Source organism: Lynx canadensis, chromosome A3, assembly GCF_007474595.2.
Source record: "Lynx canadensis isolate LIC74 chromosome A3, mLynCan4.pri.v2, whole genome shotgun sequence".
NCBI classification, from domain to species: Eukaryota; Metazoa; Chordata; class Mammalia; order Carnivora; family Felidae; genus Lynx; species Lynx canadensis.
The window spans coordinates 53,278,553-53,422,731 of record NC_044305.1 but is presented as its reverse complement, the minus strand read 5'-3'; the positions used below and the strand labels follow the sequence as shown (position 1 = coordinate 53,422,731).

Sequence of the window (144,179 nt, the reverse complement as noted above, 5' to 3'; positions counted from 1 at the left end):
TAAAATGAGGTCATTGGGGTGGGCTCTAATCCAATATGACTGGTGTTCTTATAAAAGGGTAGGGCACAGACATGCATGGAAGGAAGACCACATGAGGACACAGCAAGATGGCAGCCATTTACAAGCCAAGGAGAGAGGCCTCAAGAGGAACCCAACATGCTGACACTCTTGATGGCTTTCAGCCTCCAGGACTGTGAGAAAATAAACTTCTGTTGTTTAAACCAACCAGGTTGTAGTACTTTTTTATGGTGGTCCCAGTGAACTCATACAGTCCTCTTACCTTTAGGAAAAAATGTTAGCTATTCACAAAATATACAGGGTTATCCATGAGTTAGATTTTGCTCAATGCTCTGGTTTTATTTTCCTTTATTGCCTTTCTCTTAACCTGTACTCCAGCTGCTTCAAACACCTTCTAGTTCCTGATGCAGTATGTGAAATATCCCTAAGCCTTTGTATATGCTGTCCCCTCAGCTTGAAGAAATACTTTTATTTATTTTTCTAGATGCAATTCAGGTTGCATTCACCATTCTGTGGGGGTTCCCTGTGGCCCCAGTGTGGTGTTGATAACTTTTTCTTCTGAACTATCCTTAAACCTTGCATGTACACATAGTACTTCAATAGTTTTGAAGCATGGACTCTTTTTTTTTTTTTTTTAATTTTTTTTTTTTCAACGTTTATTTATTTTTGGGACAGAGAGAGACAGAGCATGAACGGGGGAGGGGCAGAGAGAGAGGGAGACACAGAATCGGAAGCAGGCTCCAGGCTCCGAGCCATCAGCCCAGAGCCCGATGCGGGGCTCGAACTCCCGGACCGCGAGATCGTGACCTGGCTGAAGTCGGACGCTTAACCGACTGCGCCACCCAGGCGCCCCGAAGCATGGACTCTTAAAAAACAACTAGTGTGTTCTATTCAACACTTCTGTTCTTGAAATCTATGCAATGATTAATAAATGTTTGTAGTATTACATGCATAGTACATAGATTGTGAAAAAAACTTACATTTTGTTTTTTTGCCAATTTTTCTAAAATCCTTAAGTCAGGACTCATTTGATTGCATTTGAGAAAAAGTATCAACTATTCATTCGATCATAAGCCCCAATGATGTTATCAAGCTACCTCAAATAGTTGTGGTTAAACAAAACCAAATTGTTACTAGAAGAAGTGTGTTGTTTTTGAAAAATACTCTGTATAAAGACAAATTTCATGGTGTATTGCCAGGAATTCTTGGGTGCAAGAGAGAGAAACTGAGTTAGATAAGGTAAGGAGAAGAGGAAGGATGTTGAGTGATTTAAAGCAACAACAAGAATGAGATATGGCCTTTTGTAGCAACGTGGATGGAACTGGAGAATGTTATGCTAAGTGAAATAAGTCATACAGGGAAAGACAGATACCATATGTTTTCACTCTTATGTGGATCCTGAGAAACTTAACAGAAGACCATGGGGGAGGGGAAGGAAAAACAAAAGTTAGAGAGGGAGAGAGACAAACCATAAGAGACTCTTAAAAACTGAGAATAAACTGAGGGTTGATGGGGGGTAGGAGGGAGGGCAGGGTGGGTGATGGGCATTGAGGAGGGCACATGTTGGGATGAGCATTGGGTGTTGTATGGAAACCAATTTGACAATACATTTCATATTAAAAAAAATAATAAAGGGGCGCCTGGGTGGTGCAGTCGGTTAAGCGTCCGACTTCAGCCAGGTCACGATCTCGCGGTCCGGGAGTTCGAGCCCCGTGTCAGGCGCTGGGCTGATGGCTCAGAGCCTGGAGCCTGTTACTGATTCTGTGTCTCCCTCTCTCTCTGCCCCTCCCCCGTTCATGCTCTGTCTCTCTCTGTCCCAAAAAAATAAATAAACGTTGAAAAAAAAATAATAAAGCAACAGCAAGAAGACTGAAGAACCTGTCTTAAGAGAAGCAGAATCTGGGAAACCAAACAAAGCCACGCTCACTTCCAAGGCAAGTCTGGCTAGGATGCCATCGGGGCCCATATCTTAAAGATCTCAGAGACCTTGTGCCACACATGCAGGGTCAGAGTCTGGTGAGAATGTACAATTGGGCAAACATAGGCCATGCATTCATGCTCCAAGTTGCAGGGAACCAGTGATGAGAAGAAGTTTCTGGTATTTCCAGCTCCTGTCTGGAGAGAGACAGAAGAGAGGGCTCTGTCTTCCTTAAAGACTCATAATGAAGCATTGTTTCAAGAACGGAAGAGTCTTTGAATCAGGGTAGCACTCCCCTCACACAGAAAAGAAATATTTACTACAACTCATGCCTTTGAGTACTCAACCATATATAGCTTTCTTCTATCCTTGCACTTTTAAAGTAAGTTGTTCTACCTAAAATAATACAGCCATTCCTTATATAACTAAAATACAGTTTCTGTTGGGATATAATCTAAATTATCATTTCCTTTACGACACCAAGTTTCTTGTGTGATAGTCTTCTATGTCCACTGTTATGCACTCTCAATATTCTACAACTGTGGTCTCAGTTTCAACATTACTATCACCAGAACACTTTACTTACAATATGGCGGTAAAGGAGATGATTTTGAAAAGTATAAACATAAGCATGACCATGTGGGGAAGGAAATAGAAGTAACTACATTCTCCGCAACCTATTCCATGCTTTGTCTGTCTTCAACCGGTACCTCAGCTATTTACTGTTCACTCATTGGGATAAATCAACTTTTCATCATCAAGGAACCTCGACCCTTGGTGGGCTGGACTACATGCAGGCAGAGCATAGGGCATGGTTGTGTGAGGCCCTGGGGGATCATCTGGGTTCAGTTCAGCCCCCTCCTTATTCCCATTGTGTAACAGCATCCCAATATTTCTCCCAGCCAACACTACAACGTTTTCTCCTCTGCTGTCTTTCCTGTTTCTGCCAAATGGCATGAGATGCAGAAATGGCCAAGAACTTGGGGACATTGCTGTGTCCCCTGCCAGAAGCATTCCTGCATGCTTGACCTGCACGTAGGTCAGTTCACCAAAGGTTGTAAGTTAGTAAGTTAGTAAGCCTCCAAGCAAGAGGAGCACTATATTGCAGCAACCAGAAATACAAATATTTCATTGGGACTATAGGGGAGGAAAAAAACTTTACCTCTACCTTCTCAGGGTCTCCAGCTGAGGATTAAATTGACATAAGGTAGATTAACAGGAGAAAAGCATGCAGATTTCTTGCACATTTGTGGGAGCCTCCATAGGAAAATGAAGACCCAGAGGGGTGCTGGGCCTAAGTATTTCTGTACTATACTGAACAAAGAGAAGCAACTGTGGAAAAGTAAAGATATATGGGGACCCTAAAGGAAGATAAGAGGTATTTTAACAAAGTCTGTTTGAATAGATTCCCATGGCCTCAGCTCCCCATCTGGTGATGGGAATGTTGCTTTCCTCCTGGCACAGGGAGAACGTCTATCACATGGGAGTACATCTCCTGCTTTCAGGAAGAAAACAGATCAGAGCATTCTTCTTGCACCTGCTGTTTTCAAGTGTGTTTAGCTCAAAATAATCCTTATGCCAAAGTGGCATATTTTGAGTGGCCTATTCCCCACCCTTCAGACTTTAAATCATCATGAGATGGGCCACCCATATTCTCACCCTGAAATCTATGTTTTTTGGCCAAAGTTAACAAAGCACCACATATTGAATTCTGGTTCAGTGCATATATTGTACCCACAGGACAGCATCCCAAACTTGCAAAATGTTTTCTCCCAGCTGGGGTCAAAACTAGTCTTTAATATGTATTTTACTAATGTATATATAATGTCTATATCTGGACAATAAGACACCTGGTAAAAACCAGGGAATCACATGAACATCAATGTATTACCTTACTATCTTTTGTTTATAAAATTAGTTTATTTGTCAGAAGCAATACAAGATGAATCAGTATGACAACGTAAAAGGTATTTCTAAAGCCCAGGGATGGAGATGCTAAAAGAATCATGAAAGAAAACTGAAACACAAAATAAGTAATAATTCCAGTGCAGGAAAATGGCCGTGTTCCATGATGGAAGGTGTTTCAAGTAGTCAGTTTGCCGCTGGGAAGCTGGCTGTTCCCCAAGGCATCATAACTATTAGAATCTCAGTTTGGTTAATAATGTCAACAACTTGGCACTTTGCATGGTGAACTGTCTTTGAATCAGTGCATAACCTCCCTTCCTGGCACTTTGGTCACTCACTAGGGTCACATTGAGTAAGCAATGGAGTGGCTGGAGAAGGGCACTGACCAATAGCCATTGAGTAAGACATCTCATCCAGCTGGCGAGCAATCACATACAGTACAGGTATTCTGACACTCTTGAACTATTCTGTAAAGACAATCCACATTCTTCTTTCCAAACTTTTTGTCCCTAGTTCTATTGTGTCAGGAGAGGAAAATCTCCACCAGATGCCTCCAAAGACTTCTGCTTTGGCCTCACCGGCTAGAACTGTGACAGAGACCACACATACCCCCATTCTTAGTAGTAAAAGTGGGAATTTGAAAATGTAGCTTTTTCAGTCTTGGTAATGGCACAGAGATGGGAGTATGAGTTGTGAGCATGGGGATTGGTTTGGCAGCCAAGTGTTTAGTGCACTTGGTGATGACAATCAGGCATTCCGTTTCCACAGGGCCTCATAACAAACCAAGAGCTGTTTCTCAGAAGGAAAGTAATTACTAGTGATGAGGACTCAGAGCCTCTCTTTTTCCACTGGGACTCGCCTCGGGCTTCAGAAAGCCGCCCAATCTGCTGCAGATACTTTGCCCTCATATTGGCTCTGCCAGTTTGTAGACGTTGATTGACCCAGCTGCTTGCACTGCAGCTGATCACTTGAAAACTTGTCTTTTCCTCTGGGCACCTCTCAAAACTGGAAGCAATTAGGGAGAACAGTAAATGAGTCAAAGTGGGCTGCTCAAAATTATGGAATATGTTGCTTCCAAAGTTCAAATGTGCCTACTTTGTGGTGGTGGCAGAGGGGGCGGGGAAGCTAGGTCTGGCTGCTTGCCTTTCACCAGGGAGGTGTATCCCAGCGTGCCCCAGAACACTAGACTCTAGTGCTTTACTGGGGCAACACTGTGTATGTTTGTGGCAATTGTCTCCCACCCTCTGGCATAGCTGTTTCCCCAGGTCTTTTAGAGTATCTGCTGCTTCCCATTGGCAGGTCCAGGATGTGATTTTATTACCATAACTTGTTCAATGGGTCCGGGAGCCAATATGCCAGTATGGGAATCATTTCAGGTACTGAGGATAACTCTCCAAGGACACATATTCTCCTGAGGAACTAGGAGAATAATCATAGGAGGGCTGGGGACCCATTATGACAGCTGCAAAAGGAACTCAGATCTACCCTCCATTTACTTATATCCTCCATGATGCCTCGCTCTGACCAATGGATGACAGTGATGTTCTAGGTTCCTGGGGAACTGGCAGTTTTTTCACTTTATTGAGACATATTTTATGCATCATATAATTCACACATTTCAAGAGTACTATTCAGTGACTTTTAGTAAATTTGCCAAGTTGTGCAACCATCACCATAAATCAGCTTTAGAACATTTTCATCACCCCTATAACGTCTCTCTGGCACACAAGGAAGAGAGATCTTACTGGAGTGATGAAAATATCATCAAATAGACTTTGAAAATGTTTTAAAACAATTGCATTATATTCCATTTTGTTGATGAATGACCGTCACTTATTAAACCATGCTTAACATTTAGATTCCTAACATTTTGTGGTGATATACACAATGATATAATGAACATCACAATCTGCAAATATGTGTGTACATTTCTTAATATACACCTAGGATGGATTTCTAAAAGTGGGATTCGTGGGCATTGATGTTTTTAAGCAATGAGCATCCAAAAATTACAAAAACTATAACAGTCTGAATGAAGGATAAACACCGTGGAAGGGCTTTTTCCAACTCTGTGGTTGGCAAAAAAATGTCAGGAGAACAATTATTTTTGAAGATAGCCAACACCTACTGTGATAAAGAAGGGCAGTCTATCCCCATAGGCCCTAAAGCGTATGCCAGGCAGTTCGGGGAGCTTCCCTCTGCGCCAGTTCCTCTGCTGCCAGGAACTCAATTCCTTAGAAACTGCCTGTTAAAAATTTAACACCTGAATGTTCCTAAAATGTTAAAGCAAAAAGCTGCATAAAGGATCTAAAGTCTGGGCCAGAATGGGCAGCTTTGATTTCTTTCTTTACTTTTTTTGTGTGTCTAGTATTCTATTTTTAGAAGACAAGGCTGGAGGGACTCTAACCAGAGCTGCTTTGAGAGCAACCTGGACATACCTGGGCCAGCAGAGGCACTCTGTGATGACATTCATCACTCATCAGGGCCCTCACATTAGTAAAGCTGGGAAAACACACTTCAGCTTCTCACTGTGAGTCAAGGAAACACCAAGGCTGAATTTCAGACCCTCAGTTCACAACAGTTTCCCACCACCACCCTCAAGTGGATAGCTTTGATAAATCTTCAAGGTGAAAGAAACAAATCCATAGCAAAAGAAATTTTAAGTGACATTTATTATTTCAATAGGCACTTTTCCCATGCTTTTCTATATTCTAGCAAATTCAGAACAAGACAGTAAATGGTTTTGCACTCATGGCAACAAATTCGCAGTGTTGAATGATTCCATTCAATTTTCACTATTGTATAAGGGCCTTGGTTTACTCTCTTCTGCTAGAAGAAGGGAAACAACAGTATTTGCTTTTCTAGGACTTTAAAGGACTTTCATGGATTTTCTGGGTCAAAACAGGTCTGATGTGGTTTTACCCAGGCTACTTCTGAGGGTCTGGGGAATTCAGTCCCCAGCACCACACCTGACATCACTGTGTTCTGTAGACTGACCTCCTTGGACTTCACTGAGGTTCTGGGCCTAAGGGTCCACTGGCTTCCTATTGCTTTTTAATAAAGGATCAACACAAATAAACAAATTAAAGGCTAGAATAAACCCTATGATATCAGGGGCATCAGTCTGAACTCATGCAGTTTTTAGTATATATACCAAGATTTAAAAAAATAACATGCTAAATCATTTTAAATTATTATTAAAAAGAAAGGTGTGTATACACATGGATTATTATGCATGCATATATTTCCTAGCTCTGACTTCTGATAGAGCATAGACCAATGACACCCTGAAAACAATAAGCACACCTAATGCCCAGATCATGGTTTCTAAATGCCATTCTCTAATCAAATAAGCCAGGACTCCTTGGAGAAGAGGTTGATTCTAGGGCTGGGGCAGGGATGATACAAAATGAGCCTGGAGCTCAATGCCAGAAAGTAAGGAATTATTAAAGATAAAGGAAGGAAGGAAGGAAAGAAGGAAGGAAGGAAGGGGAGAGAGAGAGAGAGAGGGAGAGAAAGAGAAAGAAAGAAGGAAAGAAAGAAAGAAAGAAAGAAAGAAAGAAAGAAAGAAAGAAAGAAAATGTCAAGAAGACACAGGATTTGATCTCCTAGTAGGTAAAACTGGAACAATTTAACAACAAAATAAAAAATGATATCATTGAATTATCATCCAATGAATACAATAAATATCCATGAGTCCACATTATAGAAATTATTGAATAAAAGGAGAAGAGACAAACTCTTCATTACAGAACAATTCCAGTTAATACATGTCACAGGAATGAGGGAAATCAATAATTACCATTAGAACATTGCAATAACTGCTGTGGGCAAGAACCACTGATGGATGCTAAAAGCAGTGGTTTTAAAAAGGTTTACACTGGTTAGGATTCTTATGACTGCAAAATCCTAAATCAGTTTACAAGAAGGACAGGGTAACACAAAGGCAAGAAGGATAGTTGACCATCTGTACCACGTGGATCCAGGAACTTAAATGCTATTGTGAGTTCTTGTCTCTGCTTTTCTCTAGTTTATTCTACAGATTGGCTACCAAGTCTAGAAATATGAACTCATGCATATTTATGTAATATACATGCTTTTATGGTATGTATCTTTTATAATAGAAAATAAATGATTTATTAATATTACATTACAATGTGCACCAAAATAATGGCATCTATGTTTCCAGACACTATGACCACCCTACATAAGAGGACTGGGTAAAATGACTTACCTAGGTCATATGATTCAGGCAGTGGGTGAGTTAAGAGCTAATAGGGAAAAAATCTAATATTTCCTCCTTTTACATATTACAGACCAGGCATTACAGAGAGACTGATTCTTTTCTTAGGTCTCTTCCATGATTCCTAGGAAAAAGTGGTGATTGGTCAGCTTGGCTCAGATGTTTGCCGCTGCCTGGACTGGTCAACTTTGGCCACACGGTCACTGCAGCTCCTGTAACTGTTACCTATGTATGTGGAAGAGCTGGCTTGACAATCCATGTACCATAGCATGTATTGAGGACCTTCTCTCATACAGGACTGACTATAGGGCAGGCACTGTTATAAGCACTGTACTTGTCTGTGTCATTTAGAGTCATGATGATGACCCCACACATTGTCATTCCAGTTTGCACGCTAATCACTAGCTATGTTGTCCATCTGTTAAAGAACTATTTTTTTTTCTGATTATAAAGTTATAGATGTTTATTCTGAAGAAATTGGAAAATATAGAAAACACAAAGAATACAATAAAACACCTGTAGCATTGTTATACAGAGATAAATACTGTTAATGTATTTGAGTATTTCCTTTTCAGTATTTTCTATTTTTGTGTGTGTTTTCCACAGTTGAGTCCATTTTATATATTCACCTTATAACTTGTTTTTTGGGGGGGTTTGTTTTGTTTATATTTGTATTATGAGAACTTTCCTATGTCACTAAATAAACTTTAGAAATCTCTTTTTTCCAGCACCTATAGAATGTTTGATTTTACAAGGTTATACTTACTTGTTGTTAATAAAGGATCAACACAAATAAGGAAATTAAAAACTAAAATAAACCCTATGATACCAAGGGGCATCAGGCTGAACTCATGTAGTTTTTAACATATATACCAAGATTAAAAAATAAATAACATGATAAATTATTGAGTAGTTATTTGGTTTTCTATATTTTTCTATAAATTATTCCATCATAAATATATTTGTATAAATATTTTTGTGTCTCCAGTTATTTCACAAATAAATTTGTCATGAATTTCTATAAAATTTTAATTTTATGAAACTTATTCCATGGATTTCTGTGTCAAAGGAAGATCTGTGATTTTAAGGGCCTTGAAATTTGTTGCCACATTGCTTTCCTGAAAAAGTTATCAACTTATGTTCACACTACAGACAGTTTGAGGGGAAACTCCCTGCCCACTTATGGGAGATCAAACTTTCTAAACAGAAGATAGATACTCAGTCTCAGGGGAATTGGAATCTTGGAGAAAAAAATGGGCTTTTAGAAGTATTATCTGAGAAAATGTACATGCCTTAACATTTTAAATGAAAGCATGACTGATTGGGGGAACAGAGAAGACAGAATCAGTTAATATTTTTCTGAGAGTAAAAAGTGGATCAACTGAGTTAGAGCTCCTTCAGGAGAAATAAATTTGGGAGGCAGAGGTGTTCAAACATAGAAGACAGAGTGTTCCTTTTTCTTTTCTTTTTTTTTAAAGTTTATTTATTTTGAGAGAGAGAGACAGAGAGAGAGAGCATGCATGTACATGAGTGGGGGAGGGGAAGAGAGCGAAGGAGAGAGAATCCCGAGCAGCCTCCACATTGTCAGTGCTGAGCCTGATATGGGGCTCAAACTCACGAACCATGAGATCACGACCTGAGCCAAAACCAAGAGTCAGACACTTAACCAACTGAGCTACTCAGGCACCCCAAGATGGAGTGTTTCTTATTTGAAGTTAATCAGATAAGGATTTATTCTTAGAATAAAAGATAACAGGTTTATATTATACACACACACACACACACACACACACACACCTTAGAACTAAGGAAACATATACCAAAGAGATCGATTTTAAGAAAGCTAAGGAGAGACAAGATCTATTAGTGGCACTAATATGAAAAGTGGGATGTAAGGTAGGGATACACTTTTGTTAGATGCCCTTGGAAAAAAAAGGATTGATTAACTTCAACAGGACAGAACATGTCTTGAGAGGGAGTCCTAGAGAGGACAAGGAGGCAAAGGTGATGTTGAGCCCCTGTATAAGAGCAGGCGGCTGCCTCCAGAGTGTATATTGCAGGCAGAAGAGGGTGTGGGGACAAAGACACAGGGAAGGTCTGTTAAGAGAGGAGGCCAGGCTAGGCCACTTAGGGGATGATGTCATGGCACAGAACTTAGAGATTTTCGTTGAAGTGCAGGCAGAAAACAGAGGGGAGAAAGAATGTTAACAAATACCAGACATTAAAGGGCAAATGATAATAGTATGAAAAGAATTTAGGGGGTATGTGAAGAAATTAAAGACCCTGCATTCATTTCCTATGGCTGCTGTAACGTGGTGGCTTAACATAACACAAATCTACAATCTTACATTTCTGGAGTCAGAAGTCCAAAAGGGTCTCATTGGGCTGAAATCAAGGTGTCAGCAGGCTTATATTCCTTCGGAGGCTCTGGAGGAGGATCTTTTCCCTTCCTTTCCATCTTCTAGAAACAGCCATTCTCGGCTGTGGCTCTTTATCACTTCCACCTCTCCTTCTGTCTTCACATCTCCTCTGACTCTGACTCCCCTGCCTCCCTCTTATAAGAACCTTATGATTACATTGGGCTCACCCAGATAATCCAGAATAATCTCTCCATCTCATGGCCTGTAACTTAATCCATCTGCAAAATCCCCTTTGCCATGTAAAGTGACACATTCACTGGTTCTAGGGTTTAGGATGTGGACATCATTGAATCATTGGGGGACCACCAGTCTACCTACCATAGACGCCAAACATACTTGAGGTTCATGGTCTCCAGCATTTGGAAATGGTCTTACAGGCTCTCCTGGACAGTCTCCCCTTCTGAAGTTTGGAGCCCTTCTCTTTGTCTATGGGCAGAAAAAATGCCAAAGGATCCAGAAATGTAGCAAAAAATGGAGGCCCTAGTTAAAAAAAAAAATTAATTAATGAAAACAGCAAGAAGAAGTGTTAGAATTTAGAGAGAGTTTAGCTGAGATGAACAAGAAGCAAAGAAAGTTAGAGTTTCTTCCCCTCATGGAATGTAGCTGGTGTCATTCAGAATAAGAATCCAGGGCCTAATGGAGGATTTTGTAACAAAGCACTGAGCTGGAAGACCATTCCTGACATGAATAGGTGTTCTCTGACTGGTTGCAACAATGTCTGAGAGAATTTTCAGTGACATTTTGGAGAAAGAGAGCTGGTCAAAGTTCTTTTACCCATTTTGACAAGTCTTTATTATTTTACACTAATGGAAAAGATCACATGTGTGGACATTAAATATAAAATGATGAGCTCTTGGGGCACCTGTATGGCTCAGTCGATTAAGCATCCAACTCTTGATCTCAGCTCAGATCTTGATCTCAGGGTCGTGAGTTCTGGCCCCGCGTTGGACTCCGTGGTGGGTATGGAGCTTACTTAAAAAACAAAACAAAACAAAACAAAAATCCCATGAGCACTTGAACACAATACCTGCATGGGGAGAGAATAGGCAGAGCCCTGTTGGGAGTGTGGAATTCAGGACGTCAAAACCCTGAGGTTGAGGGGGTTGTCAACAAAGAATCCAGAAGAGATTGGATCAGGAAGCACAGACTTCTGGAAGGGAGAAGGTATAAGAGCACCACAGGGTGGCTGCTGGAGGAGGAATCGCTTGTGTATATGTTGCTTCTGTCTACAACAACCATCATAGAACTGTGTGGTTAATAGGACAAATTATGAACGAAGATTTGGAGAAAATCACATAATGCCAACAACCTAAGAGAACGGGAAAAAATTGAGGACAAGCGAATTTATTCCCTGATTTTTTTTCTCCACATTTGTTATTGAGAAAAGTGAGAATAAATGAATTGGCCCTCAAGGAAAGGACAATAATGATTGAATTGATATTATGGAGACAAGATCTTATAGAATGCTTAATATAATTCAAAGACCAAGTCTGACATTTGAGGGAAAAATAGTTCTCACTCACAAAAAAAGGGGGGGGGGACAGATGAGATAAATAATAGGAAACTTTTTAAATAACTGAAAGAATTTTAAAAATAGAAATAAAGTGTCCATTTATTTTGGAATGATTACTTTTTTTTTATCTGTGCAAAGTAATACATATTGCTTTTGGAAATGAAAATCATAATCTTGAAACTATGTCTACTTTTACTGGTGATGTTCAAAAGAGTAATATCCCCCTCAAAAGATGCATTTTTATTAAATCTTTAGTGTTGAAATGACATGTGTATCCTTTAGATGAACCAGGGAAATAAGTAAGTGCTGAACATAACACTCACTGCTCACTGATGAGAAAAAATGCTGGTGGACTGACATCTTAATTGAAGAAAATGAAATCTTATTTTGCATTAAATCCTGAAAGCCCTTAGCTCTGGCACCAGTAATATCAGACCCAAGCTCGTTTTCCAGGTGGTATAAAATCTCAGTGTAGTACAGGAGAGACATATTTTATTTATGGAAGATTCTGAGCGCTCGCTTCTTTGGAAGTGAAACCTTGGGATGTGGGAAAATCACTGATACAAGAGTTAGAAACTTTGCAACTCAGTTCCAAATTGAGCCCATTGTTGGGTTAGAAGTGAAACAACTTGAAGTTCATGCTCCTCTAGAGTATCCTTGGCCAGGACTTCGTGGAACACTTTGGTACGTTTGGTATGTTATGTAAAGCTGGGCTTCCTCATGCTGCTTTGCTTTGTTTGTATATGAAGTTGACATGGCAGCAGTCACCGCAATGAGAAGAAATGGCTGAATGAGTGAGCAGTAGAGAGGGAGGTCAATGCCTATGTGTGTATGCATGCATCACTATTAAATAATGGGCAAGGACCATGGATGGCCAAACAGCCACCTCACTGGCACATTCTTCTGGAAAAGTCCAAGAGTGTGTTACGTGGCCTCCTGTGAACTGTCTTAGATGTAATTCTTGACTTCCATCTAACTTACAAATAGGAAAAATATTGATACTACAGTGGTCACATCAATCTCTGCACGAAGGGAGAAGTTTTCCACTAAACTGGTTTTAATTTGTGAATAATGGAATCCTTTTTTGACTTCAGGTGATGTATTTAATTTGCCATGGTTACTGAACTCTGCAGTTTATCCCCTGGCCCCCAACCAAGATGGCATCATGGGAGAAGTGTGGTCTCTGGGGTCAAAGGAATGCAGTAGCTCCTCATACTGGCTACTGGTCAGTCACACAACTTTGTCTAAGGTATCGAACAGCTCTGGGCTTGTTTCCTTCTCTGGAAACTGAGGATGCAACAGCTGACCCTTGGCACTGATGTGAAAGTCAAATGAGCATACGCAGATAAAAGAGAACTAAGAGGGTGCCTGAGTGGCTCAGTCAGTTGAGTGGTAGACTCTTGATTTCAGCTAAGTCATGATCTTGTGGTTTGTGAAATCAAGCCCCGCATTGGGCTCTGTGCTGACAGTGCACAGAGCCTGCTTCTGATTCTCTCTCCCTTTCTCTATTCCCCTCCCCTGTCATGCTCACTCTCTCTCTAAATAAATAAATAATTTTTAAAAAAATTTATAGAAAAGAGGCAACCAAGAAAGGCAGGGGCTAGCATCACTTGTCCTTTCGGTTGGGGCAGGTAGAGCTTAGGCTAAGATTCCTGTGGTGCTCTGAAGGCACCCACAGCCTTAGGTAGAGGATTGAAGCTTGAGATGATTTCTTCATTCCATCTTAGCCCTCAGAGCTTCCACATCATCTCCTCTCCTCTCCTCTCCTCTCCTCTCCTCTCCTCTCCTCTCCTCTCCTCTTATGGAATGCCAGACCTGAACAACAGCGAGATTAATTCCCAATCTTTTTTTTTTTTTTTAAGTTTGTGTAAACTAGTGAAATTTTCCCAGGAACTGGCTCTGGTCTTGCACCTTTCCCCAATGTCTCTCTGGGCTTCTCTTTTTCAGTTATTGAGACTCTCCCATGCCTTTCTCAGAAAATCTTGTTCATAATATCACATTAACATGGTCGACTAACAGATCTCAGTTGATATCAGAGTCCCCTTCCTTGCAAAGACCTTCCTGTCTAAAATGCCCCTTAGTCATGTCAGTTACCCCTTTTCTTATGCAAAGAGGGAGTCCTTGGTTGCCAGCAGCCCTGTGACCCCTTGAAGAAGGGAAAAGAATTAAATGCAAATCTACTGTGTGATTTTTCAAGCCAGTTTCCTTGAAAATCAAGGGTTTTCTTGTTTTCACATGCAATTAACATCAAGGTTAAAGGTCACCAACTGGTATTTGAGGTATTGTTCATTCTCCCAGCAATTCACAGTTTGAAGAGTATTTATCAGCTTCAACATTGACGTTATGAAGCTGCTGACATGGTTTGAGGACCCAGTGGGTCTTCTAATCACAAGGCAGTAAACACACACATCATCCCAACTGAACCTCAGAATTCTTTGAGGAGGACCTTCTAAAACATCAGCAGCAGAATTCATCTGAGTTGCCAGGGACTTGGGTTAAAAGTTTGTGAAGAACTGTAAAATATTGTGCTCACCAACATTCTCTCTACCCTGACTCAACTTGTTGAACACAATTATAAATGAATTAGACATGACAGCTATAACCTTCTGTTAACTCCACAGTCGTAAAAGACCAGATGCAACACATTCACAGTAAAATACACACATGTAGACTTTAATTTTAAAAGTCTACTTTATTTTGCTTGGCTTTGGCCAGACTTGGAGAATTCTGTCTTTTAATGGGTCGCAGATGTCTTTTCTCTAGAAAGAGCCAGAAAATTCTCTCTTCTACTGCCTAGAAGAACTTTCATAAACCAAGAACCGGCATGAAATCACCCCTTGTCAATTTTCATTCTGGTACATACTGATGGGCAAATGATCCCCTTTGAGGATCAATAATCCTCAAATCCAGTGTAAACAAATATGAGGTGTGCCCATTTGTGGTCCATCTTCCTTAACTGTGTTTGGTTTATTTGCCTCCCTCATGGTTCTTGAAGTATACGGATCTGCACGTCAATTTGGAAATAGGACCAGAAGCTTTGGAGTTTGGAGTCTAAGGTCAAGAACACTCAGTAGTTAAATTTTCTCCATTCATTCCCTGAAATAAATGGAACATGTAACCCAGGGTTTTTTTTTCTCTTTTCTTTTCTTTTCTTTTCTTTTCTATCTTTTCTTTTTTTTCTTTTCTTTTCTTCTCTTCTCTTCTCTTTTCTCTTCTTCCTTCCTTCCTTCCTTCCTTCCTTCCTTCCTTCCTGTACAGAACTCACATAGGATATTAAGGGCTGACACTTATTGACTGTTTTCCAAGCACCAGGTACCATTCCAGGTGTTCTACATCTGTTCTCTCAGATACCCTTAACAGTCCAATGAGTTAGGTGCACAAAAATACAAAAGAAATTGAGTACTTTAAAAACCATAGTTCCTGGAAACCATCTCATATATGAAAATTGTCAAAAGCCACTGAATATGTACCTTGCACTGTATGTCACCTCCTGCCCAGCATTCAGACAAGGAATCAAGATGTGGCTGCCATTTCAACCACAAAGTGTTATGTGTCATGAAAGTTCACAGGGTATCAGAGCAGAGAGTCTCAGATTTTAATATCCATCCAACTCACCTGGTGATGTTGTTAAAATGCAGATAATGAGTCAGTGGGTCTGAGGTGGAGCCTGGGAATTTTCAAGTAGGGCTGGACCTGCTCTTCCTTCAAGCACATATTTACCATCATGGTACCAGACAACAGGCTTGATGTGAGCCCTGCTCATGAGAGACATCTATGAGCATTTGCAGGATTGCAGGACTGATGGACTAACCTTGAAGCCGGACTAGGGCAGCATGAGGTAGAGACAGGACTGGTGCCAGGATTCAAAACTGAAAAAGGTCCTTGCTCCAGGTGCTGACCTACATTTTGCACCATGCTATGGGTGAGTGCCTCCTTCAGCCCTCCCCTGTCACCTTGCTTAACCTCTTTCCCTCTCATCCCCGGCTCTGATTTTCTTATCAGATCAGCCACATACCTGAATGAGATCTTACCCTAGTACCAAGTTTACCAGTAATTTCTTGGCTACAGACAATCCAGCATTTCAGATGAAGCAGAGAGAAATCTGGGACATCCCACGTAGCTCCCAGGGGCTTTCTTCTCTTGTCAGACCCACACTGTCTGGTGGAGAATAATAGATGGGCTCGAAGTGAAGTTCTGTGGAGATCCACACAGCAGGGAGGGTCTCAATGTAGAAACATCCTGTGCTGTGCCCCCGAGAGTTGAGCTTATGTGACATTCTCTCCAGGAAGCCTTGCTTCATAGATTCTGGGTTTATTGACTAAGAGTTATTCATTAGTCAGGACAGCCTGCTAATGGCATTCACTAAATAAAGTCCCTCCCTTCTAGCAGATATCATTAGTCTTTTCACCCATTTGTTTAGCTGACAAGGAGCTTGGCCAGGGCATCTCTCAGTAAAATGAGTGAATGGATCCCAGTCCAGGAGCTTCAACTTCTTCCTCTCTCCTAGTTGCCGAGAACAATTTTTGGAAATGTTCAATTATTTTTGGCTCCCTCTGTAATGTTATGATTGGCAGTTTACAGAACGCTTGAGTAACTCTTATAACTTACAAAACTCATATAAGTGGAGGAGCCAGGATTAGTCGTACAGTCTGACTGCAGAGCTTGTGTGTTTAACCACACAGTGGACTTCACAGTTGGTGATGACCATGGAGCCCTCCCTCCTTGCCCGCGAGGCTGGCCTGCACAGATGATGTCCTTGGGTTTCCTGATCTTCTACCTCCTGTAGATTTGGGCCACTGTGGATCAGCAGTAGGAGATAGGATAAGAGACAGAGGAGGTTGGGACATTTGTTCTTCCCGCTCCCTCCATCTGGTGTCACCTCTGGCTGGACTGTGACCTGGGACCATGCCACAATTTCTCTCTGGTGGCCCCTGCTATGAGCCACCCTCTCTTTTCTTGTTCCTTCAGTCCCAGAGATGCCCCCAAGTGCCGTTCTATCCCTTATGATTCTCAACACTGTGACACATCTTTACAAATAATCATTTTATTAAACGTCCTCAATGACACAATTTGAGTGTGACATCTGTTTCCTGCTAGGACCCTATGGGAAAAAGTCTGCACACCCATCATCCGAAAGTGCTTGTGTGTGTGTGTGTGTGTGTGTGTGTGCGTTTAATTAATTATTATTATTATTATTTTTTTTTTGGAGAGAGAGAAAGAACAAGTGGGGGAGGCCAGAGAGAGAGGGAGAGAGAGAATCCCAAGCAGGCTCTGTGCTATCAGCACAGATCTTGACATGGGGTTCAGTCTCACGAGCCTTAAGGTCATGACCTGAGCCTAAATCAAGAATAGGCTGCTTAACCAACTGAACCACCCGGGTGCCCCTGTGTATGTTTTCAATGAACTTTATCCAAACCAAATCAAATGGCTGAGTGTGGGACTAAAGCAATGCCATATTGTCTCAAAGTCCTCCAGATGGTATGCTAAACTGCCATGTGTTAAAAGCTCTGCCCCTATGTTTGTTTAAAAAGGTTGCCCATGCCCTGTATAGCACATGGACCTCGTTGCCCGGGAGGTCATAAACAGTGACATGCAGGATGTTTGGAGCTCTTCCTCCCTCTCAGCTCTCCTGGAATGTAGATTAAAACTGTCATCTTCAATTAGCAGAGAAGCCAGCTACAGCAGAAAGAGCTACTTTCTCAAGGTCATTACCAGTTGATGACCAGGATGACAGTCAAGCTCTGATTCTCTGCATTCCCCATCACTTTCTGAGATTTCTGCAGTAACTATGGGGTGTGTCCATTCTGTGCCCAGTGTGATTAGTCTTTGGGATGAGCTATATGGAAAAGGAAAACAACAATTACAATTCCATTTCCATCACTCTTTATTGAGGAGTGGAAACAGATCAAAGGAGACCTAACTCCATGCTTACTGTACATGCAAATGTTGAAAGTCGGTGGGAGCACTGAACAGCCTGCTGAGACATTTCAGGCAGCTCTTCTCTCCCCTGCCCCACCTTCTCCATTCCCACCATAATCGTAGAATTTCTGTAAATGTAAAATTTCCACTTAAAATTCATAAGTGCCAATTTCATTACTTGTAAATTGCTCTGCATACTAATTGGATCCTAACCTGTACCTATGTAATTTTGCTAAAACCTGTTTATCTCTAGTCCTTGGGATGACTTGAGGCTTGCTTCTGTTTCTGCAGAGGCGATGCAGGACAGAAGTCCCACCAGCTGATCCTCAGGAGATGTATGCTCTCCCCACCCCTCATATGCCTCAGTGGGTGCTGCAGATGAATTGTTATCCCTTAGCAGAGCACTCCTCCCTGCAGTTTTTCCCATTTGCAACCTTCTTCCTGTCCTGGACTCTTGGAAGATATTGCTGGAGGTTAGAGAGGGAGCTGAGCCGTACTGAAGAATTTTCACTATGGATTAAGGCACTGAGGTCCTAAACTATGATGACAATTGCTATTGCCTGTGTCTACCATCTAGAGATATTAAGACACTTAGACAAGCGTTATGAAATCTTTAGCAGCCATTGTAAATGAAATGTTGCAGCCTATCTTCTTAGCTCTGCCCATGGAGCCTGGCAGGAGAGAGAGAAGGGTTGACATGCAGTGTGTTAATCTATGAACGGCAAACTTCTCTTGACTTAAGGATTATGGTCTCCTCCTCAGCCAGAATGCTCAGAAGAGTTGTAAACAAGAAATATATTTGCCCAATGTAAATGTTTTTCAACATTTTATTATGAAAAAGTGGAAATACATAGTGAAGTTGGAAGAATTTTAGAGTGAACACCCATGTTATGGACTGAATGTGTCTCCACGAAATTCGTATGATGAGCATATAACCCTCAGTAACCACAGAATGTGGCTATATTTGGAAAGAGGGTCTTTAAAGAGTGAAATGTTAACAACATTAAAATGAGGTCATGAGCGTGGGCCCTAATCCAGTCTGACTGGGGTCCTTATAAGAAGAGGAAGTCTGGACATAGGTGGGGACAGAGGGAAGATTCAGGAGAAGACAGCCATTTATAAGCCGAGGAAAGAGGTCTGGAATGGATTCTTCTTTCCCCAGCACTTAGAGGCAGTAAACCCTCCTGACACCTTCATCTTGGACTTTTAGTCTCCAGAACTGTGAGAGAACAAATTTCTGTTCTTTTAAAGCCACCCAGTTTGTGGTACTTAGTGATGGTAGCCCTAGGAAATTCAGACAAACCATATGGCCATCACCTAGGTACTGCTATTGCCATGTTTCTCTTTTAACTTTATTCTGCCCCTTCTTATATATCCATCCCTCTGCCATCATCATTCTGGCCTGATTTAAATGTTATCTCTGATTTGTTTGTAATCCCATGGCCCAAAAGAATACAAAGGAATGGTCCTCACTTAAGGAGCATTAAACCGTTAGACAATTGAGGGGTGTCTATGGTGGCATGATCAAAAGCATACATGGGTTTTTATAGTTGTATTTATAAAAACATAACATTTCACATAGATTTGGCTTCTTGGGTATAAAGCAAATCTTGTAGACCATGGGGGAAGGGAAGGGGAAAAAATAGTTTCAAACAGAGAGGGAGGTAAACCTATAAGAGACTCTTAAATACAAAGAACAAACTGAAGGTTGATGGGGGGAGGGAGGGGAAAATGGCTGATGGGCATTGAGGATGGCAGTTGTTGGGATGAGCACTGGGTGTTGTATGTAAGTCATGAATCATGGGAATCTACCCCCGAAACCAAGAGCACACTATATACACTGTGTGTTAGCTAACTTGACAATAAATTATATTAAAAAAAATAGCAGCACATTTGGGTAGTGGCAACCCCTGTCTGCATCCTGAGCTCATGTGATTTCTGTGGGAGGAAGGAAGCACAAGAACTTCCTTGGGATGTGGCTGGCGGGGAGGTGAGAGGAAGTATGGGTAGATATGATGCTTCCACACATGCACAGAACAGCACAAAGTAACTTGGGCCGAGCTACACTGGTCCTGTGACCGAGGGGCTTAGTCTCCCTTCCTGGGAGGATAGGGGCTCCCAAGCTTGGGTGGGCGACAATGAAAATGTCCCCTTGCCTATGGAGAGTGCAGCCTTGTCCCATGTCCAGAGACATGTTAAGCTAAAAGAGAGAACTCTGACCTGAGAATCATCTCTGGTCACCAGCTCCCTTCTGAGGGTTTTGGTATCTAAACTACTGGTCATTGAAATCACTTAAGGTGGAAACTTTGACAGGATATTAGACAAAATGACACCACTTGGTAGTGTGCTACTGATAAACCTTTCTTCCTAAACATGGTACGTGGGCTTGACCTGGAACCCGGGCTTAGGATGACCATGCCAGTTTTAGAGTCCCCTCTGGGTCAAACTGCCAAGCCGCACTGCTGGTGACAGGCTTCTCAAGGAAAGAGAACCAAAAGGGAGAGATTGCTTTCATTTCTGTCTTTTGAGAGAGACACAGTTTGACAGCCTTGTGATCCTTTTTCTTAATCAATCTGCACTTGACATTTAATATGTGCTCGGTGTTGATAGCAATGATAATCACGCATCTGCTAGCATGGGTAATGGCATGCCTGAGGAAGAAACACTGAATATATGAATAAAGACGATTACATTTCTTTTTCTCTTGGATATAGAAGGTGGGTCTCGATTCTAATGATGTGCCTTGTGGATCTCTCCGGAAACATTTCGGAGTACCGGGGCAGTACCTCCATCACGGATGCGGGCCCTTTCACACTTGTTTCAGTGTTGCTTTTCCTGTAGTTTGACCTCAGCACTTGGTTGTGAGCTCACACAGGACAGATGGGGTCTAGCACTTACCAGCTCCTGCTCGCCCAGCCAACGCCTCTCCCTGCTCTCTGCTCACAGTAGGTCCTGAATACACGTGTTTTGAATGGAGAACTGACTGGAGGCATTTCTATTTCCTTTTTGTGTGAACCAATACCTGATGCTTCCTTTGCCCCCGACAGCTCATCCTTCAGCAGGTACAGGTTCCAGGGTGTCCATAGGGACAGACACAGAGTCCTTGGGGCAGGTGGCTGCAGTCAGCTGAAGGTCCTGTCTGTAATCCAGGGCCTTCGGTCTTTCCTCTCCTCACCTCCATGCTTCACCTTCTTCCACTCTTCACTCTCTATTCTGTCCATCCTTCATTCTAGATTTTTCTTTCTCCTGTGCTATAGGAGACTTTGAGGGTTCCTGGTGTCCTTGTAGGCCAGATTTCTTACACCAGTTCATCTCAATTCATCAGATGCCTGATGATAATCTTGAACCTTAAATATTGGTCCCCCTCAAGGAGGCTTCTGTGTGGATTTGTCTGCCCCTCCCAGGAGACTGTGAACTGAAGCATGAAGAACGGAATCCTTCCTAAAACTGAAAGGAAGCCTGATTACTTTTTCCCCCAGACAATAGGTGTCAACTTATTCTATAAGTAATGTTACAGGAAGCAGATGCTTTCTTTCTGTCTCTCTCTCTAAGAGCCAGAGGCAGAATTCCCCTAGATTTGTGTTGTATAATTCGGTAGGCGCTGTCATGTGCTAACAAGCACTTGAAATGTGGCCACTTGGAATTGAGATGAACTGTAACTGTAAAATCCATGCCGGTTTAAAGACTTATTAAGACAGTAAAAAGAATTTTTAAAACATTGTGGAATACCTTATTAATAATGTTTATATTATTTATTGTTTACATGTGGAAATTTCTGATACTTCAGGTTAAATAAAATATTATGAAATATTATTTCCCCTATTTCTCTATTTTTAAATTTAAAACCACTTTATTGGGGTACCTGGGTGGTTCTGTCAGTTAAGTATTTGACTCTTTATCTCGGCTCAGGTCATGATCTCACAGTTCATGGGACTGAGCCCCTCGTGGGGCTCTCTGCTGACAGCATGAAGCCTGCTCGGGATTCTCTCTCTCTCTCTCTCTCTCTCTCTCTCTGCCCCTCCTTCCACTCACACACTTTCTCTCCCTTTCTCTCTCTCTCTTTCAAAATGAATAAATATTAAAAAAATAGGGGCACCTGGGTGGCTCAGTTGGTTAAGCATCTGACTTCAGCTTAGGTCATGATCTTGCAGTTCACGAGTTCGAGCCCTGCATTGGGCTCTGTGCTGACAGCTGGGAGTCTGGAGCCTGCTTTGGATTCTGTGTCTCCCTCACTCTCTGCCCCTCCCCTACTCACAACTCTCTCTCAAAAACAAATAAACATTAAAATTTTTTTTTAAGTTTAAAAAATAAAACTACTTTATTGAGGTGACATTTGATCAACATGAAAAAAGCTGTACATATATTATATGCACAATTTGATGAATTTGTAGACAAGTATACACCCGTGAAACCATTACCATAATCAATGTCATAAACATACCCTTCAGCTCCAAAAGTTTCTTCCTATTTTATTTATTTATTTATGTAATGATGATAACACTTAACATAAGAACTACCTTCTAGCAAATTTTTAAGTATGCATCAGCCACCCCTTTTCTGGGATACGTTCCAAGCCCCCCCAGTGGGTGACAGAAACCATGGATAATACCAAACCTTATACATACTGTGTTTTTTTCTGAGAAATACATACATGTAATAAGGTTTAATTTTCAAATTAGCCACAGTAAGAGACTCACAACAATAACTAATAATAAAATAGAACAATTTTAACATTATCCTGTAGTCAACATTATGTGAATATGGTCTCTCTCTCACAAAATACTTTATTGTGCTGTTATCATCTTTCTTATTGTGATGATGAGTGATAAGATGCCCACGTGATGAGATGAAGTGAGGTGAATGATGTAGGCATTGTGATGTAGTATTAGGCTACTACTGACCTGTCAACACCCCAGAAAGAGGATCGTTTGCTTCTGGACGGCAGCTGACTGCAGGTAATGTGGGAAGCAAGATGACGGCTAAGGGGGGTTACTATAAATCCAGGCACAGCACTCGACAGTGGATTCCAGGACTTGTTCGTCTTCCATAACCGGAACTTGGTACCCTTTGATAGCACTGCCCCATTTCCCCCTTCCCCAGCCTCTGATAACTGCCTTTGTACTCTGCTTCTACTCATGTCCCTTTCCTCAAGCAGGTGGGATCAGGTAGTACTCGTTCCTCTGTGTCTGCTTATCTCGCTCAGCACGAGTGTCCTCCAAGTTCATCCATGTTGTCACAAATGGCAGAGTTTCCCTTTACGTTTTGGCATGTGGCCAACAGAAAATTTAGAATTACAGATGTGGCTCACATACTCTTTCCACTGGACAGAGCTACTCTGGGGAATGAACAGGTTTTTTGTTAATCAAATTATTTTGATGACCCATGGCAGTGAGATGACAGGTCGGAAGAGGGACAGGGTGAGCAAACAGCAGGGCTGGGCACAGGGGACTGACAGGGCAGAAAGAGCAGAGGAAATTTTTAAGAGAAGGAATTCCGAATATTCAGTGATGCTGTTTGCAAGTTAGCGATGCAAACTTTCTCTGACCCTCCTGACTTTTCGGTAAAGTTTCCACTCAGAGTGTTTTCAAGGAAAATCAAGGGCAATCCGTGGTGTGACGTGAAGGTACAAAGCCGCAGGTTATAAAATAGAGATGGGAACTGAGAAGCAGCAAATCCAAGTCAGAGAGCACCAAGGACCATGTGAGTGTCCAGAAAAATGCATAATCCCTGGAGAGACGACTGGACTCGGAGAAGTCATGGGATGGGTTTGTGGGTCTCACCAGCAGTGCAGCCTTACAAAGGGGGCCCAGTCAGATGTCACTTTCTGAATAGTGCAGGCTCTACTAGTGGACACAGCATGGTTTCTGACACTTTATTATGGAAGTCTGCAGATATTTGGCAAAGTTGAAATAATTGTACAAATGAACACCTATATATATCCCCCTGCTTAGATGCTATATTAACATTTTATTATACTTTAAAAAAATTACATATCCATCTGACTATCTAATGCTCCATATATTTATCAATCCATCTCATTTTTGATGCATTTCAAAGTAAATTTCACTTATCTGTATACTTCCCTTTATAAACTTTAGCATCAGGATATGCCATCCCCAAATAAGCCACTTTGGTTTTTTGTTTGTTTGTTTGTTTTTAAAATTTTTTTTTAATGGTTATTTATTTCTGGGACAGTGAGAGACAGAGCATGAGTGGGGTGAGGGGCAGAGAGAGAGGGAGACACAGAATCTGAAGCAGGCTCCAGGCTCTGAGCTGTCAGCACAGAGACTGACATGGGGCTCGAACTCACAAACTGTGAGATCATGACCTGAGCCGAAGTCAGTCGCTCAACCCACTAAGCCACCCAGGCACCCCAGCCACTTTGGAATAAGCATTATTTTGAGCGGAAGGCAATTGAGAATCAAGAAATGTGTGAAGAATTTTTCTGCCTAAAAGCAGGGCATAAATTTCCTTTTTGCAAGGTGACCCTCTCTTCTATATCAAGAAGAAAAGAATAATGTTTATCATTGGAGATGAAGAGTCAGCACGGAGATGAATCTGTGTAAACAGACCTTACTAAAAAAATTCCTTAATTTTCATTCGTTTCCTCCAAGCATTTCCTAATCACTTTCTTACAATCTATGATCTCTCAAACCTAAACTCTCTTTCTTTTTTAAAAAGGTATAGATGTCCCAGAGTCTAAGTGCTTCTTCGAGTTTTACTTATTTTTTGTGAGCTCTCATGTGTAACATGTTAATAAAATGTGTATTTTTTCCCCCTGTTAATGTGTCTTTTGTCAGTTTAATTTTCTGGCTCCAGTCCTCAAACATAAGAGGGTAGAAGAAAAGTTTTTCCTTCTTCACAAATATCATTAATTAGTGTTCAACATATAAGGTAAAACTTACGTACAATGGGTGTGTAGTTTTGATGAAAGTATATACCTGTGTAACACAAAGCCCTGTCAATATATGGCAAATTTCATCCCCCCAGAATGTCCCTTATGCCCTTTCCCTCAATCCTCACCTCCATCCGCTAGAAGCAACTACCTTTCAGATTTTTCCTGACCATAGATTAGTTTTGTCCTTTCTGGGACTTCTTGTAAATGGAATCATACAGTGCATACTATTTGGGTAAGACTTCTTTTACCCAGCAATTTTTTTTGACATTCTTCCATATTGTTATTAAACACAACATTCTAAAGCATCTTCTGTCACTCTAAAATGAGCCCAAACAATTTTATTTCTACCAGACTAAGCATACACTCTGGAATTTAACATAAAGACATGGACATCACCATAGTCCTTCACATCCAATATTATGCTCCTGATGTTGATAATAGTAGCTACACTCCAAAATACACTACTTTGGCATAATACTAATTTAAGCTGAAGGAAATTAAGAAAAAGCAGATTACAGGGATGGCCCTCAGAACTTCTCCTTTTGATCTAAAAGCAGAGCATACGTTTTACCTGGAAAAAGGTGCCCTCCCCACACTAGGTAAAGGAGAACATCCTTAACACTGGGTACTAGAAGTTGACATGGAGGGGAATCTATACAAACAAACTTACTAAAAATAACAGTATCTTCCATTGTTTCTCTGTATACTTCCTAGTCCCTTTCCCATAAGTAGCCACCCTACCTCAGACCCTTTTTCCCTCTGTCCTGGCACGTTTGCATAAGTTCTCACTCTTTGTGAAAAGGTATATGAACTCTCAAGACTACCTGCTCTTTTTGCTTTTTCGTTTTTTATATATTGAGGCCTCCATGTTCCTGTAAAAATATTAACATCAAATATGAACTGTGTGCTTTTCTCCTGCTTACCTGTCTTTTGTCACTGTGATTCTTAGGCCAGCCACAGAACCTGAGAGAAGAGGTTTTGTGCTGTACAGTTCTAAGAAATATCTGTGTCCTCAATAATCTCACTTCAAAAGGTACATAAAATATAAGAATACCCAAACATCATATATTCCTGTTGAGGACATACTTAAAAATTCATCAACCATAAACATACTGTAATACTTCTTTAATCTATGTATTTCAATTTTTATCATATCTTTATATCATGTCAGAAGCTTGCTACCCTCTACACTGAGTAGAACTTTTTCAAAAGCTTCCCCTTCATCTAATATTCTCAAACTGGAAATATACTTTGCCCAAACCCTCCCAAGCTATATGTGTGATGTAGGTCCATTATCCTCTCTCAGCTTCCATCTTTCAGAATGGACGTATTTCAGATTTGCTAAAGTTTTATCGTGCTTTTAATTAATATGGCAATCAGTTAATGGTTACTTATCATGGGCCTCCTATGATTAACGTGTTATGGAACTGGTGAATAAGACAGATATGGTCCCTGCCTAAGTAAATCTTGACTGATTGATTTTAAGTGAGCAAGAAGGTATGCAAGAATAGTTCAGATGCTATGAAAATGTAAAGCAAGGGCCCTAACTTAGTCTTCCTGAGAAGAGGCATCAAGCAGGGTTGAGGATGATCAAAGTTAGGTAGTCAATGCAAGCATCCATCAGGCTTCCAGAAGTCGGCTCCCACAGTTGCAGAAGTGGGGGGCAAGCACCTAGCTCACAATTGACCACATGGCGTGAATCAGTCCACTGAGTTTTTGGCTGCCAAAATTCTTTGCCACTCCGGTTTGGTGGTCATTGATTCCCAATTCTTAATATTGCTCTTGGAACATATTGGGAGTGTATTTATTAAACGACTTTGAATGCTCTTATAGTTGCAAAAATAAAAAAATGCTATTTTCCACATCCACGAGCCGCTAATCTGAATGTGAATAAATATGGATGAGCAGTAACTTATGCATATATTGAAAATATGCCTTCTTAGAGATCTATAATGCTTTTTCTCACTCTAGAAGCCTCATAAAAAAAACAATGGAATGCAGTAGATTTTAAGGATATACATTTTACCAAAGGTACCAAAGCCTTTACTAAACTTCAATCCCTTAGTTGAAGAAAGAATGTTGTAAAAAAAAAAAAAATCTTGTGGACTGGCTCTTGGGAAGTTTGTAAACAATTTCTTTCTTTTTCTTTTGTGTCCTTCCATAAAGTAGCCAAGCATTATTCCTATAAGCTATCAATTCTAACAGAAGGCAAATCACAAGTATTTATTAACTTTCTGGAATTCTTTTTTTTTTTTTTAGCTTTTTTACTGTTTATTATTTTTGAGAGAGAGAGAGAGAGAGAGAGACAGAAAGCAAGCAGGGAAGGGGCAAAGAGAGAGGGAGACACAGAATCGGAAGCAGGCTCCAGGCTCTGAGCGTTCAGGACAGAGTCCGATGTGGGGCTTGAACTCACAGACCACAAGATCATGACCTGAGCTGTCGTTGGCCGCCCAACCTACTGAGCCACCCAGGTGCCCCTAACTTTCCTGAATTCTTAACATTGCTTGCTAATCCCTTAAAAACAGTTCCCTCTTGATCTGAAGGTAATGGTAGCAATAAAAATACACATTATAGCATCATTAGGAATTGTTTGTTTTGTCTTCAGTCTCTTCTGAAGTTCCTCCACTGGATCAGCTGATAATGATAGCAATCAAAAACATACAGCATGCAGGCGGGGGGCAAGAGAATCCCAGGAAAGACATACAAGACGTTCAATTGGGATTTAAAATTAGATGGAACCAATGAGCCAGAAAACAGACAGGGGAGGCTGCTTGACAGTCTGTAGCAGCAGCAGGAATGAGCATCCACAGAGTAGGGGTCTCAGCTGGGCAGATGTCTGTGCCAGAGTGAGTGAGTGACAGATGAGACAGGATGGAGCAGCCTCCATTCTGGGAAGTGGGTGCTGTCACTACTTGGTACAGTCTCCTTTTGAGGGAGTGGTCCCACTCATTTAAGGAAGGAACACTGTAGATAGAGTTAATAGATGTCATAGTGGACCTCTGCAAAATTTAAGTACAAACCATGGTGTGATGTTCATTGCTGAACTATCATATATTGAAGTCCAGGGAAGAAACCACCCAGTTGATGTAGCACTAGCGTATGCAAGCCACGTGAAGTGCATCTTCCCTGCTGAATTATGAGAGATTTCCAACATTCTTTATTCCATAAACCAACATTGATTGCATACCTATCTTGTGCCAGATTTAGGATATTTTTTTGTCCAAGTTGTTAAACAGAAGGGAGGCAAGAAAGCAAGCAGCAGGAAGACCAGGTAGAAGTCTCCCGAAATATTCCTCAGAAGAGAGGATGACGTTCAGGGTCTCACAAAAGGAGAACTTCAGCATTTGCTCATGGAATGGATATGGCGTATGGGAGGAGAGGAGTCAAGGAGGAACCTGCTGTTCTTATGGTGGGCAAATAGAAGAAAGGAGATTGTATTTATCAAGATGGAGGGTCTGTGGGAGGTGCTGGGGAAAAAACGGAGAGCTCATTTTGAACATGTGAACTTTGACAACTCCATTAGACATCTAAATAGAGATGTCAAGAAAGCATTTGGGGATACAAGTCTAGAACCCAAGTGCTGAAGGATCACTTTGGGGGTTGTTGTTATTTAAATAGTATTTCAAGCTATGAGACTGGATAAGATGCCCTAAAAAGTTACTCAGCTTAGTATTTGAAATAGCTGTTAAGTAGATCCAATTAAAATGAAAGGACATATTAACTTAAAAAATCATTATCCAAGGAATCATAAAGATAGAACTTATAATTGGTCTCCTGAGAGAGGTGGACAGATCCGTAGAAGACTGGATCTGAAAACTATGTAACCCCAAAGACACACAGCGATTGTATCATTTATGCCTGTCCCCAAAGTGTCACAGAGCACCTAAAGTATAGATGACGCCCATTCAATTTCTGATAAGTGAATGGATGGATCGATGAATGAAGCTTGATGGAGAGGCAGTCAGGCTTCCCAGAGACAGGGAACCATGATTGTAGGGCTTGGGTGTCCCTGGGTCTTACACTTTTTAATTTAATTTAATTTAATTTAATTTTATTTTATTTTATTTTATTTTATTTTATTATTGAAGTATAGTTGACATACAATGTTATATTAGTTTCAGGTGCCTCACACTTCCCTACTGCCTTTTTTCTTAGCTATTTACGACCAAGTCTTAGGATGTGAAATCCCTGTCTAATTCATGGTGTGAAAATTAACCCTACTGTCTTCTTTCCTCTCATAATAGGAACTCATGGATGAACGCTCAGGAATCACCAGGCTGAGAGAGAGAAGGGTGAATAAGCCAGAGAACCCCCAGAACAGCTCTGGGGAAGCAGCACTGTAGGCTCTTATTTCTATAGTCACCTTTTATTTTGCAGCTGCATTTCACGGCGAGGAATACCAATGAGCTGAGGCACGCTGCTAATTGCCAGATCAACATAACCTCTAGGGAGAAAAGCAAAAAAGCATTCCTATTAACTTCAGCAGTGGAATAATTTGAATCTCCTTCTAAGATGTCTTGTCTCTTTTTTGGTTAATTACTGTGGCAAACCTTATTTTCTCTTTAAATCAAGCCCTGCAATGCCCTTAATTCAACTGGGCTGCTACTAAAGTGCAGCCTTCAGGGGAATGAACTAGGAGTCTTTCATCTGAGAAAAAATAAACCTTCTTGGGGGTTATAGCTTTGTCACTGATCTCAACAAGGATGGCATAGTGTCAGCCAGCCTGCATCTGTCAGGGGGTGGGGGGACAGCCCTCCCACCTTACCACCCTGCTTCCAGGAGAAAGGTGAGGATGCTTCTGTGTACAGTCACCACTCACTTCTGTTTCCTCCCAAAAACCATCATCTCTCTTATGCAATGTGAAGTGAACACTGTTCAGAAAACTTTTTGCTTCATGTTGGCCAGGGCAGATTCGCCACGGGCTCTGGCCAGGACAGCTCTTGCTTGTTGAGCATGTACTGTGTGCTGAGCACCTTCTGAGCACCCTACCCAGAGGCGATCATTGAACATAGCAAGCCGAAAAGTCATTACTATGGTATAGCCTGACTGCAGAAAAAGAGAGGGAGGGGGCTTAAGCAATTTGCCAGCTGATGGGCTGCTAGTGCTAGTGCGGGAGAAGACAGGGCTGCAGGATCCAGACATAAACTCAGAATCACAGCAGGTTGGTGCCCTCATGCTCTCTAATTGGATATTTTATTGTTTTGTTGTTCAGTTGGACGGTAAGCTTCTAGAGGTCAGGGACCCCTTCACAGCACTCATTCCCGGGGTTGGTTGGGGGAAGCCACCTCTGTGAAAGCTGAGCCAGACAGCAGGATGTTGAGCAGGCATTGGCCAGGCATCCTGCCCTGTGGCCTCTTGGCATTGCAACATGCATGGACTCTACTTTCCTATGGAAACTTTTATGGTGCTGCTATCCCTGCCCTTCTAGAGAGTATGTTCCCCGAGAACAGGATCTATATAGCTTTCTATCTACCAGCATGCCTCTTCTCCTAACTGCCCAAGGTAGCTAACAGAGTAAGTCACTCTGCAGAGTGCTGTATGTACAACGTCCTCTTACCCATCCTGGATTCACTTATTGACCAATGCAGGGTTCACTGGAGAGGGTGAGAAAATGAGAGATGGCGTCTGCTGAATAACTTTTTGTGTACACACATGTATACCTCTCCTGTAAGATCTCCAAACAAGACTTTATGTTTCTCTTCTTTGAATGCCCCATCAGCTAGAATAATACCTGGTCCCCAGTACCTGCTTAATACTTTTTTTTTTGTACGAATACATCACACAAAAATGCACTTGAAATTTTTTGGTCTGTTCAATGCTGATGATTCTTTTCTTTTTCTTTTCTGGTATGTTCCCTCTCCATGGGGAGTCATGAAAGCCAGTATTCTATTCAAGAAATTTTTTAAAGAATGTAATAAGAGTAAAAAGATCAAAAATGAACTCAAGACCAGTGGTTTTAATTGGGACACATTTCATAAACAACAGTAATGTCTCCCCAATGATTTTAATATTTTATCACTTATTGTTATAAATTGTGGCATTTCTTAATAAGTATGCATATATGTAGTTAGTGCTTTTATGAATGCAAAGCTTGGCCTTATAATTACATATTACTGAGTCATCATGATTAATGAAATTCATGGAAAGAACACCAAGAACAATACCATTTCATAATAGAGAATAAATCTGCTTAACTTTCTCTATGGAATTTCTGATAAATGATGTGTATAGAATTTTACCAATAAATGAAGCCGAGATTCTGGTTTGAGTCTTATTTTAAAACTCAGTACACCATAATAAGTACTCATTATAGACCTTTTGTTTGCTGGGCACTGAAGATCTGGTCAATAATACACATACATGACTAAAACCCTCAGGATGCCTAGATCTGACACTTTCCAAAATTATCTATAATCAGGGTTACATAAAAGAAAAGAAGTAACTGTTTGAACGTATTGTTTGAACTGTTTGATCTTTTGAAACACAACCAGTGCAGAAGTATTTCTATGCAAAGAAAAGAATCAATTTTAATTTCTTTCTGATATGCAGCTTTGTTGGAGCTGGGAGATAATTTTTCAGATGCAAGGATCTTTTCAACACCTTTTATCAGCATAGAGAAAGAAAACCAACATTTATTGAGGAACTACTAGCTCAAATGTTAGTGATAAGGATCACATACAGACTTTTAAACAATGCATATTCTTGGGCTCTGCCACCAGAGATTGTGACTCAGGAGGCCCAGAAAGCTGGGCTGAGATTGAGTGCCCTTAAAACATTATGAAAAACACTTTGTCCCTCTACAGCCATTAACTGAACTGACTCTGGCTTTGTCCCAAGAGACTGGCTCCTGATTCTTGAGGTGCCCTCAGCTTTCGATTTCTACTCCTCAAACTGGTGCTCCTTCCCTACTCCTGTAAGACTCCTTTTATTTCAAAACCTAGTTTCCTCATTCCCTCAGCTGCCAGCAGTTGGCATTATGTGAAACCAAGCTGTCGGGAGTGACCACAGCCTCACAGCTGGCCCGGATTCCTGACACAGATGCCCTCATTTAATGTGTCCCCTGGCCCCCTTGGGGGTCACAGTTTCGGCTCCTGGCCTATTCCCTCACCCAAAGCTCCCAACCCAGCCAGCGTCTCAGGTAGTACTAAGCCACTCCATTCAGGCCAGGGGGATCACACTCTTGTTTCTCCTTTGGAAGGTATTTGAAGAATTCAGATCAAAAAGATTTTCACATGAACATGGGTCTCTTTAAGATAATCATCATCATCATCATCATCTAATACCACAAATATATAACAACATTAGTGTGAGCACTTACTGAAGATGCACTATGTGTTAGGCACTGTGACATCACCTTGTTCCTTCTTCACACAGCCACGTGAAGTAGGTCTGTTGCTGTCCCTACATTACAGTTGAGGGCTCTGGGGCTCAGAGATTTTTGTTGCTTTGTCCAATGTCAAGGAGGGAGCCAACTGAAGAAAGTATCTCCAGCAGAGCAGTTTTAGGCAGTGGAACACAAGGACACTATCCAGAGGCAGAGGAAACTTTCCAAGGGTCTACAAAACTGTCACTGACAGCTCACTCATAACCTTAAGTACAACCTTGATCAAGTGGCCCAGGACATCAGGAAAATGTAAGGAGACAATCAGTGTATTATTTCAGGTAGCGTTAACTGGGATAAAAAGTCAACCCCCCAGATACATAACAACTTGTGTTTATTTCTTGCTCATGCTCCAGTTCTAAGTAGTTCAGGTCACTGGAGAGTTTGGCTCTAAGCAGCCTCTCAGAGGCCCAGGCTGAGCGAGGTTCTGCTGCCCTCAACTTTCACAATTGCTCTGGTCACCTCTATCCAGTTGTGGGAAGAGGAGAGAATCTGGAGCATTACACAAGAGAAGTGTTGGGCCTGGCCAGGAAGTGGGTCCACCACCTGTGGTCCCCTTTCATTGGCTGGAACTCAGCAAGTTGCCCTACCTAATTGTAAAGGAAACTGGCGAAGGTTGTCTGACCGAATATCCAAAAGGCAGGACAGAACCGGTTGGTGTGAAGCCAGCCGTCCCTGGCCTGGTGCCTCTTCCTACCCTCCAGAGAGCATTCATACATGGCTCATGCTTCTATAGAATGCACCAGCTCCCTTCTCTGATGGAGACAATCTATGTCTTATCCTGCCAGTGTGTCAAGCTTAAAGTCCAAGTTCTCAGGGTGCATGCGGCCCCTCCAGCTGATCTGAATGTAGTTCCATGCACTTTAACAAACTTAAAGACAAGTTAAAGTTGTTTTTCTACCCCTCCTCACTGCCACCACACTCATTCCTAACTCTGAAGGAGGGACAAGATAACCACAATAAAAACGTTCCATGTGGAAAAGGGAAGAATGTGACACACACAGCAATTGCTGCAATGATGAGATAAATCCTGTCGGATAGAATTTGCAAGGTCCTTCTGCCCTCGCATGGGGCAAAGTTCCTTGATTCAACGCCATTTCTCCTCTCCAGTCTAGAAGGAAGTGCCCTGCCCACTTAGTCCTGTGAGTCTGCCTCTGGAAGGTTCTTTCTGGTTCCTTATTTCATGTGTTCACTATGGAAGGGAACTGCAGGACATTTGACAGTGAAGGGGAGGAAAACAACCATTTATCCTCTCCTCTCTTATCTACCAGTGACTGGGGCCCACAAATTAAACCGACAAGAGCCAGATTAACAGGAGAAAAGGTATGCTATGCACGCATATGGAGGCTTTCGTAGAAAAAGAGTGTAGACTCAAAGAAGCGGTTAGACGTAGGGGTTTATAAGCCATTCTAACAAAGAGTGATAAATTCTGGAAAAGTGACAAGACAAAAGGAAGAGGTTTGGGCTTAAAACTGTGGGAAGGTGGATACATGGGTAAAACTAATGGAAGATGAAGATTATTTAAGGAAAGTTTGCTATGCAGATCCAACTTGGTGCCCATTTTTCTGGAATGGTGGTTATTTGCCTCCTGGTATGGGAGAGGGGAGGGGAAACCCCTTCAGGAATGAAAATTTATGCCCTGCTTTTAAGCAGACAGAAGACAGAGACTTTTTTTCTGTATAAGCTGGGTTTTTTTTTTTTTTTAATATTTATTTATTTATTTATTTATTTATTTATTTATTTATTTAAGAAAGAGAATCTGAAGCAGGCTCTACATTCAGTGCAGAGCACGACACAGGGCTTGCTGCCACCACCCGGAATCATGACCTGAGCCAAACTCAAAAGTCAGACACTCAACTGGTCTGAGGGTCACCCAGATGCCCCTGCTTTCACTGCTTCTTAATTGCCTTCAGCTCGAATGTTTCTTATGTCACAATGGCATATCTTGGGGTGACATGTTCTGGTCCCTTTCAGTAGGGCTGTGAGCTTCCATGGCCACTTTCTACAGGTTGGAAGGCTAAGGTTTCTTTAAGATTCAAAGGCTTTTGGCTAGGGAGTTTTGTTATTCTGTCTATTCTCGTTGGCAGGGTAATTCCTCCAATTCTTATGATCTGTGTGAGCCCACTCTCTATTCCACATGTCAGGAACCCAAGGACATTTTCTAGATTAACTCTCAAGACTGCATTGTTTCTGTTTTCTTCCTGGACTCCTTCATGTAATGGCATGCTTCCTTCATGTAATGGCAAGGCCATTGAAGCAATTGCTTGCGGCAAGGTCACATCCTTGATCTGATATTTGCCACAGGGATGGGCCACTTTATTTAACTAAGGCCTGATGAATTCTTACTGCTCAAACCTTTCCTCGGTCCTTCTTCTAAAAGTTTATAGCCTAGATGTTATCTGCTGTTTTTAACCCTGTGAGACCCTATATTTATTCACATTTTCTGCTCTCTTTTATTTTTGCTTGCAAACTGGTCAAACTTTTCTAAATTATTCTCTTTCTTACAACACATTGTTAAATGCAGTGAAGGGCAAGCAGCATATACAAGTGTTTCTAGCTCTCTTCCACCACTTTCTATAAGGTCACAGGCTCTAGAAGTCCTCAGCCAGCTTACCAAGTCATGTTAGGCAATAATTTTACCACATGTTTTGTTTTGACCTAACAGGATCTGTATCATTGTGGAGCTGTTTTCAACATGTAGCTTCCCAAGATCACAGGCCTTCTCCATCTAGTTGTAAAGAGGGGAGGAGGCTGGGATGTGGTGAGCACTGCTACCACTCACACCCCATTGGCTATTGGTTACTCTCATTCCTGTGGCCACACACAACTGCCAGGGAGGCTGGATGATGAAGGGTAGCCGAACACTCTGTATCAAGGCCTCTGGAAAATGACTCATGGCCAGTGACTTTCCACTCACTCCATTAAAGTCTGACTCTGGCCACCTTTTAGCCTCAGGAGCACATCTATGTTCTGGTGCAGAAGTCCGGCCAACGTTGCCTCTCCCTAATGGGTGTATGATGGAGTGGTGGCCACAGACGTGGGAAACTGCCTGCTGGCTCTGCCTTCCCCAGCCCTGAGTGCCTGGGTTCTGTGTATTCCCCTCTGCACTGCAGAGACAAGAGTAGCTCCTGTCTCTAGGATGCAGCACCTGACAAATGAAGACTGAAACTCATGTTTTCATCTCAGAGTACATTTCCTAAATGCCTGAAGAAAAGAAGGATGTAGCTTTTGGAGAACATCTAACGAAGTCTGCTACAACTCGGAAAAAGAAGCTTGTTCTCACCACCTTTAGACAGGCTTCAAGTCATCAGATCGACATGATTCATCTCCCTAGAGTTTTGGTGTTGTTATTGGTTTTGGTCTTGTAGGATGAGGGCTAGGAAGAGGAGTTGTTTTTTTTTTTTTCCCTGCCAAAAGCTCCTCACATGCCTCTGCCCTACCTGCACCCCACCTGGGGGGACTTCATAAACTATCGACCCTCTCCATTGGGAAAGGAATGATACACTTGACATTTGGGTTCAAAAACTCTTTAAATCCCAAGTGCTGCCTTTTAGAAACTTCTTGGTCAGTTGGAATGTCACTGTCCCATTGACCTCACTGGGTGCTGTGGTAGCACACTGAACTCTTAAACTTCTCTAGAGTTCTCCTCCACTGCCCCAAGCCAGCAAGAGATAAATCAAAATGTCAAGGTTTTATCCTGCATGCATATCCCATTAACATCTCCATCATTCTTGATAAGCATTTAATGGAGTACAATAAATGTTTTAGCACTGAATCAGGGCAGACTATGCACTCGGGGACTCCTGGAAGACATCTGGGAAGGGAAGGAACATGGACAAGGCACAGGTTGTGGTCACCAGCCTTGAAGGATTTGCAGACATTCCTCAGTGATGTGCTAGGACCACTGCCAAGAGCCTAATCTAAGGAGAGAACATTAAATCCAAATGCATGCTGGTAAAGCATGTAGGCTTCTTTTAGATAGAAGAGTTACTTTTCAGTAATAAGAATTTAAATTCTGGCCTGTCCTTTAAAAGCAGAATTGCTTTCATCACCAAAGAAATGAGGTTGGGAAAATGCATATCTTGGGCAGGTGCATATACATTCATTCATGTTCCATTGATCTGAGTTACATGACCAAAGCCCACAGTTAATGAGATGGAAAGGGGAACCAGTATTTTGTAGTAGTTTATGAAAGGTTCCTCAACCCATGTGTGGTAGTTATGGGTCAGATATGCCATGTTGTTGTTACCTTGCTGATGCTGCCTTCTGTAGCCACAGGGAATTCAGTGAAACCAGTAGATTCTGAGCGTAAGCTGTCACACTTTCTGCACATAAAATTAGTTACCTGGTCAGAAGCCTTGCCCTATGAAGTGGTATTGAGACAGGGAAACTAAAAGGACCCATGAAAAACTTTTTTGCTCCTTTCCTTGCTTCTGTTCTTGCTAGAATCTGCATCCCTGCCTTACACACACCTTATAGAATAGATAATGTATGTCCTCCTTGTAAAGGTGGATTTAATGATTTCTTTGGAGTCTTCCAGCACAATAGATAACATCTCAGGAGTGATCGGGTGGGGTCATCATGAATAGTTTTCAAGACTGCTGACTCATCAAGACCCCTGGTTCCGCGGCAGAAGGGACTTACAGAGAACACCTAAAAACTCATCTTTGTTCACAGATTACTGAGAAGACATGTGCACCAGACCATCATCCTCAGTAAAAACCCAGGCCCCAAAGAGGAGACTCACTCTCCTTTCCTTTCCGAGTCTTCTCGTGATGCTCAGTCCATACCTACACTCTTCTCTGTATCTTTTATAAATTCTGCTTTCACTTCTTCCCCACTAGTGTTTGATTTCTATCCTGCAAGAAGCCAAGGACACTCTTGGCTCATCCTTTGGGATACCCTTCTGGGTTCTCACACCCAGTAAGCCTATATCAGTATGACAGCAGATGAGGTCTTTAAAAGTTCACTGACAGAGGCTGTGGCAGAACTATGGCAATAGGGAATCCAAATCCATATTCAGTGTAAGTGAGGATCTCAATGAAGAATTCTACATCCCTTTCTTCTACATGATGAAGGTGGGGGTCCAATGCATCCAACCAGGTGGCTAGTTGGCCACCAAGAAGACAGAAACAATGAAAACAGTTCAAAAACATATTTCTCTGTGTTTTCTCATTTTGTGAAAGAGTATTTCTGCAGAGTTTTGTTTAGATCACCTTGAAAACAAATCATCATCACAAAGACCTAGTTTTATTTTACTTTTCAAATGTAAACAGATGAAACCTCTCTGAAAAAGCATCCATCTTCAAAGTCTAGCATCCATCAGTGTTCTCTTCTATTAATTATTTAGATGTATTAGACTGAAGAGATCAAAATATGATAATAATAATACCACCACCAACAATTCATATTCACTAGGTGGTAGGCTCTGTGCTAAATAATTTACATGCACCGTCTAAATTAATAACTGCAATAATTCAATGAGTAGGTACTGTTATTAACTTTATTTTACATGTGAGGGAACTGAACTTGAAAGAGAGTAAGTAATTTACACAAGGTCATCTAACTAGTGTAAGAGGCAGGGACTGAACCTTGCCTTTCTAATCAATAATGTGATTCCAGGTGCTTGCCATAAGGCATGGTTGTTGTTGCTGGTTACATTGCCGCAGAGCTGGGTACTATCCTAGCCTGTGTGGCTGAAGATATTTGGGGGCTCTGATTTCCATCACACTTGGATCGTATAAATGAATAAGCAAAAAGCAGTGTGTAGATTTTCCTCTCTGACTACCCATATCATCAAAACCTATGCTCTTTCTGCTAGAACATACACACACACACAAACACACACACACACACAGTGTAATATATATATATATATATATGTATATATATATATGCATACATATGTATACCTATACACACGTATATACAGATATACACATAATGCATGTACAGACCCCCTGGATTGAAAATTAAAGCAATTGCTTATGTTCTTGTCTCTTGCCTGTAACTTTCTTGTGCAGTTTTTCTCACACTGGGATCACAGATCCATCAGCCTCCTCAGATGTATTTTCAGGGTTTTGTGTTTGCTGTATGTGTATTTTAAGTTGTATAGTCAAGAAACAGGTGGGGTAGATAGAAAGTGGTTGCAAATCCTTTACTGTTCCTGCCTTTAAGAGGTGGTGTCTATTTCTCCTCCCCTTGAACCTGGGCTGACTTCGGTGACTTGCTTGACCAGTAGAATGTAGTAGAAATGACATTAAAAGTCTTCTGAAGATAGAGCATAAGAGGTCTCCATCTTCTAACCCTGCCATCTTGGTGTATTCTCGCTGGGGACTATAGGCGGCCTTTGATGAAGTCTGACAATCCTGAGACTGCTATACTGGAGACACCTCCGGCCAATGGTCCCCGCTGTGCTAAGCCTTCTAACCATCCCTACAAAATGTCAGATGTGTGAATGAAGCCACCTTGGAGCCCTTGGAGCAGCCCATCCACAAGCTGAGTACACAAGGCAGAAGAATCATCAGCCAAGTGCTGCATGAATATGTGAATGATGCAATTACAAGATTTAATAAAATGGCTGCTATTTAGCTCTCTGAAAGTTAATTCTTAGGCAGCGATAGACAACTAGTCCAATAATGTACACCTATTCCAAAGCATCTCAATCTGGATCTACAAACGTTTTTGGTAAGCAAAGATAGTAAATATTTTAGACTTTGAGAGACATAGAGACAGCATCTGACACAATTATTCAATTCTGTTGTATCATTAAAGCAGCCATAGACAATGTGTAATGAATGAGCCTGGCTATTATCAATAAAACTTTATTTACAAAAATGGACAGCAAGCTGGATTTAGCTGCAGAAGATGGTTTGCTGGCCAAGCACTGTCATATTTTGGTATTTGCTTTTTTTTTTTTCCTTTTAATATTCAAGTTGGCCTCATGTAGTACTACTTTAAATGTGGGTTATCGAGACAGGAATGCAAATTTAATGCTGAATGATGTAAAAACACACTCTGTAAATACATTTTACATAAGAGAAAGTGTCAGGAGACTTGGTCTATGATAGGATAGATAAAGGAATTTAAAGGGAGTTGCCCTATTGCAGTCCATACCCAATTTGTGCGATTCAGCTTTAACAAAGCAATATTGGGTCACATCCGTGTTGCTAATGGAGATTTAATTTATTTGGTTGCTAATTCCTGTTTAATTTGAAAATGTTTTTGATGTATGGTTGTGTGAAAACTACAAACATACAGAACTTTTGCCTAGTTTTATATTGAAACACATCACGGCATTATTATACTGAAGATAAATTGAGTCGACTGTGGGGGACCAGGAGAAATTTTTTTTCTTATGAGTGCTTTGTACCTTCTCTGTGTGAAAAATGTAAGAAATACTGCCCTTAGGCCCCCACAGCCATGGTGTTGGTCACCATGACAACCATTCATTGACCTGTGTTTGGCTAGCTCATGTTGCTGCATTTTCAATGCCAGTATACAGTATCTCCACTTAAGGTGTTTCCAGAATCTTCCTTTGATTCAGAAGTTCCTGTTTGGTGTCCATTTAGCTGGCTCCCATAGGTCCAATGAGTCTTCATAGTTTCTTTTCTGTCTGGTCTGGTTAGCATTTTTGGTATATATAGTTTCTCGAGTAACATTCCCCCAAATACTGATACCAATTTAAATTAACAGCTGTTGAGCCAGCAATATTACAAGGTTGCTCTCTTCCTGCTGGCCCATGGCTAGACTACATCCCCAATGACAGTCAGGCAAGGGGTACGTGACTGATTCAGACATGGGGACTGTGGGCAGAAGTAGTACATACCGCGTCAAGGCCCCTAAAATGTCCCATGGCATCCTGCCAACCCTCTCTTCTCTCATCCTGTGGGGACATGGAGAGAATGTGTGGAGGGCTCCAAAGCCATCAGGGGATTGGAAGAGCCTCAGGTCACAGGAGCCTGTGTCCCTTTCACCACAAGGAAGGGTGTCAGCCAAACACCCTATTGAACTGCCACCTAAGCAAAATTCACATCTGATATTGGGATTGATTTCAGCACCAAATCATCCCTAATTTACAGGGGGAAACTATCATTGTTGGTACTTTCCTGTACAAAATTGCGTCATCCACATTCTTCTCTTGAATCTTTGGCATGGAGCATTGCTTATCAGCTAATGACGCCAGCAGATAAGCAAACAAATAAACAAGTAGCAAAGGAAGATACATTGTAAACTTAAGGAATACATTTTAATTTGTAGCTCAGCAATTTGTTTTATTGTTCTTCAGGTATGTCCACGGTTATAATTTTGTATTGACCACATAGGAGAGACAGATATTTCGCAGAAAGAAAGCTATTTCTAGTATATCAGTATATACTATTTCTAGTATATAAGATGAATGCAGCATATTGATATTTGAAAGTTTCACGAACATCTTCAGGTGTTGTAGAATCATTCAGTTAAAGCACGCCATGAATAAGGACCACATCCCTGAACCATGAGTGTTTCTGATTTGTGTTTCATTCAAAATTTTGCCATTTTGCAACTTTGGTATATGGCGATAATAGCATGAAACAGTAATTTAAGGTTCTTTCCTGGTAATCCCTAGTACTCCTGGCTCTTTCTCCAGCTCAGGGGGTGAAGGCATGTTGCCATCAATCCTCAAATAAGGAATGTATCTGTAAAATAAAGAGAAATAAAGAGTCAGATAGTTAGCTTCTGATTTTCTTTAGCTACAGTGGGTTTTAAGACAGAAAATTTGGAAGACTGTGCCATTATGAAGAGCTAGTTTCATCTATATCCAGGCTGGCTAAAGATTCTCCAAACTGTAGGTGGGAGAAAAATCTAGAGTGGAACCAAGAGAAGTAGACACTGGTGGCCCAGAACTAGGAGCCATTTCCCCCACTCTCCCCACCCTAGGCTGACTCCAAGGTCAGGGTATTGAAACAATCCCAGGGTGGGATTCTCTCCCCAAAAAGAGAGAACACATGACTTGCTTTTCCTGGGGAACCATGGGAGGCAGCGAGATACGTAGTACCCCACATCCAGGAAGGTGTAAAGTAGCAAATGGAACTGTACAAGCCATGAACCAGAGAGACTCCAGGCTGTCCCCTCACTCCAGCAAGACACAGCTGTGACTTGTGAGCCTGCCTGAAAGGTGGAAAAAAATAGCTGGCAAGAGGACCAGACTTCAGAGACTTTGAGACTGCAGGGAGGGGTGTGGTGGCAGATCTTGGATGGGACTGTGGTTGGACATTAGACAGCAATGAGGACATTTCAGCATTCATGGATGAATGGTGGCTAGAGACCAGACACTTCCTGTAGGGCCTCAGACCATGAAAGCTGCTCCTTCATGTGGTCATGAATTTTACTTCAATGAAACTTTAGTTTTAAGTACAAATACATTTGAGTATAAATAAGACTTATTTATTTTTCCTTTGTTAAGATAAAATTAACATACCGCACAGTTCACCCTTTAAAGGGTACAACTCAGTACTTTTGAGCATATTCACAGGCTCATGCAACTATCACCAGTGTCTATTTCCAGAACATTCTGTCACCCCAAAAAGAAACCCCATACCCATCTGTAGTCATTCCCTATTCCCCCCCTTGCCCCAGTCTCCAGGAACCACTAATCTACTTTAGGTCTCTACGGATTTGCCTAATTTCAGACATTTCAATATAAATGGAAACATAAAATACTTGTTCTGTGACTTTGTTCACTAAATATAATGTTTTCGGGTTAATCCACATTGTAGCATTTATCACTACTTCATTCTTTTTTATGGCAAAAAAATTCCATTGGCTGCATATACCACATTTTCCTTATCCATTCATCAGTATGGATGTTTGAGTTATTTCTACTTTTTGGCTGTTATGAATAGGCTTCTATGGATATTCAGGTATGAATTTTTCTGTGGATATGTTTAGAATTATTTTGAGCATTGTATTCATTTTCTATGGTCACTGTAACAAATTACCATGAATACTGGCTTATGACAAAAATTTCTTATCCTATAGTTCCGTATTTTAGAAGTCTGAAATTCATTTCACTGGACTAAAATCAAGGTGCCAGCAGAGCTTCATTCCCTTCCAGAGGCTCTCCCTTCCTTGCCCTTCCCAGCTTGGAGAGGCTGCCCATAGTCTTTGGCTCATAGTTTTCTTCTTTCATCACCAAAGACAGAAACTCTGGGAAATGATCTTTACACATTGCCACCTCTCTGGATCTCCTTATTTGTATCTTTCTCTAATTCTCTTATTAAAGATTACATTGGGCCCACCTTCATCATCCAGAATAAATCTACTTATTTTGAGGTCAGCTGATTAATCTTATCTGCAATCTTACTATCCTTTGCGATGTGCGAATTCTTTGCTTTAATTGATTAATTAATTCATTAATTAATTAATAAGCTCTATGCTCAATGTGGGGCTTGAACTCACAACCCTGAGATTAAGAGTTGCATGTTCTACTGACTGAGCCAGCCAGGCATCACAATACCTTTGTCATGTAACACATTATAATCACAGGTTCCAGAAATTAGGACGGATTTGCTGGGGCATTTGGTCATCATATCTCTAATTTTTTGATGAACCACCAAACTGTTTTCCTAAGCAGACATACCATTTTACACCCCAGAAGAAGAGTAAGAGTGTTCCAATTTCTCCACATTCTCAGCAATACTTGTCATGTCTGGTTTTGATTATCGACATTCTTGTGTGTGCCAAGTGTATTATGTGATTGTGATTTACATTTCCCTAATGACTCATGATGTTGAGCATTTTTTCATGGGATTCAAGTCCATTTGTACATCTTCTGCATAGAATTATCTCTTCATTTAAATTGGGCTTCTATGTTTTTTATTATACATTTGTAAAAGTTCTTTGTATATTCTAGATACTAGACCTTTATAAGATGTGTGATTTGCAAATATTTTCTCCCATTTTATGACTTGCCTTTTCACTTTTTTGATGGTGTCCTTTGAAACATAAAGGTTTTTACTTTCGTGAAGTCCAGTTTATATATCTTCAAATACATTATTTATTTCTTCTGCCTGTTAAAATCTGCTTTGGGCCTCTTTAGGCCAAAATTAAATTTTAATTTCAGGTATCATCTTTTACAACTCTAAAATCTCTATTTCATTACTTTTATAATATCTATATCTATATATTTACTGATATTTAATTTTGTGAATCATTGTTCTTACACTTTTCTTTAATTATTTAGACGTGGTTATCTTTAGTTCTTTGAACATATTTATAATAGCTGATTTAAAGTCTTTGTCCAGTAAGTCCAACATCTGTCTTCCTTACAGATTTTTTTTCCCTGTCTTTGGACTGTACTTTCTTATTTGTCTTATGTCTCATAATTTTTTTGTTAAAAACTAGACATTTAGAATTATATGATAATTCTGGAAATCAGATTCTCCTCCCTTCTCAATGGTTATTTTTTTTTTTTTGCTATTTGTCTATTTAGTGATTTCTTTGAAATACTTATGTAAATACTGTCTGTATTCCTTGTGTTTGCAGCCATTGTGGTCTCTGCTCAGTTACTTTAGTGTTCAACTAGTGATTGGTTTTTTTTCAATGCCTTGAGCCATTAAGCCACCTAGCCTTTGCCTAGGGGTCTAATGTGTGTTGAAGCATGTCTTCAACATTTGAATATTGGGTCTTTTCTGGGCATGCACACATCCCTGCATATGTGCATAGCCTTCCAGATTCACAGGAAGACATCAAAGCTTTTTCAAAGCCTGCTACAGACATCTCTTTCCCAGTTTATTTTGTTCTAAGGTTTTTGGTCAGCCTCTCCTTAGCTTCAACTGGTTAGCATTCAGCTGTCAGACAGCTGTGATGTTAAAGAATTGCTGCTTGTTGTTTTCAAAAAACATCCTAGTGATAAGGCTGTTAGCCCCAGATGGCTCTGAGTTAGGTAAAAGACCTACACTCTCTGAGAAAGGCTTTTTGCAGTGAGCTGCAAGAAACGTCAAACAAGGATGGTTCTCTGAGGCTTTCAGGAAGCTCAGAAGCTGTTCTGGCCCTCCAGTGGCTGGTATGGTTGATAGCTATCAAGATTTTCACGGAGCTGGAGAGAAAGGGAAGAGAATAAGGCAAGTTAAAAATACTACAAAGCTCACTTGTCTTACTGTGATTTAGCCACTTTTCTTGAATACACTCTCCTTGGATTGTTTTAATCCCTTAGTTAATGTCCTAATGTCTGAAAATTTTGATTGCAACAATTTCTTCCAGTGTTCTTGTTGCTTTTATGGAGAGAGGGGATTTCTGGAAGGCCTTACCCTGCCACCTCAGAAGTACTTTTTTGCAGTCCAGAATTTAAATACAACTCTGGGAAAGAATGGGATTAAATCCAAGCTAGATTAGAAATATGTTTTTTCATTAACACCAAGATTTTTTCCCCTCATATTTTAACATCCATGAAGTTGAAATGCAATTTGCCATCACTATTTGCCAGTCAGCAGTCTTAAGAATTTGTTCTTATCTCCTTGTGGACATTAAAATTGCAGACTATAGGGGCGCCTGGGTGGCGCAGTCGGTTAAGCGTCCGACTTCAGCCAGGTCACGATCTCGCGGTCCGTGAGTTCAAGCCCCGCGTCAGGCTCTGGGCTCATGGCTCGGAGCCTGGAGCCTGCTTCCGATTCTGTGTCTCCCTCTCTCTCTGCCCCTCCCCCGTTCATGCTCTGTCTCTCTCTGTCCCAAAAATAAATAAACGTTGAAAAAAAAAATTGCAGACTATATCAGTAGCTCCGAAGAAAATCCTGAAGATGATAGTAGTACACCCTTTAGAAAGTGGTGCATCATCATTGCTTCTGATGGTGTAGAGGACAACTGTGGGTTGAAAAATCATGGAAAATTAATGACTCTTATCCAAAAAGTGATTCAGAAGAGAGAGCCTGTGAATACAAATGTTTTAAGAATACCTCAAGTAACGTGTTTCACTTGTATTTTGCTTTTCTATATATACAAGCATGCTAATGTAATAAAAATTTGCCAATAAGCCTAAAAGTCTTTTCAGCAAATATACAAGTTCAAAGTAACTACTGTTTACTGGAGATATAACGTGAGTGTAGCTACTGCAGATCTTCTGGTAAACATGTTAAAAATGTAAAAAGGAACAAGTAAAATTAATTTTCATGTATTTTTATTTAACCCAAAATGTTAAAATGCCACTTCAATGTCATCAGTATAACACAATGATTAGGATATTTTACATTCGTTTTTCATAGTCTTGGAAATTCAGGGTGTATTTTACATTTCACATCTCAAATCTGATGAGCCACACTTCAGCTGTTCAATAGACTTGTGTGGCTTGTAGCTACTGTGTTTGACAGCACACAAATTCTCACTAATTACAGCATTTTCTCCCCTAGTGGTACACAAAAGAAAGATGTATCTCATACTTAGTGATGTCTTAGATGAGATGAAATATGGTAGCTTTTACCTTGTGTTGGGAAAGGGAATTAAGATAGAAATGTTTAGTTATGAAAAAAACTAGCTATGCTTCTCGTACACCGTGTAGATGACAGCTGTCCAGAACACCATTGCTTGCTCAGGATTCCTAGGTCAGCTCTGAGTCAGCCTCTTGGAGCGCCTAGGGTGAGGCAGCCACAGTACCATGGCCGCTGGTTCTTCATTTACTGCCACCCAGTATGGCTTCCAAGGTGGCTGTGTGTCTCCCCCTAGATGCTCTGTGCCAGACCTCACTCAAACAGGTTTCATAGAGGAGAAGAGCAGTTCCAAAGTAACTTCTGCAGTGACTTCAGGCCAGCAGTGTTTTTAAGACAGCCAAGGGGCATGCTGTTGTTCTAATCCTCTTTTCTTCTCCCTCCTTGTGAGGATCAGGAAGTCAGTAATGACAGGAAGACATTTCTCAAAGTCATTGATTTTTCTTTTATTTTTGTGATCAGTTTCTCAGCTGGCATCTCATTGTTTTCAGGTTAAGTACTGCTTGTTTCTCCAGCATGATGCAATTTAGTTAGGACAGTAGCTGGGAATACAGTTGATGGAATGCCAGGCCTCCATGCGTGTGCTTTCTCTCCTCCACATAAGAGGTACTCTACTCACTAGGTGTGACGAACATAGACACTGGCTTCTAATAACAAAATGAAAGTTATACTTGCCTGACACATGTAGTTTAGATGCATTTTAGTGTTCTGGGTATTCAGAGAACTTGAAAAGCCTGAATCCTTTGTTAATCTGCATACATTTCATAGCACGGTTTCTCAAAATATTCAAAATATAATTATCCTGAAAAGCTGAGCCCTTGGACTATTGGGGTATGGGATACTTGAATATTAAGGCAGTACCTCTAGGTACTAGAGACTGCTTTAAGAAGCCAAACATAATGGTTCTAACTGTGGGCTCTGAAGTCAGACAAGGGTTGCAAGCCAACCTCTGTCATTTCCTGGCTGTGTGATTATACACTGATGAATTAACCTCTCTGAGTCCCAACTTTCCTGGGTCATTTCCTGTCTGTGTCTGTCATTTCCTGGCTGTGTGATTATACACTGATGAATTAACCTCTCTGAGTCCCAACTTTCCTGGGGCTAATATAATATCTACCTTAGAAGGTGATTTTGTGAGATCTATGTGCAACCATCTACTACAAGTCTTGCTTAAATAGTTCTTGGTAAATTGTACAGTGCCCTCAGCCCCCGACCTTATCTCTAGGGGATATATTCAAAGACCCTGATTGATTCCTGAAACCAAAGATAGTACTCAGTGCTATATATATTATATATTTTTAATACATATGTAGCTATGATAAAGCTTAATTTACAAATTAGGCATGGTAAGAGATGAACAATAACTAATAATAAAATAGAACAATTGTAACAATACATTGCAATAAAAGTTATATGAATGTGGTCTTTAAGTATATGATTGTGCCACACTCATCCTTCTTGTGATGATGTGAAATGATAATATGCCTACATGATGAGATGAAGTGAGGTGAACAATGTAGGCATTGTGACATAGCATTAGACTGCTGCTGACCTCCTGGTGATAGGTCAGAAAGATCATCTGATTCTGGACCACAGCTGACCTTGGGTAATTGAACCATGGTAGGCAAAACCATTAATAAGGGTGGGGACCTCTGTATTTGTAGTGGGAGGTGGCAAACCTTTTTGTAAAGGGCCAGATAATTAACATTTTAGGTTTGGCAGGTGGACTGTGAGGTCTCTGTCGCAACTAAGCTCTTTGTATGCGGCAGCATAGACAGCATGTAAACAAGTGAACAGGGCTGTGTGCCAATAAAACTTTATTTACAAAAATAGGCTGTGGGCTGCCGTTTGCCAACCCCTGTTCCAGGCAATGAGGTGCCAGTAGAGGTTTAGTGCAGGAGGGCGTTTGGCCTGCAGGGCTCTGTGCTCCAGGGTCTCTTGAACACAACATTTAAGTGCACAGAGCTCAGTCAGCCCGCTGAGCTTTTAGCCAGGAGGCAGTTTTGTCTCTGAGCGGATGCCTTTGCTATGCAAGTGGTGTCAAAGATCCCTGGCACTTGTAGTTCACTCCCCCTCACTTCAGCCTTCCCTTTCCTTACCCTGTTCTTCATCCCCGTCTCCTTCCCCTTGTTCCTCCCTCATCTCTGTGCAGCCTACCCGAAGTTGGTCCTGTTCTCCCCGCTCAGTCCTCCCAAGAGCATCCAGATGGCAGAGACGACCAGCCAGTCCCCCGAGGAGGCACCTCCACGTCCAGGGAGGGGCCGGCTCATCACTGGCTGCTCTCTGAGCATCTTTCTAATCAGGGCCCTCGGGGCAAGGCCTGCGTTTTAATGATCTGGAAGCAGGCAGTCATGTTGTGGGAAAAGAAAAATGACAGTAACACAAAGGTAGTGGGAGCCCTCTCTGATTCAGCACAACAGTCAGAGGTGATTTATGTCTCCCGAATTCCCCAGCTGCTCATGTCAGTCCTCACATCAAACACCCCGAATGCCTCCCTTCAAGGCTTCCTTTACATTCCACCCAGAAAGCACAAAGGACTGGGAATTTCTTTCTAGGAGCCTGATTAACTGATTTTCCCTTCACACAGCAAGCACAAAAATACCAAGGCTGATGTGACATTGCAGTGGGTTAAGGTGACTTCACTGTCCCTAGGCCTTCCCTCTAATAACTTACATGTATTTTACATATATATAACTAATAACTTACATATTTTTTCTAAGACCCGAAACCCTGTCAAGCTAAGGAAGAGTCTCCCAAGGCGATAAATTAACCAAAACGCTGGGCTACTAACTCCACCTAAAGATACATGAGCCTAATACACCTTTCCTGCTTGTTTTTGCCACTGTGGTTCTTTGCATTTGACAATTACCCCTCGGATGAAGACGGCCCCTGCTTCCGGTCTGAGGCCCCAGGGGTGGCCCTACTCTCAGTTCCAGGGCATGCTGTTGTTACCTTGTGTACAAGTTTCTAATGAGATTTCGGCTTTGTGCCGCCCTCTCCTAGGGATGGCTCGGGATTCTGCCGGTCGCTCATTTGTATCCGCGACTGTTACAAATTAAAACACAGAAACTTCTAGACAAATGAAAACATGTTTTATTTACAAGAAAAAAGTCTGTACACTGTGTATACATAAAAATATACAAAACCAAAATAGAAAATATCAAAGGTGTTAAAATGTATACAAACACTTTTAAAATGTGACTCCTGGAAAAACCTCAGGCCTTCATTAGTTTGAAGGGTACACATTCCAGTTTAAAAATTATCATACAAAAAAATTCCCAAAGCTGTTAAAAAAGTTCACTGGTTCCCACTGGAAAAATGTCATACGTGTTTTATCTGGAGTAGAACAAGATGTGCGGCATCAGAAATGTTAGGTGTTAGCACTATCAGTGCAGTTAATTTGTGTGAAACCTACCTGGTAAGAAGACTATTTTCCATGAAGCCAATATTCACTTTTGCCCCTAACCTTGTAAAAGCCATGAGCTATATAATAAATAACCTTCTCATCAATGTTCAGCGTCACATTCTGATGAGGCCACAGTGTTCAGGGTTCTACCTGCATAGTGCCTTTTAAATATTTCTGCCATACTTTTTAACATACCCAGGGTGTGTAAAATATCAGTGTGTGGGAAGACCGAATTTTTTTTTTTAATAGAAGGACATATAACATTTACGTTTTTCTATTAAAACACTGGCGTTTGCATAATTAAAATAAAATTGGTTGTAAAGGTTTTAGGAAAAGTTTGATGAAAAAAGACAATATAAAACCAACATGTGTGTAGATACGTATATATACAATTATATAACTATATCTACATGCACACTTTTGTAACAAAAGTAAGAACTATAGCAATGTCTTTAATTCTTTAAATTCTATCATTCCAAGCTTGTAGAGGAGTATGCTGGATTATTACGTCTTACTAAAAGGCTTCACTTATTTAAGAAAACAAAAATCAGAACTTACATTTTATCCTTGAATTCACAGAGAGATACCTTTCATTTACCAATTGTGTAAATAATGCCCAAGTGACAAGAACATGCAGAATATTTTCACAATGGAAATGTCCAGAGTATAAAAAGAAACAAGTTTGAATGCAGGCACATTTTACCTAAGCAGTTAACTTCTAAATGTAGCTGCCTTCGTTGGCTGTCACAACTGAGAAAGAGTTCTAACCTATCAGAAAGTGGGAAGTCGAATCGGATAATGTGACAGAGTATCAGAATATATTCAGAGACTATTTGGCCTGTCATGGATTTCTCGATAATTCCCTACCTCCCTCTCTGCCTCTTCCCATAGTTGAGCAGAAATGAGACCAGGTCACTCTACCTATCAGCCTTGAACATGCAATGTGTGTTGATCTCTAAGACAGGCTGGAGAGAGAACTTGAATCATGTCACTTGTGCATAAAAAATGCTTCCATCATATGCCATTACTCACGTGAGACTGATCCCACTTAATGCAGCCGGAAAGGACCTAGACCTAATTAATTCAGTGGATGTACGTGTTCCTGCCCGGAAGGGTCAGCTAACAACATAAGGTATTAATCTGTTCCACTGGAAGGAACTGGCTCATAAACACGTAACAGAGCAATCCCATGGTAGTTTCAAACTGTTACTTTTATTTCCCAATTTTGAAAATGCTAACGATTATTTCAGCATTGCTTTGTCCAGACACTATGGCTACAATGACAGATTATTACTGGTGAGTTCAGGATTGATTAAATGTCTGGCTCAGAGACCTAGGGCAGGACACACCGGAAGAGTTGTGACTGACGCAGGGCTCCTAGAGTTCTACATACAGGCAGACAAGGAAAGACCCAATAATTGGAAGATGTGCAAAAGTCCCTCACTTTTAATACATTTTATATTCATTTTAATACATGCCCTTGATGTTGCATGGTGCATATATGCAACTTTTAATTGACCACCTCTTGGCCTATGCACAAAGTTCCCGATAAAAGGACTTGGGCTGGAGGGAAGGTCAGGTACGCAGGGCTGGCACTGGTATTCCCTGGGGACAGTGAGCTTTCAACACCTATTAAACCCCATCCTCATACCTGGTAGAGGAACTGGGGAAACTAGTCTGGGAAAATCTAGATAAAGGTGCCTTGTCATTCTTGGTCAACATTTGTTTCTTTGTGATAACAAACACCACCACCAAAGATCTCCTGAAATTATCTTCAATTGAAGATAATGGCTTCAGGTTGCACCTTAAGGATTTTATCAGTGTCCCTTCCAGAATGGATGGAGCATTTTAGAAGGGACAGAGCCTGGGAGAAATGTAATAGGACAGCATTTATTGTTAACTACTCCACAGAAGAGCTGTGTGTTTATTGCAGTTCAGTAAATGTAGCCTAGAAGGACTTAATCAATGTCTGGCAAAATACTACCACTTAGGACCAATTTAGCTAATACCAGATGCAGTCATCATGTTAACTGTAACTGCCTGATATTTTTGAGAGGCTAAACAATTTAAACTTTCAAACAGAAGAATGCCCAGCCATGCTATATTAATATGTGTACCACATTTTCTGAATGTTTAACAGACCCTGATTCCCAAGAGTCTTTAAGGCCATAATAAATTCAAAAATTTTAATTAAATTTCCTTTATGCTCTTCAGTCTTTCTTGTAACCTCAGTGAGACTGAAAGGACTTTTTAAAGTACACGCGTTACAACAAAATGCTATTTAAAAATCTTTGAAGTGTTTTCTGGGGCTTCTGAACTTGAATATTTATATTGACCCGGACAAATTTTCCTTTAGCCAAGCTCTTATGTCACTGAAGGGGGTTGTCCTGGATAAAAAGAAGGTCAGAAGGAAATCCACCAGGAAGGCTATCAAAGGAACTTCAATGTCATGGGCATTTGAAGGCAGAGCCTGGAAGGTCCAGGGAGAACCAAGGCCACAGGAGGACTGCTCACTCACCGTGATCAGAGTTACCTCACCAGCATCCAGTCACTGAACTCCTTATTCCACATGGGGACAAAACTAGGCTCTTTCAGGTAACCAGAGAGAAAAGTGGCTTGACCATGTCTGCTCACACATAAGCTAATGTGTAGGATAAAATTATGAATCTATTTTCATAGTTCAAGAAAGAAAGTTCTAAAAATAGGCTTTTAGTGGATACTGTCATGATTAAAACTTTTCAGTTATTCCTACACTTCACTGTCATAATAAGCCATAGGAGATGTCTATTACCTAACCTGATTTCTGGGGAGTTAGCCTAACCAAACAGAAGCTGTCAATTTCTATAAACCATTCTTGCTCAAGAAAGTAGTTTTGAAAGCACTCAGGAAAAAACCAATCCTGGAACAAAAAAGAAAAAAGAAAAAAAAAAAAACTTTCCCACAAAACTCTCTTGACATCTACACGCTTGCAAGGGAGAACAGATTTTTAATGAAAAGAAGTCTTATGTGTACTGCTGAAAAATGTTTCGGTTATATAGAGAGATAGCATGTTTAATTAAGGTATTCCAAAATGTTTCTGTTTCACTACATTCATAGCAAAAAAACCTGTTTTTCAATGTATCAGTGACAAAAGCTGAGATTAAAACCAAAAGAAAACAGAACCGAATACAGTTAATGCACTGGGGTGACACCTTCCTCCCCTCTATGAGCTGTTGCCTCTCAAGCATGTAGGTATTTTCCTTCTTGTTAAAGAGCAACCTTTTCACACAATTTTACTTAATTATGTGGCTTGTGTGTTGCTGAGATAAAATATATCTGTGAAAACAGGGGCAGGGTTCCTCACTGTCTGTCTGTAGGGAGAATTAGTGAAAATCCAGAACATCACTGCTAGGTTTCCAGTAGCTGATATTGACCTGAAAGAAATCCCCATGAAAGAGACAGGTGTGCATCCCCAGAAGCACAGAATGAAGGCTCCGAAATTCTCCTTCTAGATTGGAAGGAGCCCTTCCTCACGGACAAAGGGGTCACAAGTGTCTTGAGTGTAACAGCGTAAGGGCTGTGAGAACTGGCAGCTGAGGAGGTACAGTGCGCAAAAGCTGGAGCTGGGAACACCCTGGTCCCGGGCCACCCTGCAGCCAGCCCAGTGATTCTGTGTCTACTTGCCAGAGTAAGAAAATACTGCAGGAAAACAAAGTGTCTCCTTTGCAGTGCTATTCCAGGAGTGGCTTTTTCTTGGACTGCTTGAGATGGATGCTTTATGGTTTTAGAAACAAAACAAAAATTCAGTGGGCAATGGGAAATGGAGCTGGGGAATATGCAACAGTTGGGGAACATGTGCATCTCTCAACATATACTGGGGATTCTGCTGTTAAACACATCTGAGTGATAATTCAGATGGTCGTCATAAACTCTAGGGTATTTAATAACGAATGAATGTACAAGGGACACATTAGGTGCTATAGATACCGTACCTTGACAAGGGTGTATAAACCATTTCATAGTATCAGGTATATCATGTAAAGAAACCTGTAGCTGAAACCAACCCTGATAAGGGGTGCCCACGGCATAAGAAAAGGCTAACATTTCTGGAGGTATAGTACCCATTCGTCACACATTTGCTTTTTTCTTTTTTTTTTTTTTTTTTTGCATCTTTCTTGAGCTTTTTCCTTTTAAACTCCATTTCTGTATTCAAAGTAGTAATAAATACTCAATGGCTTAGAAAAAGAGGAATTCTCGCGGCCACCACTAAATTACAGTCTAAAGACTGAAGACTACATTGCCTAAAATATATCTTCAAGTATTCTTCTGGGACTCAGAGTAAGACAGTAGTACCTTATTGCACATGGGCTCTCAAGAGCCCCTCTTCAAGAGTGCGGACCGACGCGCCTGGGCGCAGGGCAGCGCACCGCCCGGAGCCCCGGCAGGACCACCTTCCCCTTGCGGTGCAGGTCCCCCTGGGCGCCCGTGTTCAGCCGCTGCACCAGCAGCTTCTCGTAGAGCAGCGGGTGGTACGCGCCGAGCGTGCAGGCCGCGTCGTAGTACAGCTCGTGGTAGTGGCACAGCTCCGTCTGCCGGATGGACGGGATGTATTCATACACGTGCACTTCGCTGCACATGGACATCATGATGAGGATTCCTGCCGCGGAAAGAAAGTTAGAAGCCAATGAACAACTCCGAGCGGGAGCGAGAATATTCTGGAGCCGTGGTGGACGGAATGACTGTAGCAACAGGCACTTGCCCTGGGCTTGTTTTCCTGTTACTTTTACCGTGGCAGTGTCAGAACCTCCAGCAAGTGGCCTGTCTGTGGCTCAGGGGCTGTGGGGGCCTGAGATGTGGTACTGTTATACATTCATAGGATTCATAGGATTATTGTGGGAGGCGCAGTTACTGTACTTAACAAGACATAATCTAGTGAGTGAGGTTTGCATTCTCCAAATTCACGTGTTGCAGTCCACAGACAGGTTCTGTTCTCATTTGCAAGAGTAGGGCTCTTACGTTCCAAACAAACACATGTTTAAAAAAAAAACAAGGACTATAAAATAGCTTCTTGATTATAAAATATATGAATGGAAAGAGATGGAATTGGGAAAGAGAGTTTAAGATTCATAATATCAAAATTATCTCCCTATGTTGCAAATAGAGTGCTATCAAACCTCATCCTAGGCTAGGGGGCTTTCTTTTCCCAGCACCACCACCACCTTTGTTCACATCCTTTAAACTTTAAGCAAATATATATGCTTATGCCTTTTAGGAAAGAGGTATCCTTTATGAAAAAAAAGATGGTGGCAACAGTTAGCTCCTGTTAGAGGCAATATCTATCTGCAGAGGACAGTTATATTTCTAATTAATCAACCATGAAAACCCTTACAGCCAGAGAAATTCACGCATAAGGGCCACTGGGAGAGAAGAGAGCAGGGGCCAAATGTTGTCTGGGGGTTCAGAGGAGTTGCTCAGGGAGGGGAGGCCTGCACCTATGGGGCAGCCTGGCAGACAAGGGGAGACAGGGAAGCAGGAGAAAGGGATGCTGGTCCGGAGGTGACAATGGCATCCTGTTTAGAAGCCAGTAAAGGTATGACTTGAGAGCCATGACGTAGTAGTGTGGCTGAGAGTAAAAGATATTCCTAACAGAGAGAAGGAGGTGCTTCTGTTCAAAGTCTCAAGAGCAAAACTGTTCTCAAGAGCTATGTCAAAACTTCAAGCTACTGGTCTGTTCCTCCCCTTTTCCTCCCACAACCCACTTCTTCTTCCTCCTCTCCCATGGCTGACTTGCTGCCGGGTTGTGACCCCTTCCTTGGGAAGGCCGAAGGTGACAGCGATTCAGGTGGAGCTAAGGGCAAGAACCTTCCTCCTGAAGTCACCGAGGAGAGCGGGTATCAGTACCTGAAGATACAGCACAGGCGATAATGGAGTCTCCCTCCCTCTGATAATTACTGCTCTAGGAACATTTTGTCCCCCTCCTCATAAAATCATCTGTAAGGAACTCACATTGCAAATGAGAAAGCCATGTGCCCAGGGCGAACTAAATCCCCCACCTTTTTTCTGGTTACTTTACACCTGCAACAAACAATGTGTATGTTCTTCATTAGGGAGTGTCACAGGACCTGTGTCTATGGAGTTGAGAATGGCTTCAGTGTTTTCATTTTTCAAAAATATATATTTTTTTAATGTTTGCTTTTGAGAGAGAGAGAGAGAGAGAGAGAGAGAGAGATTGAGAGAGAGAGAGACAGGATCCGAAGTGGGCTCTACACTGAGAGCACAGAGCCAGATGTGGGGCTCAAACTCACGAACCACAAGACCGTGACCTGAGCAGAAGTTAGATGCTTAACTGACTGACCACCCAGGTGCTCCAGCTTCAGTGTTTTAATCAGGAGCTATGGAACAAGTTCTTGAACCACAACACCTGGAAGCTGGCTGCTCTCCCTCCCCTGGGCACGGTACGTGGCTATGCCAGCTTTGCACAAGGAACCGCATTGAAGGGTCCTGGCATCCCTCGCATACCTAGATGCCTTTCATTAATACAATTATGACAACTACTTTCCTGCAGATGGCAGTGAAGAGCCTTTGAGGGTGTCATGCACAAAGGCATCTCGAAAACTAGCAATGGAACTGGACCAGTCTCCGTTTACCTGGGTTGTGTTGTCAGCCAGTAAAAGAAACTCCTCCCTGAGGGCTGTAGTCAAATGTGTATGAGTTGCCACTTTTGCAACTCTGGTCATGAGAGTGTTAGAGTGGATGGCTTTCAGAAGTTAATCTCATAGTTAAATGTCTTAGCCACGTTATTGGCTCTTCTAAAGCAGTTCTCAAACTTCAGCATGAAAAAGAATGACCAGGGCAGCATGCTAAATGTCAGTTCCTGAGACTTGTTCCCATTTCCAGAGATCTGGGTGCCACTAGTGTATGTTGGGATCCAGGAAGCTGCATTTTTAAAAAAATTTCCTCATGGCACAAAAACAGACACTCAGATCAATGGAACAGAATAGCGAACCCAGAAATGGACCCACAAACTTATGGCCAACTAATCTTTGACAAAGCAGGAAAGAATATCCAATGGAATAAAGACAGTCTCTTCAGCAAGTGGTGCTGGGAAAACTGGACAGCAACATGCAGAAGAATGAACCTGGACCATTTTCTTACACCATACACAAAAATAAACTCAAAATGGATGAAAGACCTAAACATAAGACAGAAAGTCATCAAATTCCTGAGGAGAAAGCAGGCAAAGATCTCCTTGATCTTGGCTGCAGCAGCTTCTTACTCAACATGTCTCCGGAGGCAAAGGAAACAAAAGCAAAAATGAACTACTGGGACCTCATCAAAATAAAAAAGCTTCTGCACAGTGAAGGAAACAATCAGCAAAACTAAAAGGCAGCCGACAGAATGGGAGAAGATATTTGCAAATGACATATCAGATAAAGGGTTAGTATCCAAAATCTATAAAGAACTTATCAAACTCAACACTCAAAAAACAAATAATCCAGTGAAGAAATGGGCAAAAGACATGAATAGACACTTCTCCAAAGAAGACATCCAGACGGCCAACTGACACATGAAAGAATGCCCAACAGCACTCATCATCAGGGAAATACAAATCAAAACCACAATGAGATACCACCTTACACCTGTCAGAATGGCTAACATTAACAACTCAGGCAACAACAAGTGTTGGCGAGGATGCGGAGAAAGAGGATCTCTTTTGCATTGTTGGTGGCAATGCGAGCTGGTGCAGCCACTCTGGAAAACGGTATGGAGGTTCTTCAAAAAACTAAAAACAGAACTACCCTACGACCCAGTAATTGCACTACTAGGTATTTATCCAAGGGATACAGGTGTGCTGTTTCAAAAGGACACATGCACCCCCATGTTTATAGCAGCACTATCAACAACAGCCAAAGTATGGAAAGAGCCCAAATGTCCATTGATGGATGAATGGATAAAGAAGATGTGGTATGTGTACACACACACACACACACACACACACAATGGAGTATACTCAGCAATCAAAAAGAATGAAATCTTGCCATTTGCAATTATGTGGATGGAACTGGAGGGTATTATGCTAAGCAAAACTAGTCAGAGAAAGACAAATATCATATGACTTCACTCATATGAGGACTTTAAGAGGCAAAACAGATGAACATAAGGGAAGGGAAAGAAAAATAACATAAAAACAGGGAGGGGGACAAAACATAAAAGACTCTTAAATATGGAGAACAAACAGAGGGGTTGTGGGAGGGGGGAATGGGCTAAATGGGTAACGGGCATTAAGGAATCTACTCCTGAAACCACTGTTGCACTATATGCTAACTAATTTGGATGTAAATTAAAATAAAATTAAATTTTAAAAAATTTCTTTAAAGTTCATTTATTTTTGAGAGCAGGGGGGGAACACGTGGAGGGGCAGAGAGAGGGAGACAGAGGATCTGAAGCAGGCTCTGCACTGACAGTAGAGAGTCTGACGTGGGGCTCAAACTCATGAACTGTAAGATCATGACCTGAGATGAAGTCAGACACTTAACTAACTGAGCCACCCAGAAGCTCCAGGAAACTGCATTTTTAATAAACATTCCTAAACTATGTGTGGCAAAAGGCTGTTAAAAAAAGTCCAATCTATCACGGACCATTACTTCTACAAAATACAGTACAATGATTTACTAGAAAAATTATCACATATTTGGATGCCATGCTATGTCAAGTTACTACAGAAGTTTCTAAATACTGTCAATTTCTACGATGATCTACTTGTAGACCAATGACTAATGTTTCTGGACCAATGCCGGTCTGCCTACAATGCACTGATGGCCATTCTTTGAGGATTATGTTGGTCTAACACACATATTCTTTGAAAACGTCTTCTGTCAGGGATGCCCATCCTGTCTCTTCAGTAGCTAGACATTCCACATATTAGATTAAATCTAGAGTTGAGTTTGCTACCCACACCCAAGTAAGAAGATCCTTGGGTGGTTTCTCAAGTACTTCCTATTGTCTTCAGCTCAAAGAGCATCTACTAACATGTTTGAATCAGATTATTTTTTTTCTCTAGGAAGTTTCCCAGAGAAAATTTTTACTCTTGCTGCTAGTTATTACATTTTAAATCATGCGTTTGCTAGGTATACAATATAGATTTTGTCAGAAGACTGGGCAAGAACTTTTGGTTTCCCTGCAAGTAAATAGGTACGTTTTAGCACTTTCATATAAAAATACTTTATATTTAAAAATAACTTCTAGGGGTACCTGGATGGCTCAGTCAGTTAAGTGTTCAGTTTCAGCTCAGGTCATGATCTCATGGTTCATGAGTTTGAGCCCCACATAGGGTTCTCTGTTGTAAGCCCAGAGCCCACTTTGGATCCTCTGTCTCCCTCTCTTTCTGCCCGTCTCACCCCTCTCAAAAATAAACTTAAAAAAAATTAAAAATAATTAAATGACTTCTAGAGCTTCAGAAATGCAGAAACTTGGTTCTTCATTTTAGACAAAATGAAGGCGAGTGGAGGTTAAGAAAGTGTGGGTTCTTGCCTTGAGTTACCTGCACAATTCCTCCTGATCTTTCCTTACCTGATACAGACTTACAGGAGCAATTATCCAGCCCAACGTGTACTCATATGAACTTGTGGCTTTCTAGAACCATGAGCTGAGAGCATCGTAAAACTTAAACAATAGCAGAATCTGCCCTAAGTGTTTAAATGTCAGCCAGCTATAGCACTGACATCACAACTGGTATGGCAACACCTTCAAAAGGAAGGGGAAAAGCAATTTACAATTTGTTGGCTACACGTGAAAGGTGGACAAGATTTATGGCACCAAAGCTGGAGAATATTTTTATTATTCAAAAGTTTTTTTCAGACAGCATGGTCAATTCATTTGGCATATGCATACTCCACTTTTCGATTTATTAGGGCCATGATTACACACAGATGGGAGTTTAGATTCTGACTCTCTCATATAATAAATACTAAAAATCATTACTGTTAAATGTGGTCAAATATATACAATAGTTATGCTAGCAGTTAAGAGTACTTAGCCATAAATAAAATCCTAAAGATGAAATTTCTTCTTGTTTTGCAAAAAGGAGCTAGGTAGACATCAATATTTGGAGTTATATAATAGCCCTGGCACAGTTCTCAGTATGTGTGTTAGGGAACTGTGGGATGTGGGTGTAGACACTGCAGGGAGGCAGGGCTGGGATGGGGCTAGGAAAGATCAAAGGCTTCACATTCTGCCGGAGGCCTCTTCAGTTAAATCCAACATTTATTAAACTGGGCACAGTGCTAATCATTGGGGATTAAGAGAAAGTTTCTTTAAGAAAAGAAAGTTAAAGAACTAACCTTTAAATATAAAAACAGGTAGCAAGTCCAGAACTGGCAATTCTTTGGATGACTTGGAGAAAGAGTCTTACGTGATGCACTGAGAAAGAATGTTTGAGTACTACCACCAGCATTGCTTCTCAAGTGTTGTGACGCTGAGCCCTACTGTTCACAAACAATGTAAATACCAACAACACGTGGTTCTCCTCTGAATTACCACCAATAAAGTGCCACATTGAGAGCCCCCAACTCACCCCCTCCCCAGGTTTGCTGATTCACTAGGAGGACCCACAGGACCCAGTATATAGTGCTACTCTGCTATGATGTATTAAAGCAAAAGGATACAAGGTAAAAACAGCAAAAGTAGAATTTACGTGGGCCAAACTCCAGGAAAAACTAAGGCCAAGTTTCCACTCCCAGTGGAGTCACACAGGGTTTGCTTCATACCCCTAGCAACACATGTGAAATGCTGCCAATCAGGGAAGCTATTGAGAGAGTTGGTGCTCAAGGTTTTAACTGGGAACTGGTCATGCAGGCAGTCTCTGCCTGGCACATAGCAAAATTCCAGACTCCCAGAATGAAAGCAGGTGTTCAGCATAAACCATAGTGCTTGCGTGAACAGTCTAGGCAAGGTGAATTACTCTTATTAGTTTTGAGGTTGGGAACCTTCCCAAATCAAAGATCCCAGATGCCAGCCAAGGGCCAGCTTTGCAGGCATGCCTTCCTAAATATCAGCAGTCAGGCCTGTCAGGTTAAATCTTTTCTGCAAAGATACCATACATGGATAAATTCACAGTATCATGTTACTTCATAATCAATTCCCCATGCCAGAATTCACATGGCAAATTCACATCTGGTTATGCTAAAAATGTTTTTAGTATTTTTTTTCATTTCCTTTCTTAGGACTGCTCAGGATCACCTAAAAATCAAAAAGGATACAAATAATTTAATACTAGGCTATTCAGTAAAGAATTTTTAAAAAATCACTTAAACTTTTATGTCAAGTATTTTGTTTATGGACTACCAAAAAGTAACTGCTTTCATCACTAATAAAATTTTACTGCTTTCACCCAGCATTCAAAGAAGAATTAATACCAATCCTTCTCAAACTCTTCAAAAAACACAGAGGAGATGGGAACATTTCCAAATTCATTTTATGAGGCCAGCATTACACAGATACCAAAAACAGAAAAGGACACCACAAAAAAAGAAAATTACCAGCCAATATCCCTGATGAGCACAGATGCAAACATACTCAACAAAATATCAACAAACCAAATTCAGCAACACATTAAAAGGATCATACACCACAATCAAGTGGGATCTGTTCCAGGGATGTAAGGATGGTCCAGCTTCTGTAAATCAATCAATGTGATAGACCCACATTAACAAAATGAAGGAGAAAAATCATATGATCATATCAGTAGAGGCAGAAAAGCATTTGACAAAACTCAACACTCATTTATGATAAAAGTTCTCGACAAAGTGGGTTTAGAGGAACTGTACCCCAACATAATAAAGGCCATACCTGAACAGCCCTCAGCTAACATCATACCCAATGATGAAAAGCTGAAAGTTTTCCCTCTCAGATCAAGAACAAGACAAGGATATCCACTTGTGCCACTTTATCCAACATAGTATTGAAATTCCTAGCCAGAACAATTAGGCAAGACAAAGAAAAAAAAAGCATTCAAAGTTAGAAGGACAGAAGGAGAGAAAAGGAAGAAGTGAAACTGTCACTCTACAGATGACATGACACTATATATAGAAAACTCTGAAAACTAGCCCAAAAGCTATTAGAACTAATAAATGGATTCAGCAAAGCTGAAGGATAGAAAATCAATGTACAAAAATCTGTTTTGCTTTTCTACACTAATAACAAACTATCAGAAAGAAAAATTAAGGTAACAATCCCATTTACAATTGCACTATAAAGAATAAAATATCTAGGAATAAACTTAACTCAGGAGGTGAAAGATCTGCACACTGAAAACTGTAGGATACTGATGAAGGAAACTGAAGAAAACACAAATAAATGGAAAGATATTCCATGCTCATGGACTGGAAGAATTAATATTGTTAAAATATCCATATTATCCACAGCAATCTACAAATTCATTGCAGTCCCTATCAAAATCCCAATGGCATTTTCCCCCCACAGAAATAGAACAAACAATTTTAAAATCTGTGTGTAACCACAAAAAAACCCCAAATAGTCAAAGCAATCTTGAAAAAGAACAGAGCTGAAGGCATTACCATCCCTGATTTCAAACTATGTTACAAAGGTACAGTAATCAGGACAGTATGGTACTGGCATAAAAACAGACACATAGCTCAATGGAACAGAATACAGAGCCCAGAAATAAACCCACACACATATATGGTCAATTAATTTCCAACAAAAAAGCCAAGAGCATACAATGGGGAAAGGACAGTCTCTTCAATAAATGGCACTGGGAAAACTGGACAGCAACACACAAAAAATGAAATCAAACTGCTATCTTATACCATACACAAAAAATAACTCAAAATAGATTAAATACTTGAACTGTAACCATGAAACTCCTAGAAGAACACATAGATATTAAGCTCCTAAACATGGATCTTGGCAATGAGTTTTTGGATTTGCCACAAACACAAAGGCAAAAAGAAAAACGAAAAGAAAAAAAAGAACACAAAAAGAAACAAGTAGGACTATGTCAAACTAAAAACTTCAAAGCAAAGGAAACCATCAACAAAATGAAAAGATAGCCTACTGAATAGAAAATATTTGCAAATCATATATCTGAGAAAGGGTGAATATCCAAAACATATAAAGAACACAGGCAAAAAAAACAAAAACAAAAACAAAAAAAAAACCCAAAACAAAACAACAACAACAACAAAAAACCCAACAATCCAATTTAAAAAATGGGCGGAAGACTGAATGGATAGATTTCCAAAGAAAACATAAAGATGACCAACAGGTATATGAAAAGATGCACAAAATCACTAATTATCAGGGAAATGGAAATCAAAACCACAAGGAGATATTACATCACACCTCTCAGAATGGCTATCATGAAAACAATAAGAAATAACGAGTTTGGCAAGGATGTGGAGGAAAAGAAACCCTAGTGCAGTGTTGGCAGTATTGTAAATTGGTACAGCCACTGTGGAAAACAGTATGGAGGTTCCTCAGAAAATTAAAAATAGAAATTACCATATCACTCAGTAATACCACTTCTCAGTATTTATCCAAAGAAAACAAAGCCACCTGGAAAGATATCTGCACCCTTATGTTACTGAAGCACAATGTTAACAATAGCTAAGATACAGAAATAACCTGAGTCCATTGCTGGACTCTGTTTCTCTTAACAAAGAATCCTTGAAGGCATTGATAAGTGAAGTAAGTTAGAAGGTGTTATGCTAAGTGAAGTAAGTTAGACAGAGAAAGACAAATGCCTTATGATATCATTTATATGTGGGATAAAAAAAAGCCCAAGGAACAAAAAAATACCTTTATAGATACAGAAAACAGATTGGTGGCTGCCAGTGGTGAGGGGTGGGCAAAACAGGTGAAGGGGCTCAAAAGGTACAAACTTCCAGCTATAAAGTAAGTATGTCATGGGATATGACATATGGCATTGAGACTATAGTTAACAACACTGTATTGCATATTGGAAAGTTGCTAAGAGAGTCCATCTTAAAAGTTCTCATCACAAGGAAGAAAACTCTGTAAACCACATATGGTGACAGATGTTAATTAAACTTATTGTGGTGATCATTTGGCAACAGACACAAATATCAAATCATCATGCTGTACATCTGAAACTAATATAATATTGTACATCAATTAAGCCTCAATGAAAATTTCCTGCTCCTGACACGAAGCCAGACTTTTAGATAGGCAGATCAATATTTAGACACATTTTAATGTATTTTCCTAAGCCAATCAGATGGGCACGTGGCCAGCTTTTTAAAATCTGTAAATATAATTCAATTAACATTCAGTTTCTTTGGCCAGTTTTTACAAACGAGTCCATACTAGGGATTCATTTAAAGGGGAAAAAAAAGTGCACATTTTTCTGGGCAATCATGACTCAAGGAGCATTCATTTGCCAAATTACATGTCTTTAAGTACTGTATAATGCAATGTAATTATCAAACCAATTAAAAAGCATTTCAACTGGTCTTAATAAAATGTCACATTATCTGACTCAGCATACTAACAATAGATACACTTATTTATTTGCTTCAAAGCCAGGATACAGAGCAAAGTACAACCCATGTTCAGAGTACCACAAATTCTAAATCAGTGAGGCTTCCTCTGTAAAATTCTACTTTGCGTGTCTAGCTGTAGTTGATGTGTTTTCAGATCAGGTATAGTGTGTTCGCGTATTTTAATTGTGATTAAAATTATCTTGCTTTCACCTGAAGTATTCAAAGTAACGTCCAAAATTGTTCAGGATGACAGAATTTTCTCCTTGCTGAATGGATCCTTTTAACACGTGGCAAAATAAACTATGGATATAAACAACACAATGCAAGTGACAGAAAAAAATGCTGGCTTACATCAATTCCAGTTAACACTTGACCATAATTCATATGTGAGGTAAATTAGGAATTTCTGAGCATGACCAACACAACACTGCAAACCAGATTTCTGAATAAGTGGTCCGAGTGCAAGAAAATCTAAGTGTATGGAATAGGCCAGTCTCATAGGAATCTAGCACCCCTGTCAGGTTTCCCCATAAATTCATCATAAAAGAGAAAATTATGAAAATTATACTTAAGATTATTTAAAAAAATTAATGTTTATTTATTCTTGAGAGAGAGAGAGAGAGGGCACGCAAGCAGGGAAGGTGCAGAGAGAGAGGATGACACAGAATCTGAAGCAGGTTCCAGCCTCTGAGCTATCAGCACAGGGCCCAACACGGGGCTCGAACTCACAAACCATGAGATTATGACCTGAGCTGAAGTTGGGTGCTTAACCGACTGAGCCATCCAGGTGCCCCTATGCTTAAGATTATTTGGGAGCAAAAGTGAGTCTTCAAGTAAGACTTCCAGAAAATATTTGTAATTAAAAGGTGGTTTGGAGATCTGAACTTGATGTAGCAAAATAATAGTTTAAGAAGCATCCACCTCATTAGATAAAATCATATAATGCAAGAATGATCCCGGAAAGGCCAATTATTAGCTGATTTCTATTGTATTTATTTCATCGTAACACACATTCAGAATTCATTATTTACAGGGAAATGCAAAGGTATTCCTAATCAATATAATTCTGACATGTTTTACATAATCATAAATATGGATGCTAAGTGGCTTCTTATTTTGTGTTAAACATCTGAGTTTGGATGATGTATTGGAAAATTAGAATCCTCCCCCCTCAAAAGCAATACAACATGGAAAAGAAAGTTATGACTTGTTTTTAAGACTATTATTCTTGTGCATAGTTAAACTGCCTGAAATTATAGTGTCTGCATTTATGAATTCCAGAAATATTAGTTATAATACAATCAGTACTGGCTACTGCCTTTTAAAAAGTGGCAGGAGGTGTTGCTGGTTTCTACAATAAAAATACCGTCAGTTGCTCAATTCCGGATTAAAGTAGAGAGTCTTATCTCTGTGCTGCTGGTTGGGATGTGTGCTACCAGGCCTGTCTGCCTGCTGGTACTTAGGCTATGCGCCACGGATGGCGAAGCTGGTGCCTCCCGGCCTGGCTGGATGCCCTACTGCATGTAGATGACAAACCAATCCAGACATGCTTTATGACCCCAGGTGAGTTCACTGACCTTGTATAAAAATATCGGTCTTTATGAGAACAAAATGGAAGCCGTGAGACTCCAAGTAAATTATTCCTTATCCTCAGTCAGGCTATGGTACAGTCAAAACTACTTCAAAGTACCAAATAACATGATAAATCTCTAGTATCCAACTAGTGATGAAAGAGAGAAATGCTACTCATATGTGCACAAATCACTCCCCAGTGGGCTCAGGGTAAGGAACCTAATAAAATAAAAAAGTTGCTCCAAAGAAACAAGTCTTTATGGATCATCAAAATTACCTTGATCCACGTTACTTTCTTTTAACTTAAAAAATGCATGTGCCATCCAAGAGGTGTAGGAATCCCTTTACTGCTTCTCTGGAGAAGGGGATGGTACATGTAATACATTTCCAGTGTATCTACTAGTGTGCCTCTTTCTGGGAACTGTAAGGACAAATATGGTCCGATTAGAAATTCAAAGAAAAAGCATTATGTCAACACTTACCAACAGTCACATACATGACATGTCATACACAGCCTTTGCCTGGCACCAACACCCTTGGGAATTTATCTTAAGGAAATGGTTTACAAGAAAGAAAAGTTTATGTATGCACATACAGAATAAACTATAGTACTATTCATACAGAGATAGTAATGACTCATCAATAAATTGATGATATCAAATACTTTGAAACAACTTAAATACTCAACAGCTAAAGAAAGGCCTAAGTTATGATATTCCTATTTGATGGACTGATATGGCCTCTGTAATATCAAAGGGAACAAGTCTATTTTTTATTATGTTTTTATATTTGCCAATATGGTCTTATTTGACTAAGCATAAAGTTTTAGATGGAAACATCACAATAATAGTAAAGAACAAATATTGGCTATTGTGCTAAGCATATGATGATTCAAACGTTATGGTAGTACTGGTATCTTCAGTTTCCAGTTTAAAGAACTGAGGTTTGGAGGTTTAGAGTAACTTGCTCTCAAGATCACATATCTAGTTGACAGGTAGAACCAAAGTTTGATTCTGGTCTCTGCAAAACTCAAGGTCTTAACCACAGCACACACATATAGTGTGTTATGGGAGGAAGTGGGCATCCTTCTAGATGTGAGAGCAGCTCTATCAGAGGGGAGAGTCTATAAGGAGACAAGAATCAGAACTTCCAATTCATTTTTTCATGCCTTCACTCATTCAGCAAACATTTACCATGCACCTGTTGTGTGGTGCCATACATTGAGGGAAGCCTCTTCATCACAACCACGTTAAGAAAACCCAACCCTAGATGTGGTTGCCATTTGGAAGAGCACAGACTAAAACAATAAGATGGCAGTATGCGAGGTGGTGGTGGGGTTACTGGGTGCTTTAAAAAATGTTTAAATATTTAGTTATCATGTTATTTTCCCCTTTGCAAAGGAGACTCTTCAAAAATGTTACAAGGAGCCCTCAACAAATACAAAAAGATCGAGATCCTATTGTGCATATTTTCAATGCCATGAAACTTGAAATCAGCCACAAGAAAACATTTGGAAAGGTAACAAATACTTGGAGACTAAAGAACATCCTACTAAAGAATGAATGGGCTAACCAAGAAGTTAAAGAGGAAATTAAAAAGTTCATGGAAGCCAATGAAAGTGGTAACACCATAACCCAAAACCTCTGGGACATAGGAAAGGCAGTCATAAGAGGAAAGTAAATAGAAATCTAAGCCTTCCTAAAGAAGGAAGAAAGATCTCAGATACACAACCTAACCTTACACCTTAAAGAGCTGGAAAAAGAACAGCAAATAAAATTCCAAGCCAGCAGAAGACAAGAAACAATAAAGATTAGAGCTGAAATTAATGCTATCGGAACCAAAACAAAAAACAAAAAACAAAACAAAACAAAAAAACAGTAGAATAGATCAATGAAACCAGAAGCTGTTTCTTCGAAAGAATTAACAAAATTGATAAACCACTAGCCAGATTGATCAAAAAGAAAAAAAAGGACCCAAATAAAGAAAATCAAGAATCAAAGAGGAGAGACCACAACCAACACAGCAGAAATAAAAACAATAATAAGAGAATATTATGAGCAATTATATGTCAATAAATGGGCAATCTGGAAGAAATGGACTAATTCCTAGACACATATACACTACCAAAACTGAAACAAGAAGAAATAGAAGATTTGAACAGACCCATAACCAATAAAGATATCAAATAAGTAATCAAAAATCTCCCCAAAAACAAGAGTCCAGGGCCAGACGGCTTTCCAGAGGAATTGTACCAAACATTTAAGGAAGAGTTACCACCTATTCTCTTGAAGCTGTTCCAAAAAATAGAAATGGAAGGAAAACTTCCAAACCCTTTCTATGAAGCCAGCATTACCTTGATTCCAAAACTAGACAGAGACCCCACTAAAAAGGAGAACTATAGACCAATTTCCCTGATAAACATGGATGCAAAAATCCTCAACAAGATATTAACCAACTGGCTCCAGCAATACATTAAAAAAATTATTCACCATGACCAAGTGAGATTTATACCTGGGATGCTTCAACATCCAGAAAACAATCAATGTGATTCATCACATCAATAAAGAAAGGACAAGAACCATATGATCCTCTCAACAGATGCAGAGAAAGCATTTAACAAAATACAGCATCCTTTCTTGATAAACACCCTCAAGAAAATCAGGATAAAAGGATCATACCTCAAGATCATAAAAGCCATATACGAAAGACCCAACACTAATATCATCCTCAGTGGGGAAAAACTGAGAGCTTTCCCCCTAAGGTCAGGAATAAGGCAGGGATGTCCACTCTCGCCACTGTTATTCAACATAGTACTGGAAGTCTTAGCCTCTGCAATCAGACAAAGAAATAAAAGGCATCCAAATTGGCCAGGAGGAGGTCAAACTTTCACTCTTCGCAGATGACATGATACTCTATATGGAAAACCCAAAAGATTCCACCAAAAAACAGCTAGAACTGATTCATGAATTCAGCAGTCACAGGATATAAAATCAATGCACAGAAATCAGTTGCATTCCTATACACCAACAATGAAGCAACAGAAAGAGAAATCAAGGAATCGATCCCATTTACAATTGCACCAAAATCCATAAAATACCTAGGAATAAATCTAACTAAAGAGGTGAAAAATCTATACGCTGAAAACTATAGAAAGCTTATGAAAGAAATTGAAGAATACACAAAAAATGGAAAAAGATTCCATGCTCCTGGATAGGAAGAACAAATATTGTTAAAATGTCGATACTACCCAAAGCAATCTACATATTCAATGCAATCCCTATCAAAATAACACCAGCATTCTTCACAGAGCTAGAACAAATAATCCTAAAATTTGTATGGAGCCAGAAAAGACCCCGAATAGCCAAAGCAATTTTGAAAAAGAAAACCAAAGCAGGAGGCATCACAATCCCGGACTTCAAGCTATACTACAAAGCTCTGATCATCAAGACTGATAATCAAGACAGTATGGTACTGGCACAAGAACAGACACTCAGATCAATGGAACAGAATAGCAAACCCAGAAATGGACCCACAAACTTATGGCCAACTAATCTTTGACAAAGCAGGAAAGAATACCCAATGGAATAAAGACAGTCTCTTCAGCAAGTGGTGCTGGGAAAACTGGACAGTGACATTCAGAAGAATGAACCTGGACCACTTTCTTACACCATACACAAAAATAAACTCAAAATGGATGAAAGACCTAAACATAAGACAGAAAGTCATCAAATTCTCGAGGAGAAAGCAGGCAAAGATCTCTTTCGTCTTGGCTGCAGCAGCTTCTTACTCAACATGTCTCCGGAGGCAAAGGAAACAAAAGCAAAAATGAACTACTGGGACCTCATCAAAATAAAAAGCTTCTGCACAGCGAAGGAAACAATCAGCAAAACTAAAAGGCAGCCGACAGAATGGGAGAAGATATTTGCAAATGACATATCAGATAAAGGGTTAGTATCCAAAATCTATAAAGAACTTATCAAACTCAACACTCAAAAAACAAATAATCCAGTGAAGAAATGGGCAAAAGACAAGAATAGACATTTCTCCAAAGAAGACATCCAGACGGCCACCTGACACATGAAAGAATGCCCAACAGCACTCATCATCAGGGAAATACAAATCAAAGCCACAATGAGATACCACCTTACACCTGTCAGAATGGCTAACATTAACAACTCAGGCAACAACAGGTGTTGGCGAGGATGCGGAGAAAGAGGATCTCTTTTGCATTGTTGGTGGCAATGCGAGCTGGTGCAGCCACTCTGGAAAACAGTATGGAGGTTCCTCAAAAAACTAAAAATAGAACTACCCTATGACCCAGCAACTGCACTACTAGGCATTTATCCAAGGGATACAGGTGTGCTGTTTCGAAGGGACACATGCACCCCCATGTTTATAGCAGCACTATCAACAATAGCCAAAGTATGGAAAGAGCCCAAATGTCCATCGATAGATGAATGGATAAAGAAGATGTGGTATATATGTATATATATGTGTGTGTGTGTATATATGTGTGTGTATATGTATATGTATGTGTATATGTATATATATACATATGTATATATATATGTATATGTACATATACATGTATATGTATATATATATATATACATACATATATATATACATAGCAGATGGGCTAAATGGGTAAGGGGCATTAAGGAATCTACTCCTGAAACCACTGTTGCACTATATGTTAACTAATTTGGATGTAAGGTAAAAAAATAATTAAAAAAAAAAAGAAAACAAGAAGTTAAAAAAAATAATGAAATAGACATTATTCTTATTCTTGAAAAATCTTATTTTTATTATTTATTATTTGAAGTTAATTTTTAGAAATATTCTCCTGACTTTTTCTGAATGTACTTATTTACTTTATTAATCCAACTAGCTATTCTAATAACAATTAAACCATGTTTTAATTATTGAAACTCAAAAAAAATGTTACAAAGAAAAATCTTATAAAGCAATAGAATCAGTCTCTCCCTTAAGGTTTGGTCAAAGCTTTGGACCAGTATCTATGTTGGGATAAATAATCTCTCAATCTCCTTCGACTTACATATGTTAATAAGAGCTCTCTTAAAAAGTCAGGTTTTCATTAATTTTTACCTAATGACCTTGTTAACAAAAGTCAGAATATATTCGCACAGTTATATTACAATATTTTGAAAGGTAGGGGCACCTGGATGGCTCAGTCGGTTGAGCGTCTGGCTTCGGCTCAGGTCATGACCTCATGGTTTGTGAGTTCAAGCCCCACGTCGGGCTCTGTGCTGACAGCTCAGAGCCTGGAGCCTGTTTCGGATTCTGTGTCTCCCTCTCTCTCTGCCCTTCCCCTGCTTGCACTCTGTCTCTCTGTCTCTCTCTCTCTCTCTCAAAAATAAATAAAAAAAATTAAAAAAATTTTAAAAATATTTTGAAAGACAATTATCACTAATCAACGTACAACTTTGAATTAGGTTTCATATTTAATTGCAGTGAATATTCATCTCTTTAGGAGTGATTCTTCAAAATATTTTGGTTGGTAGAGTAGTTTGGTAATAACATGGGTTCGATTGTTATAAAAAAAGGGAGAAAACATAGTTCAAAAATGTTCATTTAGAAATCTGAGAGGACCACCTTCAGTACACATTATAGATATTAAATCTTTAATAAGTATCTTAGTAATATTAAAGCTTGTAATGAAAGTATAGTTTAATTCACTTGATATTAGTATGCATTTACATTTTGTCAATATTATAAAAATTGTTCACATATGTTCTTTAAGTCAGTTTTATTACAAAGAAAGCAAACTGAAGTTATTAGCTTTGACAAGTCCTTTATGTATGTGAATTAGAAACTTCTGGAATGTTTTGGGGGCGCCTGGGTGGCTCAGTTGGTTAAGCGTCCAACCTCGGCTCAGGTAGTGATGTCATGTTTCATGGGTTCGAGCCCTGATTCAGGCCCTGTGCTGACAGTTCAGACCTGTGTCTCCTCTGCCCCTCCCCTGTTCGTGCTCCGTCTCTCAAAAATAAATAAATATTAAAAAAAAAAAATTTAAAGAGAAACTTCCGGAATGTTTTTCCAGTGAAGAGGCTCTCAGAGTTTGTTTTCTTCAATGCTAGGTCAATGTGTTCCTTAAATCCTACAACTCCCTGCTCTTTCTTTATAATCAGAAAAGGCAGTTCCTATTACTATAGACAGAACAAGAAGAATTTATTCAGATGCAAGTTAAATATTTGTGACTGACTCTGATGTTACTAGGACATCTTGCCCAAAAGGAAACTTCTCCATAGGAGCTGATAATACACAGATCCCACAGAACCCAGGAAAAAGTACAGTGCCTATTTGGGTATTGTGATCAGAGTTGACATTGATGCAGCAATATTTCCAACCCTGTTCTAAGGAACATTCAGAATGGTGCAGTGGACAGAAGTTACTTCTAGACCCTTCTTCCCTTCAACATGGTAGTTTTCCCTTTATCTGTAGGTTCAGTTACCCACGGTCACCTGCAGTCAGAAAGCAGATGATTCTCCTTCTGATAGGTCATCAGAAGGTCAGTGGTGGCCAAATGCCACATCCCAATGCCCATGTCATTCACCTTATGTCATCTCATCAAATGGGCATTTTATCACCTCACACCATCAGAAGGGTAAGCACATTGCAATACCAGTTTGAGAGAAAGACTGTATTCACATAACTTTTATCATAATATATTGTTATAACGCAGAAGAACACACACATACCTACCACAGCTCCTATCTACCAGGCAAGCCCACATGATTTGTGTGCCATCAAGGAGACTAGTGGTGCAGGACTAGGGGTTGCTAATGAAGGTACAAATGCTTCTGGAATGGGAGATGTTGGCTGAACTATCTGCCTGAATATTACTGAGGGCGGTTTCCTGAAATCAATGAGAGTTGGGACGTTGCTTATTGGTGCCCGAACTTATACCTGACTGATCAGTACATCCGAGAATCTGGGTCCCAAGATGATAAACCAACCAACAAACGAACAAAAATCTACTTTTAAGAAGGATGTTGACAGATAGCTGTTATGTATATCATTTCACAAGTTTTAGGGCATGAAAGAAGTCCATCAGTAATGATAAGAGTAAATTTTTTAGCTATGTCTTCAAAGAAACAAAGGAATAATGTATTATTGGTAGCATCCTGTGTTCTCCTGCTGAGTTAAATGCTTATCACCTTGATGGCATGTCTATCAATACAGGACCCACAGACTTGATTTCTGAATTTCCTTCTAACTTCAGGATTCTAAAATGCCACAAGGGTGGTTCTCAAAGTACAGAACAAGGACCACAGCAGAAGCATCACTTAAAAACCTGTTAGAAATGCAAATTCTTGCCCCTTCCACCTTCCCAGAAACTCTAGGGGTGGGCCCACTTGTCTGTGTTTTAGAAAGGTATGGTAGCCAGCCTCCAGCATGGCCCCCAATGATCCCTACCTGGTATCCCCATCTTTGGGTAGTTCCATCCCACAACAATGGGACTGACTTGTGTAACAAATAGAATGTAGCCAAGGGGATAGATAGTTTATGACACCATAAAAAGTACTGAGACCTCCTTCTGGCTCTCTCCCTTGGATTGCCTGCTATAGGGAAGCCGGCTGCCATGTTGTGAGAGCATTCAAGTAGACCTATAGAGAGGTGTGGTAAGGAACTGAGGCCTCCAGTCAACAGCCATCTTGTGAGTGAACCATCCAGAAAACAGATCAGCCAAGCCAAGTCCAGACAGCTCAATGCAATCTCATGAAAGATACCAAGGTAAGCCAGCCAGCCAATCTGCTCCTACAATACTGGCCACAGAAACTGTACAAGATAACAAATGCTTATTGTTCTGTCCAGTAGCTAAGTTTTGGGGTAATTTGCCTCACATCATTAGATATCTAATACATAAGCCCTCTCTGGGTGATTCTGACACATGTTAAACTTGAGAACTTCTCAAGTTCTAAGCTAAAACATTCATTCTCCAAATAATTACTTCTTGTACCTCCTATGCGCTAGGCTAAGAGCAGGAACACAATGGGAAAAGCACACACTTCCCAGCCCTTGATGCATCCTGTTCTCTTCCTTCATTGCCCAGTTTGTAATTTTATTTTATTTAGGGAAGGCACACCTATGTAATGTCTGTCACTCGGTGCACCATGAGTTCTTTGCCTGGTTTCCTCACCACTGGGCTGAGCCTGGGCTCAGCATCATGCTTGGCACATAGAGGGGCTTAATTAATACCTACTTATTGGATGACTTTCCCCTTCCATTTTCTCCACCTTTCTCCTGTATGATGAATTCAGGGACCAGGAACAAGTCTCCTAATACCACCAATGACATGACATTTAAAGGGTTCACGGTGTGTTCCCCTGGGAATCTAACTACCATTTATTTCCATAGAAAGACATGTCTTTTGGGGCGCCTGGGTGGCGCAGTCGGTTAAGCGTCCGACTTCAGCCAGGTCACGATCTCGCCGTCCGTGAGTTCGAGCCCCGCGTCAGGCTCTGGGCTGATGGCTCGGAGCCTGGAGCCTGTTTCCGATTCTGTGTCTCCCTCTCTCTCTGCCCCTCCCCCGTTCATGCTCTGTCTCTCTCTGTCCCAAAAATAAAAATAAAAAATGTTGAAAAAAAAAATTTTTATAAAAAAAAAAAAAGAAAGACATGTCTTTTGTGTTCAAAACAGTCAACTTTTAGAGTCCCTCTATTTCACACATGCAGATTCACAACACGTATAAGGAAAACGTATGCAGCGGGTTTAGAAACATCAGTAATTAAATGTGACACCATTTTCCTTTCCAGAAGAGCACATCCATAAAGCAAAAGGCCTCATCTTGCTTCACCTGCAATGTCTTCCCCACAGGTGGAGCCCTGCGCTAATGAGGAAAGCAGGGCGTCAGAATACTGCTCTCCTCTGATAGAAAGCACCCTGCTGATCGCTGTACCTGGGCAGAGCCCAGCGCTGTGCACACAGAAACATCCTGATCTCACCGACCAGCTCTGCAATGGGTTCTTTTTGTCCAGTAATGAACATGAGAGGTTAGTGTCTGGACATGATGAGGTGGTGAGACAAGAAGTCAATAGTTTGTTTTTTTTTTTTTTCTACGTGACCTTAGAACACGTATTTGGAGAACACTTCTCAATAACAGAAAATAACTCATTGATTTTTAGAAATTCTTATGGCCGACAGATTGAGATGTGAGCGACATCATTCTGCTAATATTTAGGAACATCAGATAAGTTATAAAACAGACTGGCTCTCAGCATATTTCTGAGCAGGATCAAAGAGGAGGCAGACAGATTGCAAAATCAGCAGAGTATTCAGAGGGCGACTGGGGCTCTGCTGGGCACAGCCCACCCCGACTGTATCTCCCGTCCATCCTTAGTGAGAGCTCACTCTTAAATCCGGCCAGGGACGGCAGGCCATGTCTTCTGTGACATCTGTATCCCCAGTCACAGAGCACAGCCCGCCCACTGGGAACTTAAGGCTTCCTTATCTGCTTGCTCTTTTTTCATTCTTCTGTGATTAGCAAAACTTAACAGCACTGTCCTATGCAACTTTGTGTGATGATGGCGATGTTCTCCTGCACTGCCTGTCAAGACAGTGGCCGCCAGTGCACGTGGATACTAAGAACCTGAAATAAGGCAAGTGCAAGAGAACTGAAGCTTTTCTCTCCTTTAATCCTAATTAATTTAAATTTGCATAGCCACATGTGGCTAATAGTTGTCACTCTGGGCAGGACAGTGGTAGAAAACAGGAACCATTGCCCATCGGCACACCAACTCATCTTTAGAAAGATTTTATGAGTCTCATTTCTCATATGAGCATATTTAAGGCTCACGGGGGTAAGTGACATGCCCATGATCAAAAAGCTGGTAAAGGGCAGAGAAGAATTTACACTTAACCTGCCAGACCCAGCCTCCACTCCTTCAATGACGTCAAACTGCATTCCTCCATATTCGTGTAAAAGCAGCCTCTAAGGCAAGTATCAGCCTCTGAAAACTCCAAATTCTCAGTAAACAGCTATGAAAGGAAGCTGGCCATGTGTGGCAGGATTCCTTCCAACAAAAACACATGGGAAAATATTTCTCTCCAGCTATGACTATCTATGTGAGTCTTTCAACTGCACATTGCTGTAAGTATATCTGACAGCCCCCACTGTGCTCTAAAACTTCTGCTCCAAGCAAGCAGAAGCCCCATGAATTCGTGAGAAGGCAACAATATGAAAATGATTTTATTAAACTTCCGCCACATCCCGTTACGCTGTCTAAGCATTATACTCTCCTACTTACCCTTTGCTGACAAACTGGATTATACTTTCTTTCCTAAAGCAACAGGATCTCACGAAACTGTGCAAAAGATAAAGACACTACGATTTCAAAAAACTGATTTGGACACAGAGTGTCAAAGGTATGACTTTAAAAGGGGGTTAGCTATACTTAAGGCAGCTAATCTACAGAGTCATATCGTAAATTCTGTCTTGAACTCTAGGTAAAATAGTTCACATTATTGCAATGCCAGAAACTCACTCCAAAATCCACAGGCCTCCATTCAGATACTTGTGTGTCCCGTATCCATAATGAAAACAGTGCTATCTCCATAAATCTCTCCTTTATTCAGAGGGACCCAGTTTGCAGCCCAAATTAAGACTCAGGGTGGCTAATTCATTGAAATTAGGTGGGGAGAACATCACAGTTTTTTGTGGACACAACTAACATCCTTTGGTTCCACTACAGCTTTCATATTGCCAAGGGGATCGAGGATATTCCTTAATATTACCCTACTCGGGTAAAATCAAAGAGATAATGGGATGATTAGCTGAATCATGGGTAAAGAAGTAGAGTAAAACCACAAGTTTTGGAGGATCAAAGCCTGGCTGCAAAATATATATATATATATATATCATCACACTTAGTTTATTTTATATATATTTATTTTATATATATATATATAAAATAAACTAAGTGTGATGATCCTGTTATATGAAAAAAATCCATTTTTTAGATTAGAGCTAGTGGACTCTGGCAGCAAGAGCTGTACAAGGTCTTAGAATTAGTCTCATCAAAGCCTGCACTTGCTATCTTGCAGCACATGACATTATCCTACGGTCACAAATTCAGCTCCTCAATCTGGTATTACGTAAACAATGTGAATGGGTAAGTGGCTAGTGGATCACAGATGACCCAGGTGGGGTCTGTGTGTCTTCCCCCTTGAATCCAGTGGGGCCTTGACTACTCTGACCCGCAGAAGAGTGCAAGTGACATTGTGCAGGTCTCTAGGCCTCAACCTTAAGAAACAGGCAGCTTCTATTTCCTGCCTTTTGGCACACTTGCCAGGGGCCATGAGCTCCCACGTAAGAAGCCCGAGTACCCTGAGACCACCATGCAAGAGACCACGTGCAGGCACAAAGTCAATAGTCCTGGCTGAGCCCGCCCTCCCAGCCATCCCCGCCAAAGGGGCCAACCACGGGAGTGTAGCCATCCCATGAAGCAGGTGAATACCATGAAGTGATTCCCACTGAAGCCTGTGGAACAGAAGAATAACCCAGCCAAGCCTGTCCTGACCCACAAAACCGACAGAAAATAAAACAGTTTTTGCTGTACATCTTGCAATTCTGGGGGCAGTTATCACATACCAATAGAAAACTGGAAAAAACAGAGTGTTTCTACTATCTTCAGCTTATCTATGCTTCCTCTAAAACCACCTTTTAATTGTTCTGATTAAATAACATAACTGTACATTTGCTAAATACTAAGCCTAACCCTAACCCTGAGTGCCTGCCTGATCATCCATTTTTATATATACCTACCAATGAAGCCAGAAGATGGTGGGTTGGGCTGAATCTTCTCCTTGGTGTTCTCCTGGATAATGTCCCAAAGCTGCCATATAAATTTAGGATGAAGAATGTAAAATGGCTGATTTGGGTTTCTCTGCCGGTGCTGAACATATGGAGTGAACAGGTTGTAATCTGGCTTCTTGTACCACTAAGAAACAAACAAAAAAAAATCAACGCAATCAAGTACAGAGAACCACACTGTGAAAAGGAAACAGGGCAGCACCGGAGTGGGGTTGGAGACTATTTAGAGGCTAAGGGCCCGGGAGAAGGAGGTGAAGTACAGGCACTGCCTCATGGATGAGGGAACCAGAACAAAAAGAGATAGGGTCCCAGCCCTGAGGGACAAGGATTTGTTCTTTAGTGAAATATGGGAGATGAGCTAGGGCAGGGGCCCCAGACTTTTCTGTAAAGGGCCAGGTAGCAAACCCTTGAGGCTTTGTGGGCCAGTCTCTGCTGCAACTAGTCGATGCTTCTCTTGTACTGAGGAAGTCACAGAAGATACATCATGAATGAGCATGGCTGTGTTCCAATAAAACTTTATTTACAAAATGGGGCCAGATTTGGTCCATGGCTACAGTGTGCTGACCCTGGGGCTTCAATCAGTGTATTTCAAAACATATTTTTCATATGTAATACACAGTGACAGAAAGCATATCAGTTATTGCCTAGGTCTGGGGCAGTGCTGGGCAGACTCATAGGTGGGGCACAAGGAACTCTTGGGAGTGCTGAAAATATTCCATTTCTTAACTGTGGTGGTGGATACATGACTATATAAATTTGCTAATACTCATCAACATGTATCCTTCCACTGACTGTACATGTTACTGTGTGAAAAAATGTACAATAAGGTTGATTTACTTAAAAAAATTTTTTTATGTTTATTTTTGAAGGAGAGAGACAGAACGTGAGCAGGAGAGGGGCAGAGAGAGAGGGAGACACAGAATCCGAAGCAGGCTCCAGGCTCTGAGCTATCAGCACAGAGCCAGACATGGGACTCGAACTCACAATCTGTGAGATCATGACCTGAGTGAAGTTAGTCGCCCAACCGACTGAGCCACCCAGGCGCCCCTAGGTTTACTTTTAAATGTCTTCAGAACATCTGAGGTGCCACCATGAAAAAATGGGATTTGGAGGTATGTGGGGGAGAGACTTAGTTCATAAGGCTCTGAGGGCCCTGTTATCCCTTCAAACAGACACCTTCGGGAAACAGTAGATACGCACTGAGATCCCAAGTAATATTCCATGGTTGAACGGGTTCTGTGGCTTTAACAATTTTGAGAAGGGCCGGGGCCAATCATCTTTTGTAAACTTTGCCCCAAAGCCAAGAGGCAGCAGAAGGGAAGCAAGAGGAGTGTGGGCCTCAGTTTCTTCACCCCTCCTCCTGCTCCCCAGAGCGCAGGCCACCCAGAAAGCAGCCCGGTTGCCTGGGTTTCAGCACTGTTGCTGTCCCCTCCATCGGGTTGGACAGCTCTGTACCCTGGGCTTGGATGCTTCCCAAGGAGGAAGAAACAAGGTCCAATAGCTAGAGCTCTCAGTCTGTCCACAGATAGTGAGAAAGCTATCAGAACTTAAAACCAGAGAACTTCAGACCGGAAAGGAAGCTGAAGAGTTCCAGCATGCATTTCGTGCCGGATTCTCGGTAGACGGTACCTGTGAAAATCAGCCAGAGAGCTTTCTCAGAATCTACACACTGGGGCTGTAAGTGATATGTCAGGAAATGGGGCTCTGACAGATACATTTGAAAAAATACTCTCCAGGTGATTCTGGTTTGCGCTCCTGGTTAAGAACCAGTTAGGATTAAAAGAGAGAGGGAGGCAAACCATAAAAGACTCAAATGCAGAGAACAAACTGAGGGTTGCCAGAGGGGTGATGGTGGGGGGAGGGGCTAAGTGGGTGAGGGGCCTTAAGGAGGGCACTTGTTGGGTCTTCTACTCCTGAAATCATTACTACACTATATGTTAACTAACTTGGATTTAAGTACAATTTTTAAAATTTTTTTAAAAAAGAACCAGTTAGGAATCATGCTAGTTAAATGTCCAGCCTTGGTCTCAAGATGAACAGTGACACAACAGTCCCAGAAGGACCCATCTGACCTTGGGCCGCTGCTCTCTTGGGAAGTCCTCTTGGTAAAGCCAAGGCCTGTTCCCTCATTTCCATCATCTTAAGAAGGATGCATTCTCTTGCGTCATGACAGAACAAGTTGAAAGACGCTCAGTGGCACAGCAGACATTATCTTTCATGAGGCTAAAACTATCACACTTCTTTCCCAGCCCTCCTTAAAAGACAAGTGCATCGGCTTTTCATCCAAGTTCTCACCAGAAGTAACTAGCTGCTTGTTTAGATAGGCAATGATTTGCCAGAATGCCATGAATGTAACTTGCTTATATTTTGATGGCTAGCAGTAATCTTGTTTACACTATATCACATAAGGTAAGAAAGGTTTAGAGGAAAAAGCCAGAGTTGCACACTCAAGAAAAGTCTGTAACAGGTTCCACTTAAAGGGCAGTGAGCTGTTGATTCACAAAGTTTAGATTCTCTTATCAAGCACTTTGAATTTATTTCAGAAGGTTTCATAACTACGTGGAAGGTGATGTAACCCTATCACAATGGAAAACTCTGAGTTTACTTGGCTCAACTTCCAGTGTAACTAGGAATTTCTGAACATTTAGGGCACTGTGATTTGTTTTTGTTTTTAAATCTTCCAGAGCAAAAGCCCTTTTTTCATTAGGTAGGTCACGTTCACCAAGTACGCTACCGGAACTGGGTATCAAAATGGTATGAACGCCCATGTATTTCAGTAGTGCCCATGATTGGTTTCATTCTGTGAAAGCTTAATCCTTGACTTGCTCCCATTATTAATCAGTCAAAGGCACTGTCTGATCAGTAGGGTAAGGGCACCAAAGGGAACACTTACCAGGTTAAGATTTGCAGAGTAAGGAGCAGGGTCCCAGGCCACCAAAATGACATTTTTATACAATGAACTGTCAATGAAGTGATGATTGGGGTTGGTCAGAATCTGCAAATACATACAGAAATCATTTCAAAGCGAGTGGCTCTTCAAAATTATATTTTTAAAAAGAGGAAAGTTTAAAAAAATGAATCAGAGCAAGAAAAACAAAGTTACTCAGACTTTACTATTTTCCTCTGGGGGAGTGAGAGAGGCAGGCATTGCACGCTAATGAACCTGAAGAAATGTCTGGGGAAACTAGGGTTAAAAATAAAATTTAGGAGGGGTGCGTGGGTGGCTCTGTCAGTTACCCGTCTTGATCTCAGCTCAGGGCATGATCTCATGGTTCATGAGTTCCAGTCCCCAGTCGGGCTCTGTGTTCACAGCCCAAAGCCTGGAGTCTCCCTGGGATTCTGTGTCTCCCTCTGTCTCTCTGCCCCTCCCCCATTCTTGTTCTGTCTCTCTCTCTCTCTCTCTCTCAAATATAAATAAACATTAAAAAAATTTAAAAAACAAAATAAAATAAAATTCATGAGTTCTTACATTTTCATCAGCATTATACCCATAGCCGGTGGTATCGAATCAGCTCCTGAAAGATGCAATGCCTTAGCTAATTTGGCACCCCCGACCTCCTCTCTAATTGCCTTCACAGACAACTGGAGAAGGAGGCACAGATATGAATGACCCACGTTATTAAGGTGCCTTCAGAGTGCCAGCCTCAGGACAAATGGAACAGGGACAGCCAGCAGACTGGTGACAGCCCACATGCGACTTCCTCCCTCTGTGGTCCTAGAGGAGTCCTTCGATCTCACCTGCCAATCATCTTTTTTAAACTACAGCTTTGGAGGAGAAAAAAAAATTTGGTTTTCCTCAGTGTTGAGGTGCAACTTTTCACAGTTTTTAAGATGCACTCTCTTTCTTCATACAGATTTCTCAAGTCAGGACATATTTTACAGGTGGCATGTATTTTAATTCGTGGGGATGATTAGCTAAAAAGCTGGAAGTGTTAATAAATGAATGGCGACTCTTACAATCCATGCTGTCTATGAAGCAAGGAAACATGGCGATTGTTTCTTCCCTTGCTGCAGGCTGCCTGGCTCAGGGTCCCAGGCAGAAAGCTAATCTTTTCTTCTGCAAGCAACTTGTCATAAATCATCCATCACCTCATGTTCTTTCTATATAGTTTGAAACTCTAGAAACTGCCATGGTTTTGAGAATAATTTTGCTTTGAATTTGGAAAACATTTGTATGAAGAACACCAAAAAGAGAAATACTTCCATTTTCAACAATTTGATTTTTAAAATTTTCAGATAATGGACTAAAGTTTCCAAGCCACCCTACTGACCCTTGGATTTTGTAGCCTTTGCTTTTTCTCCCCTTCATCCCTTGCCTTTCACACCACCATGATTTTTTTCTAAATTTAACTGTCCTTTGCTCCATCTGTAATATACAACACACTAAGGCTATGATTATATATATATACACATACATATGCATATATGAATATCCATACATGTTTCTATATCTTCTCTGATTTTTCCTTTTAATCTTATTTACTCATTTCTTCCTAGTCATGTCACACATAAATGCCTATTTATCTGCATTTTTTCTCATCAATTCTTTTATGATTACAAGAACCTACAAATAAGCAAGACCATGGTCATGTACAACTGGGTAATTTCTCTTCATTCACCCAGTTAAACTATTTACCTATAAAATGTACATGCATGAAAACACTCCATCCATCTTACCTGGGAATTAATGATGCGCACGGTGGTTTTATTTCCAACATCTTTCTCATAGCCACGTGTAGGTGCCGAGTTAAATCTCAAAACTGCATCATGAGAATCTAAGAACACATGAGTGACAAAGTTACTTTATTTTTTGCTGTAGAATCAACGTAATTTAGAAAAAGTTTTAAAGCAAATTTTTTAATACCTGAAGCTAACTGGAAACAACCAATATACTTAAGATACCCATACATGTCATTTTCAGTGTCTGTAGTGTTTATTTCGAATGAGGTCTTCGCTAGGGGACAAATCAACATGGGAACATATGAATCCATTACATGTGGTCCAATGTCATCTCAGATATATGTAGGTACTTGTTATGTGTTCATATTCTTTAAAGGGGGCATGCTTTATGCGGGCATTCTCAGAGATTCCAGGGTATTTCGAAGATGGAATCTATGGGAGCAGACAAAGGCTGCAGACAGAGGCTGCTTGTTTGTGGCCTCTTATTGCTTTAGAGCATAAAGGCTGCTCATGGTGTCACTAAAGAGGCCACTTGTGCCAGGACAAGGACATCTCCCACACAGTGAGAGCCACGGCCTTCAGTGCAACTTTTATACCTTGGGGTACTGGTTTGTGCTTAAAAAGAACACCAGCCCACACTGTACGTTAACTATACTGAAATTGAAATTTAAAAGTTGAAAAAGAAAGAAAGAAAGAAAGAAAGAAAGAAAGAAAGAAAGAAAGAAAGAATACCAGCTGATTTCTGTGCTTTACAAATTGCTGCTGATTCCCAGAAGGCCCATGTGAGAGCAATCGAGAGCATTCTGCATTTCCAGCAATGGTATGACCAACTGCCACAGGACTGGAGGACGGGAGACACCACCAGTGGTACTGGCTGCCGAGGCTCTTTACACTCTTTAAGGGCACACCTTGGTTCACCGAGCCTCGACTACAACATAAATCTGTGTCTCTCTTCGTTCAACTTGACAGACTTCCTCAAGTTCTCAGGGGTCCCGGGTGAAAACACACCTCCCGTATCCTGGAGGCTGACGAGGACACGAAGAGCTAGAGGTAGGCTAGATGGGAATGGGGACACGTTCCCTTTCCACAAAGCAGTCTAGATGCATGCATATGTCTTGAAATCTCCCAAGCCAGCTACTGTGTTGCCCAGAAACCAGAGTTAATCAGCAATAAGGGAATCGCTACGGGCTATCTTTAGCTTCAAAAATTCTATGCACATTTCAAGCTTACCTTGGAGCAACGACAATGCCTCTGTCTGCGTGAGAGAGAGGTAAGGTTATGTATTTCTGATTCACCAAAGAGCCTGTAGACGTGCCCTATGTTTACCGTGACCATACCCCACACAAGTCCTTAAAGCAGGCCACCTCCTTGAGTGTGCTGCTCCCTCCTGAGCAGTCTTCCTAGGAGAGACTTTCCTACTCCCTAAGTATCAGAGACTGGGCACACATGCCACCATTGAAACAACGTTACCTTAGGGGGCGCCTGGGTGTCTCAGTCAGTTAAGCATCTGACTTCAGCTCAGGTCATGATCTCACGTGTATTTGAACCCTGTGGATTTGAACCATGTGTCCGGCTCTGTGCTGACAGCTCAGAGCCTGGAGCCTGCTTCAGATTCTGTGTCTCCCTCTCTCTCTGCCCCTTCCCTGCTCACACTCTGTCTCTCTCTCAAAAATAAACAAACATTAAAAAGAAAAACAAACAAAACACAGTTATCTTAGGTGCCTTTCTTGACGGGCCCTGAACTCAGAAGAATTTGTATTCCAGTTTTGAGCACCAAAATTAAACAGAACACAAAGAAGGAATAACGGGTACTTGACTACGTAATTGAAAAAATTCTAAAGGGGAGCCTTGGGTGGCTCAGGGGGTTAAGCATCTGACTTCAACTCAGCTCGTGATCTCGAGGTTTGTGAGTTCGAGCCACATGCCAGGCTTTCTGCTGTTATCACAGAGCCCACTTCAGATCCTCTGTTCCCCTCTTTCTCTGCCTCTCCCCAGCTCGTTCTCTCTTTCTCTCTCAAAAATAAACAAATAAGCATTAAAAAAATTCTACGGTGTTCTTTTAGGGGAAATGGTGCAGGGGGGGAGCAAGCTGTGACCACCTGTTTTAGTAAATAAAGCTGGACCACAACACAGACATAGTCATTTGTTTATCTATTGTCTGTAATGGCAGAGGTGAATTGTGACAGTGACCCCCATGGCTCACAAAAACTAAAATATTTACTACTTGGTTCTTGAAGAAATAAATAAAGAGGTTTGCCAATGTTTACATTCTAGGTGATCCATGCTTTGAATAAATGATGCCTAACAACCTGAACACTTTCTATTTTCTTTACAATATAGGCACTTGTTCATACATTTTTTTTTTCTTGTAATGAGTTGTTTGGTTATTTATTTTTATTGGATAGTATTTTCTCATACAAATTCAAATGCTGTTGGAGTCAGAAAAATTTGATTACCCAAAGCAGTGGTTCTCATGTTTTGGTCTTAGAACCCTCTTACACTCTTGAAAATTATTGACAACCCAAAGTTCTTTTGTTTATTTGGATTATATGTCAATATATGCCTACTTCGGAAGCAAAATAGAAAACTTAAAGATGTTTTGGGGCGCCTGGGTGGCTAAGTCGGTTAAGCGTCCAACTTCGGCTCAGGTCACGATCTCACGGTCCGTGAGTTCGAGCCCCCCGTCGGGCTCTGTGTTGACCGCTCAGAGCCTGGAGCCTGTTTCAGATTCTGTGTCTCCCTCTCTCTCTGACCCTCCCCCGTTCATTCTCTGTCTCTCTCTGTCTCAAAAATAAATAAACGTTAAAAAAAAATTAAAAAAAAAGAAAACTTAAAGATGTTTATTAATTAACTGATTATTACTTTCTTAAAGTAGGCTTCATGCCCAGCATGGAGCCCAAGGTGGGCCTTGAACTGACCACCCTGAGACCAACACCTGAGCTGAGATCCAGAGTCAGATGCTTAACCGACCAAGCCACGCAAGCACCCTTACTTACTAATTTATTTTAAAATAAAATATTTTTATGAAAAATAACCATATTTTCAAAAAATAGAGGACTTGCACTGGTTTAAATGTCTGCAAATCTCTTTAAAGCCTGGCTTTTTAGAAGACAGTTGGTTTCTCTTAACTGCTTCTGCATTCTGTTGCAACATATTGCTTTAGTTGAAGTATACGAACCCTCCGATATATCTTTGAAAATGTAAGGAGTACTTAAAGTCTTTCCACATTACTGAGAATATTCTTCTTTGATACTTCATCAAAACTTGACAGGTGCTAGTTTCTTAAAAAAGCTTTCCTAATGTGGAATGTGAAACCGTATCAATGAACTTGCCATGCTCTGTTACATTAAAATCCATTCAAATAGTTCATCTTGCTCTTAAAATGGATGATTCACCCACGCATGATTTTGCAGCATTGTGCAACGGTCATTTAGAACTACCAATTTAATAAGTTATGCAGATCTTCCAAATATTGATGCACTTCATTATAAGGTATCCCCCCAAGTCACAGCAGTTAATATTACCATGCATCTCATCAGTTTTTAAGGCTGGGACACTTCTAAGTTTGAAAGAGTGCCTCATGGGGTTAATGAGGCTGAAACTAGCAGAAAGTTTAAAGCTTGTTTTTCTGAGAACTGTTCCCCCCTAATCAGCTGCTGTGTCTTTTCAGACCCCACTAACAGACTCACTTAGCTATTTCTGCAGAAGCCTGGACTCAAGGTCAACTGATATGGTTCCAGCCTAGGAACAAGCAAGGGCCGGCATTCCTTACTCGAGATTACAAGCCCAAGAGCCCCTCCAGTTTATACTGGCTCTCAGAGCAAGCCCATAACCCCTCTCCTCATCTGAAGATAACCTCCTGACATCAGGGGCTGAATTCTGCCTCCTTCCGGAGTTAAGTCTCCACCTCAAGGGAACATGGGGTATATGTTACAATAAATGTTTGCTCAATGAACATACTATCTTTCCTTATGAGTAGTTGTTAAGTTTCCTTGCGCTTTGCATCAATATGTATGCATTCTCAACCCCTATGATTGTAAAAAACTCATTCCCTCCTCCTTGGAGGAAGCAGATTTGAGGCTTATCCTCCCTTCTTCAGGTTTGGCTGCATAAATGAACCCTTTCCTTGCTGCATACCTGATGTCTCGGTGATTGGCTTTGCTGCTGCACACAGGGCAGATGAACTTGGGTTCACTTACAAGTTCCTGGTTGAAAGCTTGAATTTTATTACTGGCAAAAAAAAAAAAAAAAATACTGTCCGCTATTTTCCTAAAAGGGACAGGCTCACTCAATTCCTCTTTGAGAAAATATCTACCAAATATCCAGTGACTGAATAAAGTATGTCTATCAGTCATTTGTTTCAAGTAAACATGGCGTCGCATGATACAAGTGGCTAGTTCTGCTCACTACTCAGCCACACAAGGGCTTTTCCACTATGTGCTGGTGTGCAGAAGCGTTTTCACGTCATTGCCTTCTTGGTCTTGAAAACACGTGTACTCAAAGACTGATATTTAATAAAGCCAACATTTTTAAATGTTTTCCTGCTTCCTCAAGGACATCCATAAGTGAAACTGCCTCTCTATTCTTCTCCTGCAGAGCTTGGCTGCAGAAGTCGCAACTAGTACCATTGGGCAACACTGCCTTCATTTACACTAAGCAGCAGTTTTACCTACCGCTGCCTCTGCACCACCAGTGCAAATGCCAATGGTTAAAAGGACCCCTGTGTGTTTTCATAAAACATTTTCCCCTCATGAGCCCCTGAAGGGGTCTTGGGACCCCAAATGTAAGCACATCACAACGATGTGAACTGCTGATCTGGGGCAACCCACTCCCAAGCCAGAGTGAGAGCAGGCTCCAGGCAGTGAGGTGACCTTTAGGAACAGACGTAATCAGGGCACTATGAGGGCAAGAAGTGTGAGGCCAGTGCTGCTGAACCTTAGTTCTCCTGCTAAACCATGCTGCCCTTGGACGCAGCCTCTGTCTAAAGGAGAGGTGAACAAGCCAAGGCTTCCAAGCAGTGGGTGCTTTTCAAATTAATTAGGTAGAAATTCCAAATTAACGGTATCACCCTTGAAAATGTCACAGCTTTTAAATGCCAGTATTCTACACTGAGGTGTGTGTTAAGCCTTCAAGCGACCACACAAGGCACAGGGCACAAAAACATAAACTAGCTTAATTCCTTTGGAAGTGGTAGGAGTCTAAAGAGTTAAAAGGCCAATTTTTGTGCAGGAGGCTGCTATGGATGGAGAAGGAACCTCCTTAAAGCTGTCAGTGGGATCAGGATGGGAGGGGGGAGCGTTTTGGGGAGGATGAGCTGAGAGCGTGTCTATCACGCAGACATGTTTTGTAAACATATTCCTGGCTGTGCATCTCCTTGATAACGCTCTTGAAAAACTAAGCTGTCCATTCATATTTAGAAAAGAAGGAATGGATCAGACAGCAAGCACATGGGGAATAAAGTAAAGCCTCATTTCTGGAGAAGGCATTTCCAGGGTAGAGCCATTTTGTGTTGACCTTGAGAACAGGGCCAGGCTACATGCATTCACTAAGGAAGATTAAAAAACCCTTCAAGAAGCAGCCAGCCAGGAGGCGTACCAGCACTAAGTCAGTGCCCTGTCTTGGGCACTGGGCCCCACATCCCCCTCCTCCCTTCCTGCACTCCTCCAGAAAACAAAATCTGAAACAGCAAGGGAGCAAAAGCCTCCAGTCTATAGGGAATGGCCTGCCAAAGAGATGATTCATCCCTCTCAAGACTCCGCCGCCCCTGTGTGCCTCGCCTCTCCCTGGGACTGCTGCAGTGTGACTTCCTTTGTGCCCTCCACTCCAGGCTCTGGAACTCTCTCTGAAATGCAAAGCTGACCCATCACTTCCCTGCTTCAAAGATCGTAATGCCTCTCTCAGCCCCATGGACCCAGGGGTCAGAGCTAGACTTTCTGGAGACCCAGAGTGGGGTTTAATGGAGTCCAGGCTCCACCCACTGTGCCTGTAGGTGCCCCCATAAAACAGGAAGATTCCTTTTCTTGGCTTTGCAACAGTTTACACAAGAGCATTTAGAACAGGACTTTGCAGTAGACACCCTATAAGTGGCACCTTTTATTACAATTATTAAGTGAAATCTAATTTCTGGAGAATGATGTGCAAGCGGCCTGCCTGCCTATCAATGTAAGTCTCTCCCCACTCCCAGCCCCTCGTGCTCCCTGTAGATCTCATGCCACCCACCTCCCCCATCTCCCTACCCCTGTGCCCTTCTGTGTGCCCCCCACCCCCCGCCCCGCCAAGCACTTCTCATGCTGTGTCTCACCTACCTCTTACCCTAGACTTCAGCCTGGATTTCCCTCTTTGGGCAGTCCTTGCTAACCTCTCTCTACCCAGTCATCAGCCCTCACGGTGGGTTAGGATTCTGCTGTCATTTCTTCCCCGTCAGTATGCATATCTCTCTGTCCTTCTAACCACAATACTGAAAATGTCTGTTCCAGTTGGTCTTCTCCAATAGACTGCATAGGACTTGAGGTTTATCTCTCAGCCTTATTTATCTTTGCATCGCTAGTGCCTAGCATAGCATTAGGCCTCGGTGGGTTGGGGACTCAATAAATAATCAATTCCTGTTAAATAACTACAGGATCTTCTTTCTCCCCTTTTGAGGCATCAGGATCTGCCAAATCCTAAGCTATTACCACCAAGTACCATATGCCCTGCTTCCTACACAAAGCCCTCCACACCCTCCCACTTCCCCAGACCCTTCCCAGAATTTGAGTTTCAAGCACACAGTCCCTGATTTCCCACATCAGGGCTAGGGCTGTTAAGACATTTCTCCTCTGTAGTGTGTTTGCACAGGACTGCTGGGAGCTGATTTCACTACCAAATTATTATTGTTTATGTGTATGGCTGAAAAAAAAAATCATCTCTTAGTTCTAGGAAAGAATGTTCCATGTTTCCAAAACAGTTCAGTTTGCTTTGCAATAACATATTCAAAGTGGAGGTGTTTACAACTGCTATACTGTTCTCAAAAACAATTACATGGCATGACTCAAGCCTAACAGAAGAGGGAGAAGCAAGACTGCATTGTCAGCGGAGCAACCAGCAGAGGGAGCTACAGGGCGGCCGATAAGCAAACCTGAGGCGCATGGGGTCTCCCACTCAGAGAGGGGAGATTGATGGAGCATTCTGGGCCAGTACAGCCTGGAGGGGCCTCCTGGCAGGGGTGACATGGAGGTAGGTACTTTCTTAGCTTCTTCCTCAGTCTTTCATGAGACCATGACCTTTTCTGTAAGTTCTTTGATCTTCATTTAGCCAATTACACAAGTAGAAATGTAGGGGTCAAGATGATTTTAGCTAACCAGCATGGCATGCCCCAGCATTCCAAGTTGCCTGAAGGGATCTGCTGAGTGAATCTGTTTTTATCAAGAGAGACATTAACAAATATGTGTTATAAGCACATATACGTTAGGGGAGCAGGAAGGAGACATAGAAGCACCTGGCATGCACAAGTGCTGAGACTAAGAGACACCCTCGCTTATAAAAATGAAACTTTTTGCTTTTACACACGGAACTGTGCTGATTCCACATTCTTAAAATGGTAGTAAAAAACTGGGTTCAAAGGAACCTGGGCAATACAATAAAGACAATTTCTTAAAATTTCTGAGTTGCGTTCTTCAATATCATAATTGGAAGTCTATAGTTCTAATCATGAAGCTTTACCTAAGGGCAGACAATAGAAGTTAAATTTGGATGCTAGCAACTAACAAAGATGTAAGTGACATTTCACGTTCCCCAGAAATGTGTAATTCCCAGTGTCTTTCACACTCTCTTCCAAACTCTGAATCAAGTAGAATTTATAAGACTCTGGTCAAGGATATTTTTGCCAGAATAAAGAGCAAGAGAAATCTCCCTGACACGCAAGAGCAGAGGTGTTTAAAATAAAGCAAAACAAAACCGGAAGCAAGTTACTGCCTGCTTTAAAGCATAATACTTAAATTCCTTCTTACATTATTAATAATGGTCCTCGGGAATGAGAAGGAACTTCACCCCAGGGAGCTTTAAACCACTGTTCTTCCATAATCAATTGCAGACTACTCTGCTCCGGCTTTGGCTGCATATGACACATGGACAGTGTTATTATGAGCCTGCTGTAATGTCAGCACTGGGACACTGGGACCCTACACCTCAAGCCCGTGCTCGTGCTTACTTTTTTCACCTTTTTAAAAATTCACATTCAGCTCCATTCCCAAGAATGTCTGATAGGAGGTCTGGGTGGTGGGACCCAATTTCAACGGCATCGCCCCATTTCAAGGCAGCTCTGGCATGTCAGCCCCCCCTCAGGAATACAGAACACTGACAGACCCAAGAAACAAGGTTATTCCTTTCTACCAAGTGAGCAAAAGCCCCTTGACTGAAACTTCCAGATTAGCTATGAGCTACAACACTGTCTACTGTGAGAATGTATTAGACACAGTTGTTTTACAACTTGACTTCAGGCCAAGGCTGTGTCCGATTCACATTTTTTTCTTGGCACCTAGTACAGAAGTCTGAACGTAGTAAGGACTAAACACATGTTTACTAAATGAATGAATGATTCTATAGACTCAAACTGCTTGTTTGCCCGTGTGGCAATGGAATGAGCATGGGCACAGAGGGAAGGCTAAGGCCTTACAGCTAAGCCTGAAGTTTGCTGAGAAAGAAGGAATTCTGCCTCCAGATGCAAAAGAGAAACCCTGCCTCAACTTCCCACCTGCTTGCCTGCCCTGCAGACTCCAGCCTCCAGACAGCAATCTCAACTCTTATCCAAACTTCCAGCCTACTCACCTGCCCTACAAATTTCAGACTTGTCCGTCCCCACAACTGCAGGAGCAAGTCCTTAAAAAAATCTCCTCTCTCTCTACATCAATCTGTTTCTCTGGACAGGCCTAATACAGGAACTATGACCCAGATGTGCTCCTGGGCTCTTGACAGGGCTCTGAAGGCAGAGTTCAGAAGGAAAGACGGATACCCAAGGTGTGGTCATGTTATTTACCATCTTGGAGAAGGTCCCTGATGGGTGTCCTGGCCACGACTCAAAGGTTGGACATGCACCAGCTGGCGTGAGGTCAGAGCCCATTGTGCGGACAGGAAGGGCTCTTCTCTGAGCCACAACATCCATTTAGTCCCTGGGCTAACTAAAATTACCACCATGCATACTTCTCTTTGGAGTTGCGCCCCCTCTAACTGTCGCTGCCCTGCAGACAGTTCTGCTTTCTTTTCTGGTCCTCTTGCTCCTCTCCCATGAGCCTACAACTTAGGGGTTCATCAGGTCTCTGCGGGCTAGGCCAGGAGCCTGGCCACGTAGAACACAGTCTCTTTGGGAGAAGAACTCGGAGCGGCTGCCAGGGGCAGGACACAGACCTTCCACTCCCCTGCCAGCCAGGAGAGGGGGAACACCACTGCTTTCAAATCGACCCCCAAAAAGACCTTTGCTGCTACCTCCAACAGGCTCGTTCCGCGCCAGTGAGGGAAAAGCACTGGAGACTCTCCGGCTGGCGTCAGAGACATCCAGCGCAGAACCCCCGTTCTGCCCAGCCAGCCAGATGCAAAGAACAAGGCCGAGTGCGCACCGCGGGCGACCGTGCGGGACCCACCTATCTCCTCGCCCAGGGAGGAGTTGAGGATGGCGCCGGCAGACATGACCACGGCGCAGCTCCGCAGGCCGCGCGGGTGCAGCTGGCTCAGCGGCACGGCGGGGACTAGCTTCTGCCAACCGAGCGCGGAGAAGGGCGCCTCCTTGCCGTCCAGCGTGCGCACCCGCACCCGGCTGCGCAGCGCACACAGCAGCTCGGCGCGGCTCAGCCCGGCCGCCCGCCGCCCGCGGAAGCGCACGCCGTGCTTGTTGGCGCTCAGGTAGTCCTGCATGGCCTTCTGCAGCCGCGGGTTGAGCATCTTGGACGAGACGTTTCCCTTCCAGAGCCGGTGGAGGAAGGCCCTGGACATGGACGAGTATAGCCTGTCCCCGTCGTCGCCGTCCTCCAGCGCCGGGCTCCCGCCGGGTTTCCGCTGCCGCTTCCTCGACCGCCTTCTCTGAGCCAGGCGAGCCGGTGCAGCCCCCTCCCGCCGGCCTGGGTCCCCGGGGGAGAGGGCCCCCGGCGTGCCCAGAGTGTGGCTGTGCAACCCTGGCTGCCCGGCGGCAAAGAAGTAGTCGTCGTCCTCCGGGTAGAAAGCACTTTGCGATTTTCTCCCGATCTGGGATGAAAAGAACTCTTCGTCATTTTCAAACCCATCCTGCACCTGGGTCCATTGCGGCAGGTCGCCTGGACCAGCGCGGAAGGGGACAGACGGGCGTCCGCCGAGCAGCCGCTTGTTCGCACCCACGCTCTCGGGCAAGGAGGGCTCCTGCATGGCACCCATGATGGCTCTCTGCTTCCCCTGCATGGGCAGGAGCCTCCTGGTCTCCAGGAAGGAGAAGGAGCTGGGCGCAGGCTCAGCTGGGTTGCTGTCGGTGAAGTAAATGAAAATCACCACGAATAGGAGCCCCCAGGCGAAGATCCCGCAAAGCATTCGTTGTCTCCATTGCTTCAAGTGTGGTTTCATGGCAGGTCTCTGGGGTCAGCACCTTGTGTCGGTAGGAGGCCGAATGAACCTGAAAAACAGCCAGGTCTGCAGTTAGCCACCGGAAGACACCTGCTCAGAGGTCCCTGGGGACAGTCTGGCTTGAGCAGTGTTTCTGCAGGGGAGGGTTAGAAGGGGCATCAGAAACCAGGTTCATTTGGGAAGTTTGACTAAATTTAAGCGTCATATCCCCCCAGCCCCACCCCACTTTCCTCCACTGGATCCGTGCCAGACAAGAGGTCCTGCCTAGAGTCTTGGGAGACAGCTGGAGGAGTGGCTGTATATACGGAAAACCTCTGCAGGTATAACCACTTCCCCCACCCTGACAGCTACTGAATTGAGGCCCATCCCAAAAGCCTCTCCCTGAAACTGGGTTTACAGAATTCCATTGGAAAAGCAAAGCAGCTGAGTTAAGAAGCAGAGTCCGTCCGCCCTCTCTTCCCTGCTTTATCAGACAACAAAGGCTCCTATATTGTACAGCTGTAGTACTGTGTGCTTTTAATGGGTGACAACCGTGTCAGATTCTTCCTGGTCTCCCCCAGGCCCTGGGGGCTGCCTGAAATATACCAGAAGTCCACTAGGGTCCTGAATAACCAATGCTTCAGCCAGGTCTGCAGTTAGCCACTGTGGGCGAATGTGATGCCAGGGTATCTGTGGACTTCAAAAATACACTCAAATAAGTAGCCTCCGACTTCACCCCCATCATGAGTCTCTCATGGAACAGGAAAGTAGTATGTTCACATGTCAAACACGGGAGGAGATGAAGGAAAAGCTGCCTGATTCTAGATGAGCCTCCAACAGAGAAAGGGTGATGAAGAAGGCAGAGATGAAATGGACAAGATAAAAGGTAAGGGAGAAGGAACCTTTCCTTCACACAGTACTCGAGCCCCTGTTTACTGCTACATTGCTGTGTAGGTACAGTGCCTGGTACTAATAAAACAGTAACAAGAAACGCCCTTAATGTTCGGGAAAGTAAGCAAAGCCCCCAAAAGGGAAAAATACAAGGCACGTGTAATAATACTGGAGCTTTCTGGAGCCTACCAATGAGCACAGTGCCCAACACAGGCAGACACTGAATACATATTGGCTGAACGAATGGCGTGAGCCTGCGTGTGCGTGTTGGGGGTGGGGGTTGTGTGTTTGGGTGATGGGGTTGGAAGAAGTAGGGAAAACTGAACTGGAAAGTGACTCCCATCCAGCCATGGGGGACCCGGAGGGTGTATTTGAATGTTTGAGCCACAGGCTCTGTGAGAAATGGGGAGAAGTGAAGTTCTCTGAGCGAGGGTACCATGCTGGTTGCTTTCAGATTTCTCTATAGCAGGTAGGGGGGACAGGGAGGAGGGGTGTAAGGAGGCAATACAGGGCTCAAGGGGGTCATTGGTAGAAATCAGACACTCAGAAAGTAGAGTATGAAGAACTCAGAGGCGGACTTCCCTCTCTAGCATAGGCTGATCGATGTGACTAAAACTCAAAGGCATGTGAGGTGGGGCCATAATGCAATGGCTGGGTTTTTACTTAGATAACTCATATCAAAATGACTGATACCTACATAAACGCAGTTACTGTGGAAGCTGTCCTCTGTCTTTGGTGGTAAAAAACGATATGCCAATGTAAGAAAACCATGTTTTCTTTGTGGCTCTGTAGCCGACTAAATATGGACACAGATTCATTGACCCCCTTCCCATTGAGAGGTGGGGTCTAATCCTGTCCTTGCATTCAGAGGAGGGTTCTGTAACTGCTCTGATCTGTTTCCACTCCCTGCTTCCATTTTCTACTTCTTAAAATGCTCATCCGGAGGAAAGCTAGCCACCAACAAGGCTGTCTCTCTAACCTCAGTCCACCCTGCAGTCAGGAAACCCAAGCTAGCCATGTAGAAAGGCCACATGGACTGCAAGATGCCCCGCCAACCCCAAGCTCTTCCGGCTGTCCCAGCCCCAGCATCAAACATGAACAGTGAAGACACATTGCGGCGCGTCCAGTCAAGTTGAGCTTTCAGATGATCCATCCCTGGCCAACCTCTCACTGCAACTGTATGGACGACCCCAAGTGAGAACCCAGCCAAAGCCCAGTCTACCTACCATCACAGTGATGATGACAGGTTGTGGGAATAAGCCACACAGGTTTTGAGGACTTTGTTACCTCAGAATAGATCACGGGGGCCGGTGCTAAGAGAAATGTGAAATGAGAAGTGCCCCAAACGCTTCCAACATCATGGCATCCTTGAAAGGAGAGCCCAGCCTTTCAGAGATTATATGAAAAGCAATATTCATTTCAATGGAGGGGTTGTGGCTTTTAAAAACGTGTTGGCTTTACCTTGTATTCACCTAAAGGCAAGGCTGCAGGTTTCATTTACGGTCATAATTCAAACACACGCGTACAGAACATGCTTTCACCAAGCTGGGAACGTTGATGCCAATAAATTAACACAGAAGAAACAATACTAATGGTTAACCTATGTGCCTAGGCTTAGCTCTTTCCCCCGGATTAGCTCATCTGGTCTTCCCAGCACCTCATAAAGTAGGAAATACACTTTATAAATGAGGAAACTAAAGCCCGGAGGGGTTAAGTAACTTGCCCAAAGCTGGGGAGATAGCAAGCAGCAGCGACTGCATACAAAACCCATCTGCGTGACTCCAGGGCTCACACATTTAGCAGTAAGTTCTGACTCCATTTGATCATACAGACTGAAGCTATATCTTCTAAAGAAGGCTTTTTAAGCTCTCTCTGGTGAAGGATCGCTTTTTTTCTCCAAACTGTCACAATCTGATGCTCTTATATTTCCACTCCTGCATGTCTTGGCAATGCCCAATTGCCGTAAAAGACTCTAAATGCTTACTGTCAAGTTTTGTACACATCTCATCAGGAGCTGGTAACGGACAGTTTGCAGATGCGCACACGCAGTCTGGGGACCACACTTTGAGTAGTGTCTACCACATGATCTCTGTAAACCTGTTTTCTCGGGAGCCTGTTCTTCAAACTGTGCTGCCCAAGCTGAGGATCTAGATGCTATTTCCAGTATTTCAACATTTCTATTAGGGAATCAGAAAATCACCCTTCATGCCGGTTATTCTGCCCTTACCCCAGATGAGCACACTGCAATACCATTCTGACACTAAGCTCTGGAGTTAGCACGGTCCCCGCCAGTTAGGGACTCAGTCCCACAAGACTGCCTCCACCTCGGACACCAGCCTGAAGTGGGAACCCCAGGCCACATGCACTTAGGACCCTTTCTTTGGCTAGCCATCTGGGAGGTTCCCATGGCACCCCCTCGGGTTCCATAATTTGCCAGAATGAACTACGAGAGCCCTGTACCAACGATTACCAAGGTTTTGTAAGGTATACACGTGGTTCGAGGTCTTGCAGGGAGGATCCCTCTCTCTGTGGTGTCAGAGAACATCACTCTCGGACACCACTATGTTCATGAACCATGAAGTTTCACCCAGCCCTGGTATCCAGAGATTTCCCCCTACCGTCTGAACACACAGTTCGTCTTTCTGGTGACCAGCCTCCATCCTGAAGCTCGGCAGGGACCCACCAGGAGTCACCTCATGAACATAACAAAGATATTCCTGCCACTCAGGAAATTGCAAGGCTTTTGGCAGCCCCATGCCAGGAACCCCCGGACAAAGACCAGAGAGATTATTCTGCCACAGCAAGGCTGCAGTTGCTAATTTAAAAGGCAGTCTTTCTGCTTCGGGTAGAAGTCCTCATTACGTGGTTGCCTCTCGTTGAGCAACAGCTCTGGGCACACAGTCGGTGGCTTGCTGAAGAATGGGGAAGTGGAGATGTCTTTGTCCAGCATTTGCTTGAGAGACTATTTTTAAAACAGCAAGTCAGAAGGGGAGGGCTGTGCACAGGGCTGCTGTGTGTAAAATGATGAGGAGGAAGCCTTGATCCTTTGGGGAGGGCCTAGAAACCTCTGGCCATGGGGTTTGGAGCTGAGGGCCCCACCCCCATGCCAGGTGACCCTGAGCTGCTTCAGAGCAGCAGAGCGGGGGTATTAGGCATACAGACTTCCTTATTTAGAAAACGCCTCGTTCCCAACCGAAGCAGGCCAAGACATTTTGTTTTTTAACTTTGGGGAGCTGACAGACATGGAAGAGAGGCAGAATCATGACAGGAGCTCTCTGGTCAGAAGACAAGCCTAAAAGGCAAAAGCAGGAGAGAAGGCACTGCCATGGGGCCAGGACCCTGGGGCAGCTCTTGTTGTCTCTGCCCACTTTGTCAGGAAGCAGAAAGGTGGGATTTGTGAAGCCCTCTGGGCACCATGCAAGCACTGGGAAGCCCAATGCAATAATGATGATTTTTCATTAGGTAAGATTTCGTGGCTTCGGATGCATAGTAATAATAGAAAGGAGGGGGATCACGGTCTCAACTCATGATTAGGCTGAACTTTTAATAATCCAAAAGCTTCCCCGCAACCTCTGTTGCTGCAAACCTTCTGCTGCCAATTAAGGGAACATTCTCCAAAATGATTAAATCTCAAGGCAACAGCAAATCCTCCGCCAGCAAAACGCTACACACATCATTTTACAGATCATGGGGCCCAGTCCCCAGCATCTTTATAAAAATCCAGGTCAGAGACAGGTGGAGGACATCACCAATGTTCTGTCCATTGCTCATTCTTCTCCTCAAAATGACCATTCAGCCAGAGGAAGAAATGTTCAGCTAAGCAACAGAAAAAGAAAAAAAAACATATTTTTTTCCTCTAACGTGGTATATTTAAAATATAATAACGTAGTTTAAACAAAGTAACATATACTCATTGCTATTTCCCATCATTAGCTGGTGTGATATAAATCACATCGGGGAGATCAGGCAAATCATCCGTTCCCAGGTGGCAATGACAAAGTGCTACCTAATCATACGTTCACGTGTGCTTTGTCGGGGGTGATTTTAGTGACTGCGGCAGTTCAGTCCCTGCCAGTTGTCCCCTGGGAAGAGAACTGGCAAGATTATAAGCATCGTTTGTGTGGCGTGGCCCTCTCTCCATAGCAATTTTTTTTTTAATTTTATTTATTTATTTTGTGAGAGACAGTGCAAGTGGGGGAGGGGCAGAGAGAGATGGAGACAGAGAGAGAGAGAGAGAGAGAGAGAATCTCAAGCAGGCTCTGCACTGTCAGCACAGAGCCCGATGTGGGGCTCGAACCCACAAAGCCGTGAGATCATGATCTGAGCTGAAATCAAGGGTCAGAAGGTTAACCAACTGGGCCACCCAGGTGCCCCCTCTCCAAAGCGATTGTAATAACATTATGACCTACTACTTTAGCCGTGCTAAGGTCTACATTCCAAGTAGACGTTCTCTGCCCACTTGAACTACTTTTCTCTCTTCCGACTTTTCTCCCAATTCCTATTGCCTTTCTAGCCAGGCCTCTAGGAAACTTAACAGGGTAACACTAAAGCAATGATCATAGACAAACAAAACAAAACGACCGGCTGCTAGAAATTATTTTGATTATTCCACTTGTTCAGGAATTTCAGTGCCCCTCAGATACTAATTCTCAAAGAAATGAGCCATGTTTCTGCACGGAGGATGTTGAACATAATACAAAAGAGTGTTAATAATCCTCCTTCAAATTGTTGAGGGAGAAATCACATTTTCCAGAAGGCACAATTCATTACAAGTGGTCAGATGACGTGAGAAAACGCAAGCTGCAGATGAACATTACAGTGCAGCTAAGTGTTAAGAGGGCTAGCTTCCCATTTTGTTCAAGGGTAGAGAGAAGTTAATTCTGGCCTTTGCCACTTCAACGATGTCCCTCTCATAAGCCCTCAGGTTGACAGGCTTGATCACCCGTTTCCTTGAATGGAGAGTATTTTGTAACACACTTTGATGGATGGGTCTCTGTTACAACTGCCATCTGGCCAGGTTTTCTGTTGGTCGGAGAAACACTCGTGTCTTTTTTGTGTGTCGAAGTTGTCTGAAGAATCTTAAATCTAAGTATTTATTTTAACATTGAAATAATAAAGAAGATTTAGGATGTGAGCTATAGTGAGATACTCATGTATCTTAGTAGCCGTCAGGAGACATTTGCTTTCAAGATTCGTTTTTCCAAAATTAGCTCTTGTCACATACCCAAGAAAACACTCAAGTCTGCAGAAAAGAGGGAGGTACCACCCCCAGCTGGAATCCTTCTCTCTCTTCACAACCCCATTGGCTCCTTTCACAAATAACCCCTTTTCTTTCTTTTCATTTTCTATAAATGTAAGAAAGCCTCCAGACTGCTACATGCACGACACGGAGGGCCCGCTCTTTCATTCTTTCTCACTCTGGTCTCAGCCCATTCTGAAGCTAATGCCCAGAAGAGCAGAAAGAAGGAGGTCAGCCTGGTCAGTGGGGCCTGGTGGTGGGAGGGCCGGCCCCCTTTCTAATGGTCCCGGCCGAACTGCTGATTCATTGTCCTACAAGGGCAGCCCTGCAGGTGCACTGGGCGCCCTGAGGGTGAGGCAGCTTGGCTCAGGCCAAGTATCCTTGTGACCAGGAGCCACTGGACTCCATGATAGATGTCGCCATCTCCTGTGGGAGGAAGGACGCAGTTATGCTAGGGCCAGCCGGCCCAAATGAGCTCGCTTGGCAAAGGCCTGAGTTTAAAAAACCAGTGCCATAGCTTCTGGTTGATTTAAAACGTGGTATCTTGAGTAATCTCAGAGGGGGACAGTGGGAGCTGCCTGAGGGTGGGACCGTATCAGAATCAGTCTTATATTCCCAGGAAACCAGTGTAGGTGGCCCCATGGAAGGTTCCCGATTAATGTTTTAAATAAATGAAATGAAAGACTGCAATTCATAAAATAAAATAAGCAGGACCGCCCGGAGGCGGACTCCTGGGTGGGACAGGCGGGAGGGGCCCCACCGCTTGCTGTCCTTCCCAGGCCAGCGGGAGTGTGTGGGTGGCTCTCTACACATTTAACCAGTTGTCGTATGGTTGGCTTAAGAACAGCATGTAAGGAACAGAATGTAAGGAACAGCAGTCACAGGAGTGGTCAGGGAGATGGAATGAAGGAGCAGCGACGGTATCAGATGCTGCCATGCAGCAGACGCCTACCACGTGCTGGGCCCTGTGCAAAGCCCCTCATCTGTACTGTCTCAGTTAAATGCTTCATTCCCAGTGTAATCCTCGTATCAAACTCTACAGTCAACATTGTTATTCTCATTCGGCATATGGAGAAACTGAAGCTCTGAGTGGTCCCCATCATGTACACTGTTCCAAACCCCTTTTGTACCAACTGTACAATGAAACCAGGGGATGTTGCACCATGCCTGAAAATGTATTGTATTTATTTTTTTTTATTTTTTTAATGTGTATTTATTTTTGAGAGAGAGATAGTGCATGCCCGCGCGTCAGGGAGGGGCAGAGAAGGAGCCACAGAATCTGAAGCAGGATCCAGGCTCTGAGCTGTCAGCACAGAGCCTGACTCGGGACTCGAGCCCACGAGGTGTGAGATTATGACCTGAGCCGAAGTCGGACACTCAACCGACTGAGCCACCCAGGTGCCCCCACCATGCTTGAAATTTTAATGAGATTTTTTTTCTCTCGGCCAGAAAGTATTATGCCAAATTTCAGGTTAGCTCCCTACACTGACCAGACCACCTGACATCCCGTCTTGCCTAACACGCTTTTGTCTGCTGGAGAAACTGATCTTCCCAGGTATAGGCCTTGGAATCAACACCTCCCCAGAATCCACCTGCTTGGCCATTACTAGAGACAGCTTAGCCTGGGCACGCCAACCACGTGGATTTCGCCCAGTCAGAACAGGCTGCCAGTTCACTAACATTTCCAGCTACAGGTGGGAAGGTCTAAGATCTCAAGGAATTTGTTATCTAGGTAGGAAGACCACAATTCTGACTGCTTGGGTCTCTGTCCCAGGATAAGTGAATGCAGAGAGGAGTGAAATGGACTAAAGACGCAGGGGAGTAGGTTTGGACACTGAAGCACACATTGGTTTGGAAGGGAGTCAGTCACCTCCAGCCAGTGGAACAACTGGGCTAAGTGCACCTGGGATGAGAATTTGCATGGTGCAAAGACAGGTGACCAGGAATGTTGGGCTCCGGCTGAACAAGGGTGGCCAATCTTATTAAGACGATGGTATTCTCTTTCTGAGCAAATAATTTCAGCAATACAAGATTTTTCCTCAAGTGGCAGGGCAGATGGGAAATAGTTTAAAAGGCAAGGACTCCCATATGTGAGCCACTCTGGGCAGCTTTTAGCTTTCAGAACTTTCTGCAATGAGGTGGCAGGTGCTGTTGGGGCAGAGGGAGGTGGAAATGATTCCAGACGTCTATTATTGGTTGTGCAGAGACAACACAAGCTGCCTACCAGCTAGGGTCTGCTGGCTTCCTGAAACAGCATTCATCTGCTTTGGACACAGTGGCCTGTTTGTTTTACGATAATTAGCATTCAAATATTTACACTTTATACCAATAATATGCCAAGGCTCATGATTGAAGCTGTAAATTAGCTTCAGCACTGATGTTTAGTAGTCAAGAAGATGAAATGTTGCATACCTGCCACTGAGACTTGAAGGTTACACTCTGCTTCCTCCAATGTAACTGGGCTTCTGGGTCAAAGTGTAGGTGGTCAGCAGGTGGCTCTCCCAAGGAGGCCTCTGGACCAGTGGAAGCCACTCTTTCATAGGAAAAGCATGCCTTCCTGTCCCCACAGGGGTCAGAGCATCAATACGGACTGGCAGTGGATGCATGTGTGATGGCAAGAGGGTGCCAGCACCAATCAGGGGCACATCAGGGCCACCATCTCTGGTCTACACAGTGTTTCACAGTGACATTGATGATTCCACACTGAGAAGGAAAGGCAACGTATGGTTGACTGGAAAGCCCTTTGGTCAGACAGGCTGTTCAGATCCTTGCCGGCTCTGTTATTTTGGATAAATCCTTTGAGCCTCAGTTTCTTCATCCAGTGTGAGTCATAACACTGCCTCGATCACCACTGCTCTGTGAGATGAATGAGTCAGGCGCTGCGTGTGACTTGACTGGCACAGTGCCTGGCCCAAAGGGAAAGCTACATAAATATGATTTCAGTCCAGGTTTTGAAATCCTGTAAAAGCAAAAAAGTGGTATAACCAGCATGGATTTCACTGTATGAATATTGGTCCCATGCGTAAACACATAAAGGCTCACCAGTAGGCATCCCTCTCTTTCAGTGGCCCCAAAAGGACATGCCCTCATTGAGATCAGCACAAGCAGGGGACTCCAGCTAATAAGCATGGCCCAGACCCTGCCTAAATAAAGGCCTGTCTCTGGTGTCTCTGTCACAAAAAGCAGAACCCATCAGGGGCTGAATGCCCGAGAAGTATCTTCATTGGGGCTCACCGTGTTAGCTTATTGTAATTCATGTTACTCTAATTCAACAAATAGTTATTAAACTTAATGTCAGGCTGAATATGTATCCCAGGAGACTCTGCCTTTGGGGGAATTGAATGAAGTTCTTGGGGAAATTAAGATTTAAAATCTTGAACACCAAGAGTGCAAATTCCAACATGTCTCTTCAGTCCAGACACTGGGGCTGTCACCAGAGCCCAGGAAGAGAGTGTGCTTAGAAGAATTCCCTTTCAGAAAACTTCAAACCAGGGCACTGGTTTTGCCTATCAGGGGAAAGAGAGTGTTTTCTATGGCAAGAGCCACATCTTAACAAATAGGGATCATAAAAAAAAAGCTGCCTTAGATCCGTCTCCATAGATCAGCACAGGTGGATCTCAAGAATAATGCTGGGGGGGGGGGGAACAGAAGCTGCAGAAGCAAACTCACAAGAGTCTTAATCATTTCTGGAGGGTTATAAAATGCCAGTACAAACCTCAGCAGTGACCGCTGAGGAAGGAGGACTGAGATTTTGAGTGGGAGGGAGGGTGCTTGCATCATTGCTCAAAAATGTCCTTTCTTGAGGCACCTGGGTGGCTCAGTTGGTTAAGCGTCTGACTTAGGCTCAGGTCATGGTCTCACCGTTCGTGGGTTCGAGCCCCAGGTCGGGCTCTGTGCTGACAGCTCGTAGCCTGGAGCCTGCTTCAGATTCTGTGTCTCTCTCTCTGCCCTTCCCCCACTCAACTCTCTGTCTGTCTTTCTCTCAAAAATAAGTAAACAATGGGGGAGCCTGGGTGGCTCAGTCGGTTAAGAGTCTGACTTCAGCTCAGGTCATGATCTCGCGGTTTGTGGGTTCGAGCCCCGCGTCGGGCTCTGTGCTGACAGCTCAGAGCCTGGAGCCTGTTTCGGATTCTGTGTCTCCCTCTCTCTCTGACCCTCCCCCGTTCATGCTCTGTTTCTCTCTGTCTAAAAAATAAATAAACATTAAAAAAAATTAAAAAAAATAAAAAAAAACTTTTAAAAATGTCCTTTCTTATAAAGAAAAGATTCAAAGTAGTAAGGCAGAATATTAATAGGTATTAAATCTGAGTATATAAACTAATTTATGTATTTTGTGTTTTGAACATATTTAAACATAACAATTTTACACATAACAAAAGTTATAAAAATAAAAGTTGTAATAAGAGTTGTAAAAATAAGAGAAATCACTAATTGTGTTTATATTTACATCTCTACTTCCTAATCTCTTTGGCTAATAACCCCTGCTTCCTCTGTTAGCACAAAGTATAAATCTAACGTTTAGATTCCAACCTGGATTCCAGCTTTGGTTAAGACTCTCATGTGACAACATCATCAATCCAGCAATGAATAACTTACAGCTGTAATGATTTATGAAAGCATACAAAAGCAATGAGATTTTGGCCCTCACTCTTTCTAGCTATGTGATTTGGGGCAAGTTACTTTAGCTCTTGGAGCCTCAGCTTCATCCTATGAAGATGAAAATAATCCTGACTTTAACAGACTGATACAGAATAACAGATTTTAATGAGAATATGCAAATAAAGTTTCTATTGTTGCTACCATAGGTTGTAAGTATCTAAAAACAGCTATGCCCTGTGGCCCCAGGCTCTGCCTTAGCACTTATGGCTGCCATCTTGTTTACTCCTAACTACCTGAGAAGATGGGAGTCTCTGAGTCCTGTGTTCTCTACTCCACCTCTTAATTCTCCTATAGAGAAGTTCCCAGTCCACTGAGGGACAAGGATAATGGCATGAATCTTGGTAGCACCAAACTAAGCTGGCCCAAAGTCTAGATTTGACAGTTGGGGGAAGCAATGTGGGGGACTGGCAATCCAATTTGTTCCCCACACCCAGGCCACAAGTTATGCATGACTATCTGTAACGCATATAATAATTTAACCTCCATCTGTCTGACATTTGTGGTATCTTGCAAAATGCTGAACAGTTATTTCAGTGTCTCTCAAATCCTACCATCTGGGAACTATGGTGAAGCCCATTTTATGGGTGAGAAACATGAGTCCCAGGGCGGTGACTTAAAAGTCCCATTGTTAACCCGTGTGGGAGCCAGGACAGTACCTGGTAAAACTGGAAGCAGTCAAAATGAGGACAATGATGATGTGTATCTTCCTTACCTCCCAGGGTTGTTGAAAATGCCCAAGAAAAATGTGTTAGTAGGAACATTTAAAACTCAATGTCCTACAAATTCATTCAGTGTCCATGATATAAGGAATCATAAATACTTAGATTTCAATATTATGTCAAAGTTATCCTAGTTGATTTTTTGGTCCCATAATATATGTGTAAATAAAAAGATAAAAATCACCTTGGCAGATGAAGAATTGCCAGTGAAAATCGTAGGCTGATGAACACTTTTCTGGGCAAGTAAAAATGACAACAGTTTGCTTTGTAAGGCTACTTAGTGGCTTTACTAATGTAGCCTTAACACTCCTAAAGTTTGGTTTTAAGAATGAAACTATTAAAACATTAAGAGAAAATGCAAGTTGTGAATGCCCTAACACCAAGTTCTTATGATAGGAAATATTTTCCACAGAAGTAGCAGAAGAAGGCAGCATATCTTCGAAATGCATTAACTCTTATATTAAAACACATATACATATTATGTTGTCAAATATAAATGAACTTGAATTTAACATAAAATATGAGACTTCAAAGAAACTTCTCGGTACAGAGCTTTCAACTCTGCCCTCTGACCTTCCAGAGCTCAGTGTTCTTCTCCCTAATGGAAAAGTCTGAGAAGCTGGGATAAGCCTACTTAAAAACAAACAAACAGACAAACAAAGAAGGTCCCCAGTGCACTTAAGAATAACTTGGGTGGGGCCCCTGGGTTGCTCACTGGGTTAAGCATCCAACTTCAGCTCAGGTCACCATCTCCAGGTTTGTGAGTTCGAGCCCTGCATCGCGCTATCTGCTGTCAGCACAGAGTCCGCTTCGGATCCTCTGTTTCTCTCTCTCTGCCCCTTCTCCGCTTGCTTGCTCTCAATCTAAAATTAATAAACTTAAAGAAAAAATAACCTAGGTATGATTCAAATGTTTCCTCTCTAGTATGCTTCTCCAGGTTCCATTTTCCAAAGCCAGTAAAAAATTCCAGATTATGGAATAATTTCTGAAGTTTCTAATTCTAAGGATTAGCTCACCCTTATAACATCTTCTAAGTGCCAACACACCCCAGGCATGGCCAGTCAACTGAGTTATGGTTCCCCTCTGAACAGCAGCACAAATGTTTTTTTGTATCTGAGCGCACGTGTACCTACGAACACAGTGTTGGTCTTAACATTACTTCACTCATTCATTCGTTCTACAGGTAACTGGGCACCTACTACACACTGGGTCCTGTGTCTACCATGTGGAGCAAATCAAATATAATCTGTCCCCTCCCCTGAGCTTAGAGGACAGGAAAGGCAGAAATCAGGTATACAAATCTTGCAAGATACTGTGTAGTCTTAACTGATTTTTTTTTTTTTTTACCACATTCCTTTTTACGCTGTGACCTTCCTGGTGACCTTGGCAGCTACTGCTAAAGGAGGAGGACCGAGATTTTGAGTGGGAGGGACGACGCTAAACATAAAACAGGGGTGCTTGGGTGGCTTAGTTGGTTAAGTGTCCAACTTCAACTCAGGTCATGATCTCGAGGTCTGTGGGTTCAAGCCCCGCGTCAAGCTCTGTGCTGACAGCTCAGAGCCTGGAGCCTGCTTTGGATTTTGTGTCTCCCTCTCTGTCCCATCCCCACTTGTGCTCTGTCTCTGTCTCTCTCTAAAATAAATAACATTTAAAAAAAAAATTTTAACATAAGACCTCTAGTGCCCAAAGGAAAATTGTCACAAAGGAACCAGAAGGCGGTGATGTCAATTCTTGCCTTTAAAGTCCAAAAGCTAAATGACTTATTTTGATTAGATGGAGAGAGGTGGGTGGGGGATGGGACAGATGGGTGAGGTGTACTAAGGAGGGCACTTGGGATGAGCCTGCATGTTCTATGTAAGTAATGAATCAATGAATTCTACTCCTGAAGCCAAAATTGCACTGTATGTTAACTAAAGTTTTTTAAAATTAATTTATTTTAGTATTAATTTATTTTAAAATTAATAAATTAAATAAATTTAATATATTTATTTTGCGTGAGCAGGGGAGGGGCAGAGAGAGGGAAAGAGAGAGAATCCCAAGCAGGCTCCACACTGTCAGCACAAGAGCCCAATGTGGGGGCCAAACCCAGGAACCATGAGATCATGACCTGAGCCGAAACCAAGAAGTGGATGCTTAACCAACTGAGCCACCCCCTAACTAAAATTTAAATTAAAAAATAAATAAATAGCGGCACGTGGGTGGCTCAGTTGGTTAAGCATCCAACTTCAGCTCAGGTCATGATCTCACGGTTCATGAGTCTGAGCCCCGCATCAGGCTCTGTGCTGACAGCTCTGAGCCTGGAGCCTGCTTCGGATTCTCTCTCTGCTTCCCCTCCCCACCCCTGACTCACACTCTGTCTCTCTTTCAAAAAGAAATAAACACTAAAAAATGTTAAAGAAATAAAGTTCAAAAGCTGTATTTCAAGGGGTGGGAAAGGGCAGGACAAAAACTGGGAAGAATACTTGCTAAGCCTGTTTTCTCTTGTCCAGAGGGAGACTGGAAAGATCTCTGAACTGATGGAAAAGGAGAGTGGGAATTGAAACAGAACAACTGGGCACTGGCCAGGGCCCCCGAAGATGGTTTCTAATGTCAACCAACTGTGGCCTCCAAAGTAGACAGAATCCACGGACCCAGAGGGGACGCGCGGCACGGGCACGGGATGGAAGGGGGACAGTAGAGGGCGCTGTACTATAATGTACTGCAAGGCAGAAGGCCAGGCACGTACTTCAAGCCCAGCCAGCCCAAAATGCATGCACCTGCATGCTAAGGACTAGACAATTTCCCTGAAGTCATGAAGCTATCTAAGTTAGAAGAGGGAAAAAAAAGAACCTAAATCACCCACGTTAATGTCAATTTTGGTTAATTTACTCAACTAGAAAAGGTTGGCTGAATTGGTAGTTTGATTTTCAACACTGGGTGGAATGGGGTCTCCAAATACAGCTTAAGTTGCATTGAGATAAATTTGCATTTCTTGAACACTTCTGGATGTGGACTCAACATACACACCTGCTACATAAGGGTACGGATACAACTGTGCTAGGTTTTCTATCTCCTGGTGCCGCCCACATTTATATCCACCGTGTTGGTTTCTCCTCTGAACCGCAAACCTATATATAACCAACTACTCCCCTTCTGTGCTTCCTAGCAATCTCGAACTTCATGTGTCCAAACCAAACACCTGTTACTCTCTACTCCTCCCTTAGCCTTTCCCCATCCAGTAACCAGCACGGCCATTCGCCGGGCTGCCTGGGTCAAAGACTTTGGTGTTACTCTTGCTTCTTCTTTCCACTTAAACCTATGTCCAATCCCAACCACCAGCCCTGACCTGACCTAGACAGACCCAATCCTAAAACATACCTGCACTCGCACAACTGGTTGCCTTCTCTGCCACCCCAAAGTGGTCCACACCACCTCTCGCCTGCACCAGTGCAACAGCCCTGGAACCGGTGTCCCTGCTGGCACCCTGCCTTCCCTCTGTGTGTGCTCCAGGCCACAGAAAGAAACTCTTATGATGGGAATTTAATGTAGCCAGTTACCTGCTGTCAATCGCCCCTCCCCCCTTACCTCCCGTATGTGGTATGCCTCCACTTCTTTTGCTGACCTCATCTTTTAAAATTTTTTTAAAATATTTATTTATTTTTGAGAGAGAGAGAGAGAGAGAGAGAGAGAGAGAGAGACAGAGTGTGAGCAGGGGAGGGGCAGAGAGAGGAGACACAGAATCCGAAGCAGGCTCCAGGCTCTGAGCTGTCAGCACAGAACCCGATGCGGGGCTCGAACCCATGAGCTGTGAGATCATGACCTGAGCTGAAGTCGGACACCCAACCGACAGAGCCACCCAGGCACCCCGACCTCACTTTTTTTTAAGTTTACTTATTTTGGGGAGAGAAAGAGCACAACCACAAGTGGGGGAAGGGCAGAGTGAGAGGGAGAGAGAGAGAACCCCAGGCAGGCTGCACACTGTCAGCATGGGACCTGATGTGGGACTCGAACTCACAAACCATGAGATCATCACCTGAGCCAAAATCAAGAGTCAGAGGCTTAACTGACACAGGTGCCCCTTGCTGTCCTCATTTCACACCACTGCTCCCTTTGCCTTCCTCCGTCCTCCTGGCCCCTACAGCTTCCTGCACACTCAGCTCCCATCTGTTGCAGGGCTGGGGCCCTGCCTGGGCCCTTCCTGCTGCCTGGGGCCATCCTCTAGAAGCTGACCTGCCTTCCTCCCAGTTTTTATGTAAGTCTCTGCTCTACTCAGAAGGGCTTTCCCTGAAATACTCCTCCTCCTGACCTCTCTCAGCTGGCTCTGTCTTCACTTTTGGTACTGCTCACCACCTGCTATGTTGTTTGTTTAATGCTATCCTTCTCCAACAGGCTGTAAGCTCTACGAGGGGGACCTGTCTTTCCTCACTCCCTAGACAGTGCCTGGCACATAGGAAGTTCTCAGCCACTCCAGGAACAAGGTGGGGAAATGAAGGAGGGACTGTAAGACAAAAGACTTTGGGGCCTAACTTAGGTTGGGGAGCCTGGGCGGATCATACGGTGGCAGTAAAATTTAAACTGAGAACAAATGGGTGGGAAGAATTAGGTAGTTGGGGGCCGGGTGCATTTCAAGTGGAAAAATAGGAGCTGTGAGGGGTAGGGCAGGTGGGAATCTGCGCGCCTGTATTGTGGTTTGGGTAAGGGCAGAGATACACAATATCTCCTCTTCACAAAGATCAAACCCCTTGTTACTTAATCCCCAAACACACCATGATACGGAAACCCTGGCCTCTATGAAATATACTATCAAGAACTTGGGAGAAACACTATAATTTTAATGTCTTTATCACATCTAATGACATAAATAAAATGCAGTGGGTTTCAGCCTCCCCATCAGAGTCAGTAGACAGTTTTAGCTAAAAGTCAACCACACACAGTTGGCAAATGGGAACTTAGCACTATGACTTCTGGAAGTTTATTTGGTCATAGATGGAATGAGGAAAAAGGGAGAGATGTGAAAATAATATTGTGTCCACATGCACCCAGCCTTGACGGACGGCACAAAACTTCTGCAGGGCTCCAGCAGGACCAGAAGTTTACAAACAAGGCATCGCTGCCAGACGCTGGAAACCCAGATCTGCCCTGGAGAGGGACCGACCAGTCCCACTCCCGACATGGCAGGGACAGAAAAGTACAGAGGGAGGGAAGGGTGAGACCGGAGTCATGGCAAAATTATCAGAATAGGAGTTTAAAGCAACCAGGATGACAACAGAAAATAGCACCTCAAAGGAGATGAAAGATGCTGTCTGAAGACTGTGTCTCTGGGACGACAACAGGCATCATAAATCGTTCTGATGAATTCTGGTCCAGTATCTATGCTAAACAAATGCTCTGGTCATCTAACCCCACTCGCCCCAGCCCCTCTTCCTTCCAGCTGTAACTTTTCTCTGGGCTGCAAAAAGCTCTTTTATCCAATTTGGTAATAAGCCATGGCATGTAAGCTGCCCACCTACCCTTGATGGAGACACACACACACACGTGCGCACACACACACACACCACATCATATACACACAATGCACGCATTACGCCTTTATTATATGCCAGGCACTGTGCTACGTGGTAGGGATCAAAAGGACAATACAACACCGTCTTATCCTTCACGAGTCTATAATTTAGTGAAAATAACTTTTTTTTTTTTTTACTAAATACAATTTATTATCAAACTGGTTTCCATACAACACCCAGTGCTCATCCCAACAGGTGCCCTCCTCAATGCCCATCACCCACTTTCCCCTCTCCCCCACCCCCCATCAACCCTCAGTTTGTTCTCCGTATTTAAGAGTCTCTTAAGGTTTGCCTCCCTCCCTCTCTGTAACTTTTTTTGTTCCCCCTCCCCCTCCCCCATGGTCTTTTGTTCAGTTTCTCAGGATCCACACATGAGTGAAAACATATGGTATTTGTCTTTCTCTGCCTGACTTACGGTGAAAATAACTTCTAAAGTTGTCTTCATGGTACCTGCGTCAGCCACGAACATTTCACTATTAAAGAGAATTTATGTTCATTTATTTTATTTCTTACTCTTATGGAAATTTACAAGTAGTACTACATTTAGGCTATCTGTACCTAATTTCCATGCTGGGTAAGTGAAAGTTCTGTTAACAGAAAAAGAGAGCACTGATCCAACATTGATTCACTCAACAAACATCTCTTGTGAGGCCCACACTCAGACACAAAATTATCAGCAACAGCACCATATATTCCATGCAGCTTAAAGGAGATGCTATCACCAGGGCACCACGGTAATAAAACCGTATGGATATTTATGTTTTCTCTCACTCCACTGTGCATTTGCTCACTTTATTTCTGCTCTTGGCAAGATTTAAATAAAGGCTTTTTCTCCTCTGCTCTACAAATGTTTGCAGCAGTTACATTACACTGACTTAACACAGCATTAACTACAGTACAAATATACAGTCCTCATATTGCTTTTGGAACAAGGAAAACGTTTATGATCTCTGTCACAGAAACACTGAATTCACCAATCTAAAATTTATTTAAAATGTGAGATGACTTTGATAAAAATCTATAGCTCAAATTCAGCTCTCAACAGTGTGGAGTTATTACTTTGAATTTAAAAAAGAATGCACCCTCAAGTATGTTCTGGCTGTCTTCAGAATGTAAAGTTCAAGTCAAGCCATGTGGGCTACTGTGGGTTTACTCTGCATTATGTGCTAGAAAAGCATTCTGACTTGGTTGCCCCCCTCATTTTAGTAAAACTTCAGTCCCCATTTTATAAGAAAACAAAATATCAGCTCTCAGTGGAAACCACTGAGAATTGTGCACCCGGAGGAACGTAATTTCACTGTGCTTTATGATGTGGACGCTAAACGGAGGCAGGTCATATAAGAAAACCACATTTTCTAGATGGAGACAGGGTAATTGAGAAAACTGGCTTCACACTAAAGAAAACAAGTAAGTGAGCTATTTTAAGTCTAATTAATACAACGCATAAAATACATTTTGGTTTTCCCTCAACCCCAAAATAAGTGAATACAGTAATAGAATCATGAGTTCATGGCTTACAATGTCAATGCCATTTGTCTGAGAAAAGCCAAAGAACATGAAATCAGTGGTTGTATTTTCTCCCTCCATCCTGGAGACTAGGGAGTTTTCACAAAAGCCAGGACAGACCTTACAAGGACTCAAGGACTCCAACTTTTTTTTTTTTTTTTCCACCAAAGAGGAACCCACGGTGTGCGAAAATGAAGCACGTTACCTGTGTTGCAAGGGTAACTGGAGGCAGATACTCACAATGCATTCCCTGTCATCTAATGATACCAAATAGATCGGATCACAGATTTTACTTCCGGAGTATTTTAAGGTTCTGTAGCCCAAGAGAATCCTGCAGAAATTGGGAAGGAGAAATCTGAAGAATAAAATTACTACATTGTAGCATCTGTAGAATCATTCCAATGGAGTCCCAAACATTCTGGGGAGCATAGGTGGTCCCCTCTTTAAGGCACAGTATTTCTGAAGCTGACTGCAGAGCAGATCACCACAAGGTGGCATCCCAGGCACCGGGGCAGCATCCCTTAAGGGCACCATGCACCTGAGGGAAATATACTAGCAAGTATTGGGAAGTCTGGGTCCTCAGTTTGCCAATGGTGGAGACTGGTGGTACTGGATTAAACCTCTGCCAAAGCTAGGAAGAGCTATTATCATTATTAGGTGCCGGTGCTTTCTTCTTGCTGGTGGAGACAGCACAGAAGTTATAGAACAAGGACCTGGTACCATCCCAGAATCTCTAGAGCTGCGTGTTACAAAGAAAACTTGCTGGGTCCCACTGTGACTTCCTGAATCAGAATCAGAGGAGGAGGGCCGCTGAGCGAGCATTGCAGACACTCCCCCTTGGGCCATTCGCCCTTGCCCTTGGCCTTGCCAGGGCCAGTGAATGAGACTGAAGCCAGGGAGGCCGGTAAGAATGGGCCACTGCATTCTAAATGCTCCTCCAAGGCGGTTGGGCAGGAATCTGCCCCAGACTACCCGCTGACGCCTGTCTGACCACAATCTCATAATCCTGTCACCGCTAACAAAACCAACCTGCACCACAACATGTTAATCCCTGGGGTCACCCCCGGGCCACATGTGACTGATGCCAGGCACACATCTGCATGTCTTTGAAATGACCTGTCACCTTTTAAGAGCCAGCTTCAGCATCCCTCTCAGACATTCCTTACCATTTCCTGCACTGCCCCAGGACTTTGTACACACTACTCCTCCCTCCTCCCTCCTCCCTCGGGACAGAACCTCTGCATGACCAATGGGCACCTGCCTTCCAATGCTTGTATGCACATGAATGAAAGGCGAAAAAAAAGCATTCATTACACTTGCAAAAACCTTACCACAGCATTAATGACAGTATTTCCACTAGACATTCAAAATTCCATTCTATAGGGAAAAGACAATGAGTTGAGTTACAAACACCTACATTCAAATACTTTTCCATGTAAGTTTCTTCCCTTATTAACCATACCAACGTGAGTAAGTTATTAAACCAAAGACCAGTTTCTTCAACTGCAAGACTGAGGTAACATCACACAGCTTAGTCAGCCTTTAAGAGGATTTTAACTGACCTCTATATGAAAGTCAATTAATGCACTGCCAGGCACGGATGCTTCAAGAATGTTCGTTCCCTTCCCCTTTTCCTTTTGTACACTTTCTAATTGGCTCTGTAATGGTCTACAGGAGCCTATAGAGCTTATAACAAATCTTCCAAAAAAAACTTCTATGCCAATTTCATTCCTCCTTAGTAATGTGCTGATAAATGTTGACGACTGGCTCTTGGGAAAGAGAAGTGGGAAGTGGAGGGCTGATTTTGGCATTGTCCCATTTCCCTGGAGTACATCCTTCAGTCATGGCCAGTTTTAAACTACTAAGGTGAGGCTGCTGAACACAGAGAAGAGATCCACAGAAGCTTATTGTCATACAGTATTTGCACCATCAGCCACGGCAGATGTGGACACCTTCGAGAGCATAGATGATAGTAAAATGTAACTGAAATAATTAGGAAATGATGAATGTTGAGAAAGGACTGTTTTAAAGTAGTTTAACAACTGGCTCACAAAATTCCCGAGCGAGTATTCACCGGCCGGCTCTAAGCACACCACTGTATCTCACCTCATCAAGAAAATGCTGACTACAGCATATTAATTCTGGGGTGTTCTGATTTGCAGACTATATAGGGGGCTTTATTTATGCAGGACCCTTTAAGCAGATGCAGAAAGTATATGCTTGGAGTTTCTACAAGGGTGAAATATGGCTACAGAACAGTACACGTCTGTGCGGTACTGGGATAGTGCTCCCTGTGCATTAGCTCTGCCAGGCAAAGCCCTTGCTGTAGAGGAGGAAGCTTCTACAGTGCACAGCTCACGGCCAGCACCCAGTCAACATGATGGCAATAATAAAACTGATTTATTGCCACTCTTCTTTCCATCAGGTCCTCATAACATACGTTTGTTAAGCCTTTGCTTTTTATCTTAGGCCCCTTCCAGTTGCTAGATGCTAGGTCATGATGCAACGAGTTTTAGTATCCGTGTCAGACATCTGACACTCTCCTGGACACAAGGAAGCAAGCTGCCCACAGGTAAAAAGAGGTGTGGAACTGGAAGCCATGTTTCATATTTTTATAAAACCAGTTGGCTCTTCAAAGCCCTCAAGGCACTACATTTTATTTGCTTATGCATCTGAACAGACACTGAATTGTTTCAACAGAGATAATAAAATGCATTTGTGGCTTATAATTTTTTTTTTTCCACCCTGCTCAATTCTAGAAGTTGCATTTCATTACTCTGGCTTGCCTCCACATTTGGTAGTCTTTCCAACAACAAAACCATCTTATTTGAAGACTCACCCTGTAGTCCGAAGTGGTTTCAGAATATATGGGGTGCCTGGGTGGCTCAGTTGGTTAAGTGTCCAACTCTTGATTACGGCTCGGGTCATGATCTTACAGTTAGCGAGTTTGAGCCCTGTGTCAAGCTCCACGCTGACAGTGTGGAGCTTGCTTGGGATTCTTTTTCTCCCTCTCTGTATCCCTCCCCCAGTCACACGTGCATGCACGCTCTCTAAATAAATAAATAAATAAATAAACAAACAAACAAACTTTAAAAAAGAAAAGAGTGAACTTTAAGTAAAGGCATGCTATGTAACAAGTGTGGTACTTCATACACCACAAACAGGGCTTCATTTAAACTTAAAACAACCAATGAGTTCGCTCATATTATTGCTCAATTTTATGAGGAGGAAAGAGGTTCCTTGAAGTTAAGAATCCATTAGATGTCAGCAGGGCCACCTTCATGGGATGTGACTTGTGTCGTGTCACAGGACCCCACATTCAGAAGGACCATGCTTGCTTTGATTTTCTCCTGCCACTGTCTTAAAGTTATTAATAATTTCACCTTTGAGTTTGTGTTTTCCAAGTAAAATCCAATGGGAAAATGGGGCAATGGGACAATGAAGCATTCCCATGAGCAGACCAGACATGTATAACGTGTGTGCAGTATGTGTGTCCACCTTTCCTTGCCAGCCCCTTCACAGACAGCATGCCTGACGCCCTGTGGATCCGGTGCATTGGAAGTTTAGCAAGACTCAAAGTGAGGACACAGTAAGCATGTTACCTCTGTGACTAAGTAGGGGGATCTGACAGCCCTGAGGGGCCATGCTTTGTTAGAGCCAGAACTGTCTTCAAAAGCAAAAAGAAGCAATGGTGTTCTAAGAAACACAATAGGCCAAGGGCTCTCATCGTGTCCTTTCTCATTGCCCTGGATGAACTGTCCACATATGCTGAAAATAATGATGTAGAAGAAAAGCCTGGAATTCCTTCCTTACGGGGAAAGCTGAGGTTGGTAGAATCGCATGTGTCACGAGGTGAAATAAAAAGAGCTGAGTTAGTTTTGAGTTATGTCTCCACTGTTCTGGTAAGAATGAAATACGTAAGCCTGTGCCCGCCAGGAAGTACACATTGTGTAATCTCACTGATTGTGCACAGGAGTTAAATGATCCTACATGTGGATTTAAAAGTGGCATTGCACAACAAAAATGACCAGTAAAATTGATGTTAATAATTAAATTTTAATTCTTATTTCCTTAGAACATTAAAAACACCATGACACGCAAAAAAAAAAAAAAAATGGAAGGAAAGGGAAGGAAAAAGTGTTTTGTTTGGGTGCTGTTAAGGGCATTATCCCCCCCTGCTTTTTGAACAAGGGTTCCCCCTGCCCCCTCGCATCGTGCATGGAGTCCTTCAGCCAGCCCTGGGTGTCACGCAGCCTGTAAGTGGCAGTCAGGATCCAAACCCAGGCTGACTACAGAGCTTCCTCTACTTTCAGACCATCTTAGTCGGCCTCCGGTTAAAAGCAACAGTGCTCCCAGCTTCAGAACATTTTTGTCATTATTCCACTGTTAGCAATCTGGACAGCACACAATTAATTGTTTATTCCCTTTGGCTTTTCTTGTTTTTCTTCTTGTTTTCTCTGGGTCATTTAAGGCTGTATTTTCTCTATTCACTGAGTAAGTATTCACTCTGAGCCAGGAACATATAAGAGTCTCAGCAAAGTGTAGAATGTTAGAGTCGAAGATGGCAAAGTCATTTCTAAGAACCTTAATAAAAACAAATAAATGAGGAGTTTTATGTAACTTCAAAGTCTTCCTGCTTATTTTCCCCAATACTTAATTACTTTCATAACCAGAGGCTGCATTTTACAGCAGGTGTAATCCTTCTGGGGACTGGGCTGGTTAAGACGGAGGAGGGAGGGACTGAAATGAGCATTTGGTTGCTAAATGGGTGTGTCTGGTTGAACACCAAATGTGGGTGAGAAGCAGCAGATGAAAATTCTGTGTGCTTGAGTCCCACAGCGAACTCAAAGTCAGGGAATTTCCACCCTAGGAACTGTCTGCATCTTTAAGACCCCCAAATCATTTATTGTGTTGTAAGTCACATCAGCCAAAACTCACTTTAAAGAATAAGGTATTCTATAAAAAGGCAATGCAATAGCAAAACCACCACCACCAAAACAAAACCCCAAAACTTTTATGAGGGCTGATGAGGCAAAGGCCAAAAAAATGTGCTAGACCTGGAGCCAAGTTCATTGCCTTTGACTACTGTGTTGTGGTTCTACTAATATCAGCCACAAATGACCACCCTTGAGCCCGGGATAGGAGTGCTGGTTGGTACTTAAGCATAAAAAAGACGCAGAGGATTTACTCTCATTTTACAAAGGAGAAACTTAAGAACAAGTAGAAGAAACCACAGACCTAAACCCCAAACAGAAAACTATAAAATGCCTCAAAGATAATATAGGGGGGAATCTTGATGACCTTCAGTATGGCAGAACTTGTTAAATACAACACCAAAGGCACTATCTATAAAAGGATGAGTTGATAAGCAGAACTTCCTTGAAATAAACAACCTCTGCTCTCTGAAATACAATCGCAAGAGTGTGAGAAGACCAGTTACAGACTGGGAGAAAATACTTGCAAAAGACATACCTGATAAAGAACTGTGAGCAAAATTATAAAAAGAACTCTTAAAACTCAACAGTGAGAAAATAAACATGATTAAAAAATGGGTTAAAGACCTTAACAGACAACGTGTCAAAGAACATATACCAATGGCAAGTAAGTGTATGAAAAGATGCTCCACATCATAAGTCCTCAAGGAAATGCAAGTTAAAACAACCATGAGATACCCCTACACACCCGCTAGGGTAGCCGAAATCCAGAACACTGACACCAGCAAGGATGTGGGCCAAGAGGAGCACTCACTCATAGCTGGTGGGAATGAGAAAATGGTACAGCCACTTTGTCGGCTTCTCAGAAAGCTAAACATCCTCTTGTCCTATGATCTGGCATCATGTTCCAGTCATGTTAAAAGGAACTGAAAACTTACATGCACATAAAAACCTGCACATGGATGTTGACAGCAGCTTTATTCACAAGTGCCAAAACCTGGAAGCCACCAAGATATCCCTCAACTGGCTAAATGGATACATAATCCATTGGATAAATATGAACGGATAAATAAGCTGTGGCAACCAGATAATGGAAAGTTATTTGGCACTAAAAAGAAACGAGCTGTCAAGCCATGAAAACACACGGAGGAATCTTAAAATGTACTAAGTGAAAGAAGCCAATCTTTGTGATTCCAATTATATGACATTCTGGAAGAGGCAAAACTATAGAAACAGTAAGAGTTCAGTGGTTGTGGGAGCTGGTGGCGGGGGGAGGAGGTGGTGGTGAACAGACTGAGCACAGAGGATCTTTAAGGCAGTGAAAATACTCTGTATGACACTCTAGTGGTGGATACATGTGAACATTTGTCCAAACCCACAGCACGTACAACCCCAGGAGTGCACCCCAATGTGAACTGTGGACTCCGGGTGACAGTGATGTGTCAGGATAGGTTCACTGGCTGTAACAAATGTACCGCTCTGGGGGGAGGGGGGGCGGTGCTGATGGTGGGGGAGGCTGTGCACCTGTGAGGGCAGGGGCCTGTGGGTAATCTCTGTGTTCTGCTCAATTTTTGCTGCAATCCTAAAGCTACTCTGAATGTCTTAATGCTAAAAGATGTAGAAATAAAAGGAGAAGAGAAAAACTCACACACAAATCACCCCGAAGTGGAGGCCCTGGAATCTGAGACTGGGTCTGTTGAGTCCAGGCCTCTCTCCTCAGGCAGCCCCTCCATGGCTTACAAAGCGCTTTCATACACTGTGCGACTCAGTGCCATATGGATTTTGGATTAAATGTTCAATTCTGACCTCAGTTACACCGAAAATAAACTTTTCACAGGTCATAAATTTTTAGAACCTGCCATAATAAACGAAATATCTGTGTACAAGTCCCAAAGCAAAGATAACGGTCCTGAAAACCTCCAGCAGTGGTTCAATAGTGCTTGCTATTAATGCTGAAGTCCTGACATCATGTGTCACACCAAAGAGACGGGAGACCAGAAACTGAAGAAAGGTGGGGGTTGACGAAAAACTGTCAACCATCTACCATCGGTGTTGGGGCCGGGGAGCTTAAGAGACAATACAAGCCTACGTGTTCCTCTTTTTAAGAAGGAAATTTCTAATCTCAGAAGGTACCTTCTACAAATTTCTGTTCCCACTTCTGTTTATTATGGCTGAAGAGCACGAATCAGAAAGTGCAATAGAAAAAAAAAAAAGATTAAATACGTTATTTGTGGAAGGAGTGCCATCACATTCCATGCTAAGTTAGTAGTAAGATCGCTGTGTCCAGCATGAAAGCAGCTTCTTTTATTCAACAACTGTCTATGGAAGGTGAGAGAAAATCCCATATTTAAGAATTCTGGGGGTGGCAAAGGGTGGAGAAGATCTGTGGGTGGTGACCAGAATTCCCAGGAGTCCAGGACAGCCAGGCCAGGAGATACAAGCCGCACTGTGAAAGTCCTAGGGAGGGAGTCATGACTCACTAGAATCAGGGACTGCAAGGGCTCCCCTCAGGCAGGTGCAGCCAGGGAGTGAGGGGAAGCCATCTGGGTCTCTGGCAGCTTCCCTTGCATACAGAGCTTACCTCTTCCATCCAGATATTCCAGGAAATACCAAAGCCAGGCAACTCTGTTAATTTCCTTCAGCAAACAGAAAACATATTTCGCCTCATCTTTTCACCTTGTCCTCTAGAAGCCCCAAAACAACAGCTGCCCTTTGAACTCAATGGGAACTGCTCCTGTCCTAGGAAGCCTGCCTGAGATGGGGCCCAAGGGACCCCTTTCCTGCCTGTTTTCTAGGTCAGGGAGGGGAAAGACTGACAGTTTACGCAGTACAGAAGCCCCCTCTGGCCGCTTAAGCTCTCTGGGCAGGAGCAGGGCCTTCAGAGCTGTCAGTCAGACCCTTCCAGAAAGCTGAAGAACCCTGGGGAGAGAAGAAAGGATTTGTTTGCTTTTAAGCCTTTCTCATTAATTTGACTGATAGCTGAGGCCTCACTTGCATGCCCAGCCATGTGGGGATTTGGGGCTGAAGCCCCCTCTCCCAGCTCCAAGGGGGTCCCAGCTCCCCCTTACACCTGCGCCTCACCCCTTCCTGATTCAAGGCAGGACTGAACAGAGGGCCCATCCTGGAAGGCACCTGACCTTTGAGCCTGGGAGAAAGATTATCCTTTAGTTATTTATTTGTGAAGACTATAATCGAGCTGACCCCCTCTGTGTTGAGCCACGTTCCACTTCACCTGGTGTGGCCGATGTGATGTGTCTGTGGTGACTGCTAGGGAGCCCATCCGCAAAACGGCCAGGGAGGGGAGCACAGGGAGAGCCAGCTCTGTACAGACAGTCACCTGGGAGATCCCTACATTCAGCCACTGTTTGGACAAGGAATTCTCCCAATCACTGCATGGCCACATCTCCATCTTTCCCTTGGCAGGGAGGGTGGCAGGCACAATTCACATCACCCTGCAGGATGCTAGTCTTCCTGGGAGAAGGCTTTGCCTCCAAAATAAATAAATAAATAAATAAATAAATAAATAAATAAATAAATAAATAAATAAATAAATTGGGGGCACCTGGGTGGCTCAGTTAAGCATCTGACTTTGGCTCAGGTCATGATCTCACGGTTCGTGGGTTCTAGCCCCGCGTCAGGCTCTGTGCTGACAGCTCAGAGCCTGGAGCCTATTTCAGACTCTGTGCCTCCCACTCTGTCTGCCCCTCCCCTGCTCGCACTCTGTCTCTCTTCCTCTCTCAAAAATAAACACCCCAAAAAATTTTTTTTAAATACATTTTTTTGCTGTTCAAACTGAATGTTTAATAGTAATTCACTAAGAGGGCCTTCAAAGTTACAACTTTGAATTACTTCAGATATTCATGAAAGGTAAATGCAGGACTTCCTGTTAGATACATATTATTCATCACTAGTTTCTAGGAAGCCACAAAATTGTGTTTACTTTGAGGCTTACTGCCTGAGAGTAAATCTTCTCAAGGAGTCTAAAGCATTTGGGGGCGGAGGGGGGAGAACAAAGAAAAGAAAACCAAACCAATAAATAAGCAAAACACCGAACCCATTACTAAAAGCACAGGCCAAATTTGGTGCCTCCCCACACAGCCTGGAATCCATCTGAGACGAGTTCCAATATCCAACGATTGTGAGTTTCCTGAAAGGTTCAACAATTGTTGGTGGGTTGGTTTGTCGCAGGGGTAGGCCTTCCTGGCTGGCACCAGATTTCCAAAACACAGTAACAGAATCTTTTAACCACATCCAGTTATCAAAAGCCATGTCTGGCACAACAACATAATTAAAAAGCACCAAGAAACCCACTGGCATAGAAAGCCTTATTAAGCTGGCATAGCATGACTCATAAGGAAAATTAAAAGGGCTTGGGGGTGTGTAGGGATCTAAGGTCATTAAGAAAAATGAAATAATTTAAACAGATATTCAAATTTGAATACATCACTTTAAATAACAGCCATGCCCTGATGCTCTGGTGCCTAACCCTGACTTCTACCCGTAGTTTTCTTACTTTAAAAGCTTCCTTTGCCTGGTGTGTGAATCCAGGGACAGATGTGAGTCTGTGCTGATGATGTGGAGATGTACCCATAGCCTCCGGCGGAGGAGGGGTCACCAGAAGGAACTGTCTGAGTGCCACAGTCAGCAGCATGACAACCGCTAATAGCCAGCACACATGAAATCATTAAAATCCACTTAACTTGACTATGAAAGCGATTTAAAGCTATTTCCGTGGGTGAGAGGAAATCCACACTTAGGTTCTTCTTTCTTTACTCCCAAGTGGTTCCATGATCTTAAGCATATGTAAATGGAGCACGGAAATAGTTTATTCAAACGCTCCAAGCATTTTTTAAAATTCCTTCAGCTTTTGTTAAATTCCTGCAATGTTCTATTTACTGCTGGGGACCGCCAAAGGTCCCTAACTTCAACCACGGGTAACATTTTTTATTTTAATTCTAGAATGGGTTCAGAGTAAGGGAAAGTGTCCCCTTAATTAAATGACTCATCCCAGGCATTCCCTAGCTCTAACCCAGTGTTTTGGGAGACTGCAAACTTTAAAACAAAACTCATTTAAATAGTGGGGAGAGAAATGCACAGCATTTGGCACTCTAGAGGATGTGCATCTGGGAAGATACGTTGAAAATACACTAAATTCCACATAAATTTTTGTGGAATGAGTGACCCCAGACACGCACTGACCCCCCTGTCGGGGAAGGCACCTCAGCCCTGGGGGCTGTCTCCTCCAGGAAGCACTGGCAGAATGAGGTCAAGGCCACACCATCAGACACACAGGAAGAAGGCACAGCACAGTGCCTTCTCCAGGCTTTCAGCTAAAGGTGTGCACCTTTCCGCTTGCACCTGGTTGGACTGATCTCAGGATAAAGGGATTGCACTTATAATTCCTCACAGACAGCTCATATTTCATACTGTCCCTGGGCTAGCAGCACCTTTCCCAGTTTTAATACCTATTCATAGATGATTTGTGGGCAGCCAGAAAAAATGCAAGCCCACAACAAAATGCTGCTGAGCCCATTCGCTCTGGAGCAGCCTTTATTATCACACCAGGTGCTGATAATGTATGTAGCTCTAATTGTTAGAATTTGATACATTTATGAATCCTAGACAAAGTGCTTTTATAAAACCTCCCTGGGCAGATCCTCCCCAATTTATTTACTAATCATTTACCAATTACACATGTCCCTTACTTGGGAATGCTTTGTTAAAGGAGGAACAAAGATGCCCAACCACATTTCTACCACTTATGAAAAGAAATGTGAATTTCCAGTGTTCTCGGTGAGATTCACAAGAGGCATAAAGATTACAAGGTTGAACATTTTAACTCTGATTTCCTAATATCACTAGTAAATGTGTTTCTCCAAAGTGATTAACTGCAACTCTAAAGATAATGTATGTACAGAATGGTCCATTCAGTCCATAGTCCCTTGTCTTTAGAATAGCCTGTTTATAAACGGATGGCTAGAATTGGAGGAGCTATATACGTGGGGATTTGCCTTGAAAAAAAAAGGCACAAAGGATCTCACCCTCTCCCCTTCATTTGTAGAAGTCATGTTTATGGAGTGGACAGTAGTCCTTTCAAATCTGAAATAGTTTCAGCTCCGTTCATTCAGTTAACATTGATCAAGCCATCTACTGAGCTCAGTATCTTGAGATGTACTAAGGAGCTGGGGACACAGCCTCACAGGGCTGCCTACAAGCACCTTACAGTTAAGCAGGGGAGAAAAAAAGTAAAAGGTTAATTACAATACAGACTGGGAGGTGCAACAAAGACAAATGGTGCTATAGCACAGGAGGGGACCACACATCGTGTGTGTATGTGTGTGTGTGTGAAAGAGACACAGACAAAGAGACAGCAGGAGGAAGAAGCAGGTCCATCCTTAAACTCAGCCTAGGGGCGCCTGGGTGGCGCAGTCGGTTAAGCGTCCGACTTCAGCCAGGTCACGATCTCGCGGTCCGTGAGTTCCAGCCCCGCGTCGGGCTCTGGGCTGATGGCTCAGAGCCTGGAGCCTGTTTCCGATTCTGTGTCTCCCTCTCTCTCTGTCCCTCCCCCGTTCATGCTCTGTCTCTCTCTGTCCCAAAAATAAATAAACGTTGAAAAAAAAAAATTAAAAAAAAAAAAATAAATAAACTCAGCCTAATATAGTCAGAGACACCCTTAAAGTAGTAAAGAGGAGACAAAACTGGGGCCCAATTCAGAAGCACATGATATTCTAAAAATTCCAGGCTGGGTCCTGTATGTCATGGGGTGGGGGGAGGGCATGGCACTAAGGAGAGGAGAAGGTCACATGATCAAGCTTAGGGTTTGGAAAGATGACTCTTTGCCAGTATGGACAACATACGGGGGTTCAGGAGGTGAGCAAGAGTCGACAGAGCCATCTGTAAAGTGAATTCCTCATTTAAATGCTCCTTCTGCTAATAGAGCAGGGCTTCCCTCCATTTTTTCTGTAAAGAATATGATAAACAATAGAAGCTGAAGCCCAAAAAACATTTTGCCTTCCAGAAACAGTAAATGTCAGGAAAGAAACTCTGGACAATCACATGAAGTATAATCACATATTTCTGAACCACTTAAGTAGTACACGCCCAAGGGCATGCTGTACAAAAGCCAGCATTTTCAGAGGCAGGTGAGAGATACAGCTTCCTCTTTAGGAGACAGAAACCAAATCATGAGACTCTTAATGCCATGTGAGCTTTGACTGCCAAATGCCCTGCTCTCTACCAACTGGGTTCCAATGGCATCTGGCTTTGGGTTTAAGCCAATCTCTTTGGCTTTAGGCAAATCCTGAATTTATACAATATAATCCAAGTACATCAGACTATTATTAAGCAGTCTGCCTGTTAACGTTTTTACTTTTTTAAATCATATTTCCAGTTTTTAATTCTTTTCTAGTAAACGTTAAGATATCATTCTATCTTGTCTTTATATCCCTTTGAACTTTACTTTCTTTGGTATGGTGAAAACCTTTTTTCAAGTTGGTCAGTGTACCAAGTACAGGCCAGGCAACTGATGGCCTGGAACTGAGTTTTCAGGGTTTTTTTTTAGTTTTTTCAGTTTATGGATTTTTATTTATTTCCAAATAGCAATGTAGACTATCTCTAGGCAGACAAAAACTCTAAAGAATCTATATGATTTTCATCTTCCATGTCCTGCTGAATTTTTCTGAGCTAGTCCCTTAAAAAATCTAAAAAAGTCATATTATGTAAAATATCTCATAGAACTATCCATCTATCAGTGTCCACTTACAGTATGAAAGTATGCCAAATTCACAAATCAAAGGCTAAAAGTTGCCAAATGAAACTAAATTCAGTTAGTAAAGAAAGCTTCATTTTGAAGTTTTTTTCCATAGAACTGTCCTATGTTCAATTTTATTTTTTTAAGTTTGTTTGTTTATTTACTTATTTATTTAGGCAGGGGAAGGACAAAGAGAGAGGGAGAGAGAGAATCCCAAGCAGGCTCCACACCGTCAGCACAGAGCCCAATGCAAGGCTTGAACCCACTAACTGTGAGATCATGACCTGAGCCGAAACCACGAATCAGATGCTTAACTGGCTGAGCCACCTAGGTGCTCCAGTTTTATTTTTAATAAGGGGAAATATATTAAAATATATCTTCAAGATTTAGAACATAATGTTACTAGCTTTTAATACACTTAAAAAATATTTTGATCCTGTTGTGTAGCGAATGGAAAGGAAGATCTGTAGCATCCAAGAAACAGCAAAACTAAGTGACATTTATGTTACTAACAACCTACAATTGTTAATAACAAAATGCACTTTTGTTCCATGCACAGCATGGAAGTTTCTGAACCAAGAGCAAACTTCTCAACTTTAACAGCACAACCTATATTTCATCGCTGGTTAACGCTGCTTTAACTCTAAAAAAATATATACCATACTGTTAAAACGTCATTTTGTTTAAAACTGAATGCAAGCAGGTGACACAAAACTCCTCTGTTCTGTGAGAAATCAGGATAATGGTTACCTTCCGCTGGACAGTGACCAGAAGGGTCAGGCTTCAGGGATTGTTGGCAATATTTTACTCTTTTTTTTTTTAAGTTTATTTATTTATTTATTTGAGAGAAAGAGAGAGAGAGAGAGAGAGAGAGAGAGAGAGAGAGAGCGAGCATGCGTGTGCATGTAAGGGAGAGGCAGAGAGAGAAAGAGAGACATAGAGACAGAATCCCAAGCAGACTCCATGCTGTCAGTATAGAGCTCTATCTCATGAACCGTGAGATCATGACCTGAGCCCAAACCAAGAGTTGGATACTAAAAGGACTGAGCCACCCAGGTGCCCTGGTAATATCTCATTCTTGATCTAGCTGGTTATATGGGTGTATTTGGTTTATGAAAACCCATCAAACTTTTCACTTATGATCTGTGCACAGTTGGCACTGGCTAAAGATTTAATAATTACCTTTTCTATGCAACACTTCTCTGGTTAGGAACACAGCTGAAGAAAACAAGCCAGGTAAGGCAGTTGCCCAAAATCCAGAGAAAACTGAACTTTGGGGATGTGATACAGCTTCCCTCCCATGTCCCACGGACACAAGCAGCACATGATGCACACAGACACATTTCGAGAGTGAGGAAGAAAATAAAAGCTCTGAAGTCTCTGGAGGAAAAAACAAGGGTCACGTGGGGATATGGGGTACAGGTTTCTATGTACTTCATTTCTCCCCCCAGACTGCATCTGATGCCATCCATTTCCAGTTTCATACTGATTAGTGTCTGACAGCCCTGAATGTTTTAGCAAATCTCTGATGGCCTATTTGATCTTCAAGGGATAGCTAAGCTGGATTCTCTGTATCTTCCTGAGACCCCAGAAGGTGGTTTAGGGGCACTGCTCCACCTCTGTCTTTTGTATTTGAGGTTAATGTCATCTGCTTCTTGAACATACAGGTAGCTGACAAGAAGAATGTCACATGAAAATAACTGTAGTCTTGTGAACTTAAAAATAAATAAATAAATAAAAAAAGAAGACAAGACATGCCCTAGACCTGTTTTGTTCAATGATGTCACTCTTCCAAGCTCCCATTCTACCAATGTATCTATACGTATCTCCCATTCTACCAATGCAAGCAGTCCATGACTCAGTCACTGCTTTTTCTCTCTCTACAAACTGTCAGCACCAAATGAAGGACGCTTCATTAAAAAAAAAATAATAATAATGTTTGTTTATTTTTGAGAGAGAGAGAGAGAGAGAGACAGAGCATGAGTGGGAGAGGAGCAGAGAGACAGGAAGACACAGAACCCGAAGCGGGGCTCAAACCCATGAGATCATAACCTGAGCTGAAGTCAGACGCTTAATGGACTGAGCCACCCAGATGCCCCAAGGAATTTCATTTTGAAATTTCACACAGTTGAAAGAACAGTCCAAGGGACTTCACCTCGAAAAAAGATTTGCTTAGCAACTATGCAAAACAAACAAGGGGAAGATTTAAATACCTCATTGCAATCATCAATCCTTGTTTTCTACCCTCAACATATATATATATATATATATATATATATATATATATATATAGCAAACAAAAGGCACATGACCTTCCTCCTATAATTTTGTTCTATGTCTACCTTTCCCCACATACAGAATTTGAATTTTTTTCTTGAGAAAAGACTATGTGGATTCATAGAAAATATGTACCCTGGAAAGTGAATTAATTGATCTGTGGATGCCTTTCAGTTCAACAAGGAATGATTCTAAGGAATGGCCCTCCTTCCAACCTGTAACTGGTGAGGTTGAGCACGGACCTGATGGACGACAAGCCCGGGGAACCTGGCTGTGCACTGCACCAATCACACTAAGCATTTAGGGTCACCACTATGCACCACAGTCATTCCCAGACCAAATGTGTGGGCCATAATGCAGGGTCACTCAGTATATTACAAACTCATATTCATTTTCAATATGGTGTAATGAATTCAAGATAGATCTAAGTTGGGCAACTGAGAGGCAGGGACCCACTGGGGGAGATTTGGGGCAGGTGAGTTTAGTTTTGCCAGTAAAACATGCACATCATGTATGTGATTATACTTCTGGAGTTCCATGCTATAATTGGGTTTTATATACCATCTACAAAAAACCAAGCTTCCTTGTTCCAGGAGTCTTTTGACTCTCCTTTGTGAAGCACATTGTTTAATGCAATTTAAAGCTTTTCTTTTACCCACTTCTGGTTTTACATCTAATACTATGCCTACCAGTCATGAAAATACTGGAAAACCCCCAAACCAAAAATTAATTCTGCTCTTTCAGCATATGTATCAAACAGTAATACGAGGGGTATTACTGGGATATGATTATATTACATTAATGGTATGTTTTGATTATGTGAAAATTATAGAGTGTGGCCAGTAGAGACATGTTTGGGTTTAACTTACAGAAGCAATCACATTATTTTTGAGTCACATTAGAGACTTTTTCCTGTTACTATCAAGTCAGTTTCTGAAACCCTCCCACCTCAAATAGTTAATGAAGTAATCTATTTAATGGCTCTCTCTGAATGTTATTATAAAGTATCAAGTATTTAGTCAGACAAATTACTTAATTATTTCAACTCTCCCGGCTACTAATTTTGAACATAAGGCAGAGGAATACTGTTTGTACTGTTATTGTAAGGAGGAAAATTGCCCTTTGAAAAATGTCAATCAAATACCTACACATACATGACATACATACAGATACACAAAAACTAATATAAAGTAAACCATGTTGCACTTGTCAGCTTCCTGGTATTCATTAATTGCTCCAAAAAGTACCTTATGAACCAGAGGGTATCAAAAAAAAATTTTTTTTGAACACTTGAGCTTGCTGCTGTTTTAATTATTTTACCTAAAGTTTAAAGTGATGAGACGACATCGGGGCAACTTCAAATGGTTATCAGAGAAAGACTAACTCACACCCACTATTGGGCCAACACCAGGTTGACCCCGAACCCTCTAAAATGGCTCCACTTCTTTCACCCAGCAAGTAGCTAACTAATGTATAGGACCCCACATTGGTTTTCCAGGCTGCCCTGCCCGAGAGGCCTCCCTCGTGAACGTCAACAGTCAAAAACATTCTGCAAACCACCAAAGGGACCTTGAAGACGCTACTGTTGTTAAAGAATATTTACAGATACACACACTCTCACACATATACACATAGAAGTAAAAGTGTGTTTTCCCGTACCTATCCTATTAATAATAAATCCAAGTAAAGCTTAAACGACCTTAAACATTTCTATCTTACACAAGCCACTGGCAATCTGGAACATGCAATTCTCTCAGAGATAAGTAATACAGGAAAAAGAATGTTCTTCTCTCCATCAGAAGGCCAAGGCTCTAGGTCCTGATTTTCTCACTCAACAGTTGTGAACCCCAACAATTCATGCAGAAGTATCCGAATTCAGGTTCCCACTCCAAATTACTAATGGTAAACCATATTAATGCAGGGATGCAGTTCCCCTGTATTTGCAAGTTTATGTGTGCACACGTCTGTGCACGTGTGTGTGCGTGTTCTTGTTATATTTTTATTTTTTACTTATTTTTTTTTTAATTTTTTTTTCAACGTTTATTTATTTTTGGGACAGAGAGAGACAGAGCATGAACGGGCGAGGGGCAGAGAGAGAGGGAGACACAGAATCGGAAACAGGCTCCAGGCTCTGAGCCATCAGCCCAGAGCCCGACGCGGGGCTCGAACTCACGGACCGCGAGATCGTGACCTGGCTGAAGTCGGAATACTTATTTTTTTAAGTTTATTTATTTTTGGAGAGAGAGAGAGCAAAGGCAAAGGGCAGAGAGAGAGGGAGAGAGAAAGAGAATCCCAAGCAGGCTCCATGTTGTCAGCACACAGCCTGACACAGGGCTTGAACTCACAAACCCTGAGATCATGTCCTGAGCCCAAACCAAGAGTTGGATATGTAACCGAATGAGCCTCCCAGGCATGTTCTTTTTAATGACAGTGGGAAGGAGGGAGGGAGGGAGGGAGGGAGGGAGGGAGGGAGGGAGGAAGGGAAGGAAGGAAGGAAGGAAGGAAGGAAGGAAGGAAGGAAGGAAGGAAGGAAGGAAGGAAGGAAATCCTCTTTTCTGTATGGGGGATATAGTTTTACTAATTTTAAAATAGAATTTACAGAGCAAGATCCCTCTTCTCACAGTAAACCCAAATCCATTCATTCAATCACGCACTTACAGTTCCACAGCATAACTGGGTTAACTGTATCATTCAGAAAATATATCAATCTTACCAGTACCTTTTCTACCTGTTTGTGGTCAGAGGTACAAAGACAGGTTTTAAGCACCTAGTAATATACTTATCTTCCAGAAAAAAAAATCATCACTACACTTTCAAGGAAACTACTTTTCAAATTTCTTTCTGAATAATGAAAGCTACCGGATTATCTAAGAGATTTACCCTCTTCCAAATTTAATTTAAAGCTAAGTCATTTTAGAAACCACAATTACCAACATGCAAGAACCTCTACTTGAAAAATTTGTATAATTTGAACATGGAAAACCAATTGTTTTAAATTTAATAATGCGTTTCCCTCTCGGGCTCAAAGACTAGGAGCAGCCAAGAGCAGAACATAACGTGTGAATTATAAACTTCTGAAAGCAGAAGGTTATAATCAAGATATCGCAGGATTTTTCTTTATAGTGTCTTCTCTAATGCTTTAGCCAATATATTTCTCAATGTCCCAAGAGACTACTTTCTGAGCTTCCTCTCCTCACTGACCCAATAACTTAGAGAGTAGGGATCATTTTTTCAAGTCTTTGCTTAAATTTTTCCTTGGAAATTTCACTTGATGAGAAATCCTTCATATGAGCCTGATTTTCAATAGAATACTGACTGCCTGGGATATTCTCAACTGCAGGGGTCGTTTTTAGGTTGCATTTCCTGCCTTTTTCTGCTTCCAGGTTCCAGTGAATCTGCTGGCTTTGTGTAATGAGTGCCCCACCAGCCCCTTCCATCCTGTTATAAAAATCTTTCTGATCCAGCAAGCTCAGCCATGGTTTGAGACGAGCAAGCTCAAAGTCACAGCCCTTCTCTGACCCCAACATACAGACCATGAGAGGAGTCATGCCTTTTCCTCCACAGAGTCTGAGCATAGTCTCAACAGCATGGACTTTGGAACACACAAACCCAGGGCTGCTTTCCCACTGTGGGACTTTTGAGGAAGGCACTTCATCTTTCTGAGGCTCAGTCTCCTCACCTATGAAATGGGGATAACAATACACCCCAGGGTTGTGGCTAAGGTATACTGGGATAACCTATGCAGAGCAGGTGGCAGGATATAACCCATAATAAGTCTGAAGCAATTGCTGTTATTATTCTTTGAGTTACTACTCCCTTCTGGGCTACATGGTGTTTGAAGGGATACGAAGCACAGTAACTAAAGGTGAATTCTCCTCTGAGCATGGGAATTCACTTTTAAGTATGTCAGAATATACAATTCTCAATTTCACGGAATCTCAGCATGAGGAGACACCTTGGAGAGGATTTAAGCTAAGCCTCCATTTCCCAGCCCTGGAAACCAGGCCCTGGGAAGGCTCAGACTTGCTCCAGTGACCTGTGGTGCAGGGACAGCACTCCCGAGAACTCAGGTTTGAGGGCGCCAGCCAAGAATTTCCTTTGCGGCTTCTTCACTGAGAAAGTCCAGTGCAAACTGCAAACCCAACCCTCACATCCTTCTAGCTTGTTAGAGCTGATGTCTGCCTGGAATTCAGAATTTTTTCCTAGAGAAGACCACAGGGGGCAGCAGAACCTGGAAGGGGGCACAGAGCACGTCTGTGCAGACCAAAATCCCTGAGAGAGTGGGTAGTATTTCTCTGATGCCACTTGCATCCAGAGAGCAATTCTTCCCCAAATCAGAAGGGTCTCGGCACAGTGGGATGGCCAAGAAGAACCTGCAAGTGGCCAAGTGAAGACACTGCCCAAGCAGCTGCTGGTACCCCATTTTTACCAAAGCAGCAGGTCTAGGACCCATGCTAGTGCTGGACCAAACCACTGATAAGGACAAAGCCTCAGGAGTGCCAGTTCATATATCACATCCTTTAAACGCACGGCCGCTATTTCACCCACAGCTTGGGTGGGTTCCAAGCATTACAACTGTTCCCCATCCATCCCGGGGGGTGGGGGGGCATGGAATTTCGGATCAGGATGGGATTTGATAAGGGGCATAATAAATCCATATTTCTCTGATGCTTCTTCCCCCCCCCCCCCCGCCCCGATTCTTCTGTCTGTGCTCTGTGTACTTAATAATGTTTCCAAACAAATCTCTCCAAAGTAGGAAGGAGAGCTTTCAGAAAAATGACAGATAATGCTAAACAGAAAGTCTGAAGTTTATCCACTAACAGCAAGCAGCTGGGCAACTTCTAGAGCACACACTCAGTTCTTGCCCTTGACCTCAACCCGTTGAGAATACTGAAAATTGCTATGTAAATGTACACCTGCACTTTCTGGATTCCAAAATTAGTGTCTGATTCTATGTAATTATTTCTCTGACAGTCAGTTGTGAACTTCATCCCATAGTTCTTCTTTGAGGAGGCTCAAAAACTTAAAACTTAACATACACCTAGCATGAGGGCACTATTTTTTGCTTAGACATGTAAACAAGTCAAATTAAGTATTTCATTTAATGTAAGCAATTCAAATTTATGATCATATAACAGAAGACCCAGGAGGCTAAAACACATTACAATGAAAGAGAAGGTGAATATTTAACAGACTGTCCCTATTATCAACACATAAGATATTTTTATTCAAAAGTATCAGGAATGAGACATGAAATCTGAAAATCAACTAAGTTTCTCAAAGGGCAAATATTTCTAAGTTTTTTGGAATGCAACCCATTGTGTATCTATCTAAGCAGCAGATGCAGGAAACTGAGAATTAGTTTGTCAATTTAGGGAAGATTTAAGCGCTTGGCAAATGCTTGGATACATTCTGGACCCACAGTACACAATTGCAGTTAGTATAAGCAATAGATAGAGACTCACACAGGTAAATCATCTCAGAAAGAGAATCTCAGGGGAAAAAAAAGCTCTAGAGAAACAAGCACCTAGAAGAATTTCTCAGCAACCCCTTCGCTATTTAACCTATCTCACTGGCTGACCAGAAATCCTTCCGGACACCAACTTAATTGTTCACCCCCTTCTTACGTGTCCTCATCAGAAACTGAGCCTAGATGATTGACTCCCCTTCCCTGCCTAATAAATCTATTCACATATTTTCAAACATTAAGTTATCTCAGGCTTGAATCCTCCTGCCTGCATGTCCTCACTTTATCTTTACTTCCTAGATGGCGTGCACAACATAAGAAACCCCCCAAATGCTGGTCTCTGCTCTGAACACTCTCCAACAGTCCCTACCTTCTGTCTGAACTCTGGGGCTCAGGATTCCACAAAGAGCTGAGGCTCCTACCACACGTTCGTCAAGAGACTTACCTCAAAACTAAGCATCAGCTGCATTTTACAAAAAGGTAAAATGCTAAAATTCATATCAATCACAATAAAAACTGGATCAAGAATTCCAACATGTTTGAGTGCCCCATTTTTCACTGTGGCTGTAAAATTCAAGGCGACTGCCCTACTATTTTAGGTTGTTCTCCATTTTCATCATAATATTCATTCACCATTGTCATCAGCTTTTCTAAACCTTTAGTAGGAAATGGAAACCCCGGAGTGTTGCAAAAGTCTGGCGGTCAAGTTCAGAAAAATAATGGAGGAGCAAAGTGGGTAAAAATAAGTTCAAGGCCATTTAAAGGAACTGTTAGCCCTAAGTTTGCAACAACGGGATCACACACAGCATTTCAGGTTTTGAAATTCGTCGTTAGTCACAATTATTCAAAATGGCAAAAATATGTTGAGCAAAATTTCAAAAAGAAAAAAAAAACTGTAAATATCAAGTAACCCGCACGAGGCTTTTTAAATACGTACAAAGCACTTCACTCACAATGTGTTGCAAGCGCTCCAACAATACCCTCACCCAAGCAGCCAGTCCCCGTGGGAGATCAGCAAGCCCCTTCGCTGTTAGAACGCAAACGGTACAGAAAACAAAGATTGCTACCAAATATGGTTTGCGTCTCCTCCAATTTTCAATATGACCCTGTAAAAATAAGTTCACAAAAAACCAGCCAAGCATTACTTTTCTCCCAAAGTGCTTCTCGGATTATAAAACAGCTTTGAAAGTTCAGCCTGACAAAACAAATATGGTACTAGGAGGAGAGACCTGGAAGGCAACCACAAAAAGTCTCATTTAAATTCCTGGAAAGCAGGGCTTCTCCAAACACAGCTATTCAGCTCGCTTTGGAAGGCATCACTCGCTGCGAGCCACAAGTTGAACTTCACTCCCCGCCCCAGCAGCACCGTCACATCCGAAAGAGACGGGTGTTAACGTTGCTTACTCAAAAGAATTCATCAAATATCTTCTCCCTACACGGTGAAAAGTGTAACAACTTAAAAGCAAGAGTTTTCCCCCAGCAAGCGCGTAAGAATTAACACCCGGGTATTTGGGATTCTAAGGATCCCTTCTGTCCCTAAACATTATACCTACAGCAAACTAGAAACCAACAGAACACACTTTAAGCCTTAAGAAGCGCAGTCTTGCATGGGGGTGGGGTCAAGAAAGGCAATTAAAAATCTCGATTTCCTCCCAGAGCCAAATTAAATAAAATAAAGGATCGCCGTTTTATTGATTGAACAGCAGGAGCACAACTGTGTCTGCCCGTCCCCAAAGCTCAAGCCCTCAGGTTCACTCACCCTCTCGAAGAATGTCCTGCTTCTCCCCCAAAACCCTCAGCGTCCCCTCACCCCCCTACACAGGTCTGGCTCCCGGCCACCGAGTCTAACTCCGTGCCGAGCAGCGCACAGGCTGCGGCGACCCGAAGGCAGACGTCGCCCCACTGCCCGAGCCCCGCGCCCTCCCCTACCAACCTTCTCCGGACGCCGCGCCTCGCACCGTCCGACCCCGCGGTGCTCCGCGCTCCCCCGTCCGCGCCGCGCTGGAGTCGGAGACGTGCGTGTCACATTTTATTCTCCGGCAGCCGCTCGGGCGCGCGCGCCACGCGCTCCCACACTCACACGGCCGCCCGCGGGAGCTGGGACCCGGGGCCGGGGGCGCCCGACGCGCGCCGCGGAACTTGGAGGCTGCGAACGCCGAGCGCGCGGCTCAGATCCTGCTGCCGGTGGCCGCCCCCGCCTCCGCCGCGCAGCCTCCCCACGCCACCTCGGGAGCCCCGAGCGACCCGCTCTCGCGTCCCGGGCGGCCTGCGGGATCACCTCCCCGGGGCCAGAGCTGCTCGGCGCGGGCGGCAGCTGCGGGCGCGGCGGGTGCTCGGCCTCGGGCCGGCGCGGCGCTGCGCTTAGCCCCGCGCCGCGCGCCTCATTGTTCCCGGCAGCGCGGCGGCGGCGGCGGCGCGGACGGCGGGAGGGACCGCGGCCCCGAGCCCCGGGGCTAGGCGGAGGCTCCCGGCCCCCGCGCTGAGCTTGCGCCGCGCCCCGCCCCCGAGCTCCGCGCGTCCCCCCCGCCCGCCCAGGTCCCCCCCCCCCCGCTCCCTCCGCCCGTCCCCCCGTCCTCCCCCTTCCCGGCCTCGGCTCACCTAGCGGCCGGGCGCCGGGAAGTTGCGCCGTCCGCTCCCCGCGCCCCTGGCCCGCCAGGCGGGGTGCACGGCGGGACGCTCCCCGGCTGCGCGCCGAGCCCTGCCTCTGGCAAAGGAGCGACTGCAGACTTGGGCTGCGTGGGGCTGTGCGGGCGGCGCGGCTGCCTAAAAAGGCATGCCTCTCCCCGGCCGCCGCCTGCAGCCAGTCCTAGTTCCTCCGAGGGTTACCTGCACCCGCACCGCGCTGGGCGCCCGGCGGGCACGCAGGTCCCGCGGGCGTCAGGGATGCAGGAATGTGAACGGGCTGCGAGTGGCCCCGCGGAAGTGAGTCTTTGTGTTCCCCGCTTGAACACACCCTCCCGCCGCGCCGCAGGCCGGGCTACCTGCGCAGGAGGCAGCGCCCGAGAGCAGGCCGGGTGGGGCGCGGGAGCGCAGCATCCTCCCCGGCCCGCTGACTCCCTTTGTTCCGCCCGCGCGGCCGCCGGCTCCTCGCTCCGGGGAGCTTCTCCGGGGCGCCCTGGGGTCGGGGTTGGACTTGGGGACGAGCCACTTTCCACTTGCGAAGGGCCGCCCGCCAAGTCCCGGGAAGGAATTTCGTCGAGGCCCCCACCTAGCCGCCCCCTCCCCACTGCCCGCCCCTAGCCCCGAGAGGATTGGAAAGTTCTCGGGACGGTGGCGCCAGAGGCTGCTAGCAGGGCGCGTGGAGAACCCGCCGAGGAAGCGGGCGGCGACTGTGGGCCAAGCAGCTGGAGGCGGTGGGTGGGGCCGCCGGGAGCCGCAGATCAGGTGTCCGTCTGCTCGCGTGCGGAATGTCCATTTGTCACCGCGGCCCTCCTGCCCCTCCCGGGAGGCCGCAGCTGGTCCCGGGACCGGAGACCGCGCCGCCCTTTGTTTGCTGGTTAAACACGCTCCTTTGAACTTCAACGTGGCTCGCAGCGTGCGTGCGTGTGGCTTTGGGCCTCCGTCTTTCCCCGGGGGTCCTCTCGCTGACCGTGAGCTGTACCGGTTTAGGGGAGCCTCCAGCTGGAGTTAGGTTGAGTCGGATGATATTACCAGATAGCGCCCATCCACCTCAGAGGGACAGGTTGCCCGCTGTCCTCTCCATCCCAGGGCCCTGCAGGGGCTCATATTTTGGAGACACAAATCCTTCACTAAATATACCATTTTAAAATTTGCGTGTACGTTCGTTTAACTGAGGCTTTTTAGAGTAAAACAATTACCTGGATACCCAATTCAGTCAGTGTTACCGAGTGGCTACTGTGGGTTGGGGACTGGGTTCAACAGTAGACCTATTAAGGCGAATAAAATCTCTTTCCTACCCTCAAAAGGCTTGCAGAAATGTAAAACATCACGAGGGTTCGACTAAAACTGACTGGGCAAAATGCGTTGCACTCAATCAAAAGCGTGGGCCGAAAAAGCTTACTCAGTATTTCCCCAGTTACGTTAATGGTTTCTGACACTTGGAATTCTGCAGAACTGCACGAAGGGGTAATGTGTCACACGGATTTAACAGCAACAACAACGACTCTGTTTCACAAATGTGAAATATTATAGTGTGGCTAAAAGTAACTTTTAAAGAAAATTTTTTTAACATTTATTTATTTTTGAGACAGAGAGAGAGAGAGAGCATGAACAGGGGAGGGTCAGAGAAAGAGGGAGACACAGAATCTGAAACAGGCTCCAGGCTCTGAGCTGTCAGCACAGAGCCTGACGCTGGGCTTGAACCCACAGACCACGAGATCATGACCTGAGCGGAAGTCGGATGCTTAACCAACTGAGCCACCCAGGCACCCCCTTAAAGTAACTTTTAAAACAAGAGAGACATGATAGAGGCCATTGGCTGGTGGGGGAAGGAAGTAATGCAGAAACATCTACCCCTTATCAGCTGAGAGACCTTGAGCCAGTCACTGTCTTGTTTTCTCCTTTGTCTAACACATATAATAGTGCCTACCTTCAAGATTTGTTGTAAGAAGTAGAGATTACATGTTGAAAGTGTCTCCCCTAGTGCCTGGAATCTGATACTTAATAGTAGTAATTCATAAACAATAGTGTTAAATACTTTGGTGAAGTAAAGGAATAATTTTTATACACTTTTTGTGGTGTATTTGTATTTTATACACTTCCATTTCTTTGCATTCTTGCTGCAAAAGTTGATGTTGACTACCTTAAAGAAGTCTTAATGAGAAGTTAAATAAGAGTAGCCATGGGGGCTCCTGAGTGGCTCAGGTGGTTAAGCCTCCAACTCTTGATTTCAGCTCCGGTCATGATCTCACCGTTCAGGGGAAGGAGCTTGCTTCCACTGCTTTGGGCTCTGTGCTGACAGCATGAAGCTTGCTTGGGATTCTCTCTCTCCTTTCTTTGCCCCTCCACTGCTCTCTGTCTCTCTCTCTCTCTCTCTCTCTCTCTCTCTCTCTCTCAAAATAAATAAATAAACTTAAAAAAAAAAAAGAGTGGCCCAATAACAATTAACTTGATGCTTGTAGAAAAATTACCACCTGAAGGCAAATATGCAAATCATTGTTGTAAAATTTTAAGTGGATTGTATTTATTATTTATGATTGGGGGTAGTAAATGAAATGATGCTAAACTAACTTAATCTGTTGCTTCCTGAAGAAATCAGAAAGCCAGTTGATATACATAAAACTATCAACTGATGATTATTTCTGTTAAAGTGTAACGATAAATAACATATTTTGACATCTTTTAGTTTCATTGCCTAGAAGGTACGCCAAATAGGAACAAATGATTTAATTTTTGTGTTAGTCTACTGATTTGTTAGAAATTCCAGGGCTCATCTGACACTTTAATATCCCTTTCCTCAAACAAAACAAAACCCAACAAAGAGCCAGAATAAACTTACTCCTGCAAATAAGAAAATTCCTGCATCAGAAGCCTGCTTGCTATTATCCACTTACTTATAAAAACTTCAATTTCTTTTTCTGTTTTTAAACTCCGGGCTCCTCCCCTGACCTTTTTTTCACATCCACTCTTGACCGATGGTGGGCTGTGTTTCACAGGAAACATTCCTTCTGTTTTCAGAAACTTGTTATTGGTAAGCAGTCAAATCGGGAGGCTAGGTGAATCTCTCAGCAGAGAAGTATTTGAGCTTGGGTAGGAACTGAAGAGTCAATATTTCCTAACTGTACCATTGCTGAATCTGGGGGTTTGTTTTCACTTAAAGTACTGTTCATAGAAAATATTTCTCTCCCATTTATTTTGCCATTCTGCTGTCACAGTAAACCCAGGGATTCTTTTACAGATGAGGAAACTGAGGCTGGCAAGTTTTGTTTTGTTTTTTTGTTTTTTTCCCACTTCTCCAAGCATGGCATCTTCTGGTTCTGATTTACTTGTGATTGCTATTCTATAAATGCATTTAGTACCTCAGGGAGGGAAATCACCTATAGATGTGTTCATACTTCATCAGCAAAACAATTCTGTATGTGGTCGGTGTAAAAAATGAATTTCAGATACTCATTTGTTTGGATCCCATATACAATGCAAAGATCAGGAAGAAACATTTGTTTTCCAGCCAACCTATAGATTTTTAAAAATAAGATTAATTAATTTACTCTTTAGAAATGTTAATAAGGAAACAGACCAGTATTAAGAAGAAATAGCCTTGAGTGTGTGGATGTGTGTAGAAGCTGGAATCCTGGCCATACAGGAGTTCCCTCCCCCATTCCTTCAATATTTGCAGGTGGAGAAAAAAAAAATCTTTGCTAGCATAAGAAAGATAGCTTTTCAGCATGTGATATGGAGGAGAGGACAGAGAAATGCAATTGGTTGCCCTTAGGCTTGCCCCGTCCACAGTTTGCACCCCTTCTAGCCTGCCCTTGGACTCCAGGCAAGGTCACTGAGCTGGCCTCAAGGTGGGGTCAGGAGGTCACAACCTGACCTCCCATAGGCCATCCCTACCTTTCATACAGAGCAAGATGAGAACAGGTCAGGTGTGAATGTTTTCTTTTCCTAAACTTTTCCTTCCTATCTGAAGGACTGGATGGAAATCCAGGAGCTCTGGGCTTTGCTTCTGACCTTGTCACGCTTAGTGAATTTGTTTGAATTTTCTGTACCTCAATGACCTCACCAACACCTACAGATTAACCCACTTCACAGTTATCTACAAGAATCTGACCTCACGTCGCAAGCTTAGAAACATTTGCCAGGGTACACAGTTTCTGTAAAGGCTTTCCTGTGAATTGTTTTCCTGGATTTTCCACAACTCTGAATGAGGAAGTGAAGGTATGCGGGGGCAGAGTGAGGTGGCCCCATCACTTTTTAATTGTGTGGTAATAAGAATACCTAGTCACTAAAATTTTAGGGCCTGTGTTCTAAGTCCTTTATAAGCATGAACTCACTCAATCCTTACAGTAAGGGTTTTGAAACCCTTTTTCCATCTTTAACCTTTTCTTTTGAAATAACCTCAGACTTAGAGAAAAATGGGGTAATACCTCCCCCCATCACTCCCCATATATTGACACTTTGCTGTGTTTGCTTTCCCATTCCTTTACCTTCTCTTCATGTCCCTGCCCTCCCCCCCCCAGCAGTCGAAGCGTGCATTGCATACATCATGCCTCTTTTACCCCTAAACACTTTGCTTTAGTTTTCTGAAAACAGGGACATTTTCTTACATAACCGAAGTGCAACTATCATACTTAGGAAAATAAAATTGGTTATACTGTTGTCTAATCTCTGACTGTATGCACATGTCAATTGTCCACTAATGTTCTTTATATCAGGTGAAGGGGTTCAGGACAGCCCCCCCCCCCAAGAATGTGCCCCTTTGGCATGTGGATTATTTGGAGCTCAAGATAATTGAGACCCGGTGGGCTCAAGAGAAACTTTTGCCCCTCCCTTAAGTATCCAGAAGAATCTAAATTGGAGGATCTTACCAGAATAAGGGTTATTAACAAAGATACATTTTATCTGAGTGACCCATCTGTATGGCAGGGCAAACATCTAATTACCAAACATCTGCTGTTTTATCACTTGTGAAGTGCCTTTATTTCCCCTGAAACCCCAGACCCCTGCCTCCTTCTGCTTGGTTCTGGATGACATAGATCCATCATTTTACCCCACTGTCTTTGGAATTTCTCTGTGTATGTGATTCCCCATACATACACCTATTACATTTTATTTTCTCCTGTTAATCTGTCTCTCCCTGATTTGATTCTTAGTCCAGCTAGAAGGACCTTGAAGGGGACAGGAAATTAATACTCCCTGTGAAGGGGGTGAGGCACTCTTGCTCCCTGACACAGGTCATTAAGGAATAATAATAATAATAATGCCCAGAATCCGATCCAGGATCATCTGTTATACTTGGTGTCTTTTTGGTTTCTTTAATCTGGAACATTTTCTTACAGTTTCTTTAACCTCAACACTTTTGCAGAGTTCAGACTATTTATATCATTAGATGCCCTCAATTTAGGCTTGTCTGCTGTTTCCTCACGATTAAATTCAGATTAGATTCAGGTTATGCTTTTTTCCTTTTTGGCCGGAAATACCAAAGTGTTATGTATCACTCAGAGCATCGTTTCAAAGTTAGGCTTTCTGTGCCTTTGTTCCAATAGCAGTGGGCTTAACTTCTGTTCTTGGCGAAGGTGGTGCCTGCCACCTTGCTCCACAGTGAAGTTACTATTCCTTCCTTTATAATTAAAAAGTAATTTGTGTGGAAATACTTTGAGGGCATGTACATATTCTGTTCCCTTCAAATTTGTATTCGCTAGCTTTTTTTTTTTTTTTAATTTTTTTTTTCAACGTTTATTTATTTTTGGGGCAGAGAGAGACAGAGCATGAACGGGCGAGGGGCAGAGAGAGAGGGAGACACAGAATCGGAAACAGGCTCCAGGCTCCGAGCCATCAGCCCAGAGCCCGACGCGGGGCTCGAACTCACGGACCGCGAGATCGTGACCTGGCTGAAGTCGGACGCTTAACCGACTGCGCCACCCAGGCGCCCCTGTATTCGCTAGCTTTAATCTCCACTCATGACTCCTACAAGCAATGGTGGCACCTTTTTTTCTTTACACTTAGTTGTTGGCATGTTGCCACAGAAAGAGCTTTCCCTTTCCCCCATTTATTGATTTTATAGCAGGATTTTGATGCGAGCATTTTTTGTTGCCCTCTTTCTAAAGACGATGAAATGAAGGGTCACAGAGAGGGGATGCGGATTGTCCTGGATCACACATCTATTAACTGTGACTTGGGCAAGGTAGTGCCTCTGATTTCTCTCTTTCAGTTTATTTATTTAATTAAAACCATTTTTTAAATGTTTATTTATTTTTGAGAGAGAGAGAGAGAGAGAGGGTGTGTGAGCAGGGGAGAGACAGAGAGAGAGAGAATCTGAAGCAGGGTCCAGGCTCTGAGCTGTCAGCACCACACAGCCTGATGCGGAGCTCGAACCTGTGAACTCTGAGATCATGACCTGAGCCAAAGTCAGACACTTAACCGACTGAGCCACCCAGGCATCCCAGTTTATTTATTTTTGTGAGAGACAGAGTGGGGCAGGGGAAGAGAGAGAGAGGGAGAGAGGGAATCCCAAGCAGGCTCTATGCTGTCAGCACAGAGCCCAATGCCAGGCTTGAACTCACAAAACTGTGAGATCATGACCTGAGCCAATGCTTAATGCCACCCAGGTGTCCCATCTTTCCTCATCTATAAAATTAAAACAATAATCCATGTTTTGAGGCTGTTTGGAGAATTAAATGAGATAGTGACTCCGAAGTGTCTACCCCTATTGAACATATAGTAATGGTCATTAAGATGATGGGAATATGCCCATTTTGTGGAAGAGGAAATCTGGTTATAGAGAGTAAGAGAAGTGTGTAAGACTTGTTACCAAGGGACATTGTGACCTTGAAATCTTTCCTTCAGCAACTATTATTTGAGTGCTAGCTGTCTACCAGGTTCAGTTCTAGGAGCTGTGGCTATAGAAGTCAACGACACAACATGCGCTTGCTCTCGCTGCCTCTTTTTCCCAGGTGAGACTAAATATACGAACCAACAACAGCCAGATCGTATGTGATGATGAAACTCTGACTCACAATGTGCAGCAACCAAACCAGGAAGCCAGACCTTTGTGTGATCCACCCCAAACAGTCAGGCCTTAATAACTGCCGGCTTCTCCAATTTTTGTCCCCACTTTCAATTTAAGACCATATGTAGAAAGCCAAATATGCTCCTCTAACCAATCACATGGGATGCCCCATGTCTAGTTACTCTATGGTTATAGATTACGTCCCCCCAAAATTCGTGTGTTGAAGCCCTAACACCCTGTACCTCAGAATATGACTCTGTTTGGAGACAGGGCCTTTCAAGAGGTGATTGATTAAAGTCATTAAGCAGGCTCCTAATCCAGTCTGACTGGGGTCCCTATGAGAAGGAGAGGGTAGGATACACAGAGGGACATGAGGGTTCCCTCTCACGGAGGAAAGACCATACGACACAGCCAGAAGCTGGCCATCTGCAGGCCAGGAAGAGAGGCCTCAAGGGACGCACCCCTGTCACTCCTCAGTCTGGGATTTCCAGCCCTCAGAACTGGGAGAAAATGGATTTCTGTTGTTTAAACCACCCCCTCTGTGGTATCTTGTTCTGGTGGCCCTAGCAGGATCACATACCGCCTACAGCTTCCTCTGGGTGACAGTGTCACTCAGGGCACCCCTGAAGCCACCTCTTTTTTCCATTTTAAAGCTTTCCCCCTCCTCAGCCTGCCTTTGAGTCCTTGCCAAATGCCTATGATGGTGGCTGACTCCCTCCCTTGAGCCAGCTCCCAGCAAATAGCTTTTGTCGGTTCTCATTTGGGTGGGCTTCATTTATTTCCACACAGGAAGGGGGAAGACCCTTCAGAGCGTTGCCTGAAAAATACCTAATCCCACCCCCAATCCTTGGCAGGCTATGGAGGCAGACCAAGGCTAGTCAAGAAACTTCCTTTCTAAACACAGTGATTCAGGAACAAACAGCCCATATGTGCTGATTCTTTGATTACCTGTTCAAAGGCCTCTCTTCTAACAAACTAGCAATATAATTAATTAAAACCCTACCTCAACTACTGGGTAATTTTCCCATTGATTGGCCTTGCAATTTGTTATACATCCCTCACAAAACACTAATCATTTTAAGGTGAAGCAGCCTATCCCGACATATAATTACAACAGAGGTGAAAACACCGTTCCATTTCAGTGTCTAAATCCTACAGCAATTTACACTTTTCTCAGTCAATACTAGAAATGGTACAAAATAGCTTTAGCTATAGAAACTAATGGATAATAATGGCACTAATTTAAGAGCCACCAGAAGCATGAATACAAAGTAGAAACTTTGCACCAAAGTTTTCTTAAAAAAAAAAAAAAAAAGAAAGAAAACCTACCAACCTGTTAGTTTTTTAAAAGAAGTGCTAAGTCGTCTTGATATTTCTCTTGTTCGGTTCAAATTATTCTCCCCAACGTGTTTCTCATCTAACACCGTCTAAAATCAATTCTTGCATGACTGGGGTTGATTGTAAGGTATATATTAAATACTACAATTTTTATTTATTTATTTATTTATTCATTCATTCATTCATTCATTTATTTTTAAAGTTTATTTATTTATTATTTTTCTGGGAGAGAAAGAGACTACATGAGCGGGGCAGGGGCAGAGAGAGGGGGCGGAGAGAGAATCCCAAGCAGGTTCCACATTGTCAGCAAAGAGCCCCATGCAGGGCTTAAACTCACGAAACCTGTGAGATCGTGACCTGAGCCAAAACCAAGAGTCAGACGCTTAACCTACTGAACCATGCAGGCACCCCTAAATAGCACGCTTTTAGACAGCTATACTTCTCTCAATTCGAAAATCAACCAAAGTGAAAAAGAATCACCAAAGCAAACTGTATCCTATTACAGGCAGGAAATAATTTGTAGATTTTTGACTGACTTGGCTAAGGGGAACCAATTACCTCATGGCATGTAAAAATATTAGAAGGACACAATCAAAGTCCGTTGCCCTATTTGTTCAGCTGGATCTTATGGTGCAAGTATTGATGACACAGTGAATAATTTATTCTTCTGAAAATGTTAGCACTTTTAAAATCTTACCTCTTTTTCTCTTTGTTTCTTTCTCCCTTCCTTCCTCCTTCCCTCCATCCCTCCCTTCCTCCCTTCCTTTCTTCCTAGTTTACATGGATTCTGGAAGATGCTGTTATCTATGGAATCATTGAGATATGGTAAAAGAAAAATACACGTATTCATGATTTTACTTTTTTTTTTTTTTTTTTTTGAGAATAACCTAACACTCTTGAAGGACACCTGGGTGGCTTAGTTGGTTAAGGGTCTGACTCTTGGTTTTTTCTCAGTCATGATGTCACAGTTCATGGGTTCAAGTGCATCAGGCTCTGCGCTGACAGTGTGGAGCCTGCTTGAGATTCTCTGTCTCCCTTTCTCTCTTCCTCCCCCTTGCTTGCACATGCCCTTTCTCTGTCTTTCAAAATAAATAAATAAAATAAACTTAAAAAAAAAAAAGAACGCTTTTGAAGGAAGAGTCCAAGATGGGTTGCATTCCACAGGCATCTTCCTGAACGAGAGAGCAGCCCCCTCTATGTGTGGCCAGGGTTTGGGGGCCTCAAGACCCTCTCCAAAAGAGCTCTTGAAGTCAAAACTATTTTCCTAATAATACTGGATATTATTTTCCTTTTTCATTCTCATTCTGTCATGAGCGTGCACTGGTTTTCTAGATGCAGGGTGACATGTGACATGTGATATTGCAGCAGATTGATGGCAGAAGCAGCTGTGAATTCACCTGTATTTTCAATCAGACATTAAAGCAGTTTGCAAAAGTGTCGAGCAATGTGGTTCTTCTTCCTAGATTTTGTTTTGCTTTGTTTTGAAAACTAGTTACTTTGTCACAAAAACATGTGTCTTATGCTAACATACAATAGCTTTATATTATTGTTACTTTTTTAACTCTCAAAAAAATTCCAGTGTAAACACACAGTGTTATATTAGTTTCAGGTGTACAATGTAGCGATTCAACACTTCCAGACAACACCCCATACTCATCATCACAAGTCATCCCCATCACCTATTTCTCCCACCCACCTCCCCTCTGGTAACCATCAGTTTGTTTTCCATAGTTAAGAGTCTGGTTTTGTTGTTGTTGTTGTTTGTCTCTTTGTTTGTTTTGGTTCTTAAATTCCACATACAAGTGAAATCACATGGTACTTGTCTTTCTCTGATTGACTTATTTTGCTTAGCATTATACTGTCTACACCCATCCATGTTGTTGCAAATGGCAAGATTTCATCCTTTTTTATGGCTGAGTAATATTCCATTGTGTATATATACCAGATGATATCCATTCCTCTATCAATGGATACTTGAGCTGCTTCGATAATTTGGCTATTGTAAATAATGCTGTAATAAACATA

The 144,179-nt window shown here is 42.6% G+C and overlaps 1 protein-coding gene across 1 annotated transcript; it reads right to left on the bottom strand.

Moving 5' to 3' along the window:
- Positions 1 to 48,839: 48,839 nt before the first annotated feature.
- ST6GAL2 (ST6 beta-galactoside alpha-2,6-sialyltransferase 2) lies at positions 48,840 to 133,167 on the bottom strand. The gene is made up of 6 exons (XM_030310293.1): positions 133,122 to 133,167; positions 91,279 to 92,273; positions 81,665 to 81,762; positions 79,881 to 79,982; positions 76,940 to 77,114; positions 48,840 to 53,714 (listed from the first exon to the last, which is right to left on the bottom strand). Exons 2-6 carry the CDS (start codon positions 92,222 to 92,224, stop codon positions 53,443 to 53,445), a joined length of 1,593 nt encoding a protein of 530 aa, XP_030166153.1. The 5' UTR covers positions 92,225 to 92,273; positions 133,122 to 133,167; the 3' UTR covers positions 48,840 to 53,442.
- Between the last annotated feature and the right edge of the window lie 11,012 nt (positions 133,168 to 144,179).

What these genes read in the sequence shown, in the direction of transcription:
- ST6GAL2 (XM_030310293.1), bottom strand. Translation starts at nt 92,224, where the DNA reads ATGAAACCACACTTGAAGCAATGGAGACAACGAATGCTTTGCGGGATC. An exon ending in CTCCCTGGGCGAGGAGATAG is followed by an intron (nt 81,763 to 91,278) that starts GTGGGTCCCGCA and finishes ATGTGTTCTTAG; the next exon opens with ATTCTCATGATGCAGTTTTG. An exon ending in ACTCTGCAAATCTTAACCTG is followed by an intron (nt 77,115 to 79,880) that starts GTAAGTGTTCCC and finishes TTTGTTTCTTAG; the next exon opens with TGGTACAAGAAGCCAGATTA.